At 61.6% G+C, this 138,620-nt stretch overlaps 3 protein-coding genes across 9 annotated transcripts; 2 read left to right on the forward strand and 1 right to left on the reverse strand.

Annotated features, from left to right (window-relative positions):
- The first annotated feature begins 2,089 nt into the window (after positions 1-2,089).
- On the forward strand, positions 2,090-10,201 carry SAXO4 (stabilizer of axonemal microtubules 4). Its single transcript, XM_056132078.1, has 12 exons — positions 2,090-2,220; positions 2,562-2,661; positions 2,911-3,067; positions 4,192-4,320; positions 5,055-5,115; positions 5,783-5,895; positions 6,602-6,688; positions 6,782-6,895; positions 7,168-7,262; positions 9,354-9,518; positions 9,847-9,929; positions 10,070-10,201. Exons 1-11 carry the CDS (start codon positions 2,112-2,114, stop codon positions 9,914-9,916), a joined length of 1,200 nt encoding a protein of 399 aa, XP_055988053.1. The 5' UTR covers positions 2,090-2,111; the 3' UTR covers positions 9,917-9,929; positions 10,070-10,201.
- An 18,744-nt stretch (positions 10,202-28,945) lies between these two features.
- LRRC10B (leucine rich repeat containing 10B) lies at positions 28,946-29,920 on the forward strand. The gene has a single exon (XM_056132068.1). The coding sequence runs from the start codon at positions 29,018-29,020 to the stop codon at positions 29,918-29,920; it is 903 nt and encodes a 300-aa protein (XP_055988043.1). The 5' UTR covers positions 28,946-29,017.
- Positions 29,921-38,919: 8,999 nt separating this feature from the next.
- On the reverse strand, positions 38,920-99,051 carry SYT7 (synaptotagmin 7). 7 transcript variants are annotated; one of them, XM_056132052.1, is made up of 13 exons: positions 98,826-99,051; positions 70,252-70,355; positions 66,348-66,427; positions 61,999-62,130; positions 60,855-61,058; positions 57,796-58,119; positions 54,709-54,828; positions 49,973-50,108; positions 47,249-47,519; positions 43,268-43,437; positions 42,316-42,430; positions 41,167-41,366; positions 38,920-39,104 (listed from the first exon to the last, which is right to left on the reverse strand). In XM_056132052.1, the coding sequence occupies exons 1-13, from the start codon at positions 98,854-98,856 to the stop codon at positions 39,000-39,002; spliced, it is 1,992 nt and encodes a 663-aa protein (XP_055988027.1). In that variant the 5' UTR covers positions 98,857-99,051; the 3' UTR covers positions 38,920-38,999. The 7 variants fall into 7 exon arrangements, with proteins under 7 accessions (XP_055988027.1, XP_055988026.1, XP_055988028.1 ...); XM_056132051.1 differs by having other exon boundaries at positions 57,796-58,170; positions 98,826-99,050; XM_056132053.1 differs by lacking the exon at positions 61,999-62,130 and having other exon boundaries at positions 57,796-58,170; positions 98,826-99,050.
- Between the last annotated feature and the right edge of the window lie 39,569 nt (positions 99,052-138,620).

The following is a 138,620-nucleotide window of genomic DNA, read 5'->3' on the forward strand; positions in this document are numbered from 1 at the left end:
TTTTTGGGGGGTGGATAGGTGGGGCGCACTCGATGGTGCTCAGGGGTTACACCCGGTTCTGCACGCAGGAATTATGTCTGGTATTGGGTGCCGGGAATCGAACCTGGGTCAGCTACGTGCAAGGCAAGTGCCCCTACCTACTGTTCTATCACTGCACCCTGCTTAACTCTCAATTTGCTACGGTTAAATCAGTCTCCTTTGATGTCATTTGTCTGAAAGCCAAGTCCCCCGAGAACCCGCCGATGACACCAAGTGGGGACTCGACAGCCAAGTGGAGGGTCCATCCTGCTTCCTGTCCAGTGATGGTGATGGAGAGTGTGATAGGGAACCAGCCAGGCACCTCAGGAGACTCTATAAACCAGAACTCCCACAGCCACCCCAGGGCCCAGCGGGTCTATCATTTACCTGTCCAGGGCCAGCGGCACAGTTGGGGCAAGGTGCCTTCTTTTTTTTTTTTGCTTTTTGGGTCACACCCGGTGATGCACAGGGGTTACTCCTGGCTCTGCACTCAGGAGTTACTCCTGGCAGTGCTCAGGGGACCATATGGGATGCTGGGAATCGAACCCGGGTTGGCTGCGTGCAAGGCAAACGCCCTATCCGCTGTGCTATCTCTCCAGCCCCGCGAGGTGCCTTCTTGCACACAACTGACGCTGGTTCGATCCCCGGCACCACACACACATGATGTCCCCCATATATGATCCCTGAGCACTGAGCCGGGAGTACCCCAGAAAACCTCTCCACAAACGTTTACGAGCTCACACAGGAAGTGAATGTCTCCCCAGAGGCCAGACCTGCGACTATAGGGTGTGAGTCTAAACTTCGTGAGCTGCGGCCAGCTCTGTGTCCTGGCCTCCCCTTGGGCCATCTGCAAATTGGGGCGAGGAGCAGCCGCCTTCTAAAAGGGGGCGCCCACCCCCCCACCCCCAGCAGGCTCTGAGGCCGGAGGAGCCGATGGTTAAGAGTCCACTCGGAAGTACCTCCACCTGTGTCAGCTCTGGATGGTGTCATCACGGCTGGCTGGGGCTTAGGGGCTGGGTAATAACACAGCCCGTCCCTCGTCCCTCGGGGGGACCTGGGGGATTAGCCGAGGAAGGGAACGTGTGTGAGAGTGCTCGGCCCCCCGCTCAGCTCCGCACCACATAGTAAACATTAATTTACCAAGAGGCTTAAGAAAAGCGCCCGGCATGGCCCCGGCCAAATCTCTCCTCGGCTCTTTTCTGATGAGATCTTGGACCTGAGCAGCCGGGGAGCTTTGTTAAGCCTCATTCTTCTCCCTGCGTGAAAATAGGGATAAAAATAGCGACCTGGAAGAGGCTCTGGGCGGAAAGAGGGTCTTTGACAGTGGCCCTTGGTCAAGGGTACCACGCCGGGCTCAGCCGAGATCCCAGGTCGCCTGCCCTGAGGATTCAGCTGCCGGTCAGGGGCCCTCTGGGGTGGGGGGGCGGGGCTGTGCTCTAGGGGCAGCCCCCCTGCCCGCCCCCCCCCGTGCCTGCCCCTCACCCTCTGGGCCAGGGGAGCCCCCCCAGCCCCCTCCCCCAGCCCTAGAAGGGCCTCAGAGGCGGGACGCGGTTGCTAGGTCCCCGTTGCTAAGCAGCGCTCTGTGTCCTGGCCGGCTTCTCAGGAGCCGCTCCAGTCTCCGGCCTGTGGCCTCTGCCTGCCCTGCCCCTCACCCCAGAGCCTTGGAGGGCAGGTGAGGGGTGAGTGGGGGGGGGCAGCACCGGCCCCAGAGCTGGCACCCACAGGGGGCAGACCAGGCCCTGGGGAATGACCAGACTGGCCCCGGGCCTGGGGCTGGAACTGTGATGGGAGTTGAAGGGACCCCCCTCAGTCCCCAGGAGTTTGGGACTTCAAGTCGGGGGTGGTCGGTGATTCCCCACCCCCGAGGGGACCCCCTCTTTCTGCCCCTATTGTGAGATCAGCCTTTCCCATGGGGGCTGACCCCTGGGGGGACCACCGTGCTGCCCCCTCCCCCGTGTTTGCCACAGTGGGGAACTGCGCCTGAACCCAGCACCACCTCAGCTAGGCTCAGACCTTTCCCCCCCACCCCTGGGATCCGGACTGACGGGGTTTCCTTCCTCCAGAGGTCCCCGGGGACCCTTCCCCAGAGCGTCATGATGGGGAAACTGCCCCTCGGGGTCGTGTCTCCGTACGTGAAAATGAGTTCAGGGGGCTGTACGGACCCCCTGAAGTTCTATGCCACCAGCTACTGCACGGCCTACGGTAAGTGCGGACACCGACCCCGCTTCCGGGAAGCGAGACTGGGGCGGGGGTCTCGGGTCTTCCTGAATGCCAGAACCACCTCGGTCTGGCCCAGAAAAGTGAGAGACCCCCCCACCTCCATCCCCTGAGCTCACTCACCTGTCCATACCTGTGTGGCCGTGCTGTCCACTGTCCCCCTCTGTCCCCTGTGACGCTGCCACTTTGACCAGTTCCCATCCCATTTCCGGCTGCCTCTGGACCCCAAGGCTGAGCCTCTGGCCCCTGTGGGCTCTGCAGGGCCCCTGGACGCCCCCCAGGGCCTGCCTGTCTGCTGTACAGTCCCCCACTCTGTGCCCCCACAGGCCGGGAGGACTTCCAGCCTCGCATGGGCAGTCACAGGGGCACAGGCTACGAGAGCAACCTGCGGCCCTTGGTCACCTCCCTGGACAACGCCGCCAGCGGGTAGGGACTGTCTCCTCCCGCCCCCCCCCCCCCCCGACCCTGCGGGCCACTTTCTCTCGGGATGGCCATGGGTGGAGGGGGAAGGGGCTGTGCCCCAGAACAACTCCCCTCACGGGATCCCAAGGCAGGCGGGCAGTGTGGCAGGCTTCCAGAGACTTCCAACACTGTCCCCTAGGGAGGACGCAGGCCCGGTATGGGTGGCCCTGGTGGTCCCAGCAGTGCCCCCGGCCCCGTCTCCCCCCCTGCCAGGGAGAAGTACCGTGACGATGGTTTCCAGACCCTGCATAGACAGAACTACCGGCCCCTGGAGGTGCCCGACGGCAAAGCCCCGCTCCCACGGGGTCTGCACCAGACCCTGTCTGGCTTCTCGCGGGAGAACGTCCGGTCCACGGCCCCCCTCAAGGAGGTGAGCTCGGGGCTGGAGCAATAGCACAGCGGGGAGGGCGTTTGCCTTGCACGCGGCCGACCCGGGTGCGATTCCCAGCATCCCAGAGGGTCCCCTGAGCACTGCCAGGGGTGATTAACCCCTGTGCATCGCTGGGTGTGAACCAAAAAGAAAAAAAAAGGAGGTGAGCGCTGGGCTGCCCCCCCAGCCTCAACTGGCCAGGGCCGGGAGGGCGGGGACCCCCAGCCGGGTGGGGTTACATCACTGAGGGGCAAGGCTGAGATGAATGGGGGTGGGGAGCCAGGGTTTGGGGTGGGGGTCCACCCGCCTTTGTCACCTCCGCCCTCCCGCCTATCTCTACCTCCCCCCCCCACAACTGCCCCCATCCCTCACCTCCAACGCGTCCACCATCGGTCACCTCCGCCGGAGCGTCTCCATTCCCTCCTTCATCTCACCCCCACCCCCCATCTCCTCCTCCTCCTCCTCCTCCTCCTCCTCCTCCTCCATCACCACTCCCCCGCCCCCCTCTGCCCCCGTCCCTCTCCCGCCCCCTCCCCTACTCCGCTCCGCCGAGCAGGGACACCTCGACCCCACCACGCACCGCACGCAGCATGACGTCCCCTGTGCCCCCGCCTCCGAGGCCCCGCAACCCGCCTTACGGGGGGCCGCCAGGGGGTCACCTCCATCTGTGCCATCACCTCCCCCACCGCCATTTCCATCGCCACTATAACCCCCATCCTTGCCACCACCACCAACACCGGGGCAGACACGCCTTCATCCCTCCCGTCTGCTCCGAACGCCTGGTGCCAGAAGGGGATCGAAGGGAGAGAGAGCAGGGAAGGGGCCGCAGGAGTAAGGAAGAGAAGGCGGAGAAAGAGCCCGTGGTGGAGACCCCGGACAAGGACTCCAAAGGGCTTAGCGACCCCCTCGATGTAGCAGGGCAAGGGGGTGCCCCGGGCCCTGCAGACAGCATGTGCAAAGGCCCTGAGGCAGCGGAGTGTGGTGTGAAGAGGGACAGCTCCAAAGAGGCAAGTTGGCAGGGCGAGCACTGTGAGGAGCGAGGCCCTGGTCTTCGGCCACTGGGACAGACAGACAGACAAATGGACACGTTGGGCTCATCAGCTGCTCCCCGCCCCCTCCCACAGGTCAGGAAGGTCCATTTCGACACTCAGGACTACGGGGCGCAGAACATCACAGGGCTGGAGCCCAAGGAGGTGCCCCTGCTTCACCAGCAGCAGGGCAAGGGCTCCCTGGAGTGGGAGAACAACCGTCACGTGAGTGGGCTACGCCGGCAGGGTGGGGGGCCCGGCCAGCCCCAGTGGAGGCCAAATAAGGGGTAGGGGGCTTTTATTTATTTATTTTTTATTTTTCTTTCTGGGTCACACCCAGCGATGCACAGGGGTCACTCCTGGCTCTGCACTCGGGAATTACTCCTGGCGGTGCTCGGGGGACCATATGGGATGCTGGGAATCGAACCCGGGATGGCTGCGTGCAAGGCAAACGCCCTACCCACTGTGCTGTTGCTCCAGCCCCAGGGGCAGGGGGCTTTGAGTTCCGGCACTTCGAAGACAGCAGCTGTCTCAGGGTTGACACGGGGCCACTTCATCCACCACCATCCGGGGCTCTGGACACCGCTGTCCATCATACCCAGGGGTGGGACGGCACTTGGTTTGTTTTTGTTTTTTATTTTTCTTTTTGGGTCACACCCGACGATGCACAGGGGTTACTGGCTCATGCACTCAGGAATTACTCCTGGAGGTGCTCAGGGGACCATATGGGATGCTGGGAATCGAACCCGGGTCAGCCGTATGCAAGGCAAACGCCTGAGTGCTATCACTCCAGACCACGGCACTTGTTTTGCAGCGTCCCGGGCAGACCTGCTCCCTGGGGGTCGTCGGAGGGTGACTGGGCTTGGGGTGCAGCTCTCAGCACACACAGAGCCCACCCCCAGGCTCCCATCCCCCCCCCCTCCAGCCCACTCCCTCAGCCTCCACCTTCTGCGTTCCAGGGCCCGCGTTCCATGGTGTCTGAGTATAACTCCAAGTATAAGGAACCACTGAGCCAGCCAGGTGCGCACACGTCTGTCTGGGCTCAGGCCTCCCTCCCACTCTGCAGCCCCTGGCAGAGACCCCGGGGGCTGGGGGGGACCCAGGGAGGCCCAAATGAAAAGACACCAGTGGAAAGCAAAGGACAGAGAGGCGGCTCTGGGGAGCCCAGCCCAGCTGACGGTGGTGCCTACCACTACCTGAGAGAGGCGGCTCTGGGGAGCCCAGCCCAGCTGACGGTGGTGCCTACCACTACCTGCCAACCCCAAAGAAGAAGGCGCCTGCCTTGCGGGGGGAGGGGTGGGAAGGTTGACAGCTGTCACCTCCCCATTTGCGTCTCTGGACCCACGAGCCCTCCTCCCAGCCTGCACCCTGACAGAGGTTCAGTCTCCAAATCCTTGTTTTCACTGTTCGGTTTTTGTGTGTGGGCCACACCTGGCGATGCTCGGGGCTTACTCCCGGCTTAGCACTCAGGGATCATTCAGGCAGGGCTCAGGGGAACCCGGTGGGGTGCGGGGAATCGAACCCGGGTCAGCCATGAGCAAGGCAAAGCACCTTCCCTTCTGTGCTGTCATTCTGGTCCACCTCCGAGTCCCTGGGACTAGCTACTTCTCTACTCCATGAAACCCTGGGCTTCAGGAGACCGCATGGGTGGGATCGACCCCACCCCCCCAAATAGAGATCTCTGCAGATCTGTTGCAGAAGAAATCCATCGGCCCCAAGGAGGAGAGCGGCTTCACTGAGGAGTCAACCAAGAACCCCATTGTCTTTCTGCCGCCTTCACAGGCCCTACCCGGGGACCCGGTGAGTCCTGGCGCCCGTGGCAGGATCCCTAGGGCGAAATAAACCCCTTCCAGCTAGCGGTTTCTAGCACATTCCAAAAGTCTGAGCAGCTTTGTTCAAATGCAAGATGAACACACCCGGGAGAAAACTTTGGTGTTGGTTCAACTTTCCCATTGATTTAGTTTTTCTTCTTTGGGTCTGACTTACTCCGGACTCTGTGCTCAGGGATCACTCCTGGTGGGCTCGGGGGCCCACGTGGGATGCCGGGGATCGAACCAGGGTCGGCCACGTGTAAAGCAAGAGCCCTCCCCACTGCACTATCACTCTATCTATAAGGTCCCCCATAGCATGGATGAAAAAACTGAGGTTCCCAGGCGGGACTCACCACGGACAACTGTGACCCGCCAGTTTGATATCACATCCTTCCGGGCAGGGTGGTAGTGTTGGGGGCGGGGGGTTGGCTGGTTGTGACAGGGGGAAAGGTCAGTTCACTCAGAAGGACGCAGCTGATCTGTGGGGCTGATACTCCTCCGGACTCTCCCCAGGTCCTTGTCCCCAACCGCAGTGTCACCAAGTCGGACTTTGTTCCCGTAAACTATCCTCGTGTAAGCCGAGTCGCGGGAGGGTGGCTGGTGCCCGTGTCCATGGGTAGGGGGCCCCAATGGGGCAGGGGGGGTGGCCGGGTGGAGGGGGACGCTCTATGCCTGCAGCTGGGTTGCCTCTGCAGGGGAATGAGTTCCTGCCAGTGCTGGCCAGAGGGACCGAGCGTGAGTCGGGCTTCAGCCGGCCCAGCGAGCGGAACATCAACCCCAGGGTGAGCGGCTGGTTTCTGGGGCGCAGCTGGCTGGCGGGGCAGGGTTCCGAGGGGCCCGTGGGGACCTGTGCTCGCCCCCCCCGCCCCCTGCAGGTGCCTGCCCCAGCGCCCGAGGCCTGCACCATGACCCTCCGACAGTTTCAATCGCCCCAGCGAATGCAGCAGACCAACTTGGCCCTGCTAGGCCGCGAGTCCATGGGCAACAAGGTGAGGCCTGCGGGGCTGGACATTAGCACAGCGGGTAGGGCGTTTGCCTTGCATGAGGCCGCCTCAGGTTCGATCCCCAGCATCCCATAGGGTCCCCTGAGCACCGCCAGGAGTAATTCCTGAGTGCAGAGCCAGGTGTAACCCCTGAGCATCGCCGGGTGTGACCCAAAAAGCAAAAAAAAAAAAAAATGGTAAGGCCTAGACCATCTGGCTCTCAGTCCCGAATCCCCAGTGCCCCCTGACCCCACCAATCCGTCCTTTCTCCCGTGTAGGAACCCTCAGGGTACACTCTGAACAACCCCAGTTATGTCCGGAGCACCCAGGACCCCAACATGGATAATCACTACCTGACCACCTACAACCAAGGGTGAGACTCCCCGCCCCCGCCCAGCCCTGGGGAGGTCTGGGCTGGGTACGCAGAGGTGGACACAGTGGGGAGTGTACAGCCTTGAGTGGGAGCGCAAGCCCCTCGCAGCAGACCCGGAGGGCCAAGATTTTTTTTTTCTCTTTGGATCATACCCGGCGATGCTCAGGGGTTACTCCTGGCTCATGCACTCACAGGAATTACTCCTGGAGGTGCTCGGGGGGACCATACAGGATACTGGGGATCGAACCCGGGTTGGCCGCATACAAGGCAAGCACCCTCCCTGCTGTACTATCTCTCTGGCCCCCCGGGCCAAGTAGTTTGAGTGCAAGGGGAACTTGATCAGGGGGCTATGGGGAGAGTAGAAAAGTGGGGTACGAGGGGAGGCAGATCATGAGTGTGTTTCTGAGCTAGTGTGGGAGAGGGAGGAGCAGAGACTCTAGAGAACAGCAATACACAACTCAGTTACCTCAGCCAAGGGGATCTGCACCCCGGTATCTACGGTCAGTGTGAATCCCTGTCCCCAGGGATAATATTAACCCCCAACCGCCTCCTTGCTGAGGCCAAACTGCCTTCCCAGAGAGCAGTGGGCCAGGGACCAGTAAGGGGGCTGTAAGCGCGGCTAGGCGGCCCAACAAGGCGTCTGCTAAGACGCTCTGTCCAGTCTGTGGCAGAGGGGCTCCACGTTCCCTCGGCTTTGCATCCACCGAGGAGTGACCAGCCTGGGCATCTGGGCACCTGGGAGGGCTTCCGGGAGGAAGCCCACTGACAAGTGCAGAAAGCCCAGTGCCAAGGAGAGAGGAGCAGGAGCCTGGATTAGGAAGAAGAGCCAGCAGGGGGAGGTGGGTCCAGCACACGATGGGGAGGGCGGGGCCAAGACCTGGGGGTGTGGTCTCCAAGGGCGGGGTCAATGGGTGGGGCCAATGGGTGGGGGCGTGGCCCCTAGGGGCGGGGCAATAGGCGGGGCCAAGGCCTGGGGCGTGGTCCATAGGAGTGTGGGTGAATGGGCGGGGCCAATGTCTGGGGCGTGGTTTGTAGGGGCGGGGCCAATGCCTGGAGTAGGGGGTGCAGGGGCTGGAAGTTAGGAGATGGGGCGTGGGAGGAGGGACTCAGGCAAAGCCGCCCCTGACAGCATCTGCCATCTGTGTCAGCATATGCCTCGAGCATCCTCCTTGTCCTCCCCCACCCACCCGCTGCTCTGTCGCCCAGGGTGCCCCTGCGAGCACCCTCCCCCTCCTGCCCGAGGGCGGCTTCTCATCCCACGCAGGCTCCCTCTGGGCCTCCTCCCAGCACCTGCCATCCTCCCGGGTCCGTCCTCTACCCACCTTCAGTGCTGCGTGTCCCGTACACGGCTGTTCCGCGCGGAATGGGTCGCCGCGCCCCCCACCCCCACCCCTAAGGCTGCAATCCCCAGTTTCTGTTTTTGACAGCCTTTTCGGATGTGCTATAGCTGGAGCGATAGCACAGCGGGCAGGGCGTTTGCCTTGCACACGGCTGACCTGGGTTCGATTCCTCCGCCCCTCTCGGAGAGCCTGGCAAGCTACCGAAAGTATCCCGCCTGCTCGGCAGAGCCTGGCAAGCTCCCCTTGGCGTATTGGATATGCCAAAAAAAAATTAGTAACAAGTCTCACAATGGTGCCGGCTCGAGCAAATCGATGAACAACGGGAGGACAGTGCTACAGCCTTTTAGGAAGAGGGGGCAAGGAGAGGACCAGGCCCTCATCTTCCTCAGCATCTGCAGAACCCAGCCCCTTTTCCCAGGGAACACTGGTCAAGTGCAAGAAAGGCTTGAATGTCCAGAGAGAAGTGCAGGACCTGGGGGGGAATCCCCCATCTGTAAGGTGCTCAGAGGCCAGAACAGGGCAGGGTGGGGGAGGCACTGCTTGGACCTGGGGGTTCAGGAGTGAAACCCCCCACCCCTGCAGAAGCGCCCAGTTCAGGGACAGGGCGAGCAGGCGCCGGCTTCCTGGGGAAGCCTGTGTCCCAAGGGCTGCCGGGAGCCTCAAAGAGGAGGCTGGGGGCCACCTGGATCCCCCCCAGGTGGAGGGCAGGGTGCCTGCAGGGGCCGCGGGGACCAGCTTCTTGGTGCTGCAGGTACTTTGAGAACACACCTAAGGGGCTAGACCGGGAAGGCTGGACCCGAGGGGGCATCCAGCCCCAGAAGCCCGGGGGCTATGCCCTCAACCAGCCGGTCACCCGTCTGGAGGGCGTCCCCAACCCAGAGGAAAGCTTGAAGCGCCTGCACCCCCACGTGGGAAGGTAGGCTTCTCCTTCCCTGTCTGTCCATCTGTCTGTCTGAGAGGTGGACTTCTTCCCCCTGACTTGCTCCCGGCTTCCCCAGGCAGGGCTGTGTGTGTGTGTGTGTGTGTGTGTGTGTGTGTGTGTAGGAGAGAGGAGGGGGCGGGGAGCAGAGTTGACCCCAACTGCTCCCCAACTCCCTCTGGCTCCTTCCTGCTCCATCGTCCTCCTCCTCCTCCCCACCAGATCCCCCCAACCCCCATGGGCAGGGTCATCTTGGGGCAGCCTGGCTGAGCACTTCCTGCTGAGCACTCCCTGCCTCCCTCTCTACCCCCCTCCCTCCCTGCAGAACCCTCATCTCCACAGACCCCTTCTACCGAACCCCACCCCACAGCAACCACTTCACTGCCCCCAACTGAGCCTGCGACCTGGGTAAGGAGCTGGGGGACCCCCGCCCACATCTGCTCCCAGACTGACCGGCAGGGGGCGTGGTCAGGGGGGCAGGCTGAGGGATGGGGAAGCGCCCGGGATAGCCCAGAGAGCCCCTCACTTCTCGTGTCTGTTCCCCGTAGGTTCCTCGAGCCCAGGGGTCAGGAGCCGGCCACTGTTCCTACTGCCCCCATCCCCACTGGTTCTCTTCCTCGAGGAATAAAGAGCCGTGGAACCCAGCTGGTGTCGCGTGCCCATCATGGGGGGCTGGGGTGGCCGGATGCAGGGCAGGGGGACCTGACTGGACGCCTGGGGACGGACACTGGACCAGGCTCTTCCTGAGACTCGGACAGGAGAGTTTTTTGTTTTGTTTTTTCTTTTTGGGTCACACCTGGTAATGCACAGGGGTTACTCCTGGCTCCGCACTCAGGAGTTACTCCTGGCTGTGCTCAGGGGACCATATGGGATGCTGGGAATCGAACCCGGATCAGCCGCGTGCAAGGCAAACACCCTACCCGCTGTGCTATCTCTCCAGCCCCCAGGAACTTTTTGTTGCTGTGTTTTTTGGGTTTGTTTTTTTTTTCTTTTTGAGTCACACCCAGCGATGCACACAGGTTATTCCTGGCGGTGCTTGGGGGACCCTATGGGATGCAGGGAATCGAACCCGGGTCGGCCACGTGCAAGGCAAACACCTTCTCCGCTGTGCTATCACTCCAGCCCCAGACAGGAGAATTTAAAGGAGAGAACAGGAGTTGAGGGAAACAGGGAGGGTCACAGAGATCTCTCCCCAGAGACTGAGAAGGGTTCCTCCATAGACTTGAGTCCTGGTGACCCCACAGACACGGGACCCCATGAACCCCATAGACTCAAGCCCTGGTGATCCCATAGACTCAGACCCTGGTGACTCCACAGACGCGGGACCCGGTGAACCCCACAGACTGTCCCTGTGGGGGGGGGTTCTCAATGGAAGAGTCCCCACTCCAAGACTTCGGGACAGGGCTGTCCAGTGGCAGGGAGAGCCGGGCTTATGGAGCCATCCCTGCCCACCTTACATACATGTGGACGCAGCACAGAAGCCACCTGGATAAAGGGCGGGCACACACGGGCCCCCAGGGAGGCACAGAGATGCATCACGGTCACCCACTGATGGACAGATGCCAAACAGGCCCAGGGACCTGCACTCAACACCAAAGACTATTGTGCACACACAGGCATACACACACATGCGCGCACACGCACACACACACACAGACCACCCACATACACACATTCTCACAGATAGACACCACACACACATACATTCCGACTATACACATCCACACAGGCAGACCACAGCTGTGCATACACACACACACACACAGGCTGACTATATACATCCATACACACACGGACTGATTATACACATCAATCTATACACACACACACACACACTCTGACTATGTGCACCCATTCATACACACACACACACAGGCTGACTAAGCGCATCCATCCATACACACACACACACAGGCTGACTGCACATCCATGTACACCACACAGGCTGACTATATACATCCATGCACGCGCATGTGTGCACACCCACACACCCACACATACACAGGCTGACTATGCGCGTTCATACATATAACACAGGCTGACGATATACATCCATACTTGCATGTGTGTGCACGCACACACAGACACACACACACAACACAGACTACCCACATACACATTCCCATGGACAGATAACCACACACACACACACACAGGCAGACCACAGCTGTGCGCGCACATCCGTATACACGGGCTGATTATACACATCCATCCATATACACACACAGGCTGACTATATACATCCATCCACACACACACACACCCATACACACCATACAGGCTGACTACATCCATACATGCGTGCACACACACTCGCAGACACACCAGGAGAGCCAGGCAGATAACCCACAGTCCCCGCCCCCTGCACACCGCCCTGCTGCCAGCCTCTCTCCGCTCACCTGATCTGTCTCCCAGCATCTGGTGTCATTGCTGCACTCACCAGCCACCCGACACCGTTTCCAGGACATCTGAGCTGGGGTCACCCGGGTCTGTTTCTGGAGCTGGGGCTCTGGACTCACCCAAGCTCTGGCTGAGCCATGGCCTGGATGCCCCCCTGAGCCACTGCCCACTGCCCACAGCCTCTCCGGGGGCCCATTCTGCCTGCCCAGGTGGATCCCCACTCCAGCCAGGGATGGCAGGAAAGGGCCGCTTCCGGGGTCCCTGCCCGGACCAGGGTCAGGCTTCGCAGGGAGAGCCCTTGTTCAGGTCACATAGCCAGCAAGGACCTTGGGGAGACCTGCTGGGAAGGGATCCCAGAGTGACAGTGCCTGAGGGCCAGTGCCTGCCCACCTGACCAGGGTCCCCGTGGAGGGAGAGGTGGGGGGCCAGCTCGTGAGTGCCAGGGCCCAGTGGCCAAGCTGTGGGCAGTGAGACAGCACCCCCAGGGAGAAGGGTGGTCAGTCAGATTTCAGGGCCCCCCAGGGCTGTGCCTCAGAGCCCTTCGCTGTGTGTGGGTCTTCAACCAAACGATGCAGTTCCCCAATCAAAAGATGCAGTTTCCCAAGGGCACTCACAGGCCTGCTGGACTGGAGGAAGGAATGAGTGAACTCTGCTGTTGGGGGCCCAGGTGTGGGCACCGGGCCTCCCCTCCCTGGCACCGTGACACCAACCTCCAGACCTCATGCAGAGAGCAGAGCGGTTTCCATGTGCCTGAGGCCCCGCTGTGGTCTGGCTCTGCTCGGGGCCTCTTCTCCCTCAGGCTTCCCTCTGCTCCGTCCTGGCCAGATGCCACTTGAACCCCCTCACTACCACCACCACACGGCTCCTGCAGTAGCCCAAGAGCCCCCACACCCCAGCCTTGACCCCGTTGTCCCCCAGCCCAGGGCAGGGACACCCAGAGCGCGGGCTCCCCGAGGCCAGACAAGAGGGTCACATGCTTCTATCCCTGCCGCTCCTTGGGGAGCTGAAGTCTCCTCACCCCGGGCTCGGGGGCGTCTTCTCAGTTGGGTGCTGCCAGGCGAGTGTGGGCACTGATTCGACAGATGCATTTCTTTTTATTTATTTATTTTTTTGCTTTGCTTTTTGTCTCACACCAGCGATGCTCAGGGGTTACTCCTGGTGTTGCTGGGGGAACCATATGGGATGCCGGGGATCGAACCCGGGTTGGCCACGTGCAAGGCAAACACCCACGCTGCTGTGCTATCGCTCCAGACCCTCCGCAGATGCATTTCTAAGACCCACCTCCCACTCCCTCTCCTGGGCCTGGCCTGGGGAGCATCAGCCCTGTGCCTCTTCCAGGAGACAACAGCCCAGCCCGATGGCCCGAATTCAAACCCCCACTCTCACTCGGTCAGGAAGCAGCCCCCCGATGAGGGGGGCCCTGGAACCCGGTTCCCCAGTGGGGTCTCCGGTTGGGGTCTCTGTGCCTCCTGCCGGGCCCACACAGGGAGAACCGTCCGCCCATCCGCCCGTTCCCAGAAGCCCAGGCAGCCACTTGGGAAGTGGGGGACCGGCCCCCCCGCCCAGCCTGTGCCCACCTCAGCCCACACCCCACCCCGAGAGCGGTGCCCCTGTTGCAGCTGCGCCCCGCGGAGCTCTCGGGAGCCGTCAGTTCTGGCGCACGACGATGATTAACCTCCCACAGCCCCCACAGCCCTGCGGGTGCCGGGAATATTCCGTGGCCTTCCTCCCCGGCTCCCCCGGGGGCAGGTTTGGGGACACAGGTGGGAGCCGCGCTGACAGCCGTGACTGACGTGGGGGCGAGGAGCAGGATGGGGACAGATGCGGGGGCCACGCCGCCAGGGGGCCCCTCTGACGCACAAGGACGGGTGAGGCTGCTGCCCCCGTCACGTGGCCTCCGCCGCTGACAGGCACCATCTGGCCCAGGTCACAGGGTGGCCCTGGCCACTGGCCGCTTGGGGAAGGAAAAGGCGCGTGCCCCCAGGGGTGGCGGGCCAGTCTGGGGTGGGTCTGAGGGGGAGGACGCGCTCCCTCCCTGCAGATCAAGGGGCGCCTGAAGTTGCAGTCGGACCCCTGATTTTCCTCTCTCACCATCTGGAAAGACCCCCCCCCCCACCTCCCTTCCAAGAAAGGCTCCTGCAAGAATCTATTCAGCATGCGTGAGGGGCTAGAGAGAGCTAGCACAAGGGGAAGGGAGCTTGCCTGGCCCGCAGCTGACCGGGTTCGATTCCTGACATCCCATAGGATTCCCCCCCACCCCAGCCCTGCAAGGAGTGATTCCTGAGTGCAGAGCCCTGAGCAGCGCCGCATATGCCCCCCCCAAAACAAAACAAAACAAAAAGAATCTGATGCATTGCATTCATCTGGGGAACATAAAGCAACAAAATGGGAGACTAACACCCAGGAGTGGCTGAGATTAGTACCAGGAATTTTGCTCCATGGCTTGGAGGCCAGCCACACGTGCTAGGGGGAAAGGGAGCTCAGATAGAGAAGGGAGCACCAAATAAAGGGTGTTGGGAGGATCCTCCCAGGATGGGAGAAGCATGCTGAAAGTAGACTGTAGACCAAACATGATTGCCACTCAATGCCTCTTTTGCAAACCACAACACCCAAAAGGAGAAAGAGAACAGAGGGGAATGCCCTGCCACAGAGGCAGGGTGGGATGGGGGGATGGGGGGTGGGAGGGATGCTGGGATCCGTAGTGGTGGGAAATAAGCACTGGTGGAGGGATGGGTATTTGATCGTTGTATAATCGAAACCCAAGCACAAAAATTTGTAAGTCTACAACTGTACCTCATGGTCCTTCACTAATAAAAATTAGGAAAAAAAGAATCTGATGCACAAGAAGGGAGGAGGGACAGAACAGAGCCTTTCTTCCCCCCTCCCCCCACCCCTGCTGGAGCCTGTGCAGGGTCAGAGAAGCCCCACAGGCTACCCAGGAGACGAGGAAACACCTCAGTACTCCAGAGCTCAGCCAAGCCAGCTGCTCGCATGGGAAAACTAACTCTTCCCCCATACAGGAGGGGCGAAAAACCCCATGAAGTAGCTCTGCTCTGTAAAGAGGTCTGGGGGCTCTGCTCGGAATACAGCCCCTCCTCCTCACTGTACTGAGTCCCTCGGGGTCTCCCAGGGCAGAGTGGGGGGCGCCGGAAGCCCCCTGCAAGAACAAGGTTGCCAGGCCCATGACCAGGGCTGAGCACGGGGCTTAGAGCATTAAGCAGAGAACCGCACTGAGCCCAGTGGAGTCATCCAACAGCACAGCAAAATTAAAAATAAAAAACATTTTGTTTGGGGGACCACACCTGCCAGGGCCTCAGGGCCGACTCCTGACTCTGGGGTCTGGGATCACGCCCGGCAGGGGCCCCAGGGACCGTGTGGGGTTCCAGGATCAGATCAAGTGCCCCGCCCACAGTATGACTGTCCCTCCAACCCAAGAATGTGTAAACTTAAAAAACGACAAACATGTTTGTTCAGCTAAAGAGGGGCCCACTTAGCTCCCACAGGATTGAGCGGCGCCAGATGGCTGGACTGGAGAACACGACAGACTTATTCTTGAGAATCTGCCCTGGGTGACAGCCTCGAGGAACATGGGCGACTGTCCCCCCATCACCCCTGAGTGGCCACCAGCCCCAGGCTGGTCATATGGGCTGCAACGAGGGTTCTCTGCATGCAGCAAAACCTGCTAGGGCGTTTTGGTGTGTGTTTTTCCATTTGGTATTGTCTCCGGGCTCACTCCCAGGGATTCCCTGGCTCCATCTCAGGGATCTCTCTGTAGGTGCTGGGAAACACCCTGGGATGGCCTGAGAACAAGTGAGGGTCTGTTTTGTTTTTTTCTTTTTGGGTCACAGCCGGCAATGCACAAGGGTTATTCCTGGCTCTGCACTCAGGAATCACTCCTGGCGGTGCTCAGGGGACCATATGGGATGCCAGGAATCGAACTCGGATTGGGCACATGCAAGGAAAATGCCCTAACCGCTGGGCTATCGCTCCAGCCCCACGGGGAGGTCCCTTCTGCCCTGCCACCCTCATCTCTGCTGCCCCGGTGAGTCCCTGGCACTGTTAGCTCGAATGATCCACACAGGCCACACGTGCTTCTGTCCAGGGAGTGGCCCTAGGCGTCCTGCGTGAGCAACCACTGGCTACTGGCCACATGCAGGGCAGTGAGGGCTGTCTCTTGCCCTCAGAGGCCCGGAGGCAAGCCGAGCCCAACCTCGGCGGCTGATTTCACAGCACCGGCGCAGGTGAAGCCTGTTCACTGGGTCCCACGCCACCACCAGGTGAGGCCTGACGCTGGGTCCTACAACACCACCAGGTGAGGCCTGTCCACTGGGTCCTACGCCACCACTAGCCGACTCATCCCCAGTGCCGCCGCCCTCGCAGGGCCTGATCCAGAAAGGGCTTTGCATGCAGGCCTCTCCCTCTGTGGCCACTGCTCCTGACGACATCCCCTCTGCAGAGGTCAGCCACCCACACCTGCCCTCCGGGTACTTGGCGAGAAGGAAGAGGGATGCTCTGATCTCAGGTTGCCCACAGGACACCCTTAGCCCTCCCAAGGCCCCTCTCGGATCCCGGACTGGGCAGATTGCTGACTTTAGCAGAAGGAAAGAGATGAGTGAAATGAAGGAATAGAAATTGCTTGGAGGGTTGGAGTGATAGTACAGCAGGTAGGGCATTTGTCTTGCACGCAGCCAACCTGGGTTCGATTCCCAGCATCCCTTATGGTCCTCCGAGCACCGCCAGGCGTAATTCCTGAGTGCAGAGCCAGGAGTAACCCCTGAGCATTGCCGGGTGTGACCCAAAAAGCAAAAAAAAAAAAAAAAAGAAGTTGCTTGGGCTGTGCTCCCTGGGGGGGCTGGGCAGAGACGCCACCGCCCCAGGAGAGGCCAAATGGGATCTCAAGTTGTCTTGTGTGGGAAAAGGCAACAGAGACTGGGGGATGGGGGTGCTGGTCTGGTCTTCTGTCATCTCGAGGGGGTGGGTGTGAGAAGCACGGGATGCAGCCCGATGGCCGCCATAGGACCTGTTTCCCGTGCTGGGGGCAGGGTGATCTTTGATTCTGGGAATGTCACTATTTCTTTCCTTTTTAAAAATGATTTTTTTTCTTTTTTTTTTGCTTTTTGGGTCACACCCGGCGATGCTCAGGTGTTACTCCTGGCTCTGCACTCAGGAGTTACTCCTGGCGGTGCTCAGGGGACCATATAGGATGCTGGAAATCGAACCTGGGTTGGCTGCGTGCAAGGCAAATACCCTACCCGCTGTGCTATCGCTCCAGCCCCTAAAAATGTTTTTAATTGGGGGGGGGGCAGTTAATACTGGGGACATTGGTGGTGGAGAATGTGCACCGGTGGAGGGATGGGTGTTCAATCATTGTATGACTGAAACTCAAAGATGAAAGCTTTGTAACTGTAGCTCACAGTGATTCAATTTAAAAAAATTTTTTTTTTAAATTGAATCACTGTGAGATAGACCCTTACAAAGCTTTTCATGATCAGGTTTCAATCATACAGTGTTTCAACACCCATCCCTCCACCAGTGTTCCCAGGTTCCCTCCCATCATCCCCCACGCCCCACCCAGCCTGCCTCTATGGAAGGCGCACTCTGTCTCTCTCTGTCTCTGTGAGGGACAGCCCCAAAATGGACCACCACCAGAATTAATTTCACTTAGCTTAATAGGAACCTGCATTGCAAAATAACTGTTTTTTTCAAGGAACAGGTCTAGATAAGCCTTTTCAGATCCGCTTTACAGGAACCTGCACTGCAAAATAACTGGTTCTTCTGCCCCTGAGTTAGGAATTCAGAGACAGGTACTAGAAGGTTGGGGGTCAGACCAGATAACCGGATGTCTCTCACAAGACCCATGTTGCAAGACCCAGGACTGCCCTAAAAACCAGGACGTTCCTAAGCACTGACGCAAATGCTGATCTTTAAACTGTAGGCTAAGAAGTGATGTACCCTTAATTGGATTGGTTAGGAAAGTATCCGTTATTACAAATCTATTGGCTATGAAATGCGCGGGCTCTGCTGTAACGGTTGGTGAAGGCCTTATATGATCTCCTTTGGAAAAGCTCGGTGTCTTTACCCAATCTACTGATCCTGCATGTCTGTGTAGGTGGTTGGACCCTGGCTAGCCAGTTTTACAATAAACCCTGCTTGCTGTTTGCAGTCTCTGGAGTCTCTTTGTCGTTAAAGGGAGATTTCGATCCGCGCCCTAACAGTCTTTCTCTGTCTCTCTCTGTCTCTCTGTCTGTCTGTCTGTCTCTTTCTCCCCCCTCCTCCTTTTGGGCATTGTGGTTGCCAATACAGATGCTGAAAGCTTCTCAGGAATATCCCTTTCCGTCACTATTGAATGTCACTCTTCCATCACCCGGCCGCCCTGTCGTCCTGAGCACACCTTACAATGCCCACCCAATGCACACGCACACCCTGTGCTCAGTAACTTCAGTGGCCTTCCAATGACAGCACACCTCTCTAGGCGATGCAGAAACTTCTGGAAGCAGGACAAGAGAAAGACTCAGGGAGGGACTAGCTTCCACTGGTACCCTATCCCCGGGCATCTGCATTCGGGTATGGCTAGGCGTGTGGGAGACTGTTCGTGATTCAGGCCACGTCTGGCAAGGGGCACACAGGTCCCCTCTGCCCTCGGGTCCCCTTCCCCCTTGTACTTTTTTGGTTTGTTTCATTTGGGGGCCAGACCCAGTGATGCTCAGGGTTCTGAGCCCCAGGATCACTCCTGGGGGGCGGCTCGAGGGACCATATAGGGCGCCAGGGATTGAACCCTGATCAGCTGCATGCAGGATGAGCCTTTATTTATTTAGGCTTTTTGGGTCACACCCGGCGATGCACAGGGGTTACTCCTGATTCTGCACTCAGGAATTACCCCTGGCGGTGCTCAGGGGACCATATGGGATGCTGGGAATTGAACCCAGGTCGACCGCGTGCAAGGCAAACGCCCTCCCCACTGTGCTATTGCTCCAGCCCCCAGGATGAGCCTTTAACCCACTGTTCTATCTCTCCTGCCTCACCAAGCATCTTTCTTTCCACCCCCAAGGCAGCCTCGGGCTCAGCCCTGGTCGGTCGGCAGCGCCTGCCCCCTCCCCCCACGTCCAGGGGGACTGCGCTGCCCCTTCCCCCCCCCCCCCACCCTGCCGGCTGACTCTTTCCCTCCTTTCGGGTGGGACTTAGCCGGAGGGATGACGCCAGCTCCCCACGCAGGGTTTAGTCCAGCCGCCGCCTGCCGGTGCTTGAGTTCAAAGGCGGCTCTTTCAGCCCTGCGCCAACGATCCCTCTCCAAACCTGGCCCTGGCGAGGCTGCGAGGCTCAGCCTGGCATTTCAAAGCCTCCTTTGCAACTCAAAGCCACGGATTTGACTCTTTGTTCTGAGTTCCCCTTGGAGAGCTGGACGAGCTCAGAAGCCAACTTTTCTCCGTCTCTCTGAACCGAGCCGAGCTGGATATAAAGAAACGTGGGCAGCGGGCGTCCGCTCCCTGCTTGCCACTGCGAACAGGCCGCTCGCACACGCACATGGGGCAGCCTCGGTGTGGGGCATGGTGACAGTAGCACTGTCACACTGTCCTCCCGCTGTTCATCGATTTGCTCGAGCGGGCACCAGTAACGCCTCCATCATGAGACTTCTTGTTACTGTGTTTGACATATGGAATACGGCATGGGTAGCTTGCCAGGCTTTTGCCATGCAGGCGAGATACTCTCTAGCTTGCCGGGCTCTCCGAGAGGGGCGGAGGAACCGAACTCAGGTCGTCCGAGTCAGCCGCGTGCAAGGCAAACGCCCTACCCACTGTGCTATCTCTCCAGCCTGGGTCCAAGAATCAGATGGAAAATTTAAATCACTAAGACAAAAAACAAAACAAAACTCTCTCTCTCTCTCTCTCTCTCTCTCTCTCTCTCTCTCCCTCTCTCTCTCCCTCTCTCTGCTAATTCACTCCCCTTAACTTCAGTTTTTGATGGGTTTTCCAATGAAGAGAACAGGGCACTTATTCCCCCCACCCCCCAAAGTGAAAGACCTGCCCCCAAACTCAGGTCTTGAGACCAATAACCATCATAGATAGGCAAGCCCCGAAAACTCACAAGGAAGCTCCCCACAATGAATGTGTTTCTTTTTCTTTTTCTTTCTTGGGGTCACACCTGGTGATGCTCAGGGGTTATTTCTGGCTCTGCACTCAGGAATCACACCTGGTGGTGCTCAGAGACCCATTTGGGATGCTGGGAATCGAACCTGGGTTGGCCGCGTGCAAGGCAAACGCCCTCCCCGCTGTGCTATCGCTCCAGCCCGAATGTGAGTTTCTATGTATGTATGTATGTTGTTGCCAGCCTCTTGGACAAGGACTGGATGGGTCCCTGCGTTCCTCTGACTCAAGCCTGGAACCCCTCTGGCTCTGCTGTTCACCCTAACATAACCTTGAACTTCTCCAACCACCCACTCCCTTCACAATTCATTCTCCAGACGCAAGACCCAAAGTTCACGGTGGGGAGTGGGTGGCTCTCGTGGAGTGGGTGACCCCAGAAAACCCCCAAGAGGGGCTCTGGGGAGGCTGCTGGGGCCGTGGGCACCACGCTGAGTGAGCAGAACCCTATTCTTGGGCGCCTGGTTCCCGGTGGCAGGGAAGTCACTCTTAATCATCCCCTTCACTATTGTTGTACCGGTTCCTTGAAGGAGAAATGTGGGAGTCGAAGGAGCTGTGGGGTGTGGGGCATCGCTGGAGGATCTGGAAGGATTCTCTGAGAGGGGGACGTTCCAAGCGAAATCCCGAGAGCAGAGCGGGTTGAGCGGGGTGGCTCAGGGCTTCAACGCGCCCCGTCTGCCAGCACGAGGGCGCGAGTTTGACCCTCACTGTGGTCACGTGCAGCGTGCTTGGTCCTCCAGGACACCCATTTAGTCACCCCGCCCCTCCCCCCACAACAGAGCGGGGGTGTGTGAAACCCCAGTTCCAGGGCACAACCCCCAGCTTGCTATTGAAGATCTGGTGTGGACACTCCCCCCCACCCCACCCCCACCCCCACCCTGACTTCATTCCCTTGGCTTCAGTCACTGTCGCTGTGTGTCTGTGTCCTGGGTGGGAGGAACCAGGTTCTCTGCTTTCAAAAGAATCGGGGTGGCGTGCGGTTCTCAGGTTTCAGGAAATAGGATCTTCTGTCTAAGTGTCCGTTCCAGCTTCCAGGCCCCCCCCCACCACCACCAGGAGCAGGCTGGCAGGGGCTAAGCCATCCCGTGAACTGGAGCACCTAGGGCGGGGCACGGCAGCAAAGAAAGGGAAGGGGTGCGGGTGCCTGATAGGCAGTGTGAGCCAGAGAATTTGGGAAGAGGCGGGAGCAGCCTGTGCAAAGGTCCTGGGGTAGAAAGCAATTGGTGCTTTTGAGAAGCTGAACGGAAGTGTGCCCAGAGAATGAATCCCTTTGCACTGTGAATGCGGTGAAATGAAGAGCCTGTGGGAGCATGAGGGCCCAATTTAGGGCGCTTTCTTGAGCCCCATTCACCATCCTCAGCATTGGGGATCAAACCCATACTCACAAGGCAGGCATTTTAGTTTTGGGGTCACAGCTGGCACTGCTCAGGGCTTCCCCCAGGCTCTGAGCTCAGGGATCATTCCTGGTGGTGTTCAGGGGACATATGCAGTGCCAGCCATGGAACTCGGTCAGAGGAACACTAGGCAAGTGCCCTACCCACTCTGCTCTCTGGCCTAAGGCCTTTTGAGGCTTGGGGTTCTGGGCTGCCCTCAGCTTGGCAGATTGCCTGAGCCTGGGGTCCTGGGGTGCAGAGCTCCTAGTTGGGCAGCCCCGGCTGTCTTGCTTGCAGGCTGGAGGCCAGCATGGGCCCGTGCATCTAGAATTCCTCCCTGTCTAGAGAGAAGGCACCGGGCTTCGTTGATTGCCTCGAGCAGGCCCCAGTAACGTCTCCTTCGCCCTAGCCCTGAGATTGTAAAAAGTGCCATATTCAAGGCTCTTTCAGGGTTAGGAGAAAGAGACCCATCATTGTTACTGGTATTTGGCATATTGGGCATGCCACGGGGAGTTTGCCAGACTTTGCCGTGTGAGCAGGTTACATTGGTAGCCTGCCAGTTTGTCCAAAGTAAGAATGAAATAATAAGATGTCTTGAGGCCGCAAATGCGGCTGCGCGCTTCTGGGAGCTGGGTTTTATAGTCTCTGGGTCTGGGTAAGGAGAGGCTTGGAAACCCGGCTTTGACTCTTCAGAGCTACGGGACCTGAGTCAAATTGCTCCATCTCCCTCCCTCCCCCCCCCCTCTGTCTCCCCCCGCTTCCCTCTCTCATTCTCTTTCCCTCTCTCTCTCTTTCCCTCTCTCTCTCATCTCTTTCCTTCTCTTTCTCTCTCTTTTCCTCTTTCCCTCTCTCTCCACACACACTCCCCTCAGGCCACACCTGGCAGTGCTCAGGGGTTACTCTTTTTTTTGCGGGGGGGTCACACCCGGCATTGCACAGGAGTTACTTCTGGCTCATGCACTCAGGAATTACCCCTGGCGGTGCTTGGGGGGCCATATGGGATGCTGGGAATCGAACCTGGGTCGGCCGCGTGCAAGGCAAACACCCTACCAGCTGAGCTATTACTCCAGCCCCTCAGAGGTTACTCTTGACTCTGTGCTCAGGAATCACTCCTGGTGATGCTTGGGGGACCATAAGGGATGCTGGGGATCAAACTCAGGCCAGCAGCTTGCAAGGCAAGTGCCCTAAGCGTTGTGCTATTGCTCCAACCCCTTATTCCACCTCTCTGAGTCTATAAGAAAGGGTCCCTGGTACCTGTCTGGCAAAGCTGTGGGGGAAAGGGCAGCGATGAGACCCTTTGGGTGCTCTGTAGGGGAGGAAGAGGAGAGAGGAACAGGGCCAGGGAGAAAGTTCAATGGTAGAGCACAGGCCATCCCAGGTTCCATCTCTGGTATCTCACTCCCTCCACCAAAAACGACGAAGGGTAGGGATTCCTTTCTCCCACCACACACACACACACACACACACACACACACACACACACACACACATATACACATGAGCATACATGCACAAACACACACACACACACATGCATACACATACCCCCCATTTCTTGCAACTGTGGCCAAATGGATCTTATGAAGTGTGTCAGGTGAGGGGCTGGAGCCACAGTACAGCAGAGAAGGCGCTTGCCTTGCACGCGACTAACCCTAGTGAGGTCCCCGGAACCCCATATGGTCCCCCCGGGCACCCCCAAGAGTGATCCCTGAGCGCAGAACCAGGAGTAGGGCCTTGAGCCTGGCCGAGTGCGTCCCAGGATCTAAACAAATACATGCCCAGACATGCGAGGGGGTGTCACTGCCTGCGCCCTCCTCCTCCACAGGCAAAGCAAGAGCCTTCCCACGCCCTCCCACCCCCGACCCTGCCACTTTCTCAGACTCCCTCTGTTGCCACCTTGACCCCAGCACACTCCTGCCACGGGGGACTTGGCACTGCCGTCCCGTCTGCCGGACACGCTTCCCCCAGACATCAGTCTGCGAGGCGGGCGCCTCTGCTCCTTCCCATCTTCACGCAGATGCCATCCTGCCCAGAAGGCCCGGGGATGCAGTCCTGGGACTCTCCCCCTACACACACACACACACACACACACACACACACACACACACTCGGCCTCACCAGTGTCGGTCACTGGAGAGCAGCTCAGAGGGTAGACCTGAACCGTTTAGATCCGGAAAAAAACTATTTGCACCAATGGGCTGGAGCAATAGCACAGCAGTAGGGCGTTTGCCTTGCATGTGGCTGGCCCAGCTAAGCTGGGTTCGATTCCTCCGCCCCTCTCGGAGAGTCTGGCAAGCTACCGAGAGTCTCTCGCCCGCACAGCAAAGCCTGGCAAGCTACCCGTGACGTATTCAATATGCCAAACACAGTAACAATAAGTCTCACAATGGAGCCGTTACTGATGCCTGCTTGAGCAAATCGATAAACAACGGGAGGACAGTGACAGTGACAGTGAATGGTAATCGGATGAATTGTGGCCGCCTCTTGCAGGCCACAGTGAGGAAACCGTGTTCCCTCTCCGAGGCCACCGGAAGCTGCAGCCTGTCATGTCAGTCACACTGGGCTTCACAGCAGGAAGGTGGGTGGTTGAGTCCCCCAGTTCTTCCCAGCCTTCCCCACGCCATCCTCAAGGCCTCGTCCTTGCCACTCTCCAGTCTCGGTCCCAAGGCGAAGACTTAGCTCCGTCTTGATCCATCTTGATCGGGTACATTCGCGCCCCTGCTAACTTCTCCCAGGGCTTGGGCTCTGATATTGGAGTTTAATGCCTATTGTTTTGTTTTTGTTTTGGGGGGCCACAACCGATGATGCTCAGGTTCTGCACTCAGGGATCACTCCTGTTGGTGCACCTATGGGGTGCCAGGGACCAAACCTGGGCCAGTCACATGCAAGTCTAGCGCCCTCCCCCACTGTCCTATTGCGGTGGCTGTTGGAGTTTGAGCGATAGCACAGCGGGTAAGGCGTTTGCCTTGCACGTGGCCAACCTGGCCAGCCTGGGTTCGATTCCTCTGCCCCTCTCGGAGAGCCCGGCAAGCTACCAAGAGTATCTCGCCTGCACAGCAAAGCCTGGCAAGCTCCTTGTGACGTATTCAATATGCCAAACACAGTAACAACAACTCTCATCATTTGTGGTGAGACGTTACTGGTGCCCGCTTGAGCAAATAGATGAACAACGGGAGGACAGTGCTACAGTGCTACAGTTGGGGTTTAAATGCTTATTGAAGGGGGGGCTGGAGCAATAGCACAGCGGGGAGGGCGTTTGCCTTGCACGTGGCTGACCCGGGTTCGATTCCCAGCATCCCATATGGTCCCCTGAGCACTGCCAGGGGTAATTCCTGAGCGCAGAGCCAGGAGCAACCCCTGTGCATCGCCGGGTGTGACCCAAAAAGCAAAAACAAAAACAAAACAAATAAATGCTTATTGAAGCAGGGGCTGGAGCAATAGCACAGCAGGTAGAGCATTTGCCTTGCACGCGGCCGACCCGAGTTCGATTCCCAGCATCCCCTATGGTCCCCTGAGCACCACCAGGGGGAATTCCTGAGTGCAGAGCCAGGAGTAACCCCTGTGCATCGCCAGGTGTGACCCGAAAAGCAATAAATAAATAAATAAATAAATAAATGCTTACTGAAGGGCTATTTATCTGGTGGTCAAGATTCAGTTCTGGGGTACGGGCAAGCGAGTCCCTGGAGACATTGCCGTTTATCAGAGGCATTGGACGAGCCCCCCAGGAAACCACAGCCCCCCCTGCTGGAATTGCCTTCAGTGTTGGGGACACATCTGCTTTCATGACTTTCTCCCACGCGGGCGAGGCTCCAGACCTTCTGTTCTTTTGCTTGTTGTGTTTGGGGCTCCTACCCGACTGTGCTCAGGGCTTACTCCTGGCTCTGTGTTCCTGAATCATCCTGGGTCGGGCTCGGAAGACCCTATGTGGTACGAACCAGGCTCTGCAGCCCCTTAATCTGCCCTAGCGCCCCTCCACATTTTTTTGACTTTTTGGGTCACTCCTGTTGATGCTCAGGGGTTACTCCTGGTTCTGCACTCAGAAATTACTCTTAAGTGCTTGGGGGAGCATATGGGATATCGGGAATCGAACCCGTGTCGGCCACGTGCAAGGCTAATGCCCTCTGCTCAATTGCTCCTCTGGCCCCTCCCATACCTTCTTGCAGGCCAGTAACAAAGAGCCCCCAGCAGCGCCCGCCCCCACCCTGCTCGGCCATCTCTGGCTCTTCAGGGAACAGCATCTTGCTTTCCAAGAACCCACAGTGCTCACAGTTGTTTTATTTGGGGGCCACACCCAGCAGTGCTCAGGGGTTCCTCCTGGCTCTGCACTCAGGAAATCACTCCTGGCGATGCTCAAAGGGACCACAGAGGATGTTGGGGACCAAACCTGGGTTGGCCACAGACAAGGTAAACGGCCCAGACCATTGGGCTATTTCTCTGCTCCATCCCCCACAGTGCTCATATTCTTTTTTTTTAAAAATTTTTTTCTTTTTTTTCTTTTTTTATTAGTGATCATATTCTTAAGGAGGGCTCAGCCGCCACCAGGGATCCTAGTCTGGGGTGGGAACTGCAGGGGACCTCACCTGGATCCTCAGGGGCGGTGTGTGTGTGTGTGTGTGTGTGTGTGTGTGTGTGTGTGTGTGTGTGTGTCTGGGGGGGAGAGGGGCGCAGGAGGCAGCTGAAGGGGAGACTGAGCCTGCGGTTTCCTTTTGTTTATTTAAAAGCAAAGAGATGTAAAGCGAGAGCGACCTGGGGTGAACAATTGTCAACGCCAGATGCTGGGTACCGGGGCGGTTGACGGGGGAGATTCTGCATTTCAAAAGCCATCGCGAGCAAGCAGGGCTTGGGGTAGGGGTGGGCGGGGCACAGCCGGCACTACTTTCTGGGAACCCGAACGGAGGACCTGGGCTGGCTGGGCTCTGGGTCCCGCCCCGGTGCCCCGCGGGAGTCCCCTCTTCCTTGGCGTCTCCGTTTCCTGCGGGCCGCAGCGGCGGCGTGGGGAAAGGCTTTGCGGGCCCCGTGCTGAGGTGCAGCTAATTCATTAGCGCAGCCTCTTCGACAAGGCCCGGGCGCCTGCCGTGTCAGTGTGATTCATCAAACACGATTGCCCCGCTGCCAGCCTGCGTGGGCCGGAACGCCAGCACATTTTACCTTTCCCCACTGCGAAGGGCTTGGTGGGAGGCAGAGGTACAGGATCTACCCAGAGCAAGAGAAAAAGACTCCGAGGGGGAAGCGGGCTTGCTCGGGAGGGCGCACCCTGGCCCCCTTGACACCCCTGGGAGGGACGCTCCCCCAGCCTGGCCGCCGGGGTCGCAGGGGGGATGAGGTGGGGGGTTGGGGGTGGGGCCGTGAAGCGTCTCCACTCCACCCCGGCCCAGCCCCTGCCAGCCCGGGAGGGCTGCGTGGAGTTGGAGTACAGCTCAGAGCAGGTGGTGCGGGGGGCCGGGGTGGGGTGGGGTGGGGTGGGGGGGGACTGGGCTTCCTCCTCCACAGCGAATGTTCCCCTGGGGAAACTGCTGGGGTGGGGGTGGGGGGCACGGCAGGAGGGCGGGTTTGCGGGGAGGCTCACCCTGTTCTCCACAGTCCCGCTGACTTTGTGGTCTCAGGACACACCTCTTCCAAGAAGTCCTCCCACGTGAGTGGGAGGGACAAAGTCGGGCTGGATGTGTGTGTGTGTGTGTGTGTGTGTGTGTGTGTGTGTGTGTGTGTGTGTGGTGAGGGCAGAAAGTGACCCTTGCCCGCTACAAGCTCTTTTCCCATAACGCACACACACACAGATATTGCAAAGGACGCCAGGAGTGGGAAAGAAAAAAAAAAACACCTCCGAAGTACACGGAAGCAATTTTGTTTCTCTGAAAAGTAATAACAGGCACAACGGAGCTATCGGTAGAGGTCAGGGCCACGGTGGCCTCCGGGAGCCCGGGATTGGCTGTGGGAGGCGCCCGGGGACTCTTGCCAGCAGAGAAACTCTACGGGGAAGTTTACAGTTGTCAGAACCCATCGGAAGGAGCCTTTGTCGCTGGAGGCAAAGTTTGCCTCCGTGTTCAAAAGCGTTAACAAGGTTAACCTGTGCCAGACCCGGTGGGAAGGAGATCAAGTTATAGGGCTGAGGGGAGGGAGGGGGGCGGAGCGGGGGAGGGTCACAGGGCGCCCAGGTTGAGCTGTCCGTCGTCCTGCCTTTGTGCTGACCTCCCTCCCTGCCGGCAGAGGGGCCAGGGAACCGGCCCTTAGTCCAACCACCGAGACAGGCTGGAGGAGGCGCTTCACCCCACGTGACCTGATATGATGGCTCATCCCTCTGGGGGTCATGCCCCCTCCCTTCCCAATCCCCCGCTTTGGGATTAAGGATGTGTCCCTAGGAGAGTTCCAGGCAGCGCAGGGAAAAAGGTCACGGCCAGAGATTGCGCCCAGGGTCTTTTCTGTGTCCCGGAGTGGAACCGGGCGGGGAGCACTGACTCGAGAGTCAGACCCACCGGTTGCAAATCTCAGCGGCTCCTCAGCGCCGTCGCCCAGCTCAAGGCTGGAGGGGGTGGGGGGGGCTCTGGAGCCGTCCCTAGCTCGTAGGCGCGTGGCAAGGATTCAACGCAATGCTCTTTGCATGGTGCCGGGCACATGGCAATCTAGCAAAGCGAGCGCTTCTGCCAGGAGGGCTCGGAACGGGAAGCGGGGAGGCGGGGGGCCCCCCGGCGAGAGGAAGCGTTCCGGAACCGGTGGGCACCCCGGGGCGCGCAGAGGCGCGCGCGTGTCCTCCTCCCCGGTCCCCCGCAGCCCCGCACGGACTCGGAGCCTCGGCGGAGGGGCTGGGGTGGGGTGGGAGATGGGGCGTGGGGCGCAGGAAGGCGCCGGGCAACGCGGCTGCCGGGGGAGGGGAGAGAGGAGGAGCCCGGCTCCGCGCGAGCCCCGGCGAGGGGCCCGCAAGCAACAGTGCTCCGAGTTCCTCTCCTGAAGGGGCCCCCGGTGCAGGACCGCTGGACGCGAAGGACCGCCAGCGACGGCCGCGCCTCTCCTCCACAGTCTCCGCGTGAGTCCCCGGCCCGGCGCCCGCCAGCCTTCGGCCCCCCGGGTCCCCTCGGGGACCCGCCGGCCCCGAGCGCCCCGGAGCGCAGCCGCAGGAGGGGTGGTCGCGAGCGCCGGCCGGACATCGGGGCCGCGTGGGCCCCGGCGGGCAGCCGACCTCGGGTGCCCCCGGCCGATGCGCGGGCGCGGGGGGCGCGCCGGGGCGCAGGGACCCCGCGAGGGTGGCCCCGCGGCCCCGCCCCGCCCCGCCCTCCCTCCGCCTCATTGGCAGCCGCACGCGCGTCGGGGGTTGCCAGGGCGACGGGTCGCTAAGCGGCGAGTCCGCGCCCGGCGGAGCCAGTCGGCCTCCGGCGGAGGGAGCGGGGGAGGCCGCGGGGCGGGCGGCCGGGCGCGGCGCACCGCGGCGGCGGCGGCGGCGGCGGGCCCCCGAGCGGGCGCCTCCTCCCGGTGCAGCGCGGCCCCCCTCCCGGCGCCGGGACCGGCCGGGGCGGGGGGCCCCGTCGGGGAGCCCCGGGGCCGGCCGGGGCAGGGCGATGCCGGGCGCCGGCGGCCCCGGCCGGGGCCCGTGACCATGGGCATCGCCGAGTCCACGCCGGACGAGCTGCCGTCGGAGGCCGAGGAGCAGCTGCGCAGCGGCGAGCAGCAGCTGGAGCTGAGCGGGCGGCGGCTGCGGCGGCTGCCCGGCGCCGTGTGCGCGCTGAGCCGCCTGCAGAAGCTCTACGTGAGCGGCACGGGGCTGCGCGAGCTGCCGGAGGAGATCGAGGAGCTGCGCGAGCTGCGCATCCTGGCGCTCGACTTCAACAAGCTCGAGCGCCTGCCCGACGGCCTGTGCCGCCTGCCGCGGCTCACGCGCCTCTACCTGGGCGGCAACCGCCTGCTGGCGCTGCCCGCCGACTTCGCGCAGCTGCAGAGCCTGCGCTGCCTCTGGATCGAGGGCAACCTGCTGCGGCGCTTCCCGCGGCCGCTGCTGCGCCTGGTGGCGCTGCAGTCGCTGCAGATGGGCGACAACCGGCTGCGCGCGCTGCCCGCCGAGCTGCCGCGCATGACGGGCCTGCGCGGCCTCTGGCTCTACGGCAACCGCTTCGAGGAGTTCCCGCCCGCGCTGCTGCGCATGGGCCGCCTGCACATCCTCGACCTGGACCGCAACCGCCTGGGCGGCTTCCCCGACCTGCACCCGCTGCGCGCCCTGCGCGTCTTCTCCTACGACCACAACCCCGTCACCGGGCCCCCGCGCGTCGCCGACACCGTCTTCCTCGTGGGCGAGGGCGCCGTCGAGCGCATGGCCGAGCGCGACGAGCCCACGGCGCGCCCGCCGCCCCGCCGCCCGGCCCGGCCCTTCGACGACGACGACGACGAGGACCTGCTCCTGGGCGGCGGCGGCGGCGGCGGTGGCCCCCGGGCCCTGGGGGGCCCCGGTGGAGGTGGCGGCGGCAGCCTGCGCGCCCTGGAAGCCGCCCCGGGACTGGGCACCTGAGCCCCGCGGCGGACGCGCGCTGACTTTGGCTGCTCTTGGGTGGGGGCTCCGGGAAGGTAGCCCGGGAGTGGCGGGGCGCGGGGGGACGGGCTGGGGGACCCCCACGTCCACCGCAGGGCGAACTAGATTGGGGGGCAGCCTGCACGGCACGGAGCCCCCTCCCCACCAGCTCTGCAGAATGTCAGAGTATACCCCAGGGAGTCTGGATGCTCAGGGACCCCCATCGCCGCTCTCCCCCCCCAGTGGGAAACTGGGTCCCCTACGCCTGCCTTGGCTGGTGCAGGCGCCCGCCCCCGGTCTCCCGCGGGGGTGACCCGCGTCCCTCCGTGGGGCGGGGGTGGGGAGCCCGAGGGGTTCTGAGAGGTGGGGCTTGAGAAGGGGTCAAGGGCTGAAGAGGAAGAGCCCGTGGGGGTCTGGGGTCGGGCGGCCCTAACACTGCAGCTGCCCTTGGCCCTCCGGGGCCCTTTGCACATACCTCCCTCCCCAGGTCCCCCCCTAAGATCTGAAGCTGGTGAGGGGTCCCCGATGGCAGAGGGGTCTCTGCCCTGCCGGCTTTTCGCTTCCCTTCTCCCAGCCGGCGCCTGGAGTCTTGCCCGGAGCACTCCCTGCCCACGGCCAGCCTGAGCCTTCCAGCTGTCAAGTTTGAAAAGAAGCCATAGTGCCTCCTGGGTCTTCTGCTCCTGGCTGGGCCTGGCCGTCCCAGCGGCCTCCCACCTCCTGCACTCTCCTTTTCCTTAAATGGGCACCGTCGGGGCGGCTGGCACCGAGAGGCACGCGGTGCCTCCACCACTCCCTTGCCAGGGGCAGCGTCACGGGCCCGAGTGCTGGGGGGCCCCTCCGGCTCTGCAAGTCCCAGGGCCAAAGAGTTCCCGTCTGAGCAATAACCGGAAGAGGGGGTCAGGCCGGGGCCACTCAGGGACACGGCCGGGGGCAGGGGCCCTGCACTGTCGTGTGTTTTCTTTAGGAAGAAGAAAAGCAAAAAAAAAAAAGCAACTCAACTGGCTGTAAACATAAATTATATTTCGTGGAGAAAGAATGTGTTTCCCACATGCCTGTTTATTTATAAGCCCTGGGAGAGCACCCAGGCCCCAGACTTCAAGGTCCTGTAGTCCTGCCCCTCTGCTGCTGGGCGATCTGACATTGGCATAAGCCCCTGCTGGGAGCAAGCACCGCTTGTAGGCTCCAGGCAACCTTCTCCACCATCCCCCATCCCCTCCCGTTTTTTTTTTTTCCTAACATAATCCTCAGGTGTCCTGCCGAGCTGTTCTCGAATCTCCCTCCAGCTGCGCTGACCTTCGCCTCTGCTTCCACGGGGACTAATTCCCACCCCCTCCCCCTGGGAGCACAATTTCCTCCTCGAGCTACCTCCCCGCCCTCTCCTCTCTCCTCCTCCTCCTCCTCCTCCTCCTCCCCCCTCAGAATCCTTATTATTCATTTCGTGGTACTTTCTCCCCTCATGGCTCAGGGGGAAAAAAAAGAAGATTTGAAAAGAAAATTGTCAAACTTGTCGTCTCAAGACACATCTCCCTGGGGAAGATCCTGCTAGGTCTCCGTCACCCTGGCAACAGGACTGATGTCATGCAGGGCCACAAGGTCAGGCCCTGCCCAGCTGGTTCCGCTGCCTGCTGGCCAAGGCCTGGGTTAGGAGGCCAGAGGCTGGGGCTTGGCCTTGAATAGACTGCTTTTAAAAACAAATTGGGGGGAGGGGCACACTCAACAGTGCTCAAGGCTTACTCCTGCCTCTGTGCTCGGGAGTCACTTCCTAATGTGCTTTTTTTTTCCCCTGCCCTGGGGCCACATCTGGTGATGCTCAGGGGTTACTCCTGGCTCTGCACTCAGGAATTACCCCTGGCAGTGCTCGGGGGACCATATGGGATGCCGGGGATCAAACTTGGGTCGGCTGCATACAAGGCAAGCGCCCTATGCACTGTACTATCCATTCAGCCCCAACCCCACCCCAAATAAATTTTTTAAAAATTCAATGGGTGGAGAAGATTAGATTTTGGGCCTTAGGGGGACCCAGAGGGGTCCGGATTGGTTTTAGACTTTGTTCTCAGGCTCCTTCAGGCCCATTATTCCCTGTTGGGTTCTGGAACTGTGGAGGAAGAAATTGAGCTCTCAGAGTTTCCAGAGGGCATAACTCAGAATAGTTCTTTTCCTTTTTTTATTTTTTATTTTGAGGGGGGCACACCTGGCTGTGCTTAAGGTTCACCCTTGGCTATGCACTCAGGAATCACTCCTGGGGAAGCTCATGGAATGATTCACAAATCCAGGGGAACCATAGCACTGTAGCACTGTCCTCCCGTTGTTCATCGATTTTCTTGAGCGGGTACCAGTAACATCTCACAACAAATTGTGAGACTTGTTGTTACTGTTTTTGGCATATCAAATCCGTCACGGGTAGCTTGCCAGGCTTTGCCATGTGCGGGCGAGATACTCTCGGTAGCTTGCCAGGCTCTCCAGGAGGGGTGGAGGAATCGAACCCAAGTCGTCCACGTGCAAGGCAAACGCCCTACCCACTGTGCTATTGCTCCAGACCAGGGGAATTATATGGGGGCATAAAAACCCAGGTCAGTTGCAGGCAGGGCAAGTGCTCTACCCGCCATACTATCTCTCAAGCCCCTGAAATGGTCTTTTATGGGAGGGTGGGTTGAACCCCATGTTCCAGGCTGGTGCTCCCAGCCTAGTGCTCAGGGTCATTCCCAGCGGCTCTTGGGACCATGCGGTGCTGGGGGTGGAATCTGGTGCTCCTTCCTTCAGAGCCCGCAATCAGGTGTCTGTGCCGCTCTCCAGCTCAGCACTCAGCCTGGCTGGGGCCACTGTGTGGGCTGGTCTGGGTTGACAGGAGGCCGGAGGCCGGGCCTCACAGAGACCACAGCGAGTCGCCCACCTGGGTAGGCACCGCGGACTCCAGCTCGCCCCGGCTTCCCTTCCTCTCCCGGCTGTCTGCCTGGTTGGTCCCTGGCGGTGCTGCCCAAGCCGGGGTGATGGGTGCCCCTTGCCTGCCACCCTGAGGCCCTGTCCCGGCTCTGGGGCTCCCTCACTTTCTCCACCCAGGACCCCTGTGGTCCCTCCTGGGAAGTCCTGGCCGGTGCCTGATTGAGAGCACTGTTGAGGGTTCCTGCCTCCATGTGGGTGTGATGGGGCCTATTGCCAGAGAAGGCTGGACAATAGGTGCTCTGGGAGCACTGTAGGTGGAGTCCTGGCCTTCTCCTACCTAACTTCCTGTGTGACCACTCACCTAACTCCCGACCTTTGGAGAGGAGCAGAGAGAAGTGACGGCTTTGGGTTTGGTCTGGTTTGGCGTCACACCTGGTGGTGCTCAGGGGCTACTCCCAGCTCAGTGCTCAGGGAACTGTGAAGAACCCGGATGAAACCCGGGCCTCCTGTGTGCAAGACATGTGCCCTTTGAGTCCTCTTTTGGCCCTGGGGTTGACTTTGAGGAGACACTGGTAACAAGGGCCATGCCTATGGGTCCCACATTGCCCAAAGGGAGTCGTTTGGGGGAAATGGCAAAAATCCCCAAAGAGTCATGTTTGTGTCTGGGGTGCAGGTCAGAGGGTGCAAGGCAGTGGACGGGTCCGTAGGAGGGGCAGTTTGGGTGGGGATTGTGAGAAGGAAGAGCAGGAAGAGCTTGGGGAGGGAAGTGATTCACCTGAAAACAGGTGTGAAGCCTCAGAATCTACCCAGTGCTGCAGGATCGCTACCTTGAGGGGGGGGAGTCCCCCTCTGCTTGGGCTGGCAGATAGTCCAAGGTGTGGAACGTGGGGATGGTAGGGGGGGCTGATGCTCGGGGTTCGGGGGGGCTACTTACCTGACCCTGAGGTGCTCGGGGCACACAGACCAGCAGCCCCGAGCATACACTGCCCTTGGTCCTTTCATGAAGCCACAGCTGGGGGTGGGTTGAGCCCTATCCTCATTTTGTTCCCTCCCCCCCTTCACCCCCTCACTTCTTTTTTTTTATTTTGCTTTTTGGATCACACCCGGTGATGCACAGGGGTTCCTCCTGGCTCTGCACTCAGGAATGACTCCTGGCAGTGCTCGGAGGACCATATGGGATGCTGGGAATCAAACTCGGGTCGGCCGCGTGTAAGGCAAACGCCCTACCCGCTGTGCTATCGCTCCAGCCCCCCCTTCCCACCCCTCCATCTTCTCTTTTGGAGCTTCAGGGCAGCAGCCCAGGCAGGGGGCTAGGGGACGGGGGCGGGCGGGGTGCCCGGGACACCCTCCCTGGCTCTCCTGCCACCCCGTGACCTGGCTCCGCCACCTGTCCCCAAGTTCCCTGAAGACACCTGCAGCTCCGTGTGCGGATGGACGTTTATTAGCACACCCGGGTGTGCCACACAGGACACGTGCTCAGACGAGGCGGGGAGGGGGTGCCCTGCCCGGGGAGGGGCTCACAGGCTAAACGAGACACAGCACAGGACAGACAGACAGAGAAGGGCATCTGCGGGGGTACAGCCGGGTGCGTCGGGGTGCCTTGCGGGGGCGGGGCCCCAGGACAGAAGGCCACGGCAGCCTTCTGGGAAGCCAGGGCAGCTTTTGGGAGACACAGGGTGGCAGAGGGCAGAGGTGCCAGGCGGGGGAGGGGGGGAGGGCTGGGCCCAGCGCTCGGCGGCAGCAGGGACGGCGACGAGGGCAGCAAAGGAGGCAGAAGTCCCACAGGGTGCCCTGAGCCCGGGGTCCCCTCACTCAGCCCGGCACAGCCCTTGGCGTCAGGCGTTGGGCTGTTTCTGGACCCCGTTTCCCAGAGAGAGCCTGAACAGAAGCTTTGGCAAGGTGGGGTTCGGGGGGGCTACTTACCTGACCCTGAGGTGCCCGGGGCACACAGACCAGCGGCCCCGAGCATCACGTTCCCCCGGGACACTAAACTGGGTTGTCAGATGCTATAGGAGCTTGGGGAGGCAGAGGTCTGAGCCCCCCTCTGCCCCCCTGCAGTCTGCAGTGGGGTGGGTGAGGGGCCATGGTGGGGAGGGGACAGTTGGCAATGGGGGTGTGCAAATCCCTTATGTGCCTGTCATAGATGTAGCACCTTCCTTCCGAAGGACCCTGGGCGCACAGGGTCCCGGTGGGGTGGGTTCCCCTGGGTGCGAGGGGCGGGATGGGGAAGGATGGGGACAGTTATTGCTCTGGTGGCCGGAGGACACAGGTGACAGGTCTAAGAAGGAATGGCTTGTCTCGGGGGTGGGGGTCACAGTGGCTTGGAGGAGGGGAGAAGGGTCTCCTCGTTTGAGGGGCTCCCTGCTGGGACAGGTGCCCCCGCCGCCAAGAGTCCAGTTCAAGTCCTGGTTGTTAATTCGGGGAGAGGCTGGAGGTCTTTCCAGCTTTCCTCTCTGGCGTAAGGGAAGGGGGTGGAGAGGCTGGACGGGGGGGGGGGTGGCGGGGGGCCCTGCCTGGGAGAATGATGAGGGACCCTCGGAAGTGAGGCTGGCTGAGCTAGAGGGACCCCCCCCCCCGTCCCCTACACTCCCAGCAAGAACAAGAACCCTTGTTCTGGGTGCGAATGGTGGTTGCATTTAGAGGGGGCCCAGCACCAGCACAGCCAAATCCCTAGAGGACAGACAGCTGGAGGGACCCACCCCAGGCTCCCCGGCCCGGCCCCTCACCCCACTGCCTGGTGGGCGAGGCAGGGCTGGGGCCCACGGAGGAAAGAGCCGAGGCCCTACTTTTTCACGATCCTTTATTAATCAGAACGGGCCTTGCCACAAAAAGCAGGGCCCATCCCCACAAAAATAGGGTTTTGCAGAGAGTTGCTCTTGCTGGCTGAGAGGGTGCGTGTGTTGGAAAGTTGCTATGGTTCGTTTTTTCCCCCTTATTTTCTTCCAGTTTGTATTTTCCCCCTTGTTTCTCTTCACTTTTTTTTTTTTTTTTGGTGATAGTGGGTTTTATTTTTTAGAAAACACTTGCGCTCAAAAGACTCAAACACGGTACAAACAAGTGGCCACCAATCCCCACCCCTGGGGCCTCGGCTGGCTGGAGGGGATCTGGGCACACCCCCAAACCCCTGTTTTTGTTTGTTTGTTTGTTTTTTTGGTGGCTATTTTCCTTGTCCCTTTCCAGGCGACTAATGCCGGTGGGCAGGTTCAGGGGTTCTGGGCAGGTGGAATTTGTACAGCAGTCACGTGTGTTGGGCGGGGTGGTCACAAGATAGGGTACCCGAACAACAGAACTACTAAGTCTAGGGCGCCCACAAAGACGGCAGACAACGCTTATGGGGGGGGACACAGTGGAGAAGAGATAGAAGGGCGCAGGCAGGCCTCGGCTATCTCTGGAGGCGGGGTGGGGGGGCGGCTGGGGCTTGGGAGGGGGGCTTGCTTTCCCTGGCAGACAACGGCAATAATACTTTGCTTGCGGGTAGCACCTCCAGATCCTCTTCCTTCGACCCCCCACATCAGATGACGGCGGCCTTGCAACCTCCCCCATGAGGTAGGTGAAGCATTATTACCATCATTTTACAGATGGGGAAACTGAGGCCCCGGGAGTGTGTGGGTGCTTCGCCCAAGGCCCTGGGCTGGTTGGCTCCGGTGCCCTCCCCCACTCCTCAAGCTCCCCCAATTTTCTCTTCTCCTCGAGCCCTAGACCGCCCCCGCCCCGCCTCTCCCGGACCACTCGCTCCCTCCCAGACCCGCCCGCCCACGCCCTGGGCCCCCACTTGGCCGCCCGCTCCCCAATCCCGGCTGTGCTGAGCCGCAAGTCGCGGGGCGCGCAGGGGACGGGGAGCAGACACGCCCCCGGAGATGCGCTCTGCAAAATGATTGGTTCCAAGCTCCGTGGGCGGGGCCAGGGCGGCTTCTGCCCCGCCCACTCGGTACAAACCGGTTCTGGGCGCGCGCGGGGGGATCTGGAGGGCCCCCACCCCCACCCCCACCCCGGGGCCCCACCTGGACCGGCGGGGGCAGCCAGGCGGATCTGGAGCCGGGAGGGAGGCGCACAGGTCTACACCCGCTCCCGCTGGCGCACGGCCTCCCGAGTCGGGTGCCCCGGCAGAGGGGACCGGCCGGTGGGGGCCGACTCCCACTTAGAGCAAAGCTACACTAGAGAGAAAAATGTGGGTTTACAAGGAATGTGGGTGGCTGTTTGCTTTACACGAGCATTCTTCACTCTAAGGAAATGATTGGCCTATTTGGAATGCAGTTCCTTGGGGGGGAAGGGCGGGGAGAGGAAGGGAGGGTGGGAAGGAGAGAAAGACAGGGAGGGAGACACAGAGAGAGGGAGAGACAGAGAGACAGAGAACGGGAGGGAGGGAGAGAGAAATAGAGAGGGAGAGACAGAGAGAGACAGAGAGAGAATGGGAGGGAGGGAGCAAGATAGAGAGAGGGAAACAGACACAGAGAGAGAATGGGAGGAAGAAGGGGAGAGAGACAGAGGGAGACAGAGATAGAGAGAGACAGAGGGAGACAGAGAGACAGAGGGAGAGACAGAGAGAGACAGGCAGAGAATGGGAGGGAGGGAGAGATTATTTAGCTATTTAAGAAAACTTTGGATTTGGGCCAAAGCGTGCCCCGTCTGCTGCACACGGCAGACGGCTCAAGAAGCCATTTACTTGAATCTAACTAGTCCCCCAGAGCCTCTGCTTTGGCCGAGCTCTGCAAGCGGCGACCCTGCCCACAGTCTGCCCCTTTGGTGGGTGTCAGACCCCCGCACGGGGTCGGGATTGGGGACCCAGGCACCGGGCTCGGAGCCGGCGGCCGTCTGGCGCCACCTGGCGGCAGGTGTGGGGGATGTCAGACCCCGCCCGCAGCCCCCAGCCCCCAGCCGGGGCTGTCACCTGGTCCCCAAGCCAGGGCATGAGCGGCCTTCCAGGGCTCCTCCCGAAAGCCCCGCGCTCTCCCCGGGTTGGGGGGACACACTCCCGCTAGCCTCTGCAGCGGCCAGGGCGGATCCACCCCAACTTCTCTGGCTGGGGCGACCTTGCAACGTTAAAACAACGGAAACGGGGATTTTTTTCTCTGTATGGCAGCGGCCCCGAGGGGGCTGCTGCGAGGCTGCGGGTGGGCGCGGAAGGTGCTAGAAGACCAGAGAAACACGCCGGGGCGTTGACATGGAGGCACGAGGGAGGAGAGGTGGGCGCAGCCCGGGGCCGGGGCAGTGGGAGAGTATTGCCAATGTGGTTGGGGCTTGCGCTTGGGGTGGGCCGAGGGGGGCGGGGGTTTCTGGAGGGGTGGGGAGCAAGTGGGGGCTTGGGACCCCTGAGAAGGAAGGGGGCGGGCGAATCCTGGCGGAACCGTGTTCCAGGGACAAAATCACTGGCCAGGGATGCTGGGGGACGTCAGGGGGCCGGCGCGCGCGCACGCAGAGGGGTGGGTGGGGGGTCGCGGTGTCACCCAGTTCTCAGCCACCCCTGCCCCACGCACCCCGCCCCGTCTCTGGGCACCGACTCCCCAGGCCTGTGGCCCCCCTTTCCTTTCCAGAGACCCCCTAAGGGACAGGAAACAGGTGGTGTCCCCCCCTCCCCCAATACACACGCACAGTGGACAGGACGCGAGGCCCGGAGCGGGCGGGATGCTACAACGTCCCCAGCGGTCAGGGCCCAGCCGGCACCTGAACCTGCCCCCAGATGTGCCCAGGGGGGGCTGGGCCTCTCCTGGCCAGGGCCGGGGCCAAACGCCGGGGGGCGGGGTGGGGGGTCCACCTCTTCTCCCGGGTGCCCCCCTCCCCAGCCTTGGGGGGGGAGCCGCAGCGGAAGGGCTAGGCAGAGTGTGGCCTCTTTCCACTCCAGGCACCGCCTGAAAGAAAACGGGGGGCCGTGCCCCCCTGGCGGGCCTCTGGAGGGAGCGCCCCACCTGGCCGCGAGCATCAGCAAGTCAGGAAGGAAAGGGGCCAAAAGCAGGAGATGGCTCCGCGGGCCCCGCCCCCAGCGCTGGAGCCCTGTGGGGGCGGGGCTGGTGCTTCCTAAAAAGAAAAAAAAACAAAAAAAAACCAAAAAAAAAGAAAAACGGGGTCCAGCAGCTTCCGGGGGCCCCGAGTCAGGGCCCTCCCCTCCCCTACAGCAGGGGGGGCCAGGCCGGGCATTGTGCATCGAGTGGTGATGGGGACCTGGGCCCCGCCGTCCCCGCCCCAGGCCTCCCGCCGCGTCCACTCAGGCCTTCAACTGGTGCCACTGGGCCACGGGCTGCCGGGGGCGCGCGATCATGTCCTTCCAGTGCTTTACCTCCCCGGGCCCACTCTTCCAGGACAGGTAGATCTGGGAAGAGAGCAGAGAGGGCAGGGTGAGCGGCCGAGGCCCCTCTGGCCCCGCCCCTGCCGGAGGGGAGGAGCCTGGGACTGGACAGTCGGGGCTGTCCTGTGCGCCTGGTCCCCCCTGAGTCCTGCTGCTTTGGGAACGTTTCTGCTGGGGGCTGCCCCTCTGAGCTCTGGCCTGCAGGGTCCCTGGCTGCTCTCTCCCTCCTCAGATCTGCTGGGTCTCCCGCCACTTCCCCACGCTTTTGTGCCTTTGGCCTCAGATCCCAACTGATCTCTGAGGCTGGCGTTTTATTCTCCCCAAAAGACGATGGAGGGGCTGGAGCGATAGCACAGCGGGGAGGGCATTTGCCTTGCACGCGGCTAACCCGCGTTCGATCCCCAGCATCCCATTGGGTCCCCCAGAGCACTACCAGGAGTCATTCCTGAGTGCATGAGCCAGGAGGAACCCCTGAGCATCACTGGGTGTGACCCAAAAAGAAAAAAAAAAAGACGATGGAGAGGCCAAGGAGCAAATGGTCCAGAACTTAAAAATGCTGCAGGGACCAGAGTGATAGATAGTACAGCGGGGAGGGCATTTGCCTTGCACGTGGCCGACCTGGGTTGGATCCCCGGCATCCCATATGGTCTCCTGAGCACCGCCAGGAGTGATTCCTGAGTGCAGAGCCAGGAGTAACCCCTGAGCATTGCTGGGTGTGACCCCTCTCCCCCCCCAAAAAAATGTGCTGGGCTGAGTCCTGCTCTGTGACTAGCCGAAACCACTGGACCCCATAGACTCTACCAACCATGGTGAGGACGTGTCCACTGGCGCGTGGGTCTGGCCCAGAGCAGGTCGGACACACCCACACACACCACAGGAGAGCTTAGATGCAGGTTCCCTGATTGGCCCTCTTTCTCATCTCCCTCACACCTTCTCTCCCCCTCTCTCTCCTTCTCTCTTCTTCCCTCTCTCTTCCTCTCTCTCTCTCTGCCCCCCGCCCAGTCAGCAGCTCAGGGTTCACTCCTGGCAGTGCTTGGGGGACCCTATAGGGTGCCGGGGACTGAATCTGGGCCGGCCACGTGCAAAACAAAGCAAGTGCTCTACCCATTGGACCATCTCTCTGGCCCACCTGCATTCTGTCCCAGCATGGCAAGAGCTTAGCTCTGTCACCCCCATTTCAGGAGGAAGCGAGGCTCTGGATGGTTACAACGGACCCTGGCAGGCTCATCCCCCCACCCACGTGCTCAGCCTTGAACTGACATGGTCAGGGGCCGTTTAAGGGAGAAAACTGAGCGGGTTTATGCTGGAGAGCTCGGGGCTGAGCCTGGGGTCTGGGTTGATGCCTGCAGATGAGAGGTCACTTTCTGGGCGGAGAGCACTTTCTGGGCCCACTTTTCCTGGGCCATCCGGCGGCTTGGTGCTGTAGAGATATAACTAGCAGCTCATTCTGCCAATGGAGTGTGGGTACTCAGAGAGGCGAGTGAGCGGCCTGAAGTCACACAGCAAGGAGCGGCCTGAGGTGGAGCCCGAGGTGAGGGGACCCGCAGCTGTGCCCCGCAGACCCCCTAGAACTTGGCCTCGGCCACGCTCCTTCCTAGAAAGGCCTCTCCGGGGGTCTGGCCCAATTCTCTCTCAGCTCCTTTCCTTCTGTGTGTGTGTTGTGGGGTGGGGTTTGGGCCACGCCCCGCGGTGCTCAGGGCTTACTCAGGGCTCCGTGCTCAGCGGTCACTCCTGGGTTTCAGGGAATGGAGCCAGGGGTCAGCTGTGAGCAGGGCCAGCACCTCAGCTCCCATACTGTCCCTGGAGCTGCTGACCGCCTCCTAGCCTTGCCCTTCCCAGGGCCAGTCCTTGCCCACCAGCCCAGGTGGACGAAGACGTTTGTCCAGAAACAGAAGCCCTGCGAGAAGAGGGCTGACCGCTCGCTCTCCTCCGCCCAGCCCTGAGCCCCGTCCCCACGGGACCCCCACTTTCTTTGTCGTTGCACCCCCAGTGTCCCTCCCGATCGAGTGTCGGGTGGACGGGGTCAGACGCCGACCCCCTGCCCGTGTCCCCGCCCCTCCCCCCGCCCGCCTGGCCTCCCCCCTACCTTGCCGATGACGTCGTTGCGACTGAGCTTGTCCTTGTCCATCACGGTGATGACGATGGTCGTCTCCCTCAGCTTCTCCGTGGGGATGTCGAAGGCAAAGGACTCGTTGAAGATGGGGTTCAGGTTCCTCTTCATCGTCACCGTCTTCTTCTTCTCCACCCGCTTGTCTTTGTACATGAGCCACACCTTCACGTAGGGGTCTGGGGGCGCAGGGGGAGGGTGAGATGGGGGTGCAGGGGGGGTCAGACGGGGCATGTCCCTGGCAGAGGTGAAAGCTGGGGCAGGCAGGAGCGGGGTTCGGGCAACCAAAGGGGGAAGACTGGAAGGTTCCTTATCCCCCCAGGGAACCCCCCCTGAGGAGACCTGGACCCCCCCTGAGTGGCAGCAGCAGCGAGAATCCTGCTCCTCACCACAGTGCTCCCCTCTGACCAGCTTCCGGAATAGCCCAAGGGGACCCTTTCCGTTTCCCTTCCTTTGGCCTTCCCGGGGATGAGATCTCCAAGCCTGCTCGGATAGGGGCTGAGCAATCTCCATCCAGATCCTCCATCCTCCAGTAGGCAGGGGTCACACCCACCAACTGACCCCCAGCGCCGTGTAATCCCATCAGTGGCCAAGACCCAGAGACTAGAAGACCCAGCTCCCAGAAGCAACATCTTATTATCTCATTCCTACTTTGGACAAACTGGCAGGCTACCAAATGTCACCTGCCCACACGGCAGAGTCTGGCAAACTCCCCGTGGCGTACCCAATATGCCGAATACCAGTAACAATGAAGGGTCTCATTCTCCTAACTCTGAAAGAGCCTTGAATATGGCACTTTTTAAAAATCTCAGGGCTAGGGCAAAGGAGACGTTACTGGTGCCTGCTCGAGGCAATCGCCGAACAACAGGATGATCCTGATCGTGATTCCTTTGGCCACACCCTGCGGTGCTCAGGGCTCACTCCCTGCGGGCAGAGGGGCCCATACGGGGTGCCGGGATGAAACCTGGGCCAGCCGCGTGCGAGGTCCTCCCACCATTCCCTCCCCAGAGCCCCCAAGGGGGTCCTGACCCCAGCCTGCACCAGGGGGTCCCCCAGGGAGGAGATACTGGGGCCGGTCCTGGGGGCACTGCCACGTGGACGCTGCCTGAGCCCGGAGCCAGCCCGCACCTGAGGTGCCCCCGATGTCCATGGCTTTGAGGTTCCGGGCCTTGATGATGTTGACGATGATGGAGTTGGCAGAGGGGTTGTAGCAGAGGGACAGGAGCAGCTCCCCGCGGCTCCCCTGCAGGGACAGAGCAGGCAGGCATGGGGGGATGGAACGGGGGCTCTGGCCAGCACTGCCCCGCCCCTCCATACAAGGCAAGTGTGCTACCCACTGAACTATCTCTCCGGCCCCCAGTTTTCATCACAGCTCTGCTGAGTGTCGGCACAGAGCCCTTGACCTCACTGCCCCCGTCCAGTCCCCTGTCACTGTGTCTCTACTCTCTGGCATGTCTGTGGATGCCCTGCCCCGCCCCACCCCCCCCGCCAGGTTTCTTTTTTTGGGGGGCCACACTGGGGCTGCTCAGGGCTTATTACTCAAGCTCTGCACCCAGGGATCCCTCCTGGTGGTGGCTCAGGGAACCCTACGGAGATTGAAGCCAGGTCGGTCATGTACAAGGCAAGTGCGCTACCCACTGAACCATCTCTCCGGCCCCCAGTTTTCATCACAGCTCTGCTGAGTGTTGGCAGGGAGCCCTTGACCTCAGTGCCCCATCCAGTCCAGTCCCCTGCCATTGTGTCTCTACTCTCTGGCATGTCTGTGGATGCCCTGGTCCGCCCCACCCCGCCAGGTTTTTTTTTTGGGGGGGGGGGCACACCGGCAGTGCTCAGGGGCTTATTACTCCTGGCTCTGCATCCAGGGTCCCTCCTGGTGGTGGCTCAGGGGACCCTACGGGGATTGAAGCCAGGTCGGCCACATATAAGGCAAGTGTGCTACCCACTGAACTATCTCTCTGGCCCCCAGTTCTCATCACAGCTCTGCTGAGTGTCTGCAGGGAGCCCTGATCTCAGCGTCCCCCTCCCCCCACCCCCGTCCAGACCCCCCCGCCCTCGCCCTGAGCTCCGGATGGGTCCTTACACTCCCATCACTGCATGGCTTCAGATCCTTCCAGAAGGTCTGCATCTGGGTCAGGTCCACCTTGTTGAGGGGGATGGACACCTCCCCAATGGGGTCATTGCGGCTGAAGCGGTCGTAGTCCAGGACCTGGAGGTAGAGGATCCTCTGCACCACCTTCTCGTAGGGGAAGCCTGGAGGGAGAGGAGGGGTGAGCAGGGGGCGCTGAGGGGAGCGCCCACCACAGCGTGGCAGCAGTCCCCCCCACCACTGGGGATCGAACCCGGGTCGACCACGAGCAAAGCAAGGGCCCCAACCACTGAACTACTTTTCTGGCCCCCATTATTTCTTGCACACCCCCGCCCCCACTGCCTTCTGACCACTCCCGTGGGAAGGAAGCTTGGCCCAGACCTCCTGTATCACCCTCGACTCCCCAGGGTGCCGAAGTTGCGTCCATTTTACAGATGGGGAGACAGAGGCTGAGACACAGCAGGACAAGACCCTGCGCTCAGCCACACACCGCCGCTGGCCATGGAGTCCATCTGAGTGGCCACAGCTACAGAAAGGGAATCCGGGAGGCTGAGGCCAGAGGCAGAGGGGAAGGAAGGGACACGGGTCGGGAACCCCAAGGCAGAGGGGAAGGAGGGGACACAGGTGGGGGACCCCGAGGCAGAGAGACAGGAGAGGACACAGGCTGGGGACCCTGGGATGCTGGCCAGTGAACTGGCCCATGTCTCCCTCCTTTCTGACAGACGTCAGTCTGCCCGTCGGCCACCTCCTCTGGGCCCCTGGCCTCCCCCTGGACAGTCCCGAGCGTCCAGCCCCCCGCGTGCGCTCTGTGGTGGCTCATTCCCACAGGGCCACCAGTGACCAGTTAGCCAGAAATCCCATCTCCACTTGTGCCCTTCTCAACGCTTCCGGGCATGCTTGGGATCAAAGCGGCGGACATGGCCTCAGTTTCCCCCTTCTGCTCTCCCTCCCTCTCCAGCCACCGCTCTGGGCGTCCTGAGGGGCCCTGGCCTGGGGACCATGGTCAAGGCTGCTCGTGTCTGCCAGGACGCTGGGCTGCCCCCCCCCCAGCATTCAGCCTTCCTCACTCGCACCCAGCACCCGGCGGAAATGCTGGAGAAACAGAGCTCAACTGAGGTGGCATGGTGGGAGCTGGGGGGGGTGGTGCCCACAGCCAGAACTATTGGACTTGGGAAGGTTCAGCGGGAGGAGCGGGCAACTTGGGGGGGTGTGCGGGAGGGCGGGGTGCAAGCAGGCCTGAGGGTGTTGGCCGGAAGGAGAGGGAGGAGGAGGAGACGATGAAGAAGAACAATTCTGGGGGAGGAGCGATAGCACAGTGGGCAGGGCATTTGCCTTGCACGTGGCCGGCCCAGGTTCGATCCCCAGTTTGAGTGCAGAGCCAGGAGTAACCCCTGTGCATTGCCGGGTGGGATCCAAAAAGCAAAAAAAAAAAAAGGGGGGGTACTGGAGCGATGGCACAGTGGGGAGGGCATTTGCCTTGCACGTGGCTGACCCGAGTTCGATTCCCAGCATCCCATATGGTCCCCCGAGCACCGCCAGGAGTAATTCCTGAGTGCAGAGCCAGGAATAACCCCTGTGCATTGCCGGGTATGACCCAAAAAGCCAAAAAAAAAAAAAACAATTCTGGAAGGTTCTGCCATCTTGAGCCGGAGGCGAATCCAACCTTCCCACAGGCCCTGCCCCGATCTCCTCCAGGGTCTTCCTTGCAGCCCGGGGCTATGGTTTGCTCCCCTCAGTCATTTCCGCCCACCCCCAAGACCTTGCCCAGGTGTGCCCTGGAACTTCTTCAGGGGGTGACAAGTTTTGGCAGCTTTGAGAGGTCCCTGAACTGAGGTCAGTTTTCCCCAACCTCAGTGAACTCCTATGCATCCCTCAGAACCCATCCTGGAGGGCCCTCTTCAGGGAAATGCTCTGCAGCACCACCCGCAGGAGTGGACACCGGGTTCCCTCCTCACGGCCAGGCAGGATGCTGCGTTGGCCTCATCTCGGTGCCCTACATCAGACCAGGGGCTCTGGGCCACTGTGGTACCCAGGCAGTGCCCAGCTCATTGGAAATGCTGGGCAAGTGTTCATGGAAGGAGCCCGTGGGTTCAGGCCCTGCCCAGAGTCTTTGTCCCACCAGCTAGGACACCCCCTGCTCCCCGCAACCCCGAGCTGAGCCTGTTGCTGGATACGCCAACAGTAAACTGGCTCCCACGGACCTGGTGGTGATGACGGTCCGGAAACACACAAGTTCCCCCTCGTTTCCTCTCAACCATCTTTTGAGTGAGGGGGAACGAGGGCCCCTTTCCAGAAGCGATGGGCTTTAATGAGTACTTGGAATGCAGTCCAGAACCTTCCGGAAGGTTCTGGAAGCCAGGGAAATGGGATTTCTTCTCATTGGCTGAAACTGTTCAGGCTTCTTTAAGTGGGTCCAGAAACTCAAGTCCCTGGGGGCGGATTCAATTCCTGATCACACAGACAGACACAGACACACAAACAGACACACACACACAGACACAGAGACACACAGACACACAGACATAGAGACACACTGACATAAACAGACATTCACACAGGCACACACAGACATATATACACACACAGACGCACACAGACACACACAGACATTCACACACACACAGACACAGAGACACCCGGACACACCCAGACATACACACAGACACACACAAACACAGAGAAACACAGGCACACACAGACATACACACAAACACACATACTTACAGACATAGAGACACATAGACACACACAAACAGACATTCACATAGGCACACAGACATACACACTGACACACAGATACAGACATACACAGACATTCACACAGACACACACAGACACAGAGACACAGACACAGACAGACACAGACAGACACAGACATGCACAGACACAGACACACACACAGACACAGACACAGACACAGACACAGACACACACACACACATACACATACCATCCTGATGACCTTGAGTCTTCAGGGGCGAGGGGCTGGTCCGAATGGGAACAGATGGCGTGTACTTAAGAAACCAGCAGAAAGTGTTTTTTCTTGCCTTTTTTTTCCCTTTGTGTGTGTGGGGGGGGGCACACCCGGCGCTGCTCAGGGCTTACTCCTGGCTCTGCGCTCAGGGATCACTCCTGGCAGGGCTCAGGGGACATACCAGGTGCCAGGGATCAAATCCAGGTCAGTTGGTGCACTGCGAATGCCCTACTGCTATACTCCCTCTCCAGCCCCCAGAAAGTTTTTTTTAAATTCATTATTATTTTTTTAAATTTGGTTTTTGGGCCTCTACAGGGCTTTCCCCTGGCTCTGCACTCAGGGATCACTCCTGACAGTGCTCCGGGGACCCTCTGGGATGCTGGAGATGGAATCCAGGTCGGCTGTGTGCAAAGCAAACACCGTCCCTACTGTACTATTGCTCCGGCCCCTGTAAACACTCTTTTATTTATTTTTTGGCTTTTTGGTACATCACACCTAGTGATGCACAGGGATTACTCCTGGCTCTGCACTCAGGAATTACTTCTGGTGGTGCTCAGGGGACCATATGGGGTGCTGGGAATCGAACCCAGGTCAGCCACATGCAAGGCAAACACCCTCCCCGCTGTGCTATCGCTCCAGCCCCTGTAAACGTCTTTTCAATGGACTGATGTGCTTCACCCTCACTGTGGCCGGCTCCAGCCCAAACACCTGGTAACAACCCAGAGAGAGTCAGGGAACCTGCAGCGGGTCACAGAGCCAGGAAGAGGGGCCCTCAGCCAGTCCAGGCTCATGGCTGTGGGGGGGCCCACCTGTGGGTGCCCCTCTCAGAAGGAGGCCGATGTCCCCACGCAGTGGCCCCACCTTCCTCCTGGCTCTGTGGGTCGTGGGGTGCAGGGGGACTGGCAGCCCCCCAACCCCTGTCCGCCTCCCCCCTGCCAAGCACCCGGAAATTGCTGGTTCTTGGGGTGGGGGCTGGGAGGGCAGGGGCCAGGTCACCTCACCTTCAAAGAGGAAGGTCTCGTTCCAGTGGGGGTTCAGGTTCTTCCTCTTCACCTTGGTCTCCAGCTTGTGCTTCTTGTCGGGCAGCAGGTAGATCTTGACGAAGGGGTCGCTGGTGCCGCTGAAGTCCTTGGCCGGCAGCTCTTGGGCCTTCATGATCTTGACGGTGAGCGTGGACTCCTGGAAGTTGTAGCCGACGCTGAACTGGATCCGGCCCAGGTTCTCACGGCTGCAGGCCTCGTGGGCCTCGTCCTCCTCGGAGCCTGGAGAGAGCTGGGCGGGGAGGGGAGAGGTTGGCGGGGCGGGTGGGCACCTTTATTCTGCAGGCAGGGCTGGGGGGCCCTTCCCGCTGCTGCAGTCACCCACCTTCACACCAGGACGCTCAGGCCCAGAGCAGGGAGGAGGGGTCCAGGGGAGGTTCTTCAAGCCCTAAACAGTGCACACCCCATACCCAGCTTCCCAGCCTCTCCCCGCCCTGCAATGTTCCCTGCACCCCCAGATCCCTCCTGCCCCCGTCTCTGCACCCTGCTGGCCCGCTGTGAAATCCACCAGCACAGAAACCAGCCACAAAGGCAAGCGGGGAGCAGTGGGCGCCCCAGGAGAGATCTCCAAGGCGCTTCTCTGGAAGGGGAGCCTCAGGGGGGTGAGGTCTGAGGGGGAGGAGGCGGGGCCGGGATGCAGACTCCCCTGCCCCCCCAACCAACGGAGAGGGGGACTCCCAGCAGGCCCTCCAACCCCCCAAGAAATGCAGGCGGCCCAGGCACGAGGGTCTCTAAAAGGCCCCGGGATGCATGTGGGGGCGAGTGGTAGGGATGAGGCCCCCTCCCCCATGGACCACCTGGGGCTCACACTTGAATGCGGTTTTAATGGAAACAAAGTATAGCGCTGGAAGCAACAGAAGCAGAAGGCTCTGTTCCATCACCCACGGCCCTGCAGGGCCTGCCATGTCCCCCATCCTGCTGTGTCCCCCCTCCTGGTGTGTGCCCACCCCCAAGTCCTGCACCATCGGGCCGCCTGGAGTTTCTGGCCTCCCACAATCTCTGCGGCCCCTTCCCTCCAGCAACCGACCTTTGGGCTGTGCATAGCACGCCTGGCCCACAAAGGCCGCCCACCCCAACCCCTTCCCCCAAACTTGGGGGTGCATCCCCCCCACTGACCAGAGCTCAGGGGCTCTCAGTCCCATTGCAGGGCTTCTTGGACCCTCCTGAACAGGTGGTCTGGGATGGGCGGCCCTCAGCCTCTCCAAACACAGCCCTGGGCTCTAATTATCCAGCCAGGACAGCTGGTGCACCGTTTCCAAGGTAACCAGGGGTGCCCGCCTCCCCCTGGCCCTGGGGAGGTGTGGCCGAGGCCCCAGTAACAGCGCCAGACTGGAGCACCCTAACCAGGGCATGTTGGGTGGAGACACAGAGGGGACACTCCCTGAGGGCCTCTCCGAGTCCACTCCCTCTCACCCCTCCACCCGACCATCTGTGGCTGGCCTGCTTTGGACATTCTGGGGCCTGGCCATCATAGGGCCAGTGGCCAGCGCTGACCTCTGTTGGAGCGTCTTCAGAGGCTGAGCTTGGGAGAGTACGCCGGGTCCGGGACCTGGATCGCCCTGCCCATCCCCAATGGTGGGCGGCCAGCGGCCCCCGTCCAGGGCCAGCAGAGGGCCCGCCCTACTCAGAAGCAGGTCCCAGGAACTGCCCAGTCAAGAGGCTGGGGGCAGGGATGGGCAGGCAGGATGGGCTGTGGCCACATACAAGCTGACCCAAGAGGCTGACCAGGGCCCATCTCCGTGGGAGGGAGGTGGGCTCCGGGGACCGTGTGGATGCCGGGAATCAAACCCAGGTCGCTGTTGGCCTGGCCTGGAATCTGAATTTTAACAAGACCCCCCAGCCTTCGTGAGGGGGTATTAACTCCAGGGGGATGGGCAGGGGCTCAGTGAGGGTCCGCCCGGCCCATGGCCCATGCTCTATGGGGTTGGGGAGAGCAGACAAAAGGGTTCAGGCCGAGGAGGTGATTTGTCGCAGACCGTGTCCACCAGGAATACAGTGGACATTGGCTCGCTGCCCAGTCTCCATCCGATCCAGCCTTTCCAGGGTCTGGGGGAACCTTCCCAGCCAGGCAGAAGGGGCAAATGGCCGTGACTTGCTGCTGCCACCAGGGGGCGCCCCGCCCCGCCCACTCAGCTCCGTTTTGGTGGGAAACGCCCCTGAACCAACACCGGCCAGGGACTGGATAGGGTGCAGTGAGAGGACCCCAAGCCTGCTGTCCCCTCCTAGGGATCAGGCCTGGGGGGCTGTTCCTGCCTCAGAGTCCCGCCCCCCCAGCAGCGGGACTGGGTGGTGGGCGGGGGGGAGACCACTCCAGGTTTGGCCCCAGGCCCTCTGTCCACTGGCCCTGTCTCCTGAGCACCCCAAACTCTCTCCCATAACGGGTGGCCGCTTGCCCAGGAAGGAAATGCTGGAGGGCACGGATCCTGCGTGCCACTCCAAACTGGGAAACTGAGGCATAGGGAGGGCATTTGGGTGAAAGAGCTTGAAAAAAAGGGGCCGGAGCAACAGCAGAGCACACACGAGCCTGGGTTCGGTGCCCAGCACCCCCTAGGGCCTCCCGTCAGGAGTGATCCTGGAGTGCAGAGCCAAGGGTATGACCCGACGGCACCCAAATCCCCCAAACTAATCAGAACAAACCCCGTGGGCGTCCCCCCCACGCTCAGAGCCCGGCCCCCAGCCCCTTACCATGAGCATCTCGCTGGTGAGGGAGTTGACGAGGTCGGAGACGGAGGAGCGAGGCTCGGTCCTGCGGTCGGACTCATCGTGGGGTGTCTGGCCCGGCACGGGGGCCGTGTTCACGGCCTTCCCTCCTGGGGGCAACCTGGGGGCGGAGGGGGGCAGGGGGTGGAGAGTCTCAATGAGTGGGGGGGTGCGGGGGGGCGCCACCCGCCCGGCTGGTGGCAGGACCTTCCCTGAGACCCTGAGTGGCTGTCCCCTCCTGGAGCTCACGGTGTGCTCGTCCACCAGCAGGCCTGGCGCCCCTCTGGTGATGTGCTGCCCCCCCCACATCACGCCCCCACAGCCTGGCAGGGATCAGTTCCAATGCATGTGGGTTCGTCCATGCCACCTCCTGCCCAGAGCACCCCCTCCCTGCGTCCAGCCGCCACTTGCCCGTTCGCCTTGAAGCACGGCCGCCTGCCCCCGGCCCCCTCCATCCCACCTAGCCCCCTGTAGCAGAGCCAAGGAGGCCCCTCCCAGAGGCGCGTCTGGCCACCCCTGGGCGTTCTCAGCCCCTGCAAACTCGGCCGAGGCCCCACCTGTGTGCGCTCAGGTGCCCTCCAGACCCGAGGCTGACCAGGGCGGGAGGTCAGGGCCACGGGTCGCACAGCTGAGCCCAGGGCTTCCTCCACGGATAGGGCATCTGGCCACTGTGGGCAGCGCCGAGCACCAAATCGTTAACGTCCATTGGTGCAAGCAAACCTCTGAGCTCCGGGAAGCATCTGTGCGCTGTTGCTCCTGGACCCCGACCTCTTTCCCACTCACCCAGCCTCGAGGGTGGGGGTGGTGGGTGGGCACCGCCAGGAAGCCCCTTTGCATGCCAGCCCAACCCCACCCACCTCCTGGGAAGCTGCCCTTTCGGGTCCTGCAAGCTGCGGGGGAGGGGATGGCAGGGGAGGGGGGTGAACCCCTGGCTCCATCCAGAGGGGCGCACAAGGAGCCTGCTGGAGGCCAGACTGGAGGAGGAAGAGGCAGGCAGCAGGGGTGAGGGCAGCGGTCAGGGCCAGCGACATCAGGTCAGCTATGACAGGACTAGGACAGAGACACACGGACAGACGGACGGCCACCGGCCACAGCGCTCAGGAATGGACCCGAAAGGGCGCCAGCGCCGAGCTGAGCCCAAGGGGGCACAGACACATGCGCAGGAGGGGTGTCACGGCACGACCGGGCAGGCAGGGTCACGTGCACGCCCTGGGTGGGAGCAGGGGTCCAGCGAGACGCCACGCCGCGCCGCCGTGGACCATGCCCACAGGCCACTGGATCCCGGGACCAGATGCATTCAGGGGGCGGCAGGGGAAACGGACAAAGCGGCCCGAGCACCCCCACCCCAGCACCCGGCCTCGCCCGCAGCACACACACGCGCACATATACATACACACGAACACGCGCACCACACACGGACACGGGCTCACGCAGACAGACAGGCACGGGGAGGAAGAGGAGCGTGAAATAGCTGCAGAGGGAAAATCAGGTTAAAAATAAACCGAGCCGCAGGTGCGAGAGTCGGACCCCCGGGGCCCCGCTGCAGGGCAGCTGGGGGTCAGCTGGTCAGCGGCACTGCAGCCCTCCGAGGTCCCAGGACAGAGAGACCTGGGGCCAGACGGACGGATGGATGGACAGACGGGCGTAGGGGCCGTGCCTGGCCCAGGGCCGGCCCTGTGAGGAGCAGAGGGGAGGAAGGAGGGGAGAGAGGCTTTGGCGTTAGTCGGAGGCGAGTGAAGAAGGCGGCGGAGGGGGACGCAGGCGGCCGAGAGGAGGCGAGGGACACACATGGGACAGAGGAGGCTTCGAGGGGGCTGGGAGGACAATGGGGGTGGCCAGGCCCCTGCCCTGCCCTGCCCCTGCTGGGGGTGGGGGTCAGGCCGCGGTGGAAACCATTTGGATCCCGAGGAGCAATGTGGATGAGCATGAGGTGAGATGGGTGTGTGGCTGCGGGGTGCCAGGCTGGGAGCCCCCTGCCCCCCTCCCCAGGGCCCTGACCCTCGGGAGGTCACTCATGCCAAGCGCCGTGGCATTTGGAGCCTCTCAGGAGTGGTGGTGGTGGGGGCAGTGGCCAGCCCCCACCCCCAAAGTACGGGACTCACAGTGACCGCTTGCCCTTTGGGGAGCTCTGGGGCCCTACAGACCCCACCCTGGGGAAGCTGAATGTCCACTTCAACGCTTGCCCACCGCTGGCCCTACGGCCGTCCGGTCTGGTCAAGCTGGGGTGCAGTGGGGGGCGGAGGGACAGAGGGACAGGCCCTGAGGCCAGAGAAAGGGCACCTGAGCTCAGGCCACTGTGGAGAGGAAGCATCCTAAGAAGCCCAGTGCCCAGGGGTCAGTGTCCATCGGGGCCTAGAGGGTAGAGGGCAGACCTGGGGTCCCACTGAGAAAAGCTCGTGCCCTTTCTGGGCGTGGAAAGAAGAGTCACACACTGGCCACTGGCCCTGTCTCCTGAAGTGGTCAGTCACCCAGGGAACAGCCCAGGGGCCATGGTCGGTGACCCAGGAAACAGCCCAGGGGCTATGGCCGGTCACCCAGAGAATAGCCCAGCAGCCACGGCTGGTCACACAGGGAACAGCCCACACCCAGGGAACAGCCCAGGGGCCATAGCCGGTCACCCAGGGAACAGCCCAGCAGCCATGGCCGGTTACCCAGGAAATAGCCCAGGGGCCATGGCCGGTCACCCAGGGAACAGCCCAGAGGCCATGACCGGTCACCCAGGGAACAGCCCAGCGGCCATGGCCAGTCACCCAGGGAACAGCCCAGCGGCCATGGCCAGTCACCCAGGGAACAGCCCAGCGGCCATGGCCAGTCACCCAGGGAACAGCCCAGCGGCCACGAGCCGTGAGTTTAGCAGGAAGGTAGAAATGGTGGGTGTCCACTCGGAGAGGCCGGCGGGCCGGGGGCCAGGGCCTCCGGCCCGCCTTGTGCCTTTCCCAGGATGGCTGTGGCCAGCTGATGTCATGATCAGGAGGGATGGGCGTGTTAAAATATGGAGCGAGACCTCGGTGGCAAGGAGTTAAAAATAGGTGAGAGGGTGAGATGGAGCCGGCTAATTAACACATGGGTGATGGGAAATCTCGTTTCAGCCTGCGTCTGCTCCTTCACGCTGCACACCTGCCCTCCCGCGAGTTGCTGCAGGCTCCCGGCCCGGCCTGCCCGCTGCCCGCTGCCCGCTGCCTGCTCGCCCGCCCGCCCGCCCGGCAGGCCCGGGGATCAGGGCGTTGGAGGGAGCAGCTTCTGAGGCTCCGGGGTCACAGGGCAGGTGCTCAGGGGGTCACACACCCTCTGTGGTCCCTGGGGAGAAACTGGTCACTCTCTCCCCTCCCAGCTCTGCCCCGCCAGGCACAGGTGGGCAGGGAACAGAGCCGGTTTCCAGAAGACCCCCCCACCACGACAAACCCACTGCCCACCATCTCAGCCTGGCCCTTTCTATCCTGCACCCCCGGGACAGTCGACCCCTGCCTGACCCTCACTCAGCCTCCGGGGGTCTAGCAGCGCCCACAGGGCCGTTCCCCGCCAGGGAATACGTGGGAGCTGGAAGGGCCACTGGCAGATGCGGCCAGCAGTCCCTGCGTGCTGAGCGTCCTGGCTTCAGAGACCCCTGGAGTCTGCTCCCCCTGTCCCACGACCCCCACCCTGTTACGTGCCACCCCAGGCCAGCGAGAGGAGGCACCAGACCAAAGCCCACAGACCCCGTCTCAGGCCCTGGCACCCTTCCAGCCGGGTGCCGCACCCACTCTCAGGGAGACGGCTAAGACTGTGGGCGTCTAATGACCGTTCTCTGCAGGGTAGTGCTGGCCTTGCATGTGTGAGGCCTTGGGTTCTGTGGGCATCACGGAACAGTGCTTATATATATATATTTTTTTTTCTTTTGGGATCACACCCAGCAATGCACAGGGGTTACTCCTGGCTCTGCGCTCAGGAATTACTCCTGGTGGTGCTCAGGGGACCATATGGGATGCTGAGATCTGAACCCGGGTCGGCCGTGTGCAAGGCAAACGCCCTACCCGCTGTACTATTGCTCCAGCCCCCAGGAACAGTGCTCTTATTAAACAGCAATCCCCCCCTGAGAGGCTGGACGGCGGGAAGGCGCCCACCCAGCACCCAAACAACTCGGGTTCAGGCCCCATCACTGCATGTGGTCACCAGGGGTCACTCCTGGGCGCCCAGCTCCAAATGCCTGGCCTGGACACAACCCCACGCCCTGACTCCTGACCGGTCCCCTCCTCCTGGGAGCCTCTCGGGGGTCTTCCCCATCACCAGCCCCTGCCCTCCCCCTGCCCACCAGGCCCAGCTGTGTCTCCCCAAACCCCCTCCCACCACCACCTCACCCTGGGACCTCCAGGCGGGCGGGAGGTTGCGGTGGCAGGGATGAGGGAGAACGGGCTGACGCCCCTTCCCTGACATCCCCCCGCCCACCAACCCCCCAGAGAAACGGGGATTTCGGGGGGGGACCGAGATGGAAGATGAGGGCAGCGGGGAGCCAAGCGGGGAGATGGGGGAGAGGCGGGCTTGCTCCGGTGGGGAGCAGGCGTGATCCACAATGGTCCCGGGGGCACCACCCGCGGGCCGGCGAGGACGCTGCGTCCAGCCCCTCCAGCCGCCTGGTCCAGCAGCCGGGCGGGCGGGCGTGTGGGGCCCACGGCCGGCCGCCTTCTCCTCCTGCTCCCGTTCCTGATCCTGCGCTCGCCTCCTGATCCGCTCGCCGGTACTCGTACCTCTTGTCCCCCTGGGCCGGGTTCTGCTGGGTTCCTGGGTTTTGTAGGTCAGGGATATTGGCAAAATCATCCTGCTCCGAAAGCCCTAAGACCAAGGATAGCACCACCATCCGGCCTTCCCTGCCCGCAGCGGGCCGCCCACCAGCCGGGGGGCGGGAGGGGAAGGAAGGAGGGAGAGACAGAGAGACAGAGACAAAGAGAGAGAAGAAAACAGCGTAAGAATCGGGGGACCTGCAGGAGAGAAACCAAACCTCGGCACAGCCAACAGGTGGTGAGCAGAGGGAGAGGAGCAGGGGAGTGGGTGGGAAGGTGGATGGGGCAGTGAGGGCCACCCCCGGGGGCAGGGGGCACAGGGGTGGGGCACGGGAGCGGGGGAGGGGCACATGCCCCCCCACACACACCGTCCGGGGACCTGGCCTGTCCCCAGAGCTGACACCTTCTGTTTGCCTGGGAAAGAGCTGGGGCTGTGCTTTGGCCGACACTCGGCTCTGGGCCTGTGTGGGCACGTCTAGGGCCCTGCAGGAGGCCCCCCGAGGGCCAAGAGGTGCCGCTTCCTGTGCTCAAGCTCGGGCCTGCGTGGTGCCTGTGATCTCTGGGTCTTGGTCAGCCGCAAGTCCTCGAAGCCTGAGGCTCCCCTGGGGATGTGGGGTGCTCCCAAGGAGGCAGGAGGTGCTCTTCCAGCCAGAATGTGCGCCTTGCTGGAGGCCAGAGGATAAGGCCCATGGAGGCACATTTCCTTGGAGGAGGCAACGCAGGGGCGAGTGGGAGAGAGACAATGCAGGAAGGTGCCGAGGTGCTGGGCGCTGAGCGGGCAGCTGGGGTCTCCGGAATATTCCAGGACAGATGGGAGGAGATGGGGACTCTGGGAAGGAGCTGATGAGTGATGCCGTGTGGACCCCCGCACGCAGCCACCATGGCCCTGCCGTCCCCGCAAGGGCAGGGGCCTGGTGCTCTGCAAATCCACGGGTCTCTTCGGGGGTCACCCCGGAGCTCGTCCGGTGCTGGGTTGCCTCTTCCAGCCACGAAGTGAAAAACGATACTTGCTGGGTCGGGCAGCAGAGCGGGCCTGAGAGGGACAGGAGGAACGAGGATGCCCAGGAGGGAATGTTCCAGAAGCGAGGGATACAGGAGACCAGGGTTCCGGTGCAGGAAGATGCGGCTGAGGGGGGCTGTGGGTTTCCATCTAGCTGGTGCCCCCCAGGCAGGCAATGTCTCTGCCCAGGGCTGCCCTGGTGCAGGCACTGATCCCTGGGGGTCCTGAGGCCCCCCCTGCCCTCAGGGTCTGTCCTCTGCTGTGTTCGGCACTGTTTTGGAGTTGGTAAAATTCCATTTGGCTGGTTGCTGGTGGCACCAGGGGAAAGCAAACCCAAGGAAAACAACACGTTTTGTCCCCGGCTCATGCATTTTTTTCCCAGATACTCTTTTTTTTTTTTTTTTTTTCTCTTTGCTCTTAAGACACACACAAAAGCCAGGGCCCGGGAGTCCTCAGCCGGGGCGCTGGAGGCCTGTTGTCATTCTCTTCAGCTCTCAGGCTGCGATGGGGTGAGGCTGGGCAGTCAGGGGCAGCGAGTTGGGGTGGGGGGCAGAGCTGGTAGCACTGGGGAACCGGAGCCACAAGGCCGAAGTCACACGGTGCTCCCTGCGCTGTGCTCCCCGCGAGGGGGCAGATGGGGCACGGAGAGCCGGGCCAGGCCTCCTGACATCCTACCTGTGTGTCAGCCTCTGGGATAAGTCACAGACCTCATGCTATGGGGGCCTGGAAGGGGGCAGCCCACCAGCCTCGGTACGTTTCAGATGGGACTAGGACCACGTGGGTTCTGCCAGGCCGACAGATGAGACTGAGGTCACACAGACAGTGCTCGGGGCACACTCCTGTCTCTGCACTCAGGAATCATCACTCCTGCAGTGCTCAGGGAACCCTATGGGGTGCCAGGGATAGAACCAGGGTCAACCATGTGCACGGCAAATGCCCTTCCGGTTGTGCTATCACTCTGGCCCTGGGGGAGGCCTATGAGATTGTTTTGGCCATTGGCAAAAAAAAAAAAGCTGGTCTGACCACCCAAATGGAGGGGTCAGGGGTTCTGGGGAGCTCTGGAGGCGGCCGGCTGGGCACCCCAGGGGCACCGAGGCATCCGTGGGCAGAAGCAGCATGGATGGACGGGGAGGGGCATGGGTATCGCGCGTCCACTCCCAGCGAGCTTTCGAAGGTCCAGAGGGAATCACGGGGGTCTCGCCCACGAGGGCCCCCGCAGACAGCTTGTCTTCCCAGGTCAGCTGCAGGCCCCGTGCAGGGCGGTGGGAGGCTGGTGAGCTGGGGCCCCTTCTGCAGGGCTGTTCTCCCAGGATGGTGCTCCCTCGTCCCCGGGGAACCCGGCCTGGGTCTTTTCGGGGGGAGGAACTCGCTTGCCTGCAGCCCCTCATCTTGCTAACGGCCTCGGGCCTGGGCCGTCTCCTTCCTCTCCCAGACTCAGGCTGCTTGATCCTGGAAGGAAGGTGGCGTTAGGCCACAGGAGGTGGTGCTGGTGGGTGGCCGCCCGGGGCTGGATGCCCAGAAAGCCTGAGGTCAGGGTCAGCAATGGTGGTGGCAGCTCCTTCACTGTCGGCGCCGCGGAGGTCTGGCTGAGGGGGGCCCTGCTGAAACCCTGGGAGCCAGTCTGGGGGGGGGCTTCAGGAGATGGATCACTTTGGAGCTGGAGGATCAGCGGCTGGAGAAGGTTCCCAGGACAGGAGACAGGGAAGGAGGGAGGAAGCATAGGAGGGGACAGGAAGCAGAGCTGGAGCACAGGTGGCCTCGGGAGACAGCTGGGGGTCCTTTGGTGCAGACTCTCTGTGCCACTGACTTCTGGGGGGGGGGCTCCCGAGCCCAAAGGTATCAAGACAGGGGGCCTAGCATCCTCCAAAGGGGGCCGGGATTCGAATCCTTCCTTCCATGGGGTGGGGGCGCCTCCGGCCCCAGCACCCACCCCTCCCCAGACAGGGGAGGGAGGTCACCAGGCTGCCCTGCCCGGGAGATGAGGGGTGGGGAGAGGCTGGGGTGGGTGGGGGAGGCGGTGAGGGGGGAGGGGCCGGCTCAAGGGGGGGACTTACAGGAAGGATTTCATGTCCAAGCCTCGGTTTCGAATCTGCCCCACCATGTGGTCCCAGCTGCCCGGATTGGAGCGGCTGTGGCCGCCGGCCGGCCGGTACTTGGAACCAGCCGAAGCGCCCTGGCGGGCCTGGCCGCGGCCGGCGGAGGCGGCCCGGGGGTTGGGGCCGGGCGCCGCGGCCGCGTGGGCCTGCAGCTGGCCCAGGCTCTGGCTGGTGGTGGGCTGGCTGGGGGGCCGCGCCCGCGGCTGCTGGCTCAGCGGCTGCTGCAGGCTCTGTTGCCGCATCAGGGTGTGGGGTCGCTGGCATCGCGGCTCTCCCGTGGAGCTGGGGATAGACTCAAGGGTAGTGGCCGTGGACAGGGTGGAGTCCTCGAAACTTGGGGGGCGGGTGGAGGAGAGGAGAGAAAGGAGAAGCTGGTGAAGAGCCCGTGGCGTTGCGGGGAGGCCCCAGGGCGGGGCGCACGCTGACCTCGGCCCTCGTGGGGGGTGGGGGGCAGGGGGCCTCGTTGGAGCCAGCGCCGAAGGTCACCGCCACCACCACCACCACCACCACCGCACCCGGCTGGCCACCCGGACACCCCCACCCCACCCCCACCCGGCGGGCCCTGGCTCAGTGGTGCTGGTGGCTGAGGCTGAGTGGGGGGGGGGGGCGGGGGGTGGTAAAGGCACAGGCCTGTGGGGACGGCAGGGACAGCACCTGCCTTCGAAGTGTCACTGGCCTTCGGGGACACGAGAAAATCCAGGCCAGGGCCGAGCCGGCCAAGAAATGGGGGGGTGTGCTGCCTCACTGGGGACGCTCAGGCTTTGGGGAGGGGGGTCCCCAGCTCTCAAAACCTCCAGCCCAGGCCAGACCGTCACTTTCCCTCTGGGGTCCCCTGTCCCCCTGCTCTGTTGTCCAGCCCTAGTCACGCAGGGGGGCGACGCCCCGGGCTGAGGGAGGGAGCAGAGGGGCAGGGGCCCCAGCGCCCACTTGGCTGGTCACTTTGCCAGGGTCCTGCTGAGAACAGGCAGGCTGGCCACCGGGTCCTCTGGACACTGGCAAGGGACGTGTGGCTGGCGGGTGGCCAGTGGTCACGGACAGCGGCGGTGGGGCCAGGGCGGTCGGAAAGAGGCAGGGTGGGGTGAGAGACGAGGCGGGGAACACGGGGTGCAGACCCGTCTCTGCTGCGTCCCAACTGTGGGGAGATCCCCCCCAAATTCCTTCCTCTGCAAAGGGGAGTGAGAGTGTCCCCAGCCTGTCCTGAGGGCCCAGTGAGGCCGCACTCAGGGCCGTGCAGAGTGGGCCAGAGTCCCCAGGGCTCAGGGGAGGGAAGCAGAAGGTGGTACCTCCCCCTTGTCCTGACACCCACCCCATGCCCCACCCCCAGCAGGGGCAAGACCCGGGGGGTTTCCGACCCCTCTGTCCCAGCTCCCTTCCCTGTGTTGCTCCAGTCCACAGTCTGGGACCAGGCAGGGAACAGCAGAGAGTGGGGAGGGGGGACAGTGCCTAAGGCGTCCCCAGTGGGCACCCCCTCCCGTCCCCCCACCGGGGCCATAGGGCCACTGCTGATACCACCGCAGCCAGACCCCTGAGCCTACCTGGGACCAAAGGACAACAGTTAGACTGCCCCTGTGGGCAGAGAGAGAGAAAGGAGAGAGAGAGAGAGAGAGAGAGAGAGAGAGAGAGAGAGAGAGAGAGAGAGAGAAAGAGAGAGAGAGAGAGGATAGAGAAAGAATGAGAGAAAAAAGCAAAACATGGGTATGGAGGGGAGCAGCCCTGCCTGGCTCAGGCCTGCAGTGGGGGCTGCCAGCTGGCCAGGTGGGCCCACAGGTCCCTGGGGGCAGCCGGGGGTGGGACAGGAGGGACAGCACTGGACGGCCGCCTCCTCCTCACTGACCTCGTTCCGGTTTCCTGTCACATCCAAAATTAGTCCAATTTACCTCTCAGTCACAGGGAACTAAAATTGGTTCCTCTGGCCCCAGAGCTGGCGGAGGGTGTGGAGGCCTCGGCCGGCCCAGGGTGGGTGGCAGGGGCAGCTGTGGGGGGGGGGGGGAGCTGGCGGGGGCATGGGGCTTCCCGAGGGGACCCTCTTGCGAGCCCCTGTTGGGAGCAATGGGCCTGTCATCTCCTCGGGTTCACACCTCACGTGGCCGTCAGGGCCGAGCAGCTCTGCTGGCAGAAACGAGGCAGCTCTAGGGGCCAATGAGGGACCCAGTGTCCCTGGGGGTGGCGACGGTCAGTGTTCAGAGCACTCACAGTCCTCAAGGAGCTCAATTGTGGGGAAACGGAAAGTTCTAGAAGCCAAGGAGGGCGTCAGGCTGCCCTGGGTGGGGGTGGGTGGGGGTGAGTATTGAGGGACCAGGGGCCAGCTCTAGGGCCATCTCCGGGTAGAAGTGGCCCTTGGCAGGCTGGTCAGTTCTTCAGGGGAACAGGGCCAAGAAGTGTCTGGTCAGAACGGAGAGGGGAGCTGCTTGCCAATGGCTCGAACCCCAAGATCATCATGCTCAAACCCACAGCTGGATGGGGGGTAGGGGGGTGTCAGGGCAGGGGAGGGCTCGCCGACCAGGCCTGGTGCAGCCTGTGGGGATGGCTGAGGTGAGGGGTGGACCTGCAGGGCCAGCCGGCCACTCATGATGGGGGCACGGCACAAACCGCCAGGGTTGCCCGATGGCCAACAAATGAAGGGCCGACTCTGGTCTAGCGCCCCTGCTGGTGGGAAGAGGGAAGGCAGGCAGCAGCCTAAGGCAGGGTCCAGGGGCTGCGTCCCCCACACCCCCCTGCTGCCATGGACGGCTGAGATGGGGCGGCCAACCAGACAGGATGGGATGAGCCCGCTCGGCAGTGGAGCTGCCCGGCGGGCAGGCAATGGAATGACCCGGTTCGCTGGCAGAGAGAGAGAAAGAGAGGCGCTGGAGACTGGCTGTGCCCGGCGGAGGGCTGGGGCGGTGGCGTGGGATGCCCAGGGGCCGAGGACGGCTCCGCTGGAGGGGCAGCAGCGGGCATGCCAGGGGTCCCGCTGGGCGCCCCGGCGGGGGCAGGCCTGAGCTCGCCGCCCCGGTGGCCGTGGGGCCATCACTCACTTGGACAGGTTGAGCTTCCCCGCGGCCAGGTGGCTCTGTACCGTCCGCCAGCGGCCTCTCCCGGCCTTGCCGCCGCTGCCCGGCTCGCTGGGCGCGTCCTCTCCGCGTGGCGGCGCTGGCACCGGCTTCTCCCCCAGCCGGCCTTCCCGCCCCACCGCCAGCCCCGCGGCCGCGGCCACCTTGGCGCTCGACAGGAGCGAGCCACTGGACGGGCGCAGCCGCGGGGGGCAGCCCGGTGGGGGGAGAGAGGGCAGGCCACACGTGGGGGTGGGGGTGGGGGGAGAGGAAGGAGGGGAAAACGACAGATAAAAGGAAGAAAGAGACAGCGAGAGGAGGAGAGACAGACAGACAGACAGACAGAGAGAGAGAGAGACACATCAGCACTGCAAATGGCTTTCAAAAAAAGACCAGCGGGCGCCTGCAGAGAGGAGAGAGGGGGCGCGGGGAGGGGCTGGGGAGGGGGGCTGGAGAACAACGCACCACGACAACGGAGGGGGGCCCCTCCCCACCGCCTGGGGCAGGGGCGGCGGGGTGGGGGGAGGGCAGCCGCCTCCAACTCTATCCCACAGGACAACGAAGGGTTAACGACGGAGGAAGAGCGGGCTGTCCAGGCCAGGAGGCCCCCAGGCAGGGAGAGAGAGAAAGCCGAGTTAGTCAGAGTCCATTCACCACCGCCGCCACGCCACGCCACGACCACCGACCACCGACCACCACCACCAGCAGCAGACAGCGCGCGGCAGCGCAGCAGACAGCCGGGAGGAAAGAGCGAGCCACGCCGGAGAGGGAGGGACCAAAACGGGCAACCCCGTCCTGACTGCACAGCGCGGGCCGGGGGCTGGAGGGGGCAGGGGGCGGGGACCAGCGGTGGGTCCCCCCGCCGTGGCTGTGGGGGGGCCGGGGAGTGGTGTTCCTACGGGGGCTGGTCCTGGGGGGGCGGGGGGCGGGGATGGGCGTGGAGGGGGGCAGGAGGGGTTGCTCGTCTCCATGGTCAGCCTGCCCATGGGGGTGCATGGATGGGGCAAGTGGGGGGCAGAGGAGCAGGAGGAGGAGGAGGAGGAAGAGGAGGAGGAGGAGCTGGGGGAGAAGGAGGGGCGGACGCGGGTACTCGGAGGAACAGAGGAGCAAACCAGGTAAAGTCACTCACTTGAGGGACAGTCGTGGGTCGCCATAAGGGGCGTAGGGTGAAATGTTTAGAATAAACTCCTTGGGAGGGTAGGAGCTCCATTTCTGCTGCACTGTGCTCTCATTGTTATTCCAAAAGTCTCTGTCTAGATCGCTGGAGGGGCAGAGAGAGAGGGGAGAAAAACAGGGAGATACAGGAAGAAACCAGAGCTGCAAGTCCTGGGGGGCGCGCGGGAAAGGGGGCGCGGGTGGGGGCGGGGCGGGCCGGGGTCTGCACCTGCGGGAGGAAGAGGCCGGCCGCGCCGGGCACACGCGCGCGCACACGCACACACGGGCACACGCACACTCGCGGGCGGGGTGGAGGCAGTAGCCGGCGGGCCCGGGGCCTCGCACCTGGGCAGCTGGTGGGAGAGAGAAACACTGTGAGAGGAGGGGGTGCGGGTGCTGGCTGTCAAGGGCTGAGAGGGGGGCCCGCCCCAGCTCCCCGGTGACCCCTGGGCCATGAGCTCCCTGAGGTGGCGGCGAGTCGACAGCCCACTTCTGATCGTCCCGTCCACCTCCACTGGGCTGCTCCTGGGACAGGCCCAGCTGTCCACCTCTCTTTCCTCCGCCTCCGGTCCCCCCAAGTCCTGTCTCTCTGTTCTCTGCTCCCCTCGGGGAAGCGGGAGCTGCACACTCAGCAGGGGGTGGGGTGGGGTGAGGGGGAGCCCAGCAGGAGGTGAGCTGGGCGGAAGCACTTCTGTTCCCCGCAAAGGGTCACCAGCAGAAAGGGATGCGTCTTCAGCTCTTGCTCTTGGTACCTTTCAGGGGCCTGCGTGGCAGGAGCTGACCTTCTGTGGGTGGAGCCTACACTATGGGTGGGGCCTACCTTCTGTGGGCGGGGTCAACCCAGCATGTGGGCGTGGTCTACGACCTGTGGGCGGGGCCTATGCTGGGTGTGGGCAGGGCCTCCTGGGGGCAGAGCCTACCATCTGGGTGGAGCCTACCCTTTGTGGGCGGAGTCATTTTAGGTGGGCGGAGCCTACGCTGGGTGTGGGCAGGGCTTCTCTCTGGAGGTGGAGACTATACTCTGGGGGCGGAGCCTACCATCTGGGTGGAATCTACTGTGGGTGGGGCCGACTTTCTGGGGTGGAGCCTAGCTTCCTTGGGGGCGGAGCCTAATCCTGTGGGGATGAAACCCACCTTCAAGGGGATGGAGTTTATCTTCTTTGGGGGAGGGAGGGCCGTAGGGAGAGCAGACCCCCCAGTCTGGTCCTTGACACCCGTGGCGTGACTTGTGCCTGGGCCCTTCTAAAGTGGAGCTGCTGGGCCTGGAGGGCCCCGTGGACGTTGAGTCCCCACCTCCTGCTCTGCTCCGGAAAAGCAGAATTGCCAGAAGCCCAGAGAATGTGGGGGCAGGATAAGGGCTTCCTGTCATTTATTTATTTATTTATTTATTGCTTTTTGGGTCTGATTCAGCGATGCTCAGGGAATATTCCTGGCTCTGTACTCAGGAATCACTCCTGGCAGTGCTCAGAGGACCATATGGGATGCCGGGAATTGAACCCGGGTCTGCTGTGTGCAAGGCAAACGCCCTACCCGCTGTGCTATGGCTCCAGTAGGGCTTCCTGTCTTAGCAAAGCTGGGAATCTAAGGAGGAGAGAGGCAGCTCATAGGTCCCTGGAGCATTCGGAAGGGGGCCAGCCTGTGCCATGCGTCCCAGGGGAGGGGCCCAGGAGAGTGTTTGGGCCAGCCGCAGGTGCCAAGGTGCTGGAGGAGGGCACCCCAGGGAGAGCGGAGCCGAGCGAAGGAGTAGGCGGACTTGCTGGGCTCCACCTTGAGGCTGGCGGCATGGCCTCAATTCTATCCTCAGACTTGGGGCTGAAGGATAGGAAGGTAGAGAAGCTGGGATCCTCCAAGGGCTCAAGGTGTGGCCCCCCCCAGCCATCCCCCCCACCCCAGGTGGAGGGTCCCTGTGCAGAGTCCACCCCACACCTTAGCCACAGACACCGGGCATTGTGATCAGTGCCAGCCCTGAGCCAGCGCATGGTGGGCAGGAGGTGGAGGTGGGGGGTCAGGGGGACCCTCTGTTGGGGCAGCACTGTGGGTGGGTCTCCCGCTGGGTTCCAGGGTACCCGTTAATTGGGCTGGGAAACCATGCTGGCCCCGCTTTGCTGTTGGACCTGCCAGGATCTTTCCTAGGCCAGGAAATCCCAAGAGACAGAGGTCTGGCACTTCTCAATCTCAATGCTCAGAGAACTCTCAATTTCCAGAACAACTAGTAATGACTGTGGGGGTGGGTGGGGGAGTCAGGGAGAAATGGGGGCATGTGCCCAGAGGCACCCAGTTTAGCACTGCTGAGTTGGGGCCTCGGCAGGCTGACCCTTCGGAGGAGCCCTCTGCCCTCCATGGGTGGAGTGCACAGGGGTGGGCCCTGATCCTGCCAGCCGCAGCCTCTGGGTAAGGGTCTTGCCCTGAGCGGTATGGTGGCTGGGAGGTGGACAGGGGTCTCCGTCCCCCTCACTTTGTCCTGAGTGCCCCTACGAGTGCTGTGTGAGTCTGCAGAGCCCTCAGCCACCCCCTCCCTAGTTGGGGATCCCATCTCCTCTTGTGGGCCCTTGCCAGGATTCCGGACTCCGCACCCCCATCCTGGTGCTCACGGCTGAGGTCCCCCATGTGGTCACTCCGCCCACCTTCAGACGGCTGGGCTCTGCCCACTGGGCCACCTGGCCGCCAAACTGGTTCCCAGGCTCCCCAGGATGGATGGCTCCTCCCTCCCAGCCCCCTCACCACCCCGCCCCCCTAGCCTGTTTCCCTCCCCGTCCCCCCATACCGGCAGCTTCCATGCAGGCCCCAAATGGTCAGAGCAGATGTGTGGGGAGAAGAGGGAGGCAGAGGAGATGGGGGGATGGAGGGCCGGGAGGAAGGGAAGAGAGAAAGGGAGCAGAGATGATCCAGGGGCGAGTGTGGGTGGGAGGAGGGGTGGGAGGAGATGTGGGAGGCACAGGAGAGTCAGGGATGAGAGGCGTGAGCCCCAGCTGACAGGTGGGTCCCTGGAGGGTCACACAGCGGGGTCCTCCCTACCCCAGCCTGACCACTGCCAGAGAGTGCCTGGCCAGAGGCACAGGGTCTGGGCGCCCCAAGTCAAGCAGGGGGGCCTCTCCTATAATCCCAGAGATGATCGCCAGACGGTCCTTGGGGTATATGAATGTAGGGGTGTGTGTGTGGTGCATGTGAGTGAATGTGTGAATGAGGCTGTGCATGTGTGTGTCAGTGAGGGTGTGAGTGTGTGTATGTGAATGTATCTGAGTGAGAGTGTGTGGGGTGTGTGAGTGCATGCGAGTGGGGGTGTGAGGAGTGTCTGCATGTGCGTGAGTGTGTGTGTGGTGTGTGAGTACGTGTGAGTGACAGTGTGAGTAGTATGTGTGAGTGCATGTGAGGATGTGTGTATGTGTGTTTGTGTGTGTGCATGAGGGTGTGTGTGTATGTGCGTGCATGAGGGTGTGTGCGAGTGTGTGGTGTATGAGTGAATGTGTGTTTGAGTAAATGTGTGTGAGAGTGTGCATATGTGTGTGTGGTGTGTGTGAGTGTGTTTGTGTGTGTGCATGAGGGTGTGTGTGAATACATGTGTACAGAGGGTGTGTGAGTGTGTGAATGAATGTGTGTGCTTGAATGAATGTGTGTAAGGGTATGCATGTGAGTGTGTGTGTTGTGTGTATCTGTGAGTATGTGTGTGTATGTGTGTGTGTGTGTGTGTGTGTGTGCATGTATAGGAGATGAAGGTGGAACTTTCAGCTCCAAAACGGGGTCAGAGGCAGCAGGAGAGGAACATGCGGACATATACTGCTCATGGGGGCAGGGGTGTGGTGTGGAGATTGGTAGAGATTTGGGTACTCTCAGGAACATGTGATACAATTTGGGGGCTGGGCAGGGACATGTGATGGAACTGGGGGTCTGGGGAGGAGGCTGGAGGCTGTGTATATGATATGAATTGGGGGGCTGGCAGGCTATGTGGGGTAGAGGCTGGACAGAGACATGTGATGGGTCTGGGGGTGGCAGAAAGGAGCTCTCTCTTCACAGACCAGAACATCGGAGGTGAGGGGTCTGGGGGGAAAGACCCCCGGGAGCCCTGGGGGAGGGGTCCCAGTTCGAGGAATGGTGGGGGGGCACAGAGAGAGGAGCTGGGGACAGTGCGTGTGACTTGAGCCAGCAACCGGTGTGACTGGAAGCAGAAGGCTCTGCGGGTGGCAGCAGCCCGAGTGGACGGGTGAGGGGCCCTGGTGGAGTCAGGGGCCACCCGAGGGGAAGCAGGGCAGCAACTGTGGGGGCGGGAGGGTCGCCCCCACACGGGCTGCCTGCAGACCCGCCCCCTGCTCGCAGCCAGAAACCTACTTGATGGCCTTCTTCTCGCTGCGCCCACGGCCCGAGTCTGGCGTGCTCACGGTCTCCAGAGAGTTCTTGTAGCGTTTGCCCTGTGGGGACAGCATGGGGTCAGCCCGGCCCTTCCCCACCTCGGTCACCCTCGGGGAGAGCTCCCCAGTCCTGCCCCCCTTGACCTGCTCTTCCTCCCCGACCCCCAGGAACCAGCCCCGCCTGTCCGCCTGTCTCCCGGGGTTCTGGCCCGACTCCCGGAAACACAGATCCTTTCTCTTTCCCCGGACACACGGCTCGCAGGCACCCGGCCACGTCACGCGGTCCACGTCACCACCCCCAGATGGTGGGGGTGGCATCCTGCAGGGCAAGGTTGGCAGCGGCCAGTGACGTGAGCTGCGTGGGCGGAGAGAGGGCCCGGAGCCCAGCACTGTGGGGACTGGGTCAGTGGCTGTCTGGGGGTTCCCACAGGCCCTCATGTCCAGCCCCCCACCCCCCAGCACTCTGCCCATCACAGCTGCTTTAAAGTCACAGGCAGCTTTAGGAAGAGGCACCTGCATCCCCCGTGACTCCCCAGAGATGGAGAAGGAGGAGGAGGTGGAGGGCCAGACTCACAGCCAGGCAGACAGACAGGCAGGCAGGGTTGGCTCCCGCAGGAAGAGAGGCAGAGCCTCTGGCGCCGCCGCGGCCCGGGAAGGTGAGCACCGTTCACCTTCTCGGTTTGGGTTTCTAAATTTAGCTCCCGCAGAGCCTGGGACCATTAACATTCCTGGCTGCCACCAAGTGTCCTGGCTTGGCGCATGCAGGGGCCCAGGGCGTCTGATGGGAGTAGTGGAGGGGGAGGGGTCGTCGAGGAGGGTTGGGGGTCCGGAACTGTGGCTTGCCTCCCACACCAGCCCTCCCACAGGCCACCTGGCCTGGCCTGCCCTGTGAGAGGAGACACACACACACACACACACACACACAGAGTCACGTGTGTGCACACACAGTGCCCCCATGTCTGTCCTATGTACACTCCCCCCGCCACACCACAACAGCGCACGACTCCAGATCCTCAAGGTGCTGCCGCAGGCCCAGCTGGGCATGGGGTGTCTTAGGGAGCCTGGGGGTGGGCACTTTCCTCCAGCACTCCTCAGCCTCGAGCATACCAGGGTTCTGGTCCCAGCCGTTCCCCCCCCCACCCTGGTGCTGCCCCGATCAGCCTTTCATCTGATCTACACTGGGATGGCGCCCTCCTCCCTCCGACTTGGATCGCAAAGGTTTTTCTCTGCTTCCCTTACCCCTCCTTCCATTGTAAGCCCCTGGGGAGGGGTGTTTCCTTGTTTCCCCCACACACACTGGGGTCCCAGAGTTCAAAGTGGGTTGCTGGATGCTGGATTCGGGGGCGTCACCAAGGCTGCCCCCTGTCAGATGGTCCAACAATGCTCAGGAGCCACTGGGAAGATAGGGGGGATGGAGGGGCTTTCTGCAGGGGACAGGGGATGGGGGTTGGCAAGGACCCTTTGGGGCAGGAGCCCAGACCCTATTATTTCCCAATATCTCAGGCAATTGTGGGGAGATCAGAGAGCACCCCACCCAAGGCTCCCAGCCCCTGAAACTCCCCTCCTCTTTTTATTTATTTATTTATTTTTGGCTCTTTGGGTCACACCCGGCGATGCACAGGGGTTCCTCCTGGCTCTGCACTCAGGAATTACTCCTGGCAGTGCTCAGGGGACCATATGGGATGCTGGGGATCGAACCCGGGCCGGCCGCGTGCAAGGCAGATGCCCTATCCTCTGTGCTAGCTATCGCTCCAGCCCCCCCCCTTCCTCTGTATACACAGTCATGCCTGGAGCTCGCCCTGGTCAGTGGCCTCCTGCCCCCAGCTCGGCCAACCCTTCCTTCCCCTCGGGGTGGGTGCTTTGGTGCAGGCTGCCTGTGAGGCCAGAGAGCAAACCCCAGGCAGCTCCGGAGGAGGGGTGGAGCCGTGAGGCTGATCCGGGAAGCCAGCTGGAGATTAAGGAAGTTATTAATGTTTGGAAACGGGATCTACGCTGTCAGGTATCAGATCACCGGGGCGGATGAGTGGCGCCACGACAGCGCGGGGGCACCTGAAAGTCCCTGGCGGGCCCGGGGACAAGCAGGCTAAGAGCTCCCTGAAACCGCGGGAGGGGTGGTGGCAGGGCTGGAACCCTCTCTACCGCCGCTCAGGGGACAGAGCGGCGGGGAGAAAGCGGTGGGCTCCGCCCCCAGGACTGGAGAAAGGAGGGGCGGGGCCCCTTCTCTGGAGCCCCGCCTGGGTCCCCTGAAGCCGGGTCCCCAGGTGATCAGGGTGGGGCCCGGCGCTCGCCACGCACGTGCACAGCCCGCCCGCATGCGCACTGCAGCTCTTGAGAGAGGTTGGGATGCAGGGGCCAACTGAAGCTGACGACACCCCTCACCCCCACTAGGGGTGAACACACAACACGCGCACACACACATGCAGCATCACACATACGGCAGCAATACCCTCAAAGTTGACGGACTCAACAGGAAGGACCCCCGGCGCCCCCCAGATCACTCGCAGCGCCGGCTCCGCCTCCCCACGCAGACTGACACCCAGACACACAGCCGAAGGGGCTCTGCCTGCAACGAGACTGCAGTGCGGGCCCGGCCTCCGAGGACACACACGCAGGCACGTGGCCAAGCCCCCTCCTCCCCTTCCCTGCAAATTCTGAGCCAGACGCAGACAGACAACAGGCGCTCGGGGAACAATGCGGGGCCGGGAGCCCCGCTGCTAGCACGCAGGGTCCACACACCCTCCCGCCCCTCGCGCCCCACCGCACGCAAACGCTGGGTGGGACCCAGGGGCAGAAGCTGCCCGAGACGGAACATCCTTGGGTGGAATCTGAGTTTCCTACACGCTGAGTTCTTCACTATCTCTGGGGTTCCCCTGGAACATCTCTCAAAGACCCCCAAGCCCTGGCCCAGAGGCATCCATCTGCCTGTCAGCATCCCCTGGAGGGAGGCATGAAGCCTCCCACCCCCAAAGCCCTCCCTGGTCCTCGGTAAGCTCCCCCCATGGCACCCCGTGGCTGACGGGGAGAGAAGGGGGTTCTCAGATGGGGCCCCTGCTCCCCACTCCCAACTTGCCCTCTTTCTGCTGCATGGAAGGTTCCTGCCGCGGACCACCCTTCGCGAACCCCGGAGCAAAGCCCCACACCTGGGACCACCTTCGGGGGTAGCCCCTACAGCCTCCCCCGCCCCCCGCCCTCAGTCCCCACCGCCGTTCAGTTCTGTTCTGGGGCAACAGGGATAAGGGGCGGGGCGGGCCGGTCCCAGGAGCCTTAGCCAGGCTCCGGCTTCCCAGCGCCCTCGGTGATGAATGTCCCTCCTGGCGTTCTCGTTACTTATTGATGCCCTAATCCCGCTCGTTAATTTCCCAGCCCTCGTTAAAAATGAAAAGAAGCCGTTTGTGCTTGTACAAACCCTGGGAACCAGAATGAATGTATGGGCGGGGAAGGGGGCGGGGGAAAGCAGGAGCTGCCTCCTCATTGGCCCGGGGTCGGCGGGAGGCCCCGCCCAACTCAGCCGAGGGGCGTGGTCGAGGCTGGTGGGCGGGGCGCGACCAAGGTGAGCAGGGAGGGGTCATGACCGAGGCGAATAGGATGGTGGGGCGTGGCCGAGGCGGGTGGGCGTGGCCGAGGCGGTGGGACTGGGGGCGTGGCCAGGGTGAATGGGTGTAACTCGCTCTGTGGTTCTCTCCGGTGGCCGTCGGGGCGCCACCGTGAGAACGACTGAGAACCAGCGTGGCTCTGGGTGTCAGCACAGACCCTGGCAAACAATAGTGCATGCGTGTTGCGGGGAGGGTGCAGGTGGACCATCTGCAGGAGCTCTTCAGAGTGGGGGTTCAGGGTGCAGAGCCAGACCCGCCCCGGGACCCTGGGCGGGGTGGGGGAAGCCTCACCAGTTTGCGTTGACACCAGTGGCAGAGGCCGCAGAGGACGACAGTGACGCTAAGGCTGACGGTGATGATGGCAGAGACCAGCAGGACATCGCGGGTGGGCGCCCCTGGGAAGGACATGCACAGGTCAGAGCCTCATTGGCCAGGGTCAGCAACCCACCCTCAGCCCAGAGCCACCCCACCTTTCCTCCTGGGTCCCCCATCCTGGAGGTTCCCCACCCCCAATTCCACTTCAGTACTGTCCTGCTGGGTGACCTTGGGGGGGGTCTTTGTGCCTCAGTTTCCTCATCTGTGAGATGGGGTCATTCATGCCGGTGGACACTGTCAGTCCTTAAGCGAGATCTGCATTATCTCTGAGTGATACGCTCAAAGGGAGAGTCCGGGGTGACACCCACCCAGCCCTGCCCTGCCAGGGTCTCATGTGCCTCAGTGACTCCCCCCAAAACTGCTGATTCCTCAGGCCCCTGCCAACTGCCTCACCCTCTCCCCTCACTTGTCTCATTCTTAGCCCCCTAACCAGATGTGCCCACAGGGTCATTTTAGTTCCCCTGGGCATGACCAGACCCTCCTAAGCAGTATCGGGTGGTCCGGGGGCTTTCTCAGAACATCAGGCCAGTGTGGTCCCTCCACCCCCACCTTGGGTTGGAAGCCTCCCCACAAGTGCCCACAGCAGCTGGCCCCTGTGCCAAGTAGCTTTTATTCTAAGAATGAGGAGTTGAGATCATGTTGCAGGATGCTCCCAAAAAGTGCTCAGAGAGTCCCAGATCACTCCTGGTGGCACTCAGCCACTGAAGCAGAGCTCAAGGCTAGGGCCTGGGTTGGGGGTACTGCTGGGGGCCATTAGGGCTATACCTGGCAGTGTTGGGGGGAGTGCCCGGGTGCCTGACCCCCGGGGATGACGGGATGCTGAGCCAGCCACACACTCAGGTCCCACTGGCTTGTGTGGGTCACGCAGTGAGTCACATTGTCATGGAGATTGACAGCGTGAGGCCGGCGCACCTGCCCAGGGCCTCAGGCTGGGGGTCTGAGAGGAGAGTTTGGGCGGCCTTCTCCCAGGGGTATATACCGCCTCCAGCTATCTCTGTAGCCCCGAGTCACCTGACCACTCCATCTCAGCCTCAGCTCCCACCTCCTCCTGGCCTTTGTGGGGGGTTGGATGGGGGTTTGTAAAGGCGAGCTCAGGCCCGCTCAGGGGGACAGACCTACCAAGTAAGCGAGGGGAGAGCCCTGGGCTCCCTCCCAGACACCCCCTACCTGCTCTCTCTCCAATCTCCCCGCTGCTCCCCAAGAACCCCCACTGCCTGGTGGAGGACTGCCAACCCCGCTTGTCCACCTATTGGTTGGCTAAGCCACCTCCTGTCCCAAGTCCACAGCCCCGCCCCCACCCCAGGAAGCCCCACACTGACCCTGCTGACCCGGCCAAGCCTGTGGCTAGCAGGAAGCTGGCCGCATAAGGCTGTAAGAACCACCTGTGACAGCCCAAGCCCCCAGGCTGAGGGGACGGAGTGACACAGCCCGATGCCAGCCTCTAAGACAGGCCAGAGACGGGCACATGTGCCTGCTGGCAGAACAGGCTGGGCCTCCTGCCTGGCATGTAGGAGGCCTGGGGTCCATCTCCGAAACGCAAATCATCTCTGCCAGGAGCGACCCGCCTTCCCCTGCCGGCGGCATCGAGCTCGGACCAGCCCCTGAGCAGCGCCGGGTGTGGCCCCCACACAAACAGAAACAGCAAATGTGCTTTCTGGGAACGAGCTGCACTTCTTCCGGCTCTTTCTGCAGAGCTGTCCCTGCCCTGCCGCTCGGGGGCCTGGGTGCCTCTCCTTGCAGATGGCCCTGCCCGCACGCCAACGGCGCCCTAATGGGAAAGCACCCGGCTAACCGCCCGCGGCACCACGCCTTGTGCCCCAGAGTCAGGGAGGGGCCCGCAGCAGCAGAACACTCAGGATGGGGACCCCAGGACAGGCCACCCGGAATACCAGAGGAAAGACCCACGGGGGAGGGCAGCCTCTGCCGTCCAGGGGGTCTGGACCACTTGGTCTGTTTCAGGGTGTCTGTTTCTGCTCCTTTATAAACTGGAGGTCGTGGCACCCACCATGGCTGTTGTGTGTGTGTATGTGGCAGTGGTGGTGGGGGCGGTGGTGGCAGCCAGAGGTGCTCGTGGGCTGTTCCTGCCTCTGTGCTCGGACATGACCCCTGGCAGTGCTGGGGGGACCACAGGCAGTGCTGGGGACTGAATTAGGATGAATGGCAGGTACCTTACCCCCCCCACCCCCGTCCTCTCTCGCCAGCTCCCCCAGTTGTGGTTGTTAGCAGTTACTATAATTAGGGTGTTAATTTTCTCTCAGTGTCAACAGCAGGGCCAGGGAACACCAGAGGGGTGATGGCTGGACCAGGGAGCTGCTGGAAGGCTTCGTGGAAGAGGTGGTTTTTTGTTCTGTTTTGTTCTTTTTTTTTTTTAAAGAAAAAACCATGGTTTGGGGGATTGGTGTGGAGATGAGGGTAGGAAGTTGTGGGCAGAGAGATCAGTAAGGACTAAGGCAGCAAGGAGAAGCATGCTGTGTGAGGAGCTGGTCTCAGGGACGGGGATCCTGTGTGTATGTGCGTGTGCATGTGTGGGGTTCCTGTGTGTGTGTGTGTATATGTGCACTTGCCTTTGTGTGTGTGGGTGTGTGGGTGTGTTTCCTCTGTGTGTGTACATGTGCATGTGCCTGTGGGTGGGTTCCTCAGTGTTTGTGTGTGTGTGTGCATGTGTATGTGAGTGTGCCTCTGTGTGTGGGGGGTTCTCTGTGTGTGTATGCGCATGCGCACGTGGGGTTCCTGTGTGTATATGTGTGCGTGCTTGCGTGTGTGGGGGTCCCTGTGTGTTTTGTGTGTGTGTGCATGTGCATGTGTGTGTGCCTGTGGGGGGTGTTCCTATGTCTGTGTGTGTATGTATATGCATACACCTCCCACATGCACATGTGGGGTTCTTCTGTGTGTGTGTATGTGTGTGTGTGGTTCCTTTGTATGTGTGTGCATATGCATGTGTGTGTGCCTGTGGGGGGTATTCCTGTGTGTGTATACATGTGCGTGCACGTGTGGGGTTCCTGTGTGTGTGTGTGTGTGTGTGTGTGTGGTTCCTCTGTGTGTGCATATGCATATGTTTGTGCCTATGGGGGAGTGTTCCTGTGTGTGTATATGTACGCAAGTGCATGTGTGGGGTTCCTGTGTATGTGCATATGTGTTTGTGGTTCCTCTGTGTGTGTGTGTGTGCCTGTGGGGGTTGTTCCTGTGTGTGTGTATGCATGCATGTGCATGTGTGGGGTTCCTGTGTATGTGTATGTGTGTTTGCGGTTTCTCTGTGTGTGTGCATGTGTGTGCCTTTGGTAGGGTGTTCCTGTGTGTGTGTATTCACTCACGTGCATGTGTGGGGTTCCTCTGTGTGTGTATGTGTGTGTGTGGTTTCTTTGTGTGTGTGTGTGTGTGCATGTGAGTGTACCTGTGTGTGTGGGGGGTATTCCTGTGGGGGGGGTGTGTATGCACATGCATGCTTGTGTAGGGTTCCTGTATATGTGTGTTTGCGGTTCCTCTGTGTGTGTGTGCATGTGTGTGCCTTTGGGGGGTGTTCTGTTCCTGTGCATGTGTGGGGTTCCTCTGTGTGCGTATGTGTGTGTGTAGTTCCTTTGTGTGTGTGTGTGCGTGCATGTGCATGTGCCTTTGGGTGAGGGTGTTCCTGTGTGTGAGTATATGAATGCGTGTGCACGTGTGTGTGCATACACATGCATGTGTAGGTGCGAATGCCTGTGTGTATACGGGTTTCTCTGCCCTGTGCCTCGCTTCACACCTCTAGGCCACAGCGCGACTGTCTGAATATTCACTGAGACACTCCTCAGTGCCACACAGGCCCTTACCCAAAGACAGCTGACCCGAGCACCCCCAGGACAGAGACCCAGCAGCCCAGGTGGCGGTGGGCGCCTGGGCCCCCAGGGGTGCCAAACAGTCTGTGGGGCTGTGGAACAGGCACTGGGCTGGAGTCCAGGCCCCGAGCCGGCTTCAGCAGCCCACAGACACTCTGTTAGTGCAGGCTCAGGACAGCACCTTCTTCCTGGGTGCTGCTGTCATCCCTAGGCGGCCCCCTCATGACCCAGCTACACACAGTGATGACCCCTGTTTTGTAGATGGGGACACCGAGGCACAGAAGGATCTTTTCATTTTGTGGGGGCCACACCCAGCGATGCTCAGGGGTTACACCTGACTCTGCACTCAGGAATCACTCCTGGCTGGCCTTGGAGGACCATATGGGATGCCGGGGATTGAACCCGGGTCAGCTGTTTGCAAGGCAAACGCTCTCCCTTCCATCACTCTGGCCCTAGGTTATAATAATAATAATAATAATAATATATATAATATTTTTTGGCTTTTTGGGTCACACCTGACAATGCACAGAAGTTACTCCTGGCTCTGCACTCAGGAATTGCCCCTGGCGGTGCTCAGGGGAGACCATATGGGATGCTGAGAATCGAACCCGGGTTGGTCGTGTGCAAGGCAAACGCCCTACTCATTGTATTATTGCTCCAGCCCCAATCATAATATTTTTAATATTTATTATTATTATTTTAAGTCCCTGATCCAAGGCCATTTAGCTGCTATAGGGCCTTGGGGTTCGAATTCAGGCACTGGAATTTCGAGGCTGTACCCTTTGCCCCGACTTTGCCTCCAGAGCGACAGGCATGCTCTGGACAGAGGCAGTTTCCAGAGCGTGCTTCTGAGAATCCACAGGATTTCCAGGAATGTCTCTGGGGACCAGAAGTGGACGCCGGGCTCGTGAGGCCGTGGGGCCTCAAACCCTCTTCAGTCAATCTTGGCTCTCTCTGGCTCTTTTGGGGGAGGTGTGGGGGAGGGCTTCCAAGTGGGGTGGCGGGTCACCCCAGTTGACACTTGGCCAATCAGGTCAAAGGGTTGATCTGACACTGCCGGGGGCACCCCAGCCAGAGGAGCCTGCACCCTCTGCCTCGGGCTATCCCCTGAACCCCTGTCTTTGCATCTCACAATGTGGCCTTCTGCAGGAAACCCGGTTGAAGAAAGGGCCACGTTAGGGAAGGAAGCGGAGCCCCTGGGTGAGCGATCTGTCTCCTGGGCAGTCTTCTGGGTACCACCCCAACACCCCAACCGCCCACGGCAGACCCTCACGTCCCCGTCCCAGAAATCGTGGCAAACAGTACCACAGCTGTTGCAAACACAGTGCACACACCAGGGAACTGTGGTGCGGGCGGGCTGGCGGGGTGGCCACCGCTGTTGCAAACACAGTGCACACACAAGGGGACCGTGGCTCGAGCAGGCTGGCAGGGTGGGGTTGGGGGGTTGGGCTCAGAGATGGGAAGTGACAAGCACAGACAGACAGACAGGCGGTCCACAAGCATAGAAAGACAGGCGGACCAGCTGCAGAGAAAGGCGGCTGTGCCCTCCGCCAAGCCCGGCCTGTCTCCTTAGAACTTCCCAACCGTGATCCTAAGTGTGCCCTCCGGGGGCTGCTGGAACAAGCCGGCTCCCTCTGCCGCGTGACAGTCCTCCAAATCTCTGGCGACAGACACTCCGGTCCCTTCCAGGCTTCCCCAGGCAAAGCCACGTGGCCTGGCCACGCCGCAACCGTCCGGTGACAGGCATGGTTTCAAGTCCCCCGAGCGTCAGCACATTGGGTGGGGAAGGGGGGTGGGCAGGGGAGAGGAAAGATAGCAGCTGGAGAAAGTTTGTGCCCATGGCCTGTCCTTGGGCAGAAGAGACATCCTGGGTCCCCAGGGGGAAGACATAGACAAGGGCAGACGGATGACATCAGGAGCCGGGGCAGGCTGGGCGTGAGAGGGGACAGGGCTCCTGGTCCGGTCCCAGGGGGTCAGAGAGGGTGGGAAGACCCCTGCCCAAGCCCCTGTCAGGCATGTCCGCCGGTGAGAGCCCAGGGGGACCCAGAGTTCTGTGGGCATTGGCGGGTGCAGAGCGGGCCCCCCAGGGAGCTCTCGGGGGTGAGTGTGTGTGCTCATGGGGGCTGCCCAGATGCCCAGGGAGGTCCCCGAGAAGGCTCGGCTCGTGTCCCTGCCCAGCAGCAGCGACAGAGCCCCGAACGGCAGCCGCTCAGAGACACTTGTTGGAAGAGGAATAAGGGGCTGGAGCGATAACGCAGCGGGGAGGGAGTTTGCCTTTCAAGCAGCTGACCCGGGTTCAATACCCAGCATCCTATAGGGTCCCCTGAGCACCGCCAGGAGTGATGCCTGAGTGCAGAGCCAGGAGTAAACCCTGAGCTTCGCTAGATGTTGCCCCCAAACAAAAACAAACAGTGAAAAGAAAGATGAAAGAGACAGCACCTCAGCCCTCCAGAAGTCATTGTTTACTAAGCACCTACTGTGTTCAAGAATACAGGGGCCCGCTGGGCTCATTCCGGCTCATTCTGGTACTGTCTGTGGCAGCAAATATCTGATGAATGTTCAGCATTCTCTTCTTGCCACTCAAATGGGGCTGAGAGACATTACAGCAATGAAGCTTGAGAGCCTCTCTCTCTCTCTCTCTCTCTCTCTCTCTCTCTCTCTCTCTCACACACACACACACACACGCACGCACACATGCACGCACGCACGCACTGCAGGATCTCTTCATTCTCCCTGCATGCCCACCATATGCCTGAAAAACACCTGAGTTTTCTAGGTGCAGATGGAAAACACTTCCTCCAGGAAGCCTTCCATACATTTCCCTGGTGGGAAGGGATTTCTCCGGCCTGTGCCCTTTAGAGGTGCAGGTCTGTCCTGGTGCCGGGCTCCGGCGCCAGACTCTCTGGCTCCGACTTCTCTTAGGCCACATGACGTGATCTCCAACCTGCCTGGGCTTCTCGTCTATAAATGGGGCTAGTCTGCGCAGCGGCCACAGAGGACTACCTGGGGCGGGCTGACCTCGGGGTGGACAGGGCCGGACAGGACCTTCAGCCCGTGGCGCCTCTCAGACAGAGACAAGCGGGCACTCTCCATGGCGCGGGAGATGAGCCCTTCCTGCATGCCGGCTCCCCTCGGGGGCTGCGGAGACCCGGGTCACGTCCGTCCAGCCTCTGTGCCCCGCACTCCGGCCTGGCCTGCGGCCTTGGGCCTGTACTCGGCAGGGAGCGGGCAGGGTTTGGGTGGGGGGGGCAGCAGATCTGACCCTGCCCTGGGCTCAGCCCTCCCCACCCCGCACCTCCTCAGTGCACCATGATTTATAGATGAGCAGAATCAAACAGGGCCGCGGGCAGCCCGGGCGCCCAGGGGAGCCATCGGGCCAGGGAAGCGACTTCTGAGGAGACACACCAGCAGGGGGGCCGCGGGGGGAGCTGGCACAGACGCAGGACACAGAAGCTCTGTCCTGGCACAGACACCCGCGCACCAACCACCCCCTGCACGCACAACATGCACATGCCCCCAGCAGTGCAAACACGTGTCCCTTGCACGTGCACACACGTGTGTCCTCCAGCACATGCATGGGTCCCCAGCATGTGTACGCGTGTCCCCCGGTTCACACAACACATACATGTCCTCCAGCACAGACACATGCGCTCCCCAACACATGACAGGTGTCCCCCAGCACACACGTGTCCCTACCCTAGACACACATGTCCCCCAGCACATATATGTCCTCCAGCACAGACACACATGGCCCCAGCATGTACGTACATATTCTCCAGCACAAACATATGTGTTCCCAGAACATGCATATTTCTCTAGCACACTCACATGCGTGTCCCCAGCATACACGTGTCACCCAGCGCATGTACACATGTCCCCAGCACACACGTGTCCCCAGCATGTGCACATGTCCTCCGCACACACACGTCGCCAGCATACAGACGTCACCCAGGACATATACACGTGTCCCCCAGCTGGCACTTGTACACACACAGTCCCCAGCACATGTGTACACACCTCATCAATGCACACGTGTCTTCCCCTGCATATGCACACGTGTGCTACCCAGAATGCATACATCTTCTGGCAGGTGCCAAACCCCTCCTTGGGCATGTGCACACATGTCTCCCTGACACGGGCACACGTGTCCCTGGCATGAGCACAACATGCACACACCTATGAGCGACAGAGACTGCCCCGCGCCTGGAGCCCAGGTTCCCACTCAGACACCCACGGTCAGGCCCGGCTCACTGGCCGCTCGCTGTCCACGCCCTGCTCGGGGCTGGCCTCAGGTGGCTCCTGCTGTTCAGGCGGCAGACTGGTGGCCCTGGGCTCAGTCGGCGACCCGGGGCCCGCCGTACGCCCCACTGCCGGCCAGCGTCTCTGCTCGCCGTCCCCGCGCAGCAGAGGCCTGGTCCACTCGCCAACATGCACCGCCCCCTCTCGCCGCACATCTTTCTACAAACAGGTTTAATTAAAAGAATAATAACCCTCAATGCTTCGGAGCCAGGAGAGCGCTGCGGGCCCCTGCTGGGGTCCCGTCCCGCGTCAACACCAGCTCCAGCCTGAGGGGGGGTCCAGGAGACTCCAGCACGGCAGCACCCGGCCCCGGAGTCGCCCCCAGTGTGAGGGCGGGGGCAGCACCAGCCCATCCTCTTCCTCCTCCTCCTCCTCCTCCTCTTCCTCCTCCTCTCCCTCTTCCTCCTCCTCCCCCTCCTCCCCCTCCCCCTCTTCCTCTCCCTCCTGCTCCTCCCTCCTCCTCCTCCCCCTCCTCCTCTCCCTCTTCCTCCTCCTCCCCTCCTCTTCTCCCTCCTCCTTCTCCCCCTCCTCCACCTCCCCCTCCTCTTCCTCCCCTTCCACCTCCTTCCCCTCCTCCTCTTTCTCCTCCTCCTCCCCCTCCTCCCTCTCCTCCTCCCTCCTCCTCTTCCCCCTCCTCCTTTTCCTCCTCCTCCTCTCCCTTCTCCTCCTCCTCACTCCTCCTCTTCCCCCTCCTCCTCCTCCCCCTCCTCCTCTCCCTCTTCCTCCTTCTTCTCCTCCTCCTCCCCCCTCCTCTTCTTCCTCCTCCTCTTCCCCCTCCTCCTCCTCCTCCTATTCCCCCTCCTCCTCCTCCTCCTCCTTCTCCTCCTCCTCCTCCTCCTTCTCCTCCTCCACCCCTTCCTCCTCCTCCTCTTTTTCCTCCTCCTCCTCCCTCCTCCTCTTCCCCCTCCTCCTTTTCCTCCTCCTCCTCTCCCTTCTCCTCCTCCCTCCTCTTCCCCCTCCTCCCCCTCCTCCTCTCCCTCTTCCTCCTTCTTCTCCTCCTCCTCCTCCCTCCTCTTCCTCCTCCTCCTCCCCCCTCCTCCTCTTCCTCCTCCTCCTCCTCTCCCTTCTCCTCCTCCTCCTCCCTCCTCCTCTTCCCCTTCCTCCTCCTCCCCCTCCTCCTCTCCCTCTTCCTCCTTCTTCTCCTCCTCCTCCCCCCTCCTCCTCTTCCTCCTCCTCTTCCCCCTCCTCCTCCTCTTTTTCCTCCTCCTCCTCCTCCTCCTCCTCCTCCTCCTTCTCCTCCAGGGCCAGCCCTGTCACACCCAGCCCTGTCACACCCTGTCATACCCTGGGGCTCTGAGTGCCCTTCCTCTATTCTCCACCTTCCAGATCCTTCCAGATCCTTCCAGAGTTCCAGCGGGTGGAAATGCTCCCCACCTCCTCCGCACCACCCAGTGTCCTATGTGCCCTGCAGCTAGGCCCTGCGTAGCCACTGGGGCGATTCATGAGCACTTTCTGCATCTTGCCCTGACTGGGAGTATGGTGGAGGTTGAGACCTCCAAATCCTGCCTCTCTGTAGCCCAAGGCCAAGTACATCAGTAAGTGCTGGACAATGACATAAAGTCATCTATGGCTCTGGGAAGCCCACCACCTCCAGGAAGCCCTCCCTGACGTGAGTGGGAAGTGACTTCCTTCTCAAAGCATATGTTTACCGACCCTCTGTCCATCCTCCTTCTCTTGGGCTAGGTCTGCATTCTGGGGGGCCCAATGTTGGAAGATCCTGTCTCCCACAGCTTGGGGAACCCCGCAGTCTTCAGCCCCAGACACCATGCAGAGATGCCTGGGGGAAGCCAGGAATTGTGCTCAGGCAGGCACTCTCCCCACAGAACCCACTGTCGTCACAGTCAGACGGCCACGTCCCACACATCTGGTGGGTCCAGTGTCGCGCCATCTCCTGACGCCCTGCCCTCCGCAACCCCCCGGCCAGGCACCTTTCACGGGGTCACCAAGTGGCCCCTGAGGTCCAGGACGCTCTGTCTTACAAAGAAGGAAACGGAGGGGCCGGAGAGAGGGTCCGGGGTTAAAGCTCTTAACCCCGGTGGGTCCCTGACTACCACCCAGAGTTAGTATTATAGCACTGTAGCACTGTCCTCCCGTTGTTCATCAATTTGCTCGAGAAGGCACCAGTAACGTCTCCATTGTGAGACTTGTTGTTACTGTTTTTAGCATATCGAATACATCATGGGTAGCTTGCCAGACTTTGCTGTGTGGGCGGAATACTTTTGGTAGCTTGCTGGGCTCTTCGAGAGGGACGGAGGAATCGAACCCAGGTCAGCCGTCTGCAAGGCAAACGCCTACCCACTATGCTATTGCTCCAGCCTGCAGAGTTAGTATAGAGCAGATAAATACTACATTATCAAAACCTTACAAAACGATAAAGATATTTATTAATAAGGGATTGCTATGAGGTTTGTGGGGGTCTGGAACAGCCCTTGCACCCTGCCAGGGTACCCCTCCCCCCAACACACAGAGAAATGCCTATCAAGGACACAGGTGCTGCTGAGTGGTGCCATCCTCGTTCCGGAACTCACAGCCCCGAGGGGAGCGACCTGCCCTGCGACAGCGACGCGTCTGTCCCCGGCCCTGACTCGGGGCTTTGAAACAAGTTTCCAGGGAGGATGGGAGGATGAAGAGAAGAATCCAGAACCGCACGGAGCCCCTCCTGCAATCACACCTGCTTTCCAGAGGCCAGCGGGGACCCCCAGAAAAGAGGCCCAGGCCGGGGTGGGGTGGTCAGGGGGCAAGAAGGAGTGGGTGATCTGAGCCCCCCCACACACACACACCTGCTGCTGACTCAGGAGCCAGAGCTGGGCGGGGGCGGGGGGAGAGGTAGGGGGCAGCTGGGGCTACAGCTGGAGGCCGCTGCGTCCGTCCGGGTACCAGGCTGCCTCCTCCCACCTGGTTCTGCTCCCCCGGCGGGTGCGTTCCGCCCCCCACCCCTTCTGTGGCTGCAGGATGACGTACAAGGTGCGGCGGGGAAGGCTGGACTCACGGGTTTCCACAGGAAGCGCCGCTCCTCGTGCTGTGGAGCAGACGGAGCTGGGGTGGGGGGGTGTGGGGGGTGGGTGGGAGGCAGCGCATTTACAAGTGTGGAGCCTACCAGCCCGGGTGTGATCCGAGCCTCAGGGGTGCCAACCCCACCTGCCTGCCTCCTCCCGACCCGACACCCACAGAGTCGGAAGGGGGGAGCCGGGAGGGGGGGGTGGAAGGAACAGAAAATGACTCTGGGGTGGGGGAGGGCATGACTGGAGAGGTCACACAAGCAGCTAGGAGCCAACCTGGATTTGATCCCCAGTACCCTGAGACCCTGGGCTGGAGCGATAGCACAGCGGTAGGGTGTTTGCCTTGCACGCAGCCAATATGAACAACCCGAGTTCGATTCCTCCGCCCCTCTCGGAGAGCCCGGCAAGCTACCGAGAGTATCTCGCCCGCATGACAGAGCCTGGCAAGCTACCCGTGATGTATTCGATATGCCAAACACAGTAACAACAAGTCTCACGATGGAGATGTTACTGGGCCCACTCGAGCAAATCGATGAACAACGGGAGGACCGTGACCGTGACCCTGAGACCAACTAGGCATGATCCCTGAGCACTGAACCAGGAGTAGTTCCTCAGCACTGCTGGGTATGGCCCAATCCCTCCCCCTCCAAAAAAAAAAAAAACCCATAATACTCACTCTGAGCCCAAAAACAGCAGGATGGGGGGGGGCAAGTCCTTGGGGTACTGAATTTTTTTTTTCTTTTGGGTCACACCTGGCGATCCTCAGGGGTTCCTCCTGGCTCTACACTCAGGAATTACTCCTGGCGGTGCTCAGGGGGCCCTGTGGGATGCTGGGAATTGAACCTGGGCCGGCCGCATGCAAGGCAAACACACTACTCGCTGTGTTATCGCTCCAGCCTCTGAATTCTTTTTTTGGGGGGGAAGGGAGGTCACACTGGCGATGCTCAGGGGTTACTCCCAGCTCTGCACCCAGGAATTACTCCTGGTGGTGTTTGGGAGACCCTATGGGAGATACCCGGGATCAAACCCGGGTCAGCCGCATGCAAGGCAAACACCCTCCCCGTTGGACTATCATTCTAGCCCCCCACTGCTGAATTCTTGACCCCCGCTTTACTTAGAAACTCTCACTCCGGGCCACCCACCCTGGAGGACGCAGGGTGGCTCATTCCTTGTCCCAGGAGAAGGAACCTGGAGAGGAAGAGAGAGGAAGGGATTTCCCAGGGAGCGGGGCCCTGTCCCCATGCTTTCTGGGCGGCCTCGTGAGTGTCCTCCCCAAGGCCCAGACCCCTCGCACCGCCTCACCTTGGGGTAAGGAACCAGGTTGGCAAAAGAAGAGACTGAGGGTCAGGTGGGGGTGGGGGTGGGAGGGAGAGCTTGTTTTCGGAAAGTTCCAAGTAGCTGGAAACGGGGGCTTAGCACGGAGCAAACCTCCTCGACCTTGACGATAATAAAAACAGATCCTGCGTGAGTGAGCGGGGCAGAGCGCTGGCAGGCCCGCAGAGGCCGGCTGCAGGCAGACGGTTTAGAATTCAGGGGAGATGCCAAGTGAGTAAACAGCGAATGAAGGATTATCCGGACGGGCCAGGCACGGCGCCAGCAAGAAACTGGACGGGGCCATGGCATTAGCCACCAGCCCCGCGACTCGTCACGGGGTGGCAGGACCCGGAGCGCTGGCTCCTGCCCGGCCTCCCACCGTGCACACCGGGGGGGGGGGGGGTAGGGGGGGCAAGGCGGCCACTTCCCACGGCACGCTGGAGCGGAGCCCCAAGTCTCGGTGGGAGGGGGGCATGAGCTCCTCTGCTCGCGCCCTTAGCTCCGGCCGACCCCTGCGGCCCCAGTTCCCTGGGGGCCTGATGCATTTGATTCCGACCTTCTGTCTCCAATGCGGGGGACGTGGGGGGGGGGTGGCGGGCAAGTCATCTGCAGACCCCAGAGTTCCCGGGAACCATCAGTGTTAAAAGGCCATTCAGGGAGGGCTGGAGTGATAGTACAGCAGGTAGGGCGTTTGCCTTGCATACAGTCGACCTGGGTTCGATTCCCGGCAACCCATAGGGTCCCCCTGAGCACCATAGGGTCCCCCTGAGCACCGCCAGGAGTCATTCCTGAGTGCATGAGCCAGGAGTAAGCCCTGATCATTGCTGGGTGTGACCCCAAAAGCAAAAACAAATAAATTAAATTAAAAAAAATAAAGAGCTTGAAAAGGGAAACTGGGTAAATAGTTTCCTTTCAAAATAAATAAATAAATGATAAATAAATAAAAGGCCATTCAGGATGGACGAGGCCCAGGGCCAGCTCGGAGCAGGAAAGCCAGGCTGCCGGCTGTCCGGTGAGGAGTCAGCCAGGACCCTGAGGCTCTCCCCACCCGCTCAAGCCCCCAGGCGCAGCACCCCAGAGACCATCAGTCCTGCAGAGCAGGGGGTGGGGGTGGGGGCCCCAGAAAAGGAGGGGTTGGGGGTGGGGGTGGCTGCTCTCCCCGCCAGGAGTGTGGAGCGGGGGACTGGATCGGGGACGCGTGATGATTAAGTGTGGGTCCTGACCACCAGTTCCTCTATGAATAATGCATTGTTGTGCTCTGGCCTAAATCAGCATCTTATTGTTATTAATAATACGCGGCTGCCCAGGGCCGCCGCTGGAACCTGGAGTGGGCCGCTTCATCCGAACTGAGGCTCCGGGAGCACTGGGGCGCTCCTCCCACCGATGACTCAACGCCAACTCCCCCGGGCGCGCCTTGGCCGCCCCGTGCGACCCTCCCACCTGAGGCTGGGCGGCCTGAAAGCCGCCGCTGCCGAGGTCCGGAATCTTCCATCCTGACATTCCCAGCGACTCCCCCAAACTTCCGGTGGGGGCCAACGGGGGGGGGGGCGCTGTTCAGTTCAATCTTCCTCCCAGAGGTGCAGCGGGGAAGACAGACTAGCGGGGCAGACAGGAGAAAAGGGATCAAGAGAAACCATTGAGGGGCTGGAGCGATAGCACAGCGGGAAGGGTGTTGGCCTTGCATGCGGCCAACCCGGGTTCAATTCCCAGCATCCCGTATGTTCCCCCGAGCACTGCCAGGAGTAATTCCTGAGTGCAGGGCCAGGAGGAACCCCTGTGCATTGCCAGGTGTGACCCAAAAAGCAAAAAAAAAAGACAAGAAAAAGAAAAAGAGAGAGAAACCACTGAAACCGTTTCTGGGGCGGCAGGCCGTGGTTGGCTCAGGCCTCGACTCCCAAGTCTTCTGACTGGGGTGGCGGGTAACAGTGTTCCCGTTCCCGCCGCAAGGGGCCTTTCTGCTGTTTTCCCGGGACTCTTTGGTGCCACCACTAAAACAATGGGCACCCATGCCCTGTCCAGGGTGCTGAGCTAGAGTTGCTGGCTCTGTCCGTGGTGCTGAAACACACTCGGCCCTGGGTGCTGGACCCTCCTTCCTGTGGACGGTGGTGGGCTGGTTCCACTTTTTGTCCCCCTGGTCAGGCCTGAGCTGACGACCTCAGAACCCCCTTTCCAGGGCTGAGGAGACGCGCCAAGGGCTGGAATGTGAGCCTTGGTGCAGATCCCCGGATTCTGGGTGTGCAACCCCGGGAACACTGGTGGCCCCCAAGTAGTCACGCCTCGCGGGGTACAAACAGTGGACTGGCAGGCCTGCTCTGCTGGGACAGGGTCTCCCCGGCCCCCAGCACTGCAATCAAGACCCCTGTGAAGTAAGCACTCATAGCAAGAAAATAATGGGGGAAAAAAAACATTCTTTGGGTTTGGGGCTACACTCAGCCACGCTCAGGGGTTACTCCTGGCTCTGTGCTCAGGGATCACTCCTGGTAGGGCTCAGGGGATCATTCCAGATGCCGAGGATCGAACCCGGGCTGGCTATGTGCAAGGCAAACGCCCTCCCTGCTCTACTATCTCATCAATTCCAAAGAATAATTTTTGGTTTTGTTTTTTGGGGTCACACTAGTGGTGCTCAGGAGTTACTCCTGGATCTGTGCTCAGGGGTCATTCCCTGGAAAGCTCAGGGGATCACATGGGGTGTTGGGGATCGAACCTGGGTCAGTCACATGCAAGGCAAGTGCCTTACCCACCGTACTATCTCTCCAGTTGCCCCACTGATTTTGTTTTGAAAAAGGAACTTTTTTTCTCTAGGTGAGGTCATCAGATGCTCAGGGGCCGCCACATTCAGGACAAAATAAAAAAAAATAGGGGCTGGAGCAATAGCACAGCAGGTAGGGCGTTTACCTTGCACGTGGTCGACCCGGGTTCGATTCCCAGCATCCCATATCGTCCCCCGAGCACCGCCAGGAGTAATTCCTGAGTGCAGAACCAAGTGTAACCCCTAAGAATCACTGGGTGTGACCCAAAAAGCAAAATAATAATAATAATGATAATAAATTTTAAAAAAATTTTAAAAAGTCTCCCAGCTAGTGTCAAAGTCCCACCCCATCCCCGAGCAGCAGATACAGTGCCTCCTGGCGGCTGGCCCGGGGGCAGGAACACAGGAGGCCCAGGAGGGCTCTGTGCATGCCAGACGGTCCGGCCCCCGCCGCCCCCTCAGCCCTCCCAGGACAATCTGCCGGCAGCTCCGAGTGTGTGAGGCGACCGACATCTACCCCCCCCCCCCCCCGCTGTGCTTTGCCGCCTGCTTCACCATGAGGACAAAACTCAGGGGCCTCGAGGGGCCCATAGAAGTGTCCTGCCCCTCCCCCAAGGAGGTGGCACTGTGTTTAAACCAATGCCACCCAGTCTGGTCCAGATGGACTTGAGTCTGTAGCACACTTCCGCTCCCTGGCTGCAGACGCCAGACCTCACACCCACCCACACACATGAGAACTTTGACCCCAGCCAATCCCCGGGGGGTTGGAGGGAAGCAACAGCTTGAACCACTGACTGAGCTCTCGGCCCCTCAGCCCACGCGGGAGTGCTCCTGGAGGAGCACATCTTCTGGGTGTTTCTAGGGACTGCTTGATATTCACGTCACCCAGCACGGACACTCCCTTCCTTCCAATAACCAGGCGTCGGACGGGAGTGATAGCACTGCAGGGAGGGCGCCCGCCCTGTGAGCAGCTGAGCCGGGTGCAATCCCCGGCATCCCATAGGGTCCCCAAGCACCTCCAAGGGTGATTCCTGAGGGCAAAACTAGGAGTAACTACTGAGCATTGCTAAGTGTGGACAAACAGTGAAAAACAAGACTGAAAACTGATCACAAATCAGTAACAAGATCAAGGATGCGGGGGGTTGGAGTGATAGCACAGCGGGTAGGGTATTGCCTTGCATGTGGCCGACCCCGGTTTGATCCCTGGCATCCCATATGGTCCCCCAAGCACCGCCAGGAGTAATTCCTGAGTTCAGAGCCAGGAATGACCCCTGAGCATTGCCAGGAGTGACCCAAAAAGCCAGAAAAAAAAACAATCAAGGATGTGCCTGGAGGTGGAGTGAATGCTTTGTGTGGGAGGCCCTGGGTTCGATCCTGAGTCCTGAGGCGGAGATATAGATCTAAAAACACATCGGAAGACAACTTAAAATTGGGCTGGAGAGTCAGTACAGGAATGAAGGCACTAGCCTTGCTCACCACTGATCCAAAAACCATGCATGGTCCCCGGAGCACTGTTAGAAGTGAGCGCAGAGCACCATGCCAGGAGTGGCCCCTGAGCACTGCTGAGTGTGGCCCCAAACCCCAAACAAACAAACCAAAATACCTCATAAAACCAATCCCCAGGGGCTGGAGCAATAGCACAGCGGGTAGGGGGTAGGGCGTTTGCCTTGCACGTGGCTGACCCGGGTTCGATTCCCAGCATCCCATATGGTCCCCTGAGCACTGCCAGGAGTAACCGCTGAGTTCAGAGCCAGGAGTATACCCTGTGCATCGCTGGGTATGACCCAAAAAGAATGAAAGAAAAAAATAACAATAATTAAAACTAAACCCCAGTCACGGCTTCTCTGAACCCTGACGGGGAACGAGGAAAGGCTTCTCTAACAGTAACCAGCGCTAATGGCATTTACTGAGCACTCACTTAGGCCAGGCCCTCTGCTAAGAGCTCTGCAAATATGATCTCCTTTGGCCTGCCAGCACCCCCAAACCCTGCCACTTGGAGGAAATGCCAAGGTCAACATCCTAAAGACGGGGAAGGTGGGGCCGGGGCAATAGTACAGCAGGTAAGGGCATTTGCCTTTCACACGGCCGACCTGGGTTCGATCCCCGGCACCCTTTAGGGTCCCCTGAGCACTGCAGCCCTGTCAGGAGCGATCCCTGAGCACCGAGTCAGGAGGAAGCCCTGAGCACTGCCAGATGTTCCTCCCCACCAAAAAAAAAAAAAAGATGGGAGGCTGGAGTGATAGCACAGTGGGTAGGGCGTTTGCCTTGCACACAGCCAACATGACTGATACAGGTTCGATTCCCAGCACCCCATATGGTCTCCTGAGCACCGCCAGGAGCAATTCCTGAGTGCATGAGCCAGGAGTAACCCCTGAGCATCGCCGGGTGTGACCCAAAAAGAAAAAAAAAGATGGGAAAGTGGGGTACAGAGAGGAGGAGAGGCCAACGGCAGGGCTAGAGCATCATGGAAACCAACTTGGTCTACCCTGACCGGACTCCATCACATGACCTTCGCAGATCTTAAGCCAAATTTGGGAGTACAGCGAGGCTCCCGGAGAAGGCTTTAAACCAACGCTGGGACTGAAAACACCCGGGTGTGAGCTTCCCCGGAGCTGAAATCCAATCACCTTACCGCCCACCGCCCTGAGATATGGCGCGGAGCCCCGCACGCCCACTGCCAGGTTCGGCGCACACCTGGGACGTGATAGGAGTCACGTGACACACACAACCACCACCCAGAGGGACCCAGCAGGCAGACAGGTGAGGGGGTCAGCCCTGTCCCTGTCTCCCCTCAGGGCAGAGAAAACACCGGGTCCAGGGGCGAAGTCTGAAGAGCAGAGCCAGCGCTCAGAAGGTCTCCTGATACACAGCAGGGGGGGGGGGGCCAGTTCTCGTGGAAGGGGGAGGTCTTGGGGGCCCTCCCCCCACGGCTCCCTTTCTCTGTTTCTGCCTGCCCGAGGCAGCTCAGAGCCCAGAGCTAAGCGGGAGCCTGGGGCCTCTGTGGTGGGAATGGAATTCTTTTCCCAGGCAATTACCTCCTGCTAATTAGGAGGCCAGACTGTCGGTCCCAGGGCCCCCGGGCTGACCCCCTTTCCCTGGCTCTCAGGGGTCAGGGTGGGGAGGAGCAGTGTTGCTGAAATTTGGGGTCAGAGGTGCCTTCTGGGGGTGGGGGAGGAAATCCGGAGGTGGGAAGCTGGCGGGGAGAGTCTGGGTCCAAGAAACAGCAACACAGGGGTCACAGCGCTGGGCTGGGCTGTGTTCGCAGCCAGCCCCGAGCCCTGCCAGGAAGGATCCCTGAGCAGCCGAGCCAGGAGTTAGCCTGAGCACCAGCAGGTGTGCCCTCCCCCCAAATCCAAAACCAGAACAGAATTTAAAAAAAAAAAGGAGGTGGGAGGCAGGGGCTGAAAAGGGGGACGGAGGCGGGTCTTGGGACCCCAGAAGGAGGAGCCCAGGCGGGCCCCCAGAACGGGAGAGGGACCGGTGGGGGTGCGGTGGTGGGGGCTGTGGGAGCTACCGCTGCCGTGGGGACAGGAAGTTGCCGAGAAACGCCACAGAAGGCAGGAAAAGGGAGGAGGAAGGTCGGGAAGCAGCCGGAGGGAAGAGGGGGGCAGAGATCCCCTCTCTGCAGATGGAGGGGGGGCAGGACGCACCCTGGAGCATGAAGGAGGCTCCAGGAAGGGGAAGGAGCAAGGAAGCCGGCTGGGGGGGGGGGACCGGAGGGGGAGTTGGAGGAGAGGCGGCAGGAAGGAGAGAGCCCCGGCAGTGGGGGGACGGGACGGGAGAAGGGTTCTCTCCACGTCACTGTCCTTGAGTCTCCCCCAATGTCAGTGGCCGGCAGCATATGCCCTCCTACGCAGCCACAGGTGCGGGGGGGGGGGGGGAGGGGGGCAGGCACGCAGCCTCGAGGCCTCCAGGCAGCCCAGCCCACCCCCGCCCCGGGCAGCCTGCACCCCCTCTTCCCCCAACCCCGGGGAGACACAGCAGCTCAGCCCAAGACAGGTCTTGGCACTGGATGCTGAGGGATGCGCTCCCGGACCCCGGCAGGGGTGGCCTGGCCAAGGTCAAACAGCAGTGACCGCTGAGGGGGGTCCCCGGGGGCTTCAGGTACCAGGGCCATAGGATCAGTAGCCCAGACCCGACAGGCTGGGGTGGGGGTGGATGGGAAGGGAGGGCGCACACGGACAAGCACTCGGGGGAAGGGGGTCCTGCGGGGACCCTGAAGAGCATTTACTAGGTGTAAGGATGGGCCCTGGGGGACCCCCACCCCCTTCCCCGTGACAGCCCTGGAAAGCACGTGTGGTGTGGCCTGGGGAGAAAGAAGGGGCCGAGTGCCCACAGAAGCCTTGAGAAGCAGCCGCATGTGTGGCGGGGTCTCAGGAGGCTGGCCATGGCTGGCCACACGTGGACGGGGATCTCAAAAGGTTGGCCATGGCTGGCCACATGTAGACGGGGTCTCAGGAGGCTGGCCTCAGCTGGCCACGTGTAGATGGGGTCTCAAAAGGTTGGCCAGGGCTGGTCACGCGTGGACGGGGTCTCAGGAGGTTGGCCACACTGGCCACGGCTGGCCACAGCCTAAGCACGAGGTACTCAGACCCACAGCTTCCTGACACACGTCCCCCCACTGCAGTCCCACAAGATTCTGGACCTTGATTACAGCCCTGTGTGTGCTGGGGGGCTCTGGCCTCCGAGAGGGGGTGCTGTAGGCGTGTTCAAGAATTTCTGCCCCTGGGGCCTGGGCTGTGCCCTTGGCCCTGCCAGCGACTTACTGTGTGTCTCTGGGCAGGTGGGCCGCCCTCTCTGGGTCTGTGGCATCAGGCCCAGGGCCTCAGAGCCTGTCTGCGCCCACCTGCGTTAACTGCTATTAATTCCAGGGTGGGCAGTTGCGAGCAGCCGACCCACAGTCACACGTCGGAGCCCCCCGCAGTCTGAAGCTGGGGCAGGGGTTGAGGCACCCTGAGCTAAAGGTACCCACCGAGTGTCCTGGGCCTTGGAGCTCTGGACTCTGGCTGGACCCAGTTCACCACGCCTGGATCCCTGGGCACAAGCCTGTGACACGGGGTCTCCGCCCAGTACCACCTGGCCAACCTGCACCCAGGTGCCAGCACCCGCAGGAGTCAGGGAGTGAGCGGCCGGCGGGCACGCGCATGCACACACACACACACGCACACACACACACACACACAGCCCCCCCCCCGGGGAGCCGGCAGGCTCGTGGGCGGGTGCTCGGGGCTCCGGCTCCCAGCCACGTGGCCATGACGTGTGCCACCACACCCCTTCTCCTCAACCCCCTGACGTCACCGCTCACACCTGCCGGCGGCCCCATCCACCGGGGCTCCTCACGCCTCCCCCCCAGCGGGCCCCGGGCCGGGAGGAAGCGGGCCCTGGCCCAGAGATGCCAGCCAGGTGCGGGGGTGGCGGCGGGCGGCGGTGGTGAGGGGTTCCGGCGGGCGCTGGGGACCAGGCTCAGGCGGGGCCCACCATTGGGGTGTGCGTTCAGAGACAGGCAATCTGCAGCCTGTCCCCCTGCAGATTTCCCGTGGGGGTCAGGCAAGAGGGTCTGCTGGGACTTCCGGGCAGAATGGGTGCCGCCCCCCACCCGTGCCTGGTCCCTGCTCTCTCCTCCCCCTGCCCAAGCGACTCTGAGTTCTGGGTATTTTTAGGCCTCAGCTGACAGGCTGTGAAATCACTCTCTTCACACCTCCCCAAGCAGGCGGGGGCCGGGGCGGGAGGGAGGGGGTGGGGACACGCTCAGCCGATTCACCGGGCTCCTTCGGGACCAGAGGGGCCACGCGTGCGCGGAGTGGGGGGGTGGGTGGTGGTGGGGTCCCTCCTGCCCACCCGCCCGAGAACCTCCTTCCAAGAAGGACGGCGTGAGGGAGGGAGGCTCTGCCCTGCTCCGGGAGCGTGAGAACAGGGAGCCTGGGGGGACCCCTCCGAGGCCACAGTGCTGCTGTCACCGCCGCCGCCCGCCCGCCGGGCCTCCTTCCACGAGATGGGCCGAGAGACAGGCTGGCGGGGCGCCCAGTGGGCTGAGGGCGGTGCCGGGCAGTGCCGCTCTCTCGGTTGGCACCCAGGCCCGGGCTCGCGTGGCACTGGAGAGCTCAGCCCTACCGTGCTGAAGGAGCTGGTGATTCCGGCCTCGGTTTCCCCAGAACGCTGCCTCCTCGGTGAAGCGGAAATGCAGGACATCTGTCAGGAGTGGTGGGGGTCTCTGGACCGCCCCTCCCTCAGGTGTCTAGGGACACCCCTCCTCACCTCCCCCCTCCGGGCTGCTGTCCTTCCTGTGCTCGTCCAGGGGGCGCCCCAAAGTCCCTCTGGACCAGGATGCCCGCTTAATCCTTAATGCCCCAGGATGGCATGTCCCTAGCGAAGGTATGGGGGGCTACAAGGCCCCCGCCCCCCACCTCCCGGCTCCCGGCCCACACAAGGACCCACGGGCCCACAGACGCACAGGCCCACGGATCCATGAACCTGGAGACCCAGAGACAGACACACAGACACACATGCACGTGCGCTGCCCACGTCCGGGTATGAGGGCATCTGCCCGGACGTGACCCCCTGCCTGCTCCCACCGCCCAAGCAAGTGGGACGAGACGCCTGCCCAGTCCCTGCTGGCGCCCTGTGCCGTGAGCACTGTGAGGGGGGCACCTCTGAGAACAGGCAAACCAGGGGCCGGAGACCGAGCCAAAGGGGCAGGCACTCGGCCTTGCATGCAGTGGACCCTGGTTTGACTCTTGGCCCCAAATATGAGCCCCCGACATGACCAGAAGAGCCCCAAGCACTGACGGATGTGCCTCCCCCAGAGATGAAAACAAACATGCAAACAAGAAAAAAACACCCAAACAAACCCGTTTTCCCACTTCAGGACCTGGACCGGCCTCCCTTTCCTCACCCCTGCGCCTGTCCCCACAGGCCTCTCCCACCACGGCCCAGCCCCACTGCTGCCCCGACTGGCTGAGCACATCTGGCAGTCCCTAACACTGCTCACCCCAAACTCTTATTCATCCTTCAAAATCCTAGGCTCTGGGTCCGGAGCGTGGCTAGACTCCCAAACTGACTTGTCAGGACACAATTCCCCTTCCGGGGCCGTGGGTCAGCTACGGCATGTCGGCGGGGATGCCCGGAGCACAGCAGACATCCCCTCCGTGGGCCAGGGCGCCTGGACACCACCTCAGGGAAGCCCTCCTGGCTCCTCCTCCAGCAGGGCTGAAACAGGCATGTCCTCAGAGCTTCCGGAACCCTCATCCCACACATCAATCACTCAGGGCCCCGCAACGTGGAGAACAGCTGCCATTGCTGAGTGTTTACTACGTGCCGGGCGGCTGCTGGAGGCGTTTCCCATCGCGGCACGCCTTGTCCTCCGGCCCCCCGTGGAGGGAGGAACCCTGCACGGGCCCATTTCACAGAGGCGGAGGCCGAGGCTGGAGGTTCCCGCACCTGCAACCCGGCAGCAAGGACCAGCTTGCCAGGAGTCAGTTGGAGCTCATTCATGGCAGTCAGCCTGGGACACACTCAGCACCCAACAAGCACTCAGCACCTACCAAACGCTCAGCACCCACCAAGCATCAGCACCGACCAAGCACTCAGCACCCACCAAACGCTCAACACCCACCAAGCATCAGCACCGACCAAGCACTCAGCACCCACCAAACGCTCAGCACCCACCAAGCACTCAGCACCCACCAAGCGCTCAGCACCCACCAAGCACTTAGCACCTACCAAACTCTCAGCATCCACCAAGCACTCAGCACCCACCAAACACTCAGTACCCACCAAGCACTCAGCACCTACCAAATTCTCAACAGCCACCAAGCACTCAACACCCACCAAACACTCAGCACCCACCAAATACTCAGTGCCCACCAAACACTTAGCACCTAGCATACTCTCAACACCCACCACTCAACATCCACCAAGCATTCAGCACCCACCCAAATACTCAGTACCCAGCAAGCACTCAGCACCTACCAAACTCTCAGCATCCACCAAGCAACCAGCACCCACCAAGCACTCAGCACAGCACCCACCAAACACTCAGCACCCACCAAGCACCAGCACCCATCAAGCGCTCAGCACAGCACCCACAAAACGCTTAGCACCCACCAAGCACTTCGCACCCACCAAACGCTCGGTACCTACCAAGCACGCGGCAAACCTGCAGAGCCTTGAACCGGGTGGGAGTTCTGGCCAAGGAGGCGAGAGGGTGTGGTGTGTGGGGTGAGGGGGAGGGTGTCCTGGGCTGGGGTGGGGGTCCCTCTAAGGCAGGAGCACCCCGTGCTCATGGGGACGGCAGGGAGGGTACGCAGGATACCTGGGAGTGGGTGGGAGGGAGGAGCCCCCCCCCCCGGGGCGAGGGGGCAGTGGGGCCCCCGGGGCGGGCCTGGGCGGGAGAGGTCAGTGGGGGGGCCGTGGGCGGGGCTGGCCACCCGCTCCCTGGCCCCCGCTGCCACCACCCTGTGGTAATGAGACGGATCCAATTTGTACCCAGGGCCCCGCCGGGAGCTGCCGCTGCGGCCGGGCTGAAGTAATTTAATTGGACACATTAGCCACACAGCTCTCTCCTCGGCAACGCTGGCCAGCACGGCCCCTGGCCTCGGCCGGACTCCCGCGTCCCCCACCCCGCGCCCCCTGCGCGCCCCCCGCGCCCCCGCCAGTGCCACCCCTCGGCGGCCCCCGTCTTCGCAGAGACCCCTGGCCTCCTCTCCCCCTTGTCTCACGGGGGGGGAGCCCTCGGGACTGGAGCACAGACCTGTCCTTCCCGTGCCGGGCAGAGGGACCACCCCACTCGCAGGGCCCCCCAACGCCAGAAGCTCCGGCAGCCAAAAAGAACAGAGACAGGCCCGGGAGGCAGGTGTCGGGGGGTGGGGTGGGGGGGAGGAGGCACCCTCTCAGGGATCTGAGGGAGGGCAGGGGCCCCGCAAGACACACACACACACACACACACACACACACGCACGCACACGCACACTCGCGCCAAACCAGCCCCCACGGCGCCGCCCCCACGCGCTGAGACAGCATCAGCACCACGGCGGGCGCAGGGAGGCGGCCACGGGCAGGTGGGAGGGTGTGGCAGGGCCAGGCAGGGCCCCCCCCCTGGGGAGGGCGCGACGCGGGGACCGCCCCTCCCCCAGGCAGCCGCGGTGGCTCCCGGGGCACCTCGAGGCGTCTCACTACAAACATACTCATTAGCCGCTGTTTACTGGGGCCCCGCGCGCTCAGTGAGACTGGCCGGCCAGCTGCCCGGCGCATGCACAGAACTGGACAGCCGGCACACAAACCTCCCAGCCCATGGGGGGCCCCGCTGCCATCCCCCTTGCCACACACACACACACACACACACAGATACACACATTCGAACGTGCAGATGTTATCAGTCCTCCACGCCCCCCACGAGCTAAGTTGGCACCAGCCCCAGCCCCTCCCGAATGCCCAGCTCCTCCCGGGAGGGAGTGGGAGAGCACGAGCTGGCCGACCCCGGACCCCGGGTGCCAGCCCACCGCCCAGACACCCGGGCGCACACCTCTGGGCTCCATCCAGCCCATCCACAGGTCCCAAGCCGGCTGCCAACTCCGCCGCCAGCCTTGGGGAATTCTGCTGGGTGAGAGGCTCTGGCCCAGCGGACGCGAGCTGGATGGGGCCTCAGCTGGGCTGACCGGTCGCCCGGAGGGTCAGGGACACCCGTGCCTATGATGGACCTGGCATCGTCCCCCTGGCACCACTGGCTGGGCTTCCCTGGCAAGGCCAACGGGCACTGGGGCCGAGGCTGGCATGAGCTTGGCTTGGGCACCGAGCCAGACTAGTGACCGTCCCAGCAGACAGGGATGACCCGGCCACAGCCACATGTGTCGGCTGCTGGCCACTGCCCCCGCAGCCGGGCACTTGGCTCCGGCCCACCTGGAGTGACTCGGTGCCTCTGACGAGGTCTGCTCGGCCAGGAGGTGCCTCTTGCAGCCTGAGCTGGTCCTCTGACTGTCCCCCCCGCCCACACTCCCTTTCCCGGCTCTTCCGGACCTCAGTTCCCTGGGTAAGCCATTATTGAAAATGGTCCATCGGATTCAATAAGGATTCGGAGTCCCCAGGAGAGCAGGGGTGGGGGGAGGAGGGGAAACTCCCACCACTCTCCCCTCCCCCAGCTCAACCCCATTTTCCTCCAGATCTCCAGGACTGCGGTGGGGGGTGGGAATTAGGGAGCCAGAACAGCCTAGAGGGGCCCCTGGGGGTGCTCAGTGCCTCCTGGAAGAAGTCCGGGGGGATCTGTCTGTGCTCACCTGACCCCCACCTGTTCACTGTCCCTCCCAGCTCACCTGCTGGCGTGACGGTGCCAGCCTGGCCCCGGTCTCTCCAGCCCCAGACGTGCGGCGGCAAGGCTGTGTGTCAGCCAGGCCCCTCAGGGCCATCTCACGGCACGGGGGTCCTGCCTCCCGGGTAACACATCTCTGGTGGTGGTGGGTGGTAGTAGGGAGGCGCTGGCCAGCGCCCCCATCACGGGCTCAGCCCCTCCTGGACCAGGTGCTCTGTCTAGACCCCACCCAAGCCCAGGCTGCCGGCCAGGGCAGGCGAAGCTGTGGATGAAATGGTCCCCGTGAGACACCCCCCCCCCAGCTCCATCCTGACTCCTAAGCCCCTCTTAGCCTCTTAGCCCCCCTTGTCTGTTCACTCCACGGTACCCCCCAATTCCTGTACCACAGATGGCCCCAGGGCCTCTGCACGGAACATGGGCCCCGCCGGAGGTATCTTGCTCAGGTCTCCTGGGGCCCCGTGAGGCAAGACCCCCTTCCTGGACACTGTCCTCAGGGATGCTCCCCAGGACGGCACCCCTAGGACAGCCCCCTGACAGGAGATGCAGACCCGGAGGCTGTCCGTGCTGCCCCCGGAGGTGGGGGGGACAGGGTCGGAGCCGAGAGGAGGATGGAGGGTCCCAAGCTCCCCCAGAGTCGCTGCCCGGGGACTCTGGAGTCCGGCCTAGCCCGGCGCTCCTCACAAGGTCACCTCTCCCTCCCAGCTGCCTGCCTGCCGCCGCCGCCTGCCCACTGCAACGCTGACCCCTGCAGGCCTGCCGAGGCCCTGCCCGCCCGGGCATGGACTTGTGGGACACCAGGAGGCCGGGCCACAACCAGGGCCGAGGCCCGGCTGAAGGCTGGGTGTCTGGGGGTGGGGGGGTGCCCTGTCTAGCCCAGCCTGCAGGGCAGGAGTTGGGGTCACTACAGGCCGGGCAGGGGGAGGGGTGCTGGGGAGACTTTGGAGCAAAAGCTCATGGGCTAGTGTGGGAAGGGGCTGGCCTGTCCCCCACTGCCCCTGACTGACAAGGACCAGGGAGAGGACAGCCAGGGGAGGAGGGGAGGGCCAGTGTCGAAGCAATGATGTGACCAGCAAGGGAACCAGCAGGCAGGGGGCGCTCCAGGGGCCCTAGGGAACCAGCCCGGGGGCACAGGACTGGGCGAGGACGGGAGTCGACGACACTGGTCGCCACCAAGGATGAGGCCACAGGTGTTCCCACCAGAGGGTCCAGAGGGAACCCCGGGGGGTTCCGCGCTCCTCACTCCCACCGCTGCCAGTCAAGGGGAGCCGGGGCAGAGAAACAGGAACCCAGGGGGAGGCGATTTGGTGAACAGGAGGAGAGAGCTGGTTCCCTTGCTGGCCACATCATGGCTAACAGGAGGGGGCATCTCGAGCCCCTCAGAAGCCCCAGGGGTGCAGGGTCTCAGCAAGACTCCGCCCTGTGGCGGGTTGCTGACCCAGCCCCCCCCAACCCCCCCCCCCCCGCCCACTCAGGGAGAAGTTTCCTGGCAGCCCGGCCGGGAGTTTGAGGGGTGCCTGCTTCGGGCACTGCTGACCCTGCAGTGTGTCAGAATTGCTCCCCAAACCAGAAGGCAAGGAATGGTCTAGGGGTGCCGCTCCCTGGCCCTGCGCCCTGCGGGTTGAGCTGGCACCTGGGGAGAGGGGTGAGGTGTGGGGGGGGGTATGGGGGGTAGGGGGAGAGTCAGGGGCCAGGCTGTGGGCAGGACACAGCCCGCCGGGGCCACCGGTCTGACTGGCGGGGGAGGGTGCCCAACCAGAGGGGGGCTCATGGTCCCCCAGAAATGGGTTGTGGGTTCAGCGAGTGACAGCTGGGAGGAGGAGCGGGTCCGAGGGCTGGGAGCGGGCAGAGTCAGGGTCGGAGGTGAAGGGGCCCCCCACAAAGCAGCCATCATTCCCCGCAGGGCCATGGATGGTCGCAAGGCTCCAGGACAAGACAATCTCTTTTGCCCTTAAGCCCAACAGCTGGGAGGAGGTTGTGCCCAGGGTCTCCCCAGCACTGCAAGGAAAGAGTTGACTACTTCTTGGGGGTCTTAAGTGTCCCCCCAGCCCCAGGAAGGGACCTCGGCTTCCCAGGGGATGAGGTGCTTTCGGGGAGCAGAGAGAGAGAGAGCTCCAAGTGGGGACACCCCCCCCAAGCCAGAACTGGCAGAGTCGATGGGTGGGGGGTGGGGGTCCCGGGTGGGAGCGGTGACAGCCCCAGCGGCAACTGCAGGGGACCAGCCTACAGGTGGGCACTGCGTGGGGAGGCGGCGGCGCCGGGGAGGAGATAGATGGCAGAGCCATTTCCCCAGGAAGAAGGAAACACTTGGAGGCTTGGCCGCCAGGACCCAGCTGAGCTGCCCAGGCGCGGGCCACTCCCAGGAGGGGGTGCAGGGGGCATCGCCGCTGGGAGCGCGCGACCCCTCCCCGCCGCCCCGACGAGGGCGCTGGACTGAGTTTGGGGCTCTACGCATCCCCCCTCCCCAAGCCTGGAGAAGGTCCCCCTGGCACTCCTCTGGTCCCCCCCCCATCCCTGCCCCCTTTCCCTTCAGGGACCCCTGCTTCCATCCCCCCACCCAGCTCCTGCGGCGCCCCCCGGCCGCGCCCCGCCGCCCCGGATTCCCACTTGCGCCCTGGCACCCTCTGAATTCACAGTTGGCACCGCCAATGCCACTCCGCTCCGCGGGTGCCCACAACCTTGGCCCCGCAGCTGCCCGTGCTCTGGTCCTAGGGGTCCCCCCCAGCGCCGGAGCCCGGGGAACACTGGTGCTGCGGGCCCCGGGGGGCGCCCCTCGGGGCACTGCCCCGCTCCCGCGGGGGGCCCCACGGCTCCGCGCTCCGCCACACACGTTGTCCTTGGGCTGCCGGGGGATGGCGGGGTGTGTGTGTGGGGGGTGGAGGGGGGGAGGCCCCGGAGGGGACACAGCGAAGCCAGCGCCGGGTCCGAGCCGCGGCCGCTCCGGGAGGGGGAGAGGATGGCCCTGGGCGGGCGGGCGGGCGGGGGGCACGCGCTGCAGCCCCCCGGCGCGGGGCCGCGCTTACCTGGGCTGGCCGCCTCCGGGTCCCGGTACATGGTCCCCCTGGTCGCCGGCCGGCTCCGGGCTGCTCAGAGCCGCCCGCGGCGCGCCGCTCCGCCGCCGCTGCAGGGCATGGGGCCGGGCGACCCCCGGGGGCGGGTCCGAGGGCACCGAGCCGGGCTGCGGGGAGCGGGGGCCGCCCGCCAGCGCCGAGCCGCCTCCCTCCGGCCTGCGCGGCCCGTGTATGTGTGCGCGCGCGCGCGCGAGTGTGTGCGCGCGTGTGTATGTGCGCGCGTGTGTGTGCGCGCGCGCGCGCGTGTGTGTGCGCCTCTGTGTGTGTGTGTGTGTGTGTGCGCGTGCGTGCGTGTGTGTGTACGAGGCCGCGTGTGTGCGTGTGTGAGCGCGTGTGGGAGCGCGCCCGGGGCTCCGCCGGCACCGCCCGCTGCCGCCGCGGCCCCCGCCCGCGTCCCCACCCGCGCCCGCGCCCGTGCCCGCCGCGCTGCTGCCCGCTGCCGGCCGCGCGCCGCCCTGCAGCCCGGAGCCGCCCCGCGGGGCCCCGCCGCACTGCGCGCCGCCCCGGCCCGGGACGCCCCGCCGGCCGCCGCCTCCTCCGGGGGGCCCTCCGCCCCGCGCCCGCGCCCGCGCCGCTCCGGGTTTTTTTGCGCGCCGCGGGGGCGCTCCGGGGCGTCGGTTCGGGGCTCAGCTGGGCTGCGCGGGGCACCAGGCGGAGGGGCGGGGAGGAGAGTGGGGTGGGAGGGCGGGGGACGGGCCGGTGCGCGCGAAAGCCAGGAGCGGATTCGGCGGCGAGCCGCGCGCGCGGAGCCCGGCGCGAGCTCCACCCGCGCCCGGGGGACGGGCCCCACCACGCTCCCTCCCCCCCCACCACGCTCCCTCCCACCCCCAGGAAAGCGCAGAAAAGCGCTGGGCGTCGGCGCCGGCCCCGCTGCGCCCGCCCCTTTTCCGGTGTCTGCGCTTAGGGGGCTTGGATGGAGAGCCTCCTGGGCGCACCCTCCGTCCCAGTCGCGTGGAGGGTCCTCTCGGAGCTCTGCCTGGTCCAGATCTGGTGGGGGGGGGGGGGAGCTGGCCAGAGTCCCTTCTCTGCCCAGTTTGCTTCTGGGGTCCTTTCTTCCTCACAGACAGACAGACAGACAGACACACACACACACACACACACACACACACACACACACACAGACCTACCCAGCTGCATCTCACCAACACACCCACAGGCTCAAACGCACTCCACAGCCCCCACCTGCCCTGCCCTTGTCTTGTACTAAGTGGGTAAGGCAGGAGGCAAGACCAGCCCCCCCCAAAACACACATACACATTCACCCCTTTCTGCACCCCCCACTGCCAGCACCCTGCCCATTGTGGTGGGGTCCCAGAGCTAAGGACGCACCCGAAAACCCACTCACCTGACTTTATACAGCGCAGTTGGTGGCCGCCACCCGTCTACCTTGTCATAGGGCCAGCGCCCACAGGGACAAATCTCTGTCTCAGGTGTGTCCCCAGCACACACACACATGCACACGCACATACATCCACACGCACACACGAAACACACACACACACCCCACGTCCCCTTGAACTGACACGAAGCCTCTTTTACACACACACACACACACTCACACACACACACCTCCACCCACAGCCTTTCCGGTGGAGAAACAGATAAAGAAATTCCCCTAAGCAAAGCTCCGTGAATGCTGTTCTGGGAAGAACAGATTTCCTTGGATTGAATGTTCTAATTAAAAATGGAAGGGGAAGGAGCAGCTGTAGTTTCTGCGCCGGTTCCTCGGCGGGTGGGGAACTCAGTCGCTCGCATCTCCGGTCTTGGTCCCGTTCCCTGCCCGGCAGCCATCCTCACCGCCACACAGCTGAGGCCCAGGCATGACCCATCACCCCCTTTCAGCAGCCTCCCCCCAAAACCAAGCCAGCAGGCTAGGAGCCCCGGGGTCTCCAGACCCAGCTGTTCCCATTTCTTCCCCAGCTACCTCTCTCCTGGGCCTGGGAAAAAGCCAACAATGTACCCCTCCCCATCTGTCCTACCCATCATGGTGTCCCTCCCCGGGGCCCCCCCAGTCCCTATCATCCCATCCATGGGCCCCCCTGGAAAGGGTCCCAGGTCAGCAACCTCCCTACCCGGCCCCTGAGAGGACAGAGGGGCCCGACTAGGGCTCATCTCCTCAACTCAGCAGGTCTGTGTAGGTGCGTTTCAGAGTGGAGGACTCTGGGTGGGGACCAGGTGACAGATGGTGGAGGTCAGGCCTCCAGAGCAGAGGACAGTGACCCGGTGATCTAAGCGAGGGCAACCAGGGAGAATCCCCTGTTCCTGAGCCCCATAGTCCCTCAGACACCCTAGCTGAAACCCCGGGGATAAAGTTTGGAAACTGAGAGCCTCGTGGCATCAGGATTCCCAAGTGGTTCCCGATGTTTCCTCACCTGTGATCCAGAGAGAGGGGGCCTGGCTGAAGGCACTGCCCTGACACCCCACACCGGCCGGCTGGTACCCCCAGCACCATGCATGGTCCCCATCAACTGCCAGGGGTGAGCCCAGAACCAGGAGGAGGCCCCCAGCACTGCCAACTTCCCCTCTCGCCTACTCCTCACCATTTCTTGCTGCATCTTGGATTCCCCCCAAAAAGCTTTGAGGTTCCCTTCGGGCCTCCGTCACTTTGTCGGGGTGCAGTTCCGTCCCCGGCAGGAACTGATCACAGCTGATTCCTTGGGTTATAAAGGTTTAATGAGGGGAGAGGGTGGGAGCGTTGAAGATGGTGCTGGGAGCTTAGAACTTAGTCTTGATGGGCCCTGGGTGCCTCTGCGGGTCTTTGTTTGTGCTCAGCAGAGAGGACACAAGCTCCCCGGTTCTCACAAACGTCTCGCCAGGAACCATCCTGCTGGCCACTCAGAGAAATCTTGGCCACACCCGGTTCCCGTCTCCCACTGGCCAGCAGGGCCCGGCGGGCAGCTGAAATCTGTGGGAGCAGGTGTGTCCTCGGAGAAAGACCAGTGCGGGGTGTGTGTGCCGTGTGTGTGTATGTGTGTGTGTGCCGTGTGTGTATGTGTGTGTGTGCACGTGTGTGTGCGCGTGCACGTGTATGCCCCGTGTATGTACATGTGTGCGTAAGTGCGCATGTGTGCCCCGTGTGTGCGTGTGCGTGTGCGTGCGCATGCGTGGTTTTCCATGACGTGGCAGGTTCGTGTCCCAGGTTCCATGAGGTGGCAGGTTCCATGAGGTAGCAGGAACTGCTGGCAGCACCCAGTTCCCCGTGGACCGCCCGTGCGTGGCCTGCCGCGGACCCCTCAGGCCTGTTTCCGATCTGGTGCCCTGGGCCGGCCGCCGAAAGCAGGAGGGATGCTTCGGTCCCTCCGCGGCCTCTGCACTCCTCAACAGGGCCCCTGAGGCCTCCGGGCTCTGTTGCTAGGTCACGGCAGAAGGCGCGGCTCTCCCTGGCCCCTACCTGGTCTGCTGTCTGCACACACAAACACACACTCCCGCCCGTCCCCCAACCCCCGCTCTCTTGGCCAGGGGCTGAATTATTAATAAAAATGCTGAGAAAGCCGACCGTGCTCTGGAGACAGAACAGACACACCCCTCTGCCCGCCAACTTCCATATGCAGGGGGACACAGCCGGGCACTCGCCAGCCTGCCCTGAGCTGCCATGCAGGGTAAAGGCGGGGCCCGCTGGCACACACGCCGGAAGGCAGGGTTTCACGTGCCAGCCCTGAGGGCCCACGGCCCTTCCCCTTCCTCCCCTGCAGAGGCCTGGAGCTCAGGGAAGGGGAAAAAGAGGCAGAGCCTCAGCCTCGCAGGCAGCTGCGGTCATGGCCTCAGCCCACCTGCCACCGACTGGGGACAAAATCGGGGGTCCGTGGAGCCCCACGGTGTGTATGTGTTCTGCTGAGCCCCTTGGCAGCGTCCTGGGTGGGGGGGTGGGGGTGGGTGGCCTGGGCACCAAGAGACTAGGGCTGGCAGGTAACAGCCAGGGAAGAACCTGGTCCTGGGGCTGGAGCGATAGCAACCGCAGGGAGGGCGTTTACCTTGCACTCGGCCAACCCGGGTTCGATTCCCAGCATCCCATATGGTCCCCTGAGCACAGCCAGGAGTAATTCCTGAGTGCAGAGCCAGGAGTAACCCCTGAGCATCGCTGGGTGTGATTCAAAAAGCAAAAAGAAAAAAGAAGAAGAAGAAGAAGAGGAGGAGGAGGAGGAAGAGGAGGAGAGGAGGAGGAAGAGGAAGAGGAGGAGGAAGAGGAAGAGGAGGAGGAGGAAGAGGAGGAAAAGGGAGGAAGAGGAAGAGGAGGAGGAAAAGGGAGGAAGAGGAAGAGGAGGAGGAAAAGGGAGGAAGAGGAAGAGGAGGAGGAAAAGGGAGGAAGAGGAAGAGGAGGAGGAAAAGGGAGGAGGAGGAGGAGGAGGAGGAGGAGGAGAAGGAGGAGGAGGAGAAGGTGAAGGAGAAGGAGAAGGAGAAGGAGGAGAAGGAGAAGGAGAAGGAGAAGGAGAAGAAGAAGAAGAAGAAGAAGAAGAAGAAGAAGAAGAAGAAGAAGAAGAAGAAGAAGAAGATGATGATAATGATGATGATGATCCTGGTCCTGCCTTTGTCACTCTTTCTGACCACGCGGCCACTGCTGCCTCTGGGACCCAGGGACCCGGACCCAATCAGGACACCACACGAACTGGGAAGACATGTAGGGGAGACGGCAGGAACTGGTGTGGCCCCCGACACCGAGGACCCAGCCCCCAGCTCTCTCTCCATCGCTCTGTGTCCCCAAGGCAGTCCGCAGACCAGGCTGCAGGGCCAGACGCAGCCTCCAACCAGAAGTCCCTCCCTCCCCCTCTCCCCCAGTCAGTCCCAGGTATTTTTCGGGGTGGGGGGAGTGGGGCTACACCCCGTGTTGATCAGCCAGGGTAGGCCGCATGCAAGGCAAATGCCGTTTGTCCGGCCCCTCCCACCCAACCCTCTGCCATAATCCAGATTCCGGTCTGAGCGCTCCTCTCACTCCTCAGTCATCCTGGCTCCTCGACCTCCCTCCTGCGTGCCTTTGGTCTGGTTTTCTAGGCCCCAGAGATGGAAGCAGGAAGCGGGACCCCCCCTCCAGCTGGCGAGTCTCCGCCTAGGATGACCCTAGCTGCAGCCAAATCCTTTCTTCGTTCATATTTGGTTTTTTTTTTGGGGGGGTGGGGCTTCACCCAAAGGTGATGCTCAGGGCTTACTCCTGGCTCTGTGCTCAGGGAGGGAACCTGGGGCCAGCTGTATGTAAGACCAGCGCCCTACCTGCTGGGCAGTTTCTCCAAGCCCCGCCTCCAATTCTGGATCCCAGTCTCTCCTCTAAAACCACCTATTCTCAGGGCTGGAGTGATAGCACAGCAGGTAGGGCATTTGCCTTGCACGCGGCCGACCCGGGTTCGATTCCCAGCATCCCATATGGTTCCCCGGGCACCACCAGGGGTAGTTCCTGAGTCCATGAGCCATCAGTAACCCCTGTGCATTGCTGGGTGTGATTCAAAAAAAGCAAAAAATAAATAAATAAAAAACCACCCATTCTCTCTGCCTGTGGCATCTTGGGGACCCTGAGATTGACTGAGAGACACCCCCTCCCCCTTATCAGTTTGTCCCATGACATCACCTCGGCTTCCAGGTTACAGACTAGGTGAGCTGGGTCTATCACTCAAACTTTCTGAGCCTTCATTTATCTGTCTATACCACCGGGATGTCGGTCTTGAATCTTGATTTGGCCTTGGACTCCTTCCAGAGCCAAGGAACCCAGGGGACCCATCTTCTGCTCCGAAACACATACTCGGGGCCAGAACAATAGCACATCAGGTAGGGCATTTACCTTGCACGCAGCCAACCCAGGTTCGATCCTTGGCATCCCATATGGTACCCTGAGCACTGCCAGGAGTAATTCCTGGGTGCAGAGCCAGGAGGAATTCCTGAGCATCACTGGGTATGGCCCCTCTCCCCAAAAAAAGCAAATTTGATTTAGCACTGTAGCACTGTCCTCCCATTGTTCATCGATTTGCTCCACCGGGCACCAGTAACATCTCCATTGTGAGACTTGGTGTTACTGTTTTGGGCATATCGAAAACAGCTCCATGTCACGGCGAGCTGGCCAGGCTCTGCCAGACGGGCGGAATACTCTCGGTAGCTTGCCAGGCTCTCCATGAGGGATGAAGGAATTGAACCAGGGTTGGCTGCGTGTAAGGCAAACGCCCTACCCACGGTGCTATCGCTCCAGCCCTAAATGTAATTTAATTAAAAATCAATACTAAGGGGCTGGAGCGATAGCACCGTGAGTAGGGCGTTTGCCTTGCACGCGGCCGACCCGGGTTTGATTCCCAGCATCCCATAGGGTCCCCTGAGCACTGCTAGGAGTAACTCCTGAGTGCAGAGCCAGGAGTAACCCCTGTGCATCGCCAGGTGTGAGCCAAAAAGAAAAAAAAATAAATAAATACTAAAAACACTAAAAAAAAAGAAGAAAGAAAGGAGAAAGAAAGAAAGAAAGGAAAAAAGAAAGGAAAAAAGAAAAGAAAAAAGAAACACATTTCAACCCTGATCACATGCCAGGAAGTGATAAAAATCCCTTGCCGAGGGCCCTGAGGGCTGACTCGGGGGCTGAGGGCACACAGGAACCCCAAGTTTGCTTCCAGGCATCGCTCGGTCCCCAAGCAGTGCCAGGAATAGCTCCCAAGCATCGCTGGGCATAGCGCCCCCTCCCCCCCACCCCTGCGGCAGAGGCGGGGCAGGTGGCCTTCAGCTCTGACCATCTGAGCCCCCTCTTGCCCTGCCCACAGCGTCGCTTGGCATGGGGGGTCGGGGGGGTGGGGAATCTATCCCAGTGGCCTCTCTCCAGCCCCCGTGGCCCGTCGCCAGCTCAGCCTGCGGCTGGAGCCTCTGTTTCCAGTCGCTGGTGGGGCTATTGAACAGGCTTCACCTGCCTTTCAAGGTATTTAAAGGTTCTTTGACCAAATGCTTTTTGATCCTCGGCTGATGGGGAGCGAGCCTGGGCTCTCTGCGGGGCCGGCCCCCCGCCCTCCCGTATTAGGACCTAAGAGCTCTTTTGATATTGAAGAGATCTTCTGGGGTTTGTTCAAAGCTCTGGCCCGCGCGGCCACCTCCTCCCAAGCCAGTCAGCTCCGGCCACCAACGGCCCACCTGGGGCCATGGCCTAGTTACTGGGCTGGTCAGTTCCCGCCTGGAGGGTGGGGCCCCCGGTAGGAGCTGTCCAGCCCGCTGCTCACTGGGGGGGCTCCCAGACGGGGGTCTAAGGGTCCCAGAGACTTTCCTGTTCCAGCTGAAGCTCTGCAGAGATGGGCACAGGACCCAGAGGGTCACTCACCTATTGGGAGGGGAGGGGCAGGGGGTCCAATGCATGAACAGGGGAACCAACCCTGACCTGTGAGGGGACAGGAAGTGACACCCACAGCTTGCCCTTCTCCGTGCCACTGAGGGTCCTGGCAGCAGCAGAGGGGGGCTTAGGGCTCAGCCCACCCCACACCCAACCTGCAGCACAGAGAGGGCTGAGGCTCCGATGGAACGGGGTGCGCATGCGCAAAGGGTCCCCGTGAGCCCAGCGCCCTCGAATAGGACCGTTTCAGCGAGTTTTACAGACCTGGGAGGGTGCGTGGGGAGAGAGATCCGCCGGGAGCCTGGGCCCGAGTTGCTAAAGACTTTTCTTGGTTTTGGTCGGGGGCGTGCCTGGCGATGCTCAGGGGTTCCTCCTGGCTCTGCACTCAGGAATACTCCCTGGCGGTGCTCGGGGCGTCATATGGGATGCCGGGATCGAACCTGGATCTGCTGTATGCCCGGGAGGCACCGTCCCCGCTGTCCTGTGACTCTGGCCCCAGGAGCTAAGGAGTTCTGGGCACCCCAGGGACCGAGCCCCGAGCCCCTGCTCCTGCTGGAGTTGAAGAGTACGGTGGCAGTTAGAGGGGGTCGTTCCATTTTCCAGCCAGCCCCCATGGCCCCCTGTCCAGGATACCTGCCCTACTCTTGGCAGGGGGCTGGGGGCTACCTGCATTTCCGGGGTGGCGGGGCACAGACTCTGCTCCAGGGGTGAGTTCAGATCCCTAAGGCTCCTCCCTGGATCCCGGCCCTGTGGTTCTGGGGTAGAGTCCCTTAGCCAGTCACCCATGTACACACACAGGCACACACACACACATGCACACACAGGCACACACCCATGTACACACACAGGCACACACAGGCACACACACAGGCACACACACAGGTACACACAAGCACACACATGCACACACAGGCACACACACATGCACACACAGGCACACACAGGTACACACAATCATGCATACAGGCACACACAGGCACGCACACAGGCACGCACACATGCACACAGACATGCAAGCACACAGACACACATAGAGGTGCACACACACATGTGCACACAAAGGCACACACACAGCCTGCCTGCCACTCACAGCCTTTGCCTGAAACAAAGACCTCTCCAGAGGGGGACCCACACCCAAACTGAGGGAAATTCCTGGTCTTGCTTAATACCCCACGTTTTCTTGTTTTGGGGGTGGGGCGTGCACCTGGTGATGCTCAAGGGTCATTCCTGGCTCTGTGCTCAGGAATCACTCCTGGCAGTGCTCGGGGTACTAGATGGGATGCCGGGGATCGAACCTAGTTCAGCTGTATGCAAGGCAAGCACCCTCCTTGCTGTCCTATCTTTCCTGCCCTCTGCCACCTTGTTCCACGCTGAGGGGCCACTTTCCCAGGGAGCCCATCCTCCCCCCCTTCAGACGCTTCTTTCTGCAGCTTCTCTCTGGACTGTTGAGGGGGCGGAGCTGTGTGTGAGCTCCCCTCTGTTTCCCCCCAGGAAGGGACGCACCTTCCTCAAGACACGGAGCACTCACTGCTCTCTGCTCTACTCTTCCTCCGTTCCTGGGGTCGGCGGGTCACCCCGAGGGTGCCCAAGAGATTCCTGAGCGGTGCCTGGGATTGAACCGGGCAGCTGGAAAAGCAAACAGCAGGCCTCATGTATGTGTGTGCCTGTGTGTGTGCTTGTGTGTGTGCTTGTGTGACTGGCTAAGGGACTCCACCCCAGACCCACAGGGCCAGGATCCAGGGAGGAGCCTTAGGGATCTGAACTCACCCCTGCTGCGCTCTCTCTCCGGCCCTTCTCCCTCCGTCTCTTCCCCCTGTCCTTCATTTATTTATTTATTTATTTATTTATTTGGGGGGCTGGAGCGATAGCACAGCGGTAGGGCGTTTGCCTTGCACGCAGCCAACATGGCCGACCCGAGTTCGATTCCTCCGCCCCTCTCGGTGAGCCCGGCAAGCTACCGAGAGTATCTTGCCCGCACGGCAGAGCCTGGCAAGCTCCCCGCGACGCATTCGATATGCCAAACACAGTAACAGCAAGTCTCACGATGGAGACGTTACTGGGCCCGCTCGAGCAAATCAATGAACAACGGGAGGACAGTGACAGATTTATTTATTTATTTATTGCTTTTTGGGTCACACCCACCCGGCGATGCTCAGGGGTCACTCCTGGCTCTGCACTCAGGAACCACTCCTGGTGGTGCTCGGGGAACCCTATGGGATGCTGGGAATCGAACCTGGGTCGGCCGCGTGCAGGGCAAACGCCCTACTTTCCGTGCTATCGCTCCAGCCCCTCCCCCCTCCTTCTGTACCTACCCTCCACGGGGCACTGAGTTTCCACTCAGGGCTCCTCTGCCGGGCGATCGGCGCACAGTGGACAGGCTACTTCATAAAGGGGTGCTCGACCCACCCTATATGCATGTGTGTGTGTGTGTGTGTGTGTGTGTTGGAGGGGGAGGGTGGGTAACCTCTCCTCCTGCAGGCCAGGCCCCAGCCTGGGTGCCAGCCTTGGCGTGCCAGCTCGACTCAGCCCGAGGAGATGTAGAGTGAAAGCAGCCAGGCCCGGCGCCCGCCCGCAGGTGGGCACCGCCACGGCGGCGCTTTGGAGACCAGAGAGACGGAATGACTGACACCTCCCACCCGGGCATCCAGACGCTTTGCAGTAATAGCCTGATCCTTCGCACCACCTGGGAACCTGCAGCCGCTGCTGAGATAAATTGGGTGGGAGAAGAAAGGGGCCCTCCTGGAGACGGAAGAAGAAAGGGGACGCAGGGGAGGGCGCTGCCCGCGCTGTTCGGCTCGCATGCGCTTGCACCTGTGACCCCGCGGCTGGCCCCGGGGGGAGCCCCAGGGAGGAGCGGCTCGGGGCCCCGCGCTCTGCACCGAGGAGGCAAAGAACCGCTCGCTATATATAACCGAGGCGGTATTCTTAGCCTATCCCCACCAGGCCCCTGAGCCCTTCTCCCCAGGAGGCCCCCGTCACCGCTCCCCGCCCCTTCCCCTGCGGGAATCTGACGCTGATGGCCTCTATGACAACACTATGCTGGGGGAGCCTCAGTTTCCCTCCTGGCCCCGTGGGAGGACACAGTGTCATCAGGGAACTGCATGATGGGGCAGCTGGAACGGGCACCTCTGTCTCAGGACCCGCCCTGTCCTGTCCTGTCCTGGCCTGGCCTGGCCTGGCCTGGCCACCACACCCGGAGCAGTGTTCTCTGGTGCTCCTGGGACGTCACAGAGAACACACCTGTCCTGTTTGTCTTTCTGGTCAAACAAGGCCTCCGCAGACCAGGCGGCGCGCACGACGGCGGGCTGAGTCAGGACCCTTGCAAACGGGGTGGGGTGGGTGGGGCGGGGGGTGGGAGAGGGGGCCTGGTCCTCTGGCTGACCCCAGGGCTCTGACCCAGGCGCCCCTGGGAGGGGTCCCCCCTCCCCTAGTCTCTGCATCTTCTCTCGTGTGGCCAGGAGTGTGGAGGTACATGAGAAAACCCCACCCCTAGAAAGGGAACCTGTGGCCGGGGTACGAACGAAGAAGTTTCCGGACAGAGAAGCCGGTTCACGCCATTCCCTGGCCCTTGGCCACTGCCTCCCGCATCCTGGTTCCAGCCCTCTGCTCCCTGGCCCTGGCCCACACCGTTAGCGGTGACAGTGATGGCCTGGACCCTCCCAGCTCTGCAGGCCTTTTGGCGTCCCCTGCCCCAGGCCCCCTGAGAGCCCAGACCCCCCCCCCGGACCCCTCTGCACCCCTGCAACCCATAGATCGGGGGGCACTGGAGTTCAGAAGAGCTTGCGACTAGTCCCAGGGTCCTGGCGGCTGCAGGCTGGTGCAGGGGGGTGTAGTGGGAGCCGGGGAGCCGCAGTGCACAGGTGGGAGAGGGCAGGGGTGCGGGCCGGCAGCTGATGGGACTGGGAGCAGGGGGCCTGCCCACCGGGGACAAGGAGGGGTCCAGCTGCCCAGCTGGAGGCAACGAGCAAGGCAGGGAGGGACGGGTGTCAGGGCTGAAGACACACTGTCTGCCTGCAGGCCTGGGTGATGCGGAAGGAGAAAACGTAGGGGAGAGTGCAGGGGTTAAGACTTGGCACGCGGCTGCTCCTGGCTCCATCCCCAGCAACGCATGTGGTCCTTAGGGCCCCAGCAGGAGGGATCCCTGAGCACAGCTGGGTGTGGTCCGAAGGCTAATAATAATAATAATAATAATAATAATAGGGTTGGAGTGATAGCACAGTGGGTAGGGCATTTGACTTGCACGCGGCTGACCCGGGTTCAATTCCCAGCATCCCATATGGTCCTCTGAGCAACACCAGGGGTAATTCCTGAGTGCAGAGCCAGGAGGAACCCCTGAGCATTGCTGGGTGTGACTAGAAAAGCAAAATAATAATAATAATAATAACAACAACAACAACCACAAAATAATAATAATAAAAGATAGGGAGATGCTGACCCAGGTTCGATTCCTCCACCCCTCTCGGAGAGCCCGGCAAGCTACTGAGAGTAATTTGTCGGCAGGGCAAAGCCTGCAAAGCTCCCCATGATGTATTCAATTGCCAAACACAGTAACAAGTCTCACAATGGAAACCGTTACTGGGCCCGCTAGAGTAGATCGATGAATGACGGGAGGACAGTGACAGTGACAAGGAGATGTGGAGGTTTCCGAAATGCTTGCTATGAGTTTGACCCCAGCTCTGAGTCTGGGAGTAGCCCCCGGGCACTCTGATTTTGGGTGTGATCCCCCTAAAACAAAAACTGTCACTGTCCTCCCGTTGTTCATCGATTTGCTCGAGTGGGCCCAGTAACGTCACCATTGTGAGACTTGTTGTTACTGTGTTTGGCATATCGAATACGTCACGAGTAGCTTGCCAGGCTTTGCCGTGCAGGCGAAACAAAAACAAAAAATAAAAATAAGACCACTTGTGTTTTTCGGTCACCCGGCAGTGCTCAGGGGTTGCTCCTGGCTGTGCTGGGGTCATGGGGAGCGAGGAGTCCAGCCCAGGCCTCCTCCCTCATCAAAGCAGGCCCTAATCGAGCTGAACTTCACCATTTCTGCTGGGGTTCCTTTATCACCCAAGAAATGCAGAGTCGGGGGTGGGGGCTGGAGCAATAGCACAGTGGGTAGGGCGTTTGCCTTGCATGTAGCCGACCCGGGTTCGAGTCCCAGCATCCCATATGGTTCCCCGAGCACCACCAGGAGTAATTCCTGAGTGCAGAGCCAGGAGTAACCCCTGAGCATTGCTGGGTGTGACCCAGAAAGCAAAAGAAAGAAAGAAAGAAAGAAAGAAAGAAAGAAAGAAAGAAAGAAAGAAAAGAGAAGACCTGGAGATCAGGCAGCTGTGTGAGGTGGGAGAGGGTCGCAGCTCTGTGGTCTGGGTAACAGAATGGGGATGGAGGGTCTGGGCTAAGTACCTGGGGGGGTCAGAGTGAGGGAGGGGGAGGGGTGGTCGTGGGGCTGGGGAGAAGCAGGAGAGGCAGCCTCAGAGCTGCTGGTCAGAACTTTAGGGGGACAGAGAGCCAGCACAGGGGCTTGGGCACTTGTCTTGCATACGCTGGCCCTGGTTTAGTTCCCGGTACCCCAGGTCCCCTGAGCCCCACCCAGGAGTGATTCGTGAGCACCAAGTTAGGAGCAAGCCAGCCCTGAGCACCGCCAAGGTGTGGCCCCCAAACAAAAGAAAAACAACAACAATCTGGAGTTAAGGGCAGCTTTAGAGTGTTCTGGAAAAATTGAATCAAGAACATCCAGAAAGACCGCCCCCATGGCCCCTCCCCCAGAGCCCACAGCTGTGCGGGGATCTGGGGTGACCCGCTGCCTGCCGAGACCATCCAAGAGGAACCGAGGGCAGCTCACCGGGGGACAGGGTGGGAGGGGGCAGCGAACAGGATCTGCCGGCAGGTTGGATGTGGCCTTTGAGCCCCGAGGAGGACGCGAGGGCTCCTGTTAGGGTCAGTGGTCAGTGAGTGGTCAGGGAGGCCCCACCCGGGGCACCGGGAGGGCAGGGTGCAGGGGCAGGATCAGCAAGGCGGTTGCCAGGGGATATGGGTGGACGCCTCAGGGGGACGTGGGTGTGGACAGGCTCTGCATGTGTCCTGCAGGAAGAACAGAGCGTCTGTTTGCTGACGGGTGACCTCGTGCATGGGACGCATAGAAAGATAGATGGAGAGAGAGATACGGCTGCAGGGGGGTAGAAGGGGAGGGGCTGGAGGAGGGAGGGTGTGGGAGGTGTGGCAGGAGGAGGACTGTGGCTAGGAGTGGGGAGGAGGGGGAGCGAGCACACTTGCCGAGCACGGAGCACTGCCCCTGAGCCAGCCCGTGCAGTGCTGGTGCTGGTGTGGGTCTGGGAGCCTCTGACACGTCGGGTTGTCTGCGGGGAGGCACAGACCAAAGGCCCAAAGGCCTGGGGTGCAGCAGGCAGGGGGACATCAAGGCAAGGGGGGGGGCGGTTCAGAAGGGGCCGGGGAGGCTGGAGTGATAGCACGGCGGGTAGAGCATTTGCCTTGCACGCGGCTGACCCGGGTTCGATTCCCAGCATCCCGTAGAGTCCACTGAACACTGCCAGGAGTCATTCCTGAGCGCAGAGCCAGGAGGAACCCATTGCCAGGTGTGACCCAAAAGGCAAAAAAAAAAAAGAAAAAGAAAAAAGAAAAAAGAAAGAAAGAACGAAAAGAAAAGAAGGGGCCGGGCAGGATGTGCCTGTTTCTCTCCTCGGCCCCAGGCTCCCTGACTCCCCCGTTTGTCCACTTCATGCAGGGAGGGGACCGTCCCTCCCTCACTGCCTCCCCTCAGCGTCTGACGTAGCAAAGCTTCTCGGCGATTCTTGGAGCACCCTGGGCCTGTCCTTCCCGGGTCCTTGTCTAGAAAGTTTGTGCGGGGGGAGTCACAGCTTGACGGGGGAAGGGGGTCGGGCCCAGCCCCACAGCTGGGCTCTGTCCCCCCCCCCCCCCCCCCGCCCCCCCCCCCCCCCCGCTTAGCAGTCAGAGGGGGCAGTGTCAGCTCAGGGTGGGCAACACCCCCACGCCCCCACGCTCAGTGAAGCTGGGACCCTCTCCGGGCCCCAGCCAAGCCCTCCCCACCCATGCCCCCCAGCCTGGGGCAGAGGGGTGTGGGGCTGGCCTGTCCCCTCCTCCAGGATTTCCGCCCCCGCCTGGCCCTTCCTGCCTCCCTCCCAGTGGTGCTGGACTCCTCCGGGCCGTTTGCTTCAGGGGTCAGGCTGGGCCCTTGCTTTGCTTTCCCTCCCCGGAGCCCAGGAGGAGCCATGGGGGAGCACGGTGTCGGCGGTCCTCCCGGCCGGCCCTGACAGGGAGACACCGAGGGGAGGCGGCGGGCATCTTGGGGAGGGGCTCGCCCTGGCCTGGACTCCCGCTCTGCCATGCCCAACTGGGCACTCCCTCCTGCCCGCACTTCACTCCACCCCCCCACACACACACACTGAGCTGGAGGCAGGCCCAAGGGGTCCCTGGGGGGCCCACGGAGGCGGATTTAATGGGCAGAACCGCCTGGTGAGAGCTGCGGGTGCTGGCCAGCTGCGCTAAGTGCCAGGTGGGGTCAGGCCGCATTTGGGGTGTGGAGGAGGAGGGTAAAATGCACAGCCCAGCCCCAGGGAAGCCAAGGGCAGCACCAGAACCAGCAACCTTCCTCCTGCGTCAAGACACCCCCCCCACCCAAGGCGGTATCAGGTGCAGGAGCTGAGACCGGTGCCCTGTGTGAGGTGGGAGGGGGTGGGGACCAGAACAGAGAGGGTGTGCGTCCTCTCTGGCACTGCACAGCACAGGAACTGCCTTGGGGGAACTCTGGAATGGGAGGAGGGACCCCCCATTCCCCGTCCCCCACCCTGCTCTGTCTCCACCAGGGTGGTCCAGCTGACAGCCGTGAGAATACAGGGTGGGGGAGACTCGCCCTGTCCTCTGCAGAGGGGAGCACAGGGGCTCAAGAGTGTGACCGGAAACCAGGCGGGGGCCAACTCTTTCAGCCGAGCCTCAGTTCCCTGAGCCTGAACAGAGCTGGGGGGGGTCACTAGGAGAGACACAGGGGCCCCTCCCCAGGGGTGGAGTTGCCCCCAGCTCTGGGGTTCGCCCTGTGGGGGCCCACACACTTTCTTCGGCAGGCACAGACCAGGAGGTCAGCTTTGTCCCGACACCCCAGCAGGACACCCCTGCAGCCTGGGGCTAGGAGCATGGGGTCAGGTCCTGGGGTCCCGCTCCTGGCCCGGGGTTGTGTCACTCACATGTCCCCGGGAGCAGCCTGTCCTCTCTGAGCGCCGGAGGTTTTGTTTCTTTGTTTTTTTTTTTTTTTTTTTTTGCTTTTTGGGTCACACCTGGCGATGCCCAGGGCTGGAGCGATAGCACAGCGGTAGGGCGTTTGCCTTGCACGTGGCTGACCTGGCCAACCAGGGTTCGATTCCTCTGCAAGCTTGAGAGCCCTGCAAGCTACTGAGAGTATCTCGCATGCACAGCAAAGCCTGGCAAGCTCCCCGTGACTTATTCAATATGCCAAACACAATAACAACAAGTGTCACAATGTTACTGGGCCCGCTGGAGCAAATCGATGAACAACGGGAAGACAGTGCTACAGTGTTACCTGGCGATGCTCGGGGGTTACTCCTGGCTCTGCATTCAGGAATTACTCCTGGGGAGGCCAACGCCCTCCCCACCATGCTATCGCTCCAGTCCCTGGAGGCCCCGTTTCTCGGCCCATCTGACTCCACTCGCTAGCTGAGTCCTCCCTCTGCCCCTTCCAGAGAGTGACTCAGGCCCACGGTACCCACGGTGCCCGGTGGGACACCCCTTGCCCCACCCTGCACGTTCCTCTTCAGCGGGAACTAGCCCCCTCACCCCACCAGGAGGCAGAATGTCTGCACCCCGTCCCCCCGAAGCCTGGAGGCTGCGAGCACCGAGGTGAGGGTAGCTGGGAGGATGGAGCAGGGAGGACTAGGGGGAAGTGGTGAGGGGAGGGCCCAATTCTGCCTTTTTTTGTTTTCAGCCCTTTCCAAAGTGGCTGGGAGGGAGGGGCCCTCAGGGACAGGATCCTGAGGCAGGACCACCAGCTGGTAACCTGAGGGGCTGCCAAGGCCTGGGACTCCTTCAAGTCAAAGTCCACCTGCTGCCTCCTCCAGGAAGCCTTCCCTGGTTGCCGCCCTCCCCTCCTCCTGCTCCGGGGCCCCCACCCTGCAGGACCTTGTCCTTGCCGTATCTGCAGGGCTGGGCTCGCCCTTCTCTCCCCCTCATGATAGGGACCCCAGCGGTGGTATCTGCCCCCCATTCAACAGACCCAGGGTGGAGAAAGAAAGGCCTGAGCGCTGGGCCCCGGGGCCAGTGCCGCCTCCTTCCTGTGCAGTTTCTGAGACCGAGATGGGGGTTGACCGAGCTCCCCTGAGCTTTCCGAGGGGTGAGAAAGAAGCAGGGGTGTTGGAGGGGCCCGAGAGGCTGTCCCACGGGGAGGGCGCCTGTCTTGCATGTGGCCAACCCAGGTTCCATCCCCGGCAGCCCACAGGGCACCGTCCCTGCACCCCCCCATCTCGAGGCCACCAGGACTGATCCTTGAGCACCGAGCCAGGAGTCAGCCCTGAGCATTGCCGGGTGTGGTCTCAAAACAACAATAACAGAGCAGAGGCAGGCCCCACAGTCGGCCAGCTGACCACCCCAGGGGACGTTGCCAGGCCACGCCTCACCTCTGTCTGGGCTCCCGGCTCTTCCTGGAGGAACTCTCTGGTCGCCCCGGCCAAGACCTGGGACTCCTTCAAGTCAAAGTCCAACTGTGCCTCGTCCTCCAGGAAGCCTTCCCTGGTTGCCGCCCTCCCCTCCCCCTGCTCCGGGGACCCAGAGTCGCCCTCCATCTGCTCCTGGGTCTTCCCTGCCGCGTGCTGGTGCGTCTCTCCATCAGACGGGGACGTTCTTGAGGGCAAAGCTGTGCCCTTTTGGCTTCCATCCTTACCCAGCCTGGGGCAGGGCACAGAGTTCGCTCCAAGAGTTGTCTGCAGAATGAGCAAGTGACTGTCGGTGCCATGTATGTCCCCGGGGGCCGGGCAGGGGGGGTCCCAGCCCCACACTCAAGAACAGCTGCTCCAGGACTGGACCGGGCAGGGGGCAGCAGTGCTGGACAGGGCACGGTGGGTCCCATCAGGGAGTCCCTCTGCAGGTACGACCAGAAAGGTCAGGTGTGGCTCTCAGGATCGCACAGCCCTGATGCACGGCGGGATTCCGGGCCTTGGCACCACACCCCAAGGCCTCCAGGCTCCCGCTGAGTGCTCGGCCAGGCCCTCGGCCTCCGGCCCTGGGGAAGACAGCTGTAAAATCTTATCAGGAGCAGGCCGAGCTCAGCGGCTGAGTAATCTGTGTCTAATGCTCACTTAGCAGAGCAAAAGCGTCGCAAATGTCAGCGCCCGCGGCCCGACCCTGCCGTGCGCACGGTGTGTGTGTGTGTGTGTGTGTGTGTGTGTGTGTGTGTGTGTGTGTTTGTGAGGGGGTGATGCAGCCGGCCGAGTTCCTGGAGCACAGGGCCCTGGCTGGGACAGAACAGGGTGGCAGGGAGAGCCTGCAGAGGTCACCCCCCACCCCCGTACGGCCAGCCGTGGCTCCCCAGGGGACACAAGCAGCAAAGCCGTTTGGGGGACGGGGACTGACCCATTTCCGAGAGAGAGTGGGGAGGAGGCTGGCCCGGAGAGCTCTGTCCACTGAGTTCCCCACGAACGGGGGTCCTGGGGAGGGTCCCCTTTACCTCTGAGCCCACACACGGGGCCAGGGGCGGGGTGGGGGCTGATCTCTGCCCTGCGCAATCTGGGGCCTCTCGGGAGGGCTGCTTCCTAGATGTTGGGGCTTCTAGAATATTCTGTGACACACCTGCCTTCGATGATATCCTACACAGGAGCACCCAGGTCGGGCCCTGGACCCCCTTCTCACCTCCCCCGTCCCCTCCTGTCCCCCGTACACAAGCCATGCTCCATCAAGGTGGATGGCTCTGCATTCTTCTGGAGTCACACTCACAGGGGTTGCTCCCAGCTCAGTGCTCAGGAGATCATCCAGTGCTGGGGGGTGCCAAGGCCCAAACACAGGTGATTTTTTTTTGCTTTGCTTTTTGGGTCACACCCGGCGATGCTCAGGGGTTACTCCTGGCTCTGCACTCAGGAATTACTCCTGGCGGTACTCGGGGACCCTATGGAATGCTGGGAATCGAACCCGGGTTGACTGCGTGCCAGGCAAACGCCCTACCCGCTGTGCTATCGCTCCAGCCCACGGGTGCTTTTTAAGCCCCCTCCCCTCCCCCAGCCCGCCCCCACCCCTGAGCCACCCCCAGACGGCCCCCGTCTTGCAGACCCCGCCCACCCTGAGGCCCATGCAAGGTGCAAATGTGGAAGCCGCCCGCTCTGTGCCTGGCGAACGCCTTCCCGGTCGCGTGGGAGCTGCGGCTTCTTTTAGATCCCTGGCTGGGCTCGGACACGCGCCAGGGCCTGGGGGTACAACCAGTGCTCCGGAGAAATTGTTTACTGGCGCTGCCTGCCCGTGACTCACCCCAGCCGCCTGGGGAGGCTCTGCCCAGCCCAGCCCAGCTCGGGAAGAGGGAAGTCTCCACGTTCCCCTGGGGCCCCGGACCTCAGCCGCAGGTGGGGGGCAGAGGGTTGGCCGCTCGCCCTAAGCGGCCTCCCTGGCCCGGCCGGTCAGCCGGACCCTGGGCAACCAGCACGGGCTGGGGGACGAGGCTGGTGGTTCGGAGCCCTTGCCTGGGCTCAGGCCCTGGATTTATTCTGGCGGCAGTCAGGGTGCCTTGGCAAGGCGCTGGGGGAGCCCCCCGCCCCCCAGGATTCAGCGTCTGCCAGGGCTAGAGACGGGAGTGGAAGGGTTCTGGGCCCTGGTAGGGGAGGCAGAGAGATGCGGGGCCTCCTCCCGGCCAGGAAGAGACACTGAGAGGCCAGAGAGATAGCACAGCGCGGGTAGCACACTTGCCTTGCACACGACAGACCCGGGTTCGATCCCTGGCATCCCATAGGGTCCCCCGCGTCCCCCCCCCCCCGCAACCCCCGAGCACCGCCAGGAGTGATTCCTGAGTGCAGAGCCAGGAGGAACCCCTGAGCCCTGAGCATCGCCGGGTGTGACTCGAAAAGGAAAGAAAAAACAGAAACTGAGGCAGCTGATCCTGGCCAGACCCGACCTGTAACCTTTGGCCTCCCCTCCCTCCAGACGCTTGGTGCGTCTGGGAAAGTGGAGGGTCCTGCTGAGCTTGGGGACACAGCGGGTGCGGGTGCACCTAGAAGACCGCAGCCCTTCCCCCTCCCCTCATCCCCCCTCACCCCCCGCCCCCGACGGCTTCCCAGGGCCAGGGGTGAGCAGGGTGTTGGGCTGGGCACAGGCTGAGGACAGTCTGTTTAGGGAAGGAGGCTGCCAGCCAATGTAGGCGCCGGCCCGGTGTTTGCCCAGGGAACAAGCGAGCGATCGAACGGGTCGGGTGTGTCAACAGCAGGGAGAAGATTTCCCCTGTTCCCCCCCCCCGCCCCCAGCCTGCCCCCCAGAGTTCAGTGGAGGAAGGGGCCAGCTGGAGGGGCATAGGGTCAGCCCTGCACCCCGTTCCTGGGGGAACGGGGGCTTCCCCCTGCCTTGGTTTCAGCTCCACTCTCTGAAACGGGGCAGAGAAGAGACCGAGCAGGCGGCTAGTTCCCCCAGGGACCCCCACGTCGCTCCTGCTGCTTATCCTGGACACCCCATGACAGTTGGAGGGTGTGACAGAGCTGGGCTAGGCGGGACAGCACAGGGACAGCCTTCCTGGCACTAGACGCCCCCCCAAACCCATTCCAACGCAGGGTCCCAGCTGAGACCCAACCTCCGGCCATTGGGTCTGGGACACCCCCAGGGCCACCGGGGGGGTCACAAGGGGTGCATGGGGGGAACTTCTATATCCTGCCATCAGGGTCATTGAGAATCTGGTTCCCTGTCATCCAGATGGGGGGGTGGCGAGGACCCCAAACTGTCAGGTAGGTATAGAAGCGGCTGACCCGGGTTCGATTCCCAACATCCCATATGGTCCCCTGAGCACCACCAGGAGTAATTCCTGAGTGCAGAGCCAGGAGTAACCCCTGTGCATGGCCGGGTGTGACCCAAAAAGCAAAAAAAAAAAAAAAAAAAGAGTAGCCCCCCCCCCCCCCGCCATCCTTCCCCACCCACCACACCCCCTCTACCTCCCCCAAATAAATCTTTGGGGAACCCCCCCCACTGCCAGACCCCCTGTAACCTCAGGCGTGGCTGCAGGGGCTGGAATGAGGCAGGCAGCCCCTCTGGGGCACAGAGCAGAGCCTGGAGCACAGGTAGGAGGAGGGAACACACCCCTAAGCCTCCCTACCCCCCCCCCCCCCAGTGTCCCGACTTGGATGGGCCCAAGTGAGACCTAGAATCCCTGAAAATACCGGGTGTGCCCAGGCTTTGCCCACCCTTGGGGCACACCCACAGCCGGGCAGCAGATGGTCCGCCCCCCCCCACCCAACCCCCCCACCCCCGCCCAGCTGTTGCACAGCTGTGAGCAGGGGCGGTGGTTTCGGAGCCGGGGCCTGAGTCACCGGCAGCCAGTCCCGCTGTGGTAATGAGCGGATTAGCGTGCCCGTGCCCGAGGCCACACTCCTCTCACCGCTCTCCCGAGCAACCGCCTACCTGGGGCCCTGCCCTCCCACCAGGCACCCGCCCTGCTGTGTCCTTCACGCCTCATTACATCCTCCTGGGTGTGCCCAGGAGGGCAGCTGCCCAGCAGCCCGCCCCTGGCCCCCAGGTAAAACCCTCCTGCCACTCCCCAAGTCCCTGGGGCAGGCTGGGAGGTTGGTGTCCCAGCACTGGCTCTCAGCGGTCTGCACCCCGGGCCGGGGAAGACCCTCTCCTGCCGGCACCTGGTCTCTTGTCCACTTTCCCCTCAGACTCAGCCTTCTAGCCTCCGGCAGTGGTGACTGTGGGTGACCCTGTCAGACCTTGGCAATGCACCCCCGGATCAAAGGCAGGATGCCTCCCAGGGCCCTGTGGTCTGTGATAGCATCACCCTAGTTTATTTTATTATTATTATTATTATTAATGGGGGTGGAGGGTGCACCCGGCTGTGCTCAGGGCTTACTGCTGGCTCTGTACTGAGGAATTCCTCCTGGTGGACTCAGGGCACCATATGGGATACCCGACATTGAACCTCGGTCAACTGTGTGTGAGGTTATAGCGGTCCCTCCCTGTGGTCCCATGGCTCTGGTCCACCCCCGTTTAGCGATAGCACAGCAGGTAGGGTGTTTACCTTGCACACAGCTGACCCGGGTTCAATTCCTCCACCCCTCTTGGAGAGCCCGGCAAGCTACCGAGAATATCCCGCCCCCACGGCAGAGCCTGGCAAGCTCCCCGTGGCGTATTCGATAAGCCAAACACAGTAACAAGTCTCATGATGGAGACGTTACTGGTGCCCGCTCGAGCCACTCTACGAACAACGGGAGGACAGTACTACAGTGTTGCAGTAGTTTTATGAACTGGAGCAATCGCACAGCGGGGAGGGCGTCCACCTTTCATGCAGGCAGCCTGGGTTCGGTCCACAGCATCCCGTAGGGTCCCCCGAGCCCACCAGGAATAATTCCTGAGTGCAGAATCTGGAGGAACCCCTGAGGAGCATCACAGGGTGTGGTCTGGTCCCCCCACTCCCTCCAAAAGTGAGTGAAAGTAAATGTAGTCTTCATTTGATGGGGGATTCAGAGCGACACCCCACAGTGCCTGGTGGCCCATCCCCGGCTCTCTGCTCAGGGGACCCTGAGCAATGCCGGGGGTCTAGCGGGGGTTGTCAGCCTTATCCTTGTTCTATCTCTCTGCACCCCAATTCTTTTTTTCTTTTTGGGTCACACCCGGTGTTGCACAGGGGTTACTCCTGGCTCATGCACTCAGGAATTACTCCTGGTTGTACTCGGGGGACCATAGGGGATGCTGGGAATCGAACCCGTGTTGGCGGCGTGCAAGGCAAATGCCCTCCCCGCTGTGACTTTTTTTTTTTTTTTTTTTTTTGCTTTTTGGGTCACACCCGGTGATGCACAGGGATTACTCCTGGCTCTGCACTCAGGAGTTACTCCTGGTGGTGCTTAGGGGACCATATGGGATGCTGGGAATCGAACCCTGGTTGGCCGCGTGCAAGGTAAACGCCCTACACACTGTGCTATCTCTCCAGTTCCCCCCCCCATTGTGACTTTTTCATGTGTTTGTCTCCCTTCTTGTCCACGTGCAGAAAGGGGTCCCTGCCTTCCTGCGGGTCCTCTGTGGTTCCAACACCACGTGGCTGGGGGGGTCCTCCCGGACCAAGTGGAGATGGCCGGGCCATCAGCTGCTCTGAGGCTGTGTTGTGGGCTCAGGGCGTGGGCCGTCAGGGGACCCCGCTTCTGTGGTCAAGCCGCCCCCAGTGCCAACCAGCCCGTTGTCCTTCAAGGGCCATCTCAGCTGTGCACAGGCTCTGAGCTCCAGGAAGCCATCCATGCCTAGCTCTGGGGGGGGGCCAGTACCCGGCCCCCACTCTGCAAGGGGGGGCGGGCCTCCTCCCACTTGTCACCGCCTCCTTGGAGACTGTCACCTGGCAGCCCCAGCCTGCTGGCCGCCACCCGCCCCCGTGTCTGAGCAGCGGCAGTTGTCAGGACGGGCCTGACTCAGCCCTGGGCAGAGGGGGTGGGGGGCGGGCCACGGGCTGGGAGCAAAAACCAGGTCAGCCCCAGGTGCCCATATGGCCCACCTTCTGGGGGGCATGGGCAGGTGGGACGGGGTCCTGGCGAGGGGTGGGGGGCCCCAGGCACAGTTCTGTGTGGCAGGTCCTCAGTAAGGGGTCCCTTCTCCCGGTGGCCCTCGGAGCCCTGTGGGGTCCAACAGGACTGCAATCCCTAGGGTAGGCAGTGGACGTGGCCAGCAGGAGGCATGGAGGATGTTGAACGAATTCCCCATGGGGGTGGGGCGGCAGGGCTGACCAGCCTGGACCCTGCCTTCTGGAGCGCCCACTCTGCCAACCCCGTCGTCGGCAGTGGCCACGGAGGGATGTACTGAGGACTGGCCAGCCTTTAGGAGTGGCCAGTGGGGCAGGTGATGACGGGTCTGCTCCGGCTTGTCATTTCCTGGACTTTGGGGTGCGCTCTGGGTCCCAGATGGGACACCCTCACTCTTGGGTGTCACACACACACACACACACACACACACACACACACACACACACACCTCATTGCCCAGACCCCAGGCCCACACTCTGGAAATGTCCTCACGGCCAGTCCCATCCCCAAGCCCCCAACCCCTCCACTCCACCCAGACAGTCAAACGGGAAACGGCTACTTGAGAAATCCTTCTAGAAGATGTCAACTTGAGCGTCACTCCCTTCCCATCTGTCATGTGGGCGCCCAAGCCTCCTTCCCAAGGGCAAAACTCCAGAAGGGTCCCTGGGGACAGTGCGTTCCCTGCTTCTGTCCAGTGGCCCGGGCCCCCACTCCCGAGGGAAGCGCCGTGCCCCGTGGTGTGTGTGTCCTCATCCTTCTCAAGATAGGGGCAGGTCGGGGGCTGGAGCGATAGTACAGCGGGGGAGGGCATTTGCCTTGCACGTGGCCGACCCGGGTTCGACCCCCGGCATCCCCACATCGTCCCCCAAGTACCGCCAGGAGGAATTCCTGAGTGCGGAGCCAGGAGGAACCTCTGTGCATCGCCGGGTGTGACCCAGAAAGAAAAACTAAACAAAAACAAAAAAGATGGGGGTGAAGGCACGACGTTCAACTCCCCCCTCCCCCTCCCCCAGCCCCAGCTTGTCACCCTGTTGGAAATGCAAACGCATCCGGTTTGGACCTGGTCTTCATCCCTGGAGAATCTGTCTCTGTTATTGCCTGGTGTCAGTTGAAGAGCAGCTCCTCACGGGTGTTTTATGCCTGTATATCACTCCCCGTGTGCGGGGGGCCACAGATGGGGAGACCGATCCCCAACTGGTGCTCCTTGCACTGGCTTCCAGCCGTTGGCGGTCATGACAAACGGGGCAACGAATGACCCTGCGCGTTGTTGCTTTTATTTATTTTATTTTATTTTGCTTTTTGGGTCACACCCGGCAATGCACAGGGGTCCCTCCTGGCTCTGTGCTCAGGAATTACCCCTGGCGGTGCTCAGGTGACCATTTGGGATGCTGGGAATCGAACCCGGGTTGGCCGCATGCAAGGCAAACGCCCTACCCTCTGTGCTATTGCTCCAGGTCCGCGTTGTTGCATTTAACAGGCCTGCAGAGAAAGTCCCCAGAGCGTCCAGGCTGGAGGCATCAGCCAACCCTCACGCCCGGCCGCTCAGCAACAACTGAGACCCCCGCCCTGCCCCCGGCCTCTCGGACCCTCCTTCATCTGTTCTCCTCACATTTGGGGGGTGTTTTTTCCTGTATCGTGGCCATACCCAGTGATGCTTAAAAGTCACTCCTAGCGGGGCCTGGAGAGGAGTGGGGGACCCTGTGAGCTGCCGGGTGGGGACCCACCCCAGGGGCCGGCCACGTGCACGGCCGCCGCCCCGCTGTGCTGACTTTGCCGCCCCACGTCACCTCTCTCGCCGTGCTCCATCCAGACGGGAGGGGCGGGGGGGGGGGGAGCTTTGCCAATCTGATATTTGAATAATGGCGTGTCACTGTGGTTGGAAATTTTAAAACAGCAATTATATCTGTGGCTGTTGACTGAGCAGGAAGGAACCGTGCCAAGCACACGTCCCACGTGATGTGCGGTGCCCGCCGCTTGCCCGTGACGAGCCGGGGAAGCAGATGGAGCCGGGCCGGCCCGTCCTCCAGAGACCCGGCAAGGAGGGGGACCCCCGTGTGGCCCACCCGGAGGTGCAGCCCTTGGCTCATCGTCATGGCCCCAGTCCCCCCTTGTTGCCCCCACCACACAGCCCCCGCCCAGCTCGGGCCACCTGTAGAAGTCGCTATGGGAAAGGGGTCCGAGGAAGGGGACCCCACAGCCCCTCCGGGGTGGTCCCTCCTGCCACGTCCCTGCAGACACCGGGGTCACAGCATCCTGTTCTCGATGAGTGCCACCTCTCAGCCGGATCCCAGCCCCAGCTGGGCCCCAGACTGTCTGGGCCCCTCTCACCCACGACACTGGCGTGTTTGGACCCGAAAGTGGGGGGCAGAAGCAGAGGGCACTGTCCGTGTGGCCCTCGGGGGCCCTCTGCCCTCCACCCCGACCCCAGCCTGGCTCTGTCGTGGCCTTTAGCAGTCAGGGGCCTGGGCTCTTCCTGCCCCCACCCCCTGGAGGGCCCCAGAGGCCAGCGATGATGACGACGAGGGGCCCCCACAAGCCCCTCTGCAAGACCCTCCAGCCTCAGACGCCAGCTCTGGGCCCCTCCCCCTACCCACCCACCGCAGCTCTGAACTCTGACCCTGGCCTGTCCAGCGGGCGGGCGGGCGGGGCGGGAGCTTCTGTCAACAGTGGCATTAGCTCCTCGCAGAATGTCAACAGGGCTAAAGGCCCCACGGGCCGCCCCCGGCAGGTCCTGGGCTGCCGAACCGGCTTCCTGGGACAGCCAAGCCAGGGAGCGTGTGTGCGTGCGTGCGTGTGTGTGTGTGTGAGAGAGAGAGAGAGAGGGTGTGAGTGTGTGAGTGTGTGTGAGAGAAAGAGTGTGAGTGTGTGTGAGAGAAAGGGTGTGAGTGTGTGTCAGTGTGTATGTGAGAGAGAGGGTGTGAGTGTGTGTGAGTGTGTGAGAGAGGGTGTGAGTATATGTGTGAGAGAAAGGGTGTGAGTGTGTGTGTATGAGAGACAGGGTGTGAGTGTGTGAGTGTGTGTGAGAGAAAGAGTGTGAGTGTGTGTGAGAGAAAGGGTGTGAGTGTGTGTCAGTGTGTATGTGAGAGAGAGGGTGTGAGTGTGTGTGAGTGTGTGAGAGAGGGTGTGAGTATATGTGTGAGAGAAAGGGTGTGAGTGTGTGTGTATGAGAGACAGGGTGTGAGTGTGTGTGTGAGAGAGAGGGTGTGATTGTGTGTGTGAGAGAGAGGATGTGAGTATGTGAGAGGGCGCGAGTGTGTGTATGTGAGAGAGTGTGAATGTGTGTGAGAGAGGGTGTGAGTGTGTGTGTGTGAGAGAGTGTGCGTTTGTGAATGTGTATGTGAGAGAGGGCATGAGTGTGGGTGAGTCTGTGTGAATTTGAGTGTGTGAATGTGATTGGGTGTGTATGTGCCTGTGTGTGTGAATATGTATGTGAATATGTGTCAGTTGCCTGTGTGAGTGTGTGTGTGTGGGGAGAGTGGGGTGAATGTATGTGTGTAAGTGTGTATGTGAGAGTGCGTGTGATGGTGTGCGTATATGAATGCGAGTGTACTTGTGTATGAGTGTTGTGTGTATGCGTGTGTGCATCTGAACGTGACTGTGTGTGTATATGAGCATGTGATTGAGTTAGTGTGCATTTGCATACAATTATGTGTATATATGAGTGTGTGCATGTTTGTGATTGTGTATGTGTGAGTGTGTGTATGTGAGTGTATTTGTGTATGATTGTGTATGTGTATTTGCATGTGAGTGCCTGTGGGTATGCCTGTGTATGTGTGGGTGTCTGTGTATATGATGTATATAAATGCATATATGAGTTTCTGTGTATTTGAGTGTGTTCAAGTATCTGTATATAAGTGAGAATGTGTGTCTGTGTGTGTGGAGATATGAACGTGAGTGTCTGTGTACATGAGCGTGTGTGTGAACGTGAGTGTCTGTGTCTGAGTGTGTGTGAGTGTTGCGTGTGTGTCTCTGTGTCTGAGTGTGTGAGTGTGTGTATGTGTGAACGTGAGTGTGTGTGTCAAAGTGTGTGTCTGAGTGTGTGTGTATGCATGTGTGTCTCTGTGTCTGAATATGTGAGTGTGAGTGTGTGGCTGTGTGCGTGTGAGTCTGAGGGAGGAGGAGGCAGGGGGAGGGAGGGAGGAAGTTGGCAAATGAAGATGGAGCTGAGGGCGCCTGTGAGGAGGCCGGGACGTGTCCCCAGGGCCCGGGACTGGCAGGTCTGTCACTCAGGCAGGGACGAGCCATTGGAGTGTCACCCACGGAGCGTCAGCGTCAGTGCTGGAGGCCACATGGGAGCTGGAAGAGCAGAGGTGGGGGTAGAGCGGGCGGGGGACAGCAGGGAGCGGGCAGGGGCCACCTGGCCTGGTCCCTCAGTCTCTGACTTAGTGCGTGCAGGGTCCCGAGAGTGAACTCCCGGCCCAGTGCTCCACTTCACCAGGAAACAGGACACGGGCTGTGCAGTGGGGCTGCTCTGTGTGTGTGTGTGTGTGGGGGGTGCTCAGCCACAGACCCCCCCCACCCACCATGCAGGAGGTGTGACTCAGTGGCCTCCTCAGTGAGCCTCAGCCCTGCCGGCCTGTGCTCTGAGGGCTTGTGGGGTCTTCCCGGAAACTCCGCTCCCACCTCTGGGTGCAGGAAGGTAACGGCGGGTGGGGAGGAGCAGGGAGGACCCCCCCACCCAGGAACCAGGCAGGTCAATCGGTCAGCGCTGGGGCCAGCTGCGTCCTCCCCGTCCGGCGTCTGTGCCCACTGAGTCTGGAACCAGGAGAGTTGGGGTGGGTGTCCGTGGCCCACCCTCGGGGTGCAGCAGAGAAGACCCCTGGCCGTGCTGGGAGGTTTCTGAGCCCGGGCCCCGGCTGTCTCTCGGCTGGCAGGCTGGCCGGCCAGTGGGCACCGAGTGTAAATTCCACATTTGCATCTTCCACGGTCCTGCTCCCACGGGGCTCTGTCTCTGCAGCGGCTCCTCCGCCCTGGCCACGGGAGGCAGGGCTGCCCACCGCGGCAGCTCCTGGGACAGCAGGAGAAGGGGGCGAGGCCCAGCCCTGAAGGGACACAGCGGGGGGTGGGCTCTGGACCCCCCCCCCCCCAGCCCTCCCTACCACCCGGGCTCCCTTGACTCAGCCTGAGTCGATTCCTTCCCCCCCACACCGAGGAGGGTCCCCTCCGCCCGCCCCCCACGGCAAGGCAGCGCCTGACTCAGGCCCCCCCCAGCAGCAGTGCCGCCCTGCACGTCCCCGGGGATTGCCTCGGTGGTGCTGATTGGCAGCTCATGAGTGGGCTGGTGGCGCCTCGGCGCTGGGCTGTCAGCCGCCCCACTCACCCGTCCTGGGGAGTCCTGTTACGGGTGGCTGGTCCAGCTCCCCGGAGCCCTCCAGAAGGAAGAGCCAGAGGCCGGAGAGGCGGGGGACGGCGCTGGCCTTGCACGCGGCCGACCCGGGTTCGATCCCTGGCACCCCATAGGGTCCCCCAGCCCTGCCAGGGGTGACCCTGAGTACTGCTGGGTGTGGCACCGCAACAAAAACAGAAAAAGCAAATAAAATGAGAATTCAGCCCTGAGCCCCCCCCCAGGGGAGCAAGCCCTACTCTCTTCCCAGGAAACAGGGGGACAGGGGTCGGGGGGTACTCACATGCCCCAGGGGCTCCATCCAGAGACCAAGTTTTGGGAGAGGAGGCTTTGGGCCACTCCTGGAGATGCTCAGGGATCACTCCTGGCAGTGCTTGGGGATCACTCCTGGCAGTGCTTAGGGATCACTCCAGGCGGTGCTCAGGGATCACTCCTGGTAGTGCTCAGGGATCCCTCCTGAAAGTGCTCAGGGATCACTTCTGAAAATGCTCAGGAATCACTCCTGGAGGTACTTGGGGATCACTCCTGGTGGTGCTCAGGAGTCACTCCTGGAGGTGCTTGGAGATCACTCCTGGCAGTGCTCAGGGATCACTCCTGATGGTACTCGGGGATCACTCCTGGCAGTGCTCAGGATCATTCCTGGCAGTACTCAGGGATCACTCCTGGTGGTGCTGGGGGATCACTCCTGGTGGTGCTCGGGGATCACTCCTGGTAGTGCTGGGGGGACCCTACGGGATGCCAGGATTGAACCCAGGTCGACTGCAAGCAAGGCCAACGCCTTCCCTGCTGTGCTCTCTCTTCTCTGGGTGACCTTTGAGCCTCACCCCGGCGGGATCACTCCTGGCAGTACTCAGGGATCATTCCAGATGGTGCTTGGGGATCACTCCTGGTGGTGCTCAGGAGTCACTCCTGGAGGTGCTTGGAGATCACTCCTGGCAGTGCTCAGGGATCACTCCTGATGGTACTCGGGGATCACTCCTGGCAGTGCTCAAGGATCACTCCTGGCAGTACTCAGGGATCATTCCAGATGGTGCTTGGGGATCACTCCTGATGGTACTCGGGGATCACTCCTGGCAGTGCTCAAGGATCACTCCTAGCAGTGCTCAGGATCATTCCTGGCAGTACTCAGGGATCACTCCTGGTGGTGCGGGGGGATCACTCCTGGTGGTGCTGGGGGGACCCTACGGGATGCCAGGATTGAACCCAGGTCGACTGCAAGCAAGGCCGACGCCCTCCCTGCTGTGCTCTCTCTTCTCTGGGTGACCTTTGAGCCTCACCCCGGCGGGATCACTCCTGGCAGTACTCAGGGATCATTCCAGATGGTGCTTGGGGATCACTCCTGGTGGTACTCGGGGATCACTCTTGAAAGTGCTCAGGAATCATTCCTGGCAGTACTCGGGGATCAGCTGTGGATTGGGAGGTGGGACGAGCCCCGGGGTGCATTTCAGGGGGAGCATTCCTGTCCACAGCCGAGTGGCCCCTCCGACTCTCACTGCCCCCCAGAAGTGGCCACAAACCTGCCCACTGGTCGCCCCACGCGCCCCTGCTCCACCTGCCTCTCTGTCTTCTTCTAGACTTTCTGACCCTCCTTGATGGAGGCTGTGCTGAAGCCCCCTGCCCAGGGTCACCATCGAGGGTCCCCCCTCAGGGGGCCCCGGGGTCCTGGACACCCACCCACAAAAGTTGTCTGCCGGAGCCCCCATCTCCGCCACAGGCCTCTGACCTCTGCCGGGACTCAGTTTGCTCCCCCGCACCCCTGCTCTGGCCATGGTTCAGCTTCCTCCCTGCCAGCGCCTCCCCTCCCCCCTGCCCTGTCCGGTGGGCCGCCCCGAATGTCAGCTCACCAGGGCGGAGGAGGCGCTGCCCTCCACCCAGCTGACAGGCAGATTACACAGCTGTCTCTCCCAGGCCCGGTGATAGGGTAATTAGCTGCCCGTCAGTCACCCAGAGCCGGCTGTGCCCTGGGGTAGGGGCTGTCCGGAAGGTGCCCTTCACACCCCTTCTGACCGGTGTCTCCTCTCCTCTGGTCAAGGAATCAAGGGGCTGCAGCCTCAGGGGACCCCGGACTCTGAGACCTCTAAAGGACACCTGTGAACTGAGAAGACAGATGGAAAGAATTGGGCCTGTGTCCTTAGAAGACACAGATTCCAGTGCTCCCTGCTTGGCTGTGTGACATTGTGACACTTACCCTCTCTGAACTCTGGCATACAAATAGGAGAATAGATGCCAGTTCCCCGAACAGGGCGAGCAAACACACATGACTGCCCGTCCTTCCTAACCACAGTCCCATTTTATTTATTTGGGGGCTCCATGTCCCCCCCACCTGGTGGATAGAGTGGGGAATCACCTGAGTGAATTGTGCTCCCTAGTTTCCAAGCTCTTCCTGAGTCTGCGAATGACCAAAGAGACAGAAGCAGAAACTGATTATGGGGGAGGTTTCAGGAGAGGTTTTGACTGTTTTAAAACGGGTAGATGGAGCTGATAGGGTTCCTTGGGCCTCCCGCCTCCCCTTTCCTTGCCAGGAGCCTAAATGTGATGCCCGGAGCTGTGGCAGCCACCATGGCACCATGAGGCGAGAAGCTCGTGTTTGTAGGAAGGGTGAGAGATGGGGCTGGCGGACCAGGGCAGCGAGCGTCCACACGTCTGCTTGTGTGAGAAGAAGCCCTGAAACCATTGTTTCCGGGTTCCCCATGGCCTGCCACCAAACTCACAGACACCGACTAAAACGTGGGGTCCAGGCCACGATGGTCTCTGCAGGCCCTGCACTTGCTCCAGGCCTGCATTTCTCACCGGCTGGTGCAGACTGCGTGAATAACGAGGGTCAGATGTACTGAGACGCCTGAGAACTGAGGTGTCTGTCTTGCTTGATCTTGTTCGGCCTGACAGGTGTGACTCAGTAGACCCCATGGGTCCCCGTTTCTCAGAGCAACCTGGGCATGTGCGTTGGCCTAAAAGCCTCCTCCCCCCACCCTGGTCCTCGGCTGTTGGTATCGGGAACCCCGTGGTACCTGCTGACTCTCCTCTGGGAGAACCTTGCTGGTACCCCAGACACGTCACGGCGGGGGGAGGGGAAGGCCATGAAGCAAGGCGGCATGGCTGGCTCCCAGCCAGGGGAGCCCCTGGGAGGCCCCTCGCCTGGAGGTATGAGCCAGGGGCTCCAGGGGCACCAGGCCAAGCGGAGAACAGGGCAGACGTTTTGGGGAGGGGGCCCCGGGGGGAAGATCACGCAAGGACGGTGGAACAAGGGAACCCATGTAGGCACTTCCCGCTCTGTGGAGGTGGGGGCCCTGGGGGAGGAGCGAGGAGGAGCCCCCCCCCACCCGAGCCTGGATGGAGTGAGCATTGGGGGGCCCGGACCGGGCCAGCTAGCTTCTCTGGGTTTCCAGGTTTTGAGTCAGTTGCTGAAAACACAGCAAACTGGGTTCAGAGATAGCACAGTGGGGAGGGTGCTTGGCTTGACTTGGCTTGACTTGCCACGGACCCGGTTTGATCCCCAGCACCCCGCAGGGTCCCCTGAGTCCTTCCAGGAGTGGTCCCTGAGTGCAGAGCCAGGAGGAAGCCCTGAGCACCGCCGGGTGTGGCCCCATCACGCCCCTCCAAAAGCAACAAGCTGGGGCCAGAGAGACAGAACAGCAGGGAAGGGGCTTGCCTTGCACACGGCAGACTGGGGTTCAATCCCCGGCACGGCATAGGGTCTCCGGAGCACCGCCAAGAGCGACCCCTGAGCACAGAGCCAGGAGGAAGCCATGAGCATCGCTGGTGTGGCCCCCAAACGAACAAACAAACGAACGAACAAACAAAACACAAGGGGGTCTGTGAAATGAACAGAAACTCCTCACACACGTTCCTGGAAATGAAACGCCCCCTCCCCCGCTGCCCGGAAGCAGCTGTCCCTCGGGCCACCCTGACCGCCGACCAACATCAGCCAGAGGTGGGGAACTGATTTCTCACTCTTTATTTTATTTATTTATTTATTTATTTACTTATTTGCTTTTTGGGTCACACCCAGCAATGCACAGGGGTTATTCCTGGCTCATGCACTCAGGAATTCCTCCTGGCGGTGCTCAGGGGACCCTATATGGGATGCTGGGAATCGAACTCAGGTCGGCCGCGTGCAAGGCAAACGCCCTACCCGCTGTGCTATTGCTCCAGCCCCCTGGCTCTTTGTTTTTTTCATGAACTTTCTCTTGCTTCCAGAGGGCCTGAGGATGAAGGCAATATCCACAGAGCTGCCCTCAGCGGGGCAGAGACGTTCCACTCAGCTGTTTGAACAATCCGCAGCACTCTCGCGTTTGTATAGATCAGTCTCCAGAGAAGGTACCAGCGGCCAGGCCGGACCAGCCCCAGGAGAAGCGGGGAGAAATTCGAAGGGGCTTCCAGGAGGCTGTGTTTCAGGATCGCCTCTCTCGCTCCAGGTCGTGCAAGTGGCCAAAAGGGATAAAAGCATAATGTGCCTTTTTTTTTTTTGCATTTCGGGTCACACCCAGCATTGCACAGGAGTTACTCCTGGTTCGTGCACTCAGGAATTACTCCTGGCGGTGCTCGGGGGACCATATGGGATGCCGGGGATTGAACCTGGGTCGGCTGCGTGCAAGGCAAACGCCCTCCCCGCTGTGCTATCGCTCCAGCTCCATGCTGTGGTTTTCAAGACTCGGTTTCGTTTGTTTTTTGCCTTTTTGTCAGCAACAACCGCCACAAATTGGGGGCCGGAGAGATAGTGCAGTGGGCAGGGAGCTCAGATTCGATCCCCAGCACCACGCCTGGTCCTCCTGAGCCCACCAGGAGAAACCCCTGAGCACAGAGCCAGGAGCAAGCTCTGAGAAGCATTCCCCCCCCCCCCAAACCAACGGGAATCTTTTTGATAATTAACCTGCGCCCCTCCCCCCATTTTCTTTTTCCATCTCTGCACCAACTCTCATTTATTTTTGGACAAGAATCCATTTGATTTCTTTGGTCTTTTAGATCCACGTCTGTTACTAGAAGACAAATTAAGAGTTTGGGAGACAGGCAGAGTTGGAACATTTGTATGGAATAACACTATAATAATTTATGAATTATGTATGTCTTTATTTTATCACTTGTCCAAACACAGCCGGTCCATCAATAGAATACCCAAACACGCCGGCTCTCCAGCCCGCGAAACCCACTGCTTTATATATACTTTTTCCTTTTCGCCTCTATGGACGGTCTATTTGTCAAGGTAAGAGAAGAGAACATATTTTATTTAACAGCTTGTTTGCTTGATTTTTAAATATTTAGGCATATGGTATGTGGGTCTCCATTTATGCTCTTGCAAATATTAGAGGCAGATCTGCGTCTTCAATAGCAGTTTTATTGATATATAATCCGCAATACCGAGCTCAGCCTCTCAAAATGGGCAATTCGGCCACTCCTTGTTCATTCATCAAATGGCGCTTGCCCCTCCCCGACGTTCACACCCTTGCCCCCCAAGAACGCCTGGACCGTTGGGGGGTCGTGTCCACCCACAGCGTCTCACAGCCCCTGAAAGTCACGAATCCACTTCCTGTCGTGGAAGTTCCTCTTCCGGGAATGTCACCTCACCAGTTCCGTGCAAGGGGCTGTTTTCACTTGATGGCTCGCTGTTCATTTTTGGAGGATGTGATGGGTCGCCTCCCAAGTGATGTCCAGGGGGTGAGGAGTGGACACAGCTACCAGCCAGCCTCCACAAACTGGGTCAGGTCATCCTATTCTTTTTTTTTTTTCTTTTTGGGTCACAGCCGGTGATGCACAGGGGTACTCCTGGCTCATGCACTCAGGAATCACTCCTGGCGGTGCTCTGGGGACCATATGGGATGCTGGGAATCGAACCCGGGTTGGGCCACGTGCAAGGCAAACGCCCTATCACTGTGCTATTGCTCCAGTCCCGGATCATCTAATTCTTGGGCTGGTCTTTTTTGATTTCTTTAGAAGCCACACCCAGCAGTGCTCAAGGGCTTACTCCTGGCGCTGTGTTCAGGACTCACTCCTGGCGGGCTCGGGAGACCCTAGAGGATAACAGGGATCGAACCTGGGTTGACACCGTGAAAGACAAGCACCCTCCCCGCTGTTCTATCTCTCCCCAGCCAGCCTGGGCTGGTCACTGAGTGGTGCTTAGATCCAGTGGAGTTCGGGGTCTACATAGGAAGGTGCTGGGTCATCCCTAGTTCAATCCCTGGCATGCCATAGGGTCCCCCGAACCCCACCAGGAGTGATCCTTGAGCCCAGAGCCAAGAGTAAGCCCTGAGCATTGCCTGGTGTGGCCCAGAAACCAGTCAACCAATCAATCAATAAATCAATCAATCAACCAAAGCCTATGCTCCTTAACCCCTCCCTGGCCTGGACATTTGTGTGCATTTATTTGGTGGACCTGTTTTTCCCCCCATTTTTTTTTTATTGCATCACTGTGAAATGCAGTTACAGAGCTTTCATGTTTGAGTTTCAGTCATACAATGATCAAACACCCATCCCTCCACCAGTGCACATTCCCCACCACCAATGTCCCCAGTGTACCTCCCTCCTTTCCAACCCTCCCCTGCCTCTATGGCAGATGATTGGGGGACGTGATTTCAAGTCCCATGGCTGTAGACGTAGGACAGCCGGGCCGCAGAGTAACCCCACATCAGCCTGGGAAGGAACCACGCTCCCATGTGCCAAACCGGCTGCAAAGCTCATGACCCCACTGCCAAGAGGCCTCAGGCCTCCCGTCCTTGCCAGCGCCCGGGATTGTCCGTCTCTCCGAAGGTCTCAGAGGGCGAGGCCTCTCTGGGTGGTCTGGTACTAAAGTCAGGACTGGGGGCCAGAGCTATAGCACAGTGGGGAGGGTGTTTGCCTCGCACGTGGCTGACCCGGGTTCGATTCCCAGCATCCCATAGGGTCCCCCGAGCACTGCCAGGAGTAATTCCCGAGTGCAGAGCCAGGAGTAACCCCTGTGCATTGATGGGTGTGACACAAAAAGAAAAAAAAAAGTCAGACCTGTTGGCCGGCTACGGATAGATATCTGGAGAAATTCCTCATCCGACCCTGGGCCCACTGTGTTTTAGTTTAGGTGCTACGTACAGGCGTCTGCGATATGAACCCTGTAGAGGTTGATGCAATGCAGTTAGAAGACTGTTAATGTCCATGGTGCTGATGTACTAAGTGCTCTCACCCACCGCCAAAGTGCCCGTGACCCCTCCCCCCACCGCCTACCCACATGTCCACCTTCATTTCTGCCCCACTTCTCCACTCTTTGTTTTTTTTTTTTTCTTTTTAGGTCACACCCAGCGATGCACAAGGGTTCCTCCTGGCTCTGCACTCAGGAATTACTGATTTCTGAGTAATTACTCCCGGCAGTGCTCAGGGGACCCTATGGGGTGTTGAGGATCGAACCCGGGTCGGCCGTGTAGAAGGCAAACGCCCTACCCGCTGTGCTACCGCTCCGGCCCCTTTTCCTCACTTCTTGTTAATGTTTTTGTTTTTTCTTTTCGGGTCACACCCGGCAATGCACAGGGATTATTCCTGGCTCTGCACTCAGGAGTCACTCCTGGCGGTGCTCAGGGGACCATATGGGATGCTGGGAATCGAACCTGGGTCGGCCGCATGCAAGGCAAACGTCCTACCCTCTGTGCTATTGCTCCAGCCCCCTTGCCCATTGTTTTGAGGAGGGGCCGCACCCAGTGATGCTCAGGGCTGGCTCCCGGCGGGGCTCCTCCCCTATGGGAAACGGGGATCAAACCCAGGTCGGCCACAGGCAAGGCCAGCACCCTCCTCGCCGTACTAGGGCTCCAGCCCCTTCCGCCCGCTTTCTAACGGGTGACCCAGGTTCGGTTATCATCCTGATGGGGACGCAGCAAACCACGGCCGTGGCACGCGTCGGGAGGGGTGGGCAGCTTCACCTCTGACCCTGGCGGCTGCAGTTCCCGGCCCAGACCGTCACCTCCAACCCAGCATGCGGGGAGGCCAGGTCAGCTGTGCCGGCCTCTGTCCACCTGACCTAGAGTCCCCAGGCCTTAACTAGCCTCTTCCTGTCCCCTTCCATTGGATGGGGCTGGTCCCACCTGCAGGGGTGAGTTGTAGGAAGGACCCCTGGAGACCGGAGTGATAGCACAGCAGGGAGGGCGTTTGCCTTGCACGCGGCTGACCCAGGTTCGATCTCCGGCATCCCATAGGATCCCCGAGCACCGCCAGGAGTGATTCCTGGTAATTCCTGGGTGCAGAGCCAGGAGAAACCCCTGTGCACCTCCGGGTGTGACCCAAAAAGCAAAAGAGAGAGAGAGAGAGAGAGAGAGAGAGAGAGAGAGAGAGAGAGAAGGACCCACGGGTCCTCTGGCCCGAGAGGACAGCACCCGACTTTGGGTTTGGGTTTGGTTTGGTTTCTGAGCACCTGATCGATTAACTTTCGGTGGGTTTCCACCATGGCACCTCGGGGACCAGGGGGGTGATTCTGGGGCCAACCTTTCCCTGGTGCTGGGGGAAGCCAGAAACCTCCGAACCCTGCCCGCAGGGGCCCAGGACCACAGGGGCTGCGACAGGTCCTGCCCCGCGGGGGGGGGGGTGAGTCTGGGGTGTCAGCGGTGGGCTCCCCTGCCTCCTCCAGCCCCAACCGTCCATCACCCACTCCTCCCCTCTCCACCGTCCACGCCACCCTCTCCTCCTTCCCCCCTCCGTGCCCCCCTCGAGTGGCGTGTGACGGCTCCGAGGAAGTGAGAGGCAGCTGGGAAGCACATGGCACCCCTAATTACCCGCCTCCTAAATATAGCCCGCGAGCCTGGGCACTGGGGGCCCCGCTCCTTCCCCCCGAATCCCTCACCCCGAGCCTGACAGGCAGGGAAGTGCCTCCCCCCAGGGTCAGCCCCTCATTACCTGGGGGGAGCCGGGGACCCTCCCAGGGCGGAGACAGGGGGAGCCCGGTGCTTGGGGACCTTCCTCTCCTGCAGCTGGGGCTTGAGTCATGGGGGTAGCAAAGGTCAGACGTGGGGGGGGGGGTCTCAGCTGCGGCCGCCCAGCCGGGGCCATCCCCGACCCGCCTTGATGAGCTGGACTTTCTCGGCTGTGCTCAGGGGTTCCTCCCGGCCCCACACTCAGGGGTCACTCCTGGTGGGGGACTCTATGGGATGCCGGGGACTGCACCCAGGTCGGCCACAGGCAAGGCAAGTGCGCTACCCACTGTGCTATCGCTCACCCCAACGCTCCAGGATCTTGGCTGAAAGAGACGGTGCTCGAGGACGTGCCAGGGGTCCAGGGACAAAGCCCCAAGCTCCTGCCCCTCCTCCGGGTTAACCTGTACCCATAGGGCGAGTGCATCAGCAGCCTGATGGGATCAGGTACCCCCAAATCTCTGCTGTATCTCTGGTTGGACCCCAACAACTCGACCCCAACAACTCGGGACCAAGTTTCCCGAGAAATTAAGTGGCCAAAAGTTACAGATGTGGGAGCCACGCCCGCAAGCCACCTCCGGCTCAGCTATGCAAAGCTCCTTCATCTGCCTTGCTGCAGAGGGCCGGGAACAAACCTCGAAAGAGATTAAAAGCCACAGGTAGTTAACCTCGGACTACACAAGGATGAACATGGTAAATCCGAGAGGGGCAGGTCAGCCTGGTGCCCACCCAGCCAGAGCCCCCCAGCAGCCGCTTGCTCCCGCGATCCAAAATCACCACCTTGCCCCTGGCCAGATTCCACCGTCTTGGGACAGACCTCACTGAGATATTAACCTGTTGAAAAAACCGTGTGTGTGTGTGTGTGTGTGTGTGTGTGTGTGTGTGTGTGTGTGTTTTCTTTTTGGGTCATACCCGGCGATGGTCAGGGGTTACTCCTGGCTCTGAACTCGGGAATCACTCCTGGAGGTGCTCGGGGGACCATATGGGATGCTGGGAATCGAACCTGGGTCGGTCGTGTGCAAGGCAAACACTCTACCTGCTGTGCTATATCGCTCCAGCCCCAACCATGTGGGTTTTGCAACTGAAATCTCCAGGCTTTCTCGGGTTTGGGATGGGATACCTCCCCCCACTTCCCTGTACTCCTGGCAGCACCAGCAGTCACCCCCTCCAACCAAATCCAGCTGGGCCCCATGTTCTGTCCACCGCCCCAGGACCAGGACTGGGCAGGCTTCTCGGTGGCTCTGCTCTCCTGTTGCCTGGCAGACGCTTAATGCTAATGCCAGCAGTACCCACAGCCCCAAGGAGCCACTGAGTCCTAGTGCCCACAGGGACCCCAAGAAAGGAAACTCCCCCAGGACATCCCCCTTTTTCTGCTGCAAAAACACCTCCGAGCATCCCTCCGAAATGGCAGGGAAGGAACTGAGAGGAGCCGGTGAGGGGGGACGGTGCCAGGAGGAGCCCCAGCCTGTCGGTCTGCAGGGAGGAGTGGGGGGGAGGGGGTGATGCCCGGCCTTGGTCTTTTTCACTCTCATAGGTGCTTATTTTTCCAGGGCAGGAAAGAGGGTTATGAGGCCCCTCAAAGCTCTGAAGAACAGCCCATCAAAAAAAAAAAAACACGGGGCTCGTTTCTCTCCTAAGTCGACTTCATTCGGAGGAACCCACGGGCCAGGGCTGACGTGACTGCCCCACAGACACCAGCGCCCACCCCTCGCTCCCCTCCTCTCTCCCAGGCATCACCGGTGGCCGTTACCTCACAACACAGAAGGGCTGCTCGGGCTCCAGCAATCACATGCACGTCCCAGTCAGCAGAGAGAAAGAATGCCATCCCCGATTTTGAGGGACAGAACTCAGTCACGTGGCCCCTCCCTTAGGAGACCGGGGTGGGGCTGGGGGATGTCATCTGTTTCCTGAGCGGTTGTAAGTCCAACCGACAGGAAGTCCTCGTCAGAGGAGGAGGAGGAGGAGGTTCGGGAGTTCTCTAGTCACGAAGACAGCGAGACGCTGGAGAGATGGTCCAAGGGTTAAGGCACTGGCCTTGTGTGTCATGGACGTCCCCTGTCTGTCTGATGCCCTGCCACCGCCAGGAGCAACCACGGGACTGGGGGGGCGAGGCCCTGAGCATTGATGGATGTGCCCCTCCCCCACCCCGAGGACAAGGACGGACTGTGAGGACAGATTCCAGAGCACAGGGAGCCTCCCTGGGGGGGGAGGGACGACCCCCAAGATGTTCTTCCGTCCCACGAGGACAGGACGTCCGTGCCTTCCCGGCGCCGAGCCTAGGATCGATTGTCCGCCACTGTCCTGTGTCCCTGAAGTCCCGACTGCAAACCCGGCTCCAGCGAGCACAAGCCTTGGGTCCCCCCTCCTTGGCAGGAGGAGGGGTGCTGCCCAGAGCCCTGGGTGGGGGGGGTCTCTTCCTTGACCACTTCCTCCGCCCCGTGACAGCCTCTGCCTGCTCGGAGAGCCTCACGCAGGGCCTGTGGCACAGGGCACACCCCCTCCCCGCCCGGGACCCCCTGCCAGGGGCCCCCTGGTCGCCACCCACCAGCCAGCCCGGAA

Source organism: Sorex fumeus, unplaced genomic scaffold (assembly GCF_029834395.1).
Source record: "Sorex fumeus unplaced genomic scaffold, SorFum_2.1 ptg000093l, whole genome shotgun sequence".
Classification (NCBI taxonomy): Eukaryota; Metazoa; Chordata; class Mammalia; order Eulipotyphla; family Soricidae; genus Sorex; species Sorex fumeus.

Coding starts and splice junctions, on each gene's coding strand:
- SAXO4 (XM_056132078.1), top strand. CDS start 2,112: ATGATGGGGAAACTGCCCCTCGGGGTCGTGTCTCCGTACGTGAAAATG. Junction 2,221..2,561: donor CAGCTACTGCACGGCCTACG/GTAAGTGCGGAC, acceptor GTGCCCCCACAG/GCCGGGAGGACTTCCAGCCT. Junction 3,068..4,191: donor CCACGGCCCCCCTCAAGGAG/GTGAGCTCGGGG, acceptor CCCCTCCCACAG/GTCAGGAAGGTCCATTTCGA.
- LRRC10B (XM_056132068.1), top strand. CDS start 29,018: ATGGGCATCGCCGAGTCCACGCCGGACGAGCTGCCGTCGGAGGCCGAG.
- SYT7 (XM_056132051.1), bottom strand. CDS start 98,856: ATGTACCGGGACCCGGAGGCGGCCAGCCCAG. Junction 70,356..98,825: donor CCCGGAGGCGGCCAGCCCAG/GTAAGCGCGGCC, acceptor TGTCCTTCCCAG/GGGCGCCCACCCGCGATGTC. Junction 61,059..61,998: donor GACCCACGACTGTCCCTCAA/GTGAGTGACTTT, acceptor GCGCCCGTCCAG/TGGCTCGCTCCTGTCGAGCG.